The 113,118-nt window shown below is 53.9% G+C and overlaps 5 protein-coding genes and 2 long non-coding RNA genes across 12 annotated transcripts; 5 read left to right on the forward strand and 2 right to left on the reverse strand.

The window, feature by feature from the left end:
* The first annotated feature begins 4,340 nt into the window (after positions 1–4,340).
* Positions 4,341–27,581, forward strand: LOC102939160 (semaphorin-7A). 2 transcript variants are annotated; one of them, XM_037883473.2, is made up of 14 exons: positions 4,341–5,063; positions 7,704–7,843; positions 8,586–8,648; positions 9,252–9,350; positions 9,772–9,880; positions 10,674–10,772; positions 11,892–12,031; positions 12,399–12,574; positions 13,298–13,406; positions 15,932–16,136; positions 17,051–17,166; positions 17,764–17,936; positions 20,825–20,880; positions 22,497–27,581. In XM_037883473.2, the coding sequence occupies exons 1-14, from the start codon at positions 4,985–4,987 to the stop codon at positions 22,832–22,834; spliced, it is 1,902 nt and encodes a 633-aa protein (XP_037739401.1). In that variant the 5' UTR covers positions 4,341–4,984; the 3' UTR covers positions 22,835–27,581. The 2 variants fall into 2 exon arrangements, with proteins under 2 accessions (XP_037739401.1, XP_037739402.1); XM_037883474.2 differs by having other exon boundaries at positions 4,470–5,063; positions 20,828–20,880.
* A 4,096-nt stretch (positions 27,582–31,677) lies between these two features.
* TDRKH (tudor and KH domain containing) lies at positions 31,678–46,352 on the forward strand. Of its 4 annotated transcripts, none has more exons than XM_043535278.1 (15): positions 31,678–31,797; positions 34,031–34,179; positions 34,730–34,836; positions 35,247–35,430; positions 36,909–37,048; positions 37,395–37,701; positions 38,486–38,652; positions 38,862–39,034; positions 39,453–39,517; positions 39,751–39,902; positions 40,261–40,395; positions 41,229–41,289; positions 43,106–43,657; positions 44,410–44,526; positions 44,861–46,352. In XM_043535278.1, the coding sequence occupies exons 2-14, from the start codon at positions 34,056–34,058 to the stop codon at positions 44,469–44,471; spliced, it is 2,229 nt and encodes a 742-aa protein (XP_043391213.1). In that variant the 5' UTR covers positions 31,678–31,797; positions 34,031–34,055; the 3' UTR covers positions 44,472–44,526; positions 44,861–46,352. The 4 variants fall into 4 exon arrangements, with proteins under 4 accessions (XP_043391213.1, XP_043391212.1, XP_037739180.1 ...); XM_043535277.1 differs by having other exon boundaries at positions 31,683–31,797; positions 44,410–44,530; XM_037883252.2 differs by having other exon boundaries at positions 31,683–31,797; positions 43,106–44,526.
* Positions 46,353–47,436: 1,084 nt separating this feature from the next.
* OAZ3 (ornithine decarboxylase antizyme 3) lies at positions 47,437–51,510 on the reverse strand. Its single transcript, NM_001290739.1, is given in 5 exon segments — positions 47,437–47,724; positions 48,413–48,498; positions 49,464–49,639; positions 50,098–50,225; positions 51,332–51,510. Coding segments are annotated over 5 exon segments (699 nt in total). The 5' UTR covers positions 51,508–51,510; the 3' UTR covers positions 47,437–47,590.
* Positions 51,511–54,236: 2,726 nt separating this feature from the next.
* Positions 54,237–60,633, forward strand: MRPL9 (mitochondrial ribosomal protein L9). Its single transcript, XM_037883150.2, has 7 exons — positions 54,237–54,417; positions 54,925–55,084; positions 55,924–56,048; positions 57,175–57,225; positions 58,052–58,153; positions 58,874–58,957; positions 60,167–60,633. The coding sequence occupies exons 1-7, from the start codon at positions 54,313–54,315 to the stop codon at positions 60,284–60,286; spliced, it is 747 nt and encodes a 248-aa protein (XP_037739078.1). The 5' UTR covers positions 54,237–54,312; the 3' UTR covers positions 60,287–60,633.
* A 4,650-nt stretch (positions 60,634–65,283) lies between these two features.
* LOC122463752 lies at positions 65,284–70,879 on the forward strand. Its single transcript, XR_006287363.1, has 3 exons — positions 65,284–65,655; positions 67,948–68,249; positions 68,404–70,879. It is a non-coding gene; the product is annotated as an uncharacterized LOC122463752 (long non-coding RNA).
* Positions 70,880–73,183: 2,304 nt separating this feature from the next.
* Positions 73,184–81,408, reverse strand: RIIAD1 (regulatory subunit of type II PKA R-subunit domain containing 1). Its single transcript, XM_007068112.3, has 4 exons — positions 81,269–81,408; positions 79,276–79,352; positions 76,340–76,386; positions 73,184–73,551 (listed from the first exon to the last, which is right to left on the reverse strand). The coding sequence occupies exons 1-4, from the start codon at positions 81,350–81,352 to the stop codon at positions 73,478–73,480; spliced, it is 282 nt and encodes a 93-aa protein (XP_007068174.2). The 5' UTR covers positions 81,353–81,408; the 3' UTR covers positions 73,184–73,477.
* On the forward strand, positions 78,438–95,856 carry LOC122463769. Of its 2 annotated transcripts, none has more exons than XR_006287397.1 (3): positions 78,438–78,702; positions 78,739–80,870; positions 94,329–95,856. It is a non-coding gene; the product is annotated as an uncharacterized LOC122463769 (long non-coding RNA). The 2 variants fall into 2 exon arrangements; XR_006287398.1 differs by lacking the exon at positions 94,329–95,856 and adding an exon at positions 83,326–83,413.
* Positions 95,857–113,118: the final 17,262 nt, after the last annotated feature.

Genomic DNA, 113,118 nt, shown 5'->3' on the forward strand with positions numbered 1-113,118 from the left:
CTCTGCACCATGCAATGGGAAAAGGTTTTGCGTGCATCTCAGCAAAGCACAATTCGCGCTATCGAGCAAAGGGTCGATCGTTTCTTCCCTCTACTCCCACTCCCCCCACCCCATGGGCTTCCTGACAATCAGTTAGAACCTTTGCTGCTCAGTACCAGGCCAGGACGCCGGGGTTCTCTTTCCAACACTGCCATGTGATTTGTGACCTGGAACCGCTCTGCAGGCCTCAGTTTCCCTGCCTCTACAACAGGAGGTGGGTGGGTCTCATTCCTCCAGGTGGGGCTGCGAGGCCGCCTTGTTAGCAAAAATCTTGGCTGACAAGGGGCTGGAGGGATTTTAGGGTTTGCTATTCTTTAGTCTTCCCGGTCATTTTCTGTCCCCGGCGTTACAGCCAGGCAGGACAAATCAGCGCAAATGAAAAGAGGAAGCTGTTTCTTGAGCCTCAGCCTAAAATCCAAGACCCAAGCAGTGATCTGGAACTTGCAGAAGGAGAGAGATGCCAGGGTACCCGTGTGATGGCATGACGCTGCAAAACACAGATCTCTCATAAGGGCAGGGTGCGCAGGCTGTCAGACGAGGGAGCCCATGTTCACAAACGGCCCAGGCTGCAGGGAATAAACGAGAAATAGCGGAGGGAGCCTGGGCTGGGCTTAGAGAAGAAATCAGGACTGGAGGGAGTTGGGGGGAGAGTCAGCCCCGTGGGAAGGGCGCAAACTGTCAGCGGAAGAGATGCTGCTGCCCAGGGTTTAAACACTGAACAATTCCCGAGCCAAGTGTTGGTTCCCCAGAAATCAAAGCAGGGTGAGGAATGGACTAACTACGGATCGCACAGTGAGTCAGTGCTGGGGCTGGGAATAGCACCCAGGAGTCCCAGCTCCCATTCTCCCCCCTCGCTGCAACCACTAGACCCCACTTCCCTCCCAGAGCTGGGAATAGTGCCCAGGAATCCTTGGTCCCAGCCCCCCTGCTCTAAGCACTAGACCCAGCTCCCCTCCCAGAGCTGGGAAGAGAACCCAGGAGTCCTGATTCCTCACCCCCATGTTCTAATCACATCCCTCCCCTCCCAGAGCTGAGAATAAAACCCAGGGCTCCTAGCTCCCGACCCACCCCCAACCGCTAAGAAGACCCCTCCCCTCCCTGAGCTGGGATTAGAACCCAGGAGTCCTGGTGCCCCTTCCCCCTGCGCTAACCACTAGCCAGGAGTGCTGACGCCTAGCCTGAGTCCCTGCCCTGCCCTGCCCTCCATAATGCAGCAAAAAGAGCAGGGAGCGGCTGTAGCTTTACAATCGCTAAAGCCCTGAAGAGCTCCATTCCCCACGCCCCAAACGCACCCAGCAGCACAGACTGAGCTCTCCGCCCCCTCCAGGGCAGGGGGAGGCCCCGAGCTGGGTCAGCTCCCCATGCCAGGCAGGAAGAAATGAAAGAGTCTTGCTGGGCGCTGTGGGCCCCGACCCAGCCCACCCGTGGCGCTTGTCCAGCCTGGAGATGGTGGGGCTTAGAAGGGAGGATCCCGGCTCAGTTTGGCAGGGCGGGGGGGTGAGTGCCCTGGAGGAGAGGGGTACAGGAGCCCAGGGAAGAAGGCGGTTTCTGCTTGGGGAACCTGCTTGAAAGTCTTGGCTGCCCAGACCCTCGGAGAGAGGGAGGGGGCTGGTTCTTGTCTGGGGCTCGGCCTTGGCATGCTGGGGATGCCCCCGACTCTCTGTGGCTGGATTACGTTACCCCCATCAGGGGGGCAGATGCCATGAGCAGCAGGGCTGGACTCTGGCAGGAACCATGCCCACCCTTTCCTCATGGGGGCTGGAGGGATATAACCCATTACAGGCCCAATGCTGGGGCAGTCACCCGTCTCCCTAAATTCCCCCTTTGCTCCAGTTCAATAACAGGTTTTAAACGGCTGCTGTGCTCCACCCCAGAGGCAGCTGCATGTCAGCACCGGAGAAGTCTTTCTAATATACAGACTCAAGCACTTTCAGCCCCCCATGGCTAAGGGGAGAGGTACAGGCAGTGACATGAGACATGGGGAGTGCCGGGGGGCGGGGGGGGTAGAGGAGCTTATTCAATGTAATGCTACTGAAAATGCAGAAGACAGGCTGTGAAAGCATTCGAACCCGGAGTCACTTCCAGCAGAACCGACCCGGGTTGGGGAGCACAGCCAGGGGGTCGGAGAAGCTGAAATTCTGTCTGCAAAGGGGCAGAGGAAGGCAGTGAAAATGATTAGAGGATGGAAGAGCCGCCGTCCGAGGGGAGATTGAGAAGACTGGGGCTGTTCAGCTTGGAAAAGAGGCGACTACGGGGGGAAAGGACAGAGGTCCATAAAATCATGACCGGTGCGGAGAAAGTGACAAGGGACTTGTTTGTTACCCCTTCACAGATCACAGGAACCGGGGCCTCTCGCTGAAATTAATAGGCAATGGCTTTTAAACGAGCGTACGGTATTCTTCACAGAACGCAATTCTTCACAGTCAACCTGTGGAACTCACCGCCAGGGTACGCTGTGAAGGTCAAAAGTATAACTAGGTTCAAAAAGGAAAAGTTCCTGAAGGATAGGTCCATCAATGGCCATTAGCCAAGATGGTCGGGGGGACGCAACCCCTAGCCTCAGACTGCCAGAAATTGGACTGGACAACAATTGATCATTCAAAATTGCCCTGTTCTGTTCATTCCCCCTGAAGCAGCTGGCCCCTGGCCACTGTCGGAAGACAGGATACTGGCTAGATGGGCCATTGGTCTGACCCAGTGTGTTCTTATCCTCGTCTTGTGTGGCTAGGGCTCACTTGGGCATTCAGAATGCAACGCCTTCATGGCTTCGCTCCATGCTCCATTGTCCTGGGCAAGGCCCAGCAGGAATAACCCTTTGGGAAAGTGCAAAGATAAAGAGCTCCACGCATCGTTTGCAAAGCTAGTCTAGCCCAAAATGAGACCCCGAACAGCGACAGGTGAGCGCTCCCTTCTGTGGAGAGGTTGGCAGGCGAGGCTTGGACGTCGGCAGTTCTAGTCCCCAACCCACTGACTCCCACAACTGACCTCTTCAACCCAATATGAGACATCTAGAGCCTGATCTTGAGAGATCATAGAATATCAGGGTTGGAAGGGACCTCAGGAGGTCATCTAGTCCAACCCCCTGCTCAAAGCAGGACCAATCCCCAATTTTTGCCCCAGATCCCTAAATGGCCCCCTCAAGGATTGAACTCACAATCCTGGGTTTAGCAGGCCAATGCTCAAATCACTGAGCTATCCCTCCCCCAATGGGTGACCCACCAAACCAGCTGATGGCCAGGGGAGCCGCATCTCTGAAAACCAGGCCCTGAACATCTCAAACTGGGGCCCCCCCAAAGTGGAGGCGTCGAAAGCTGAGTGGCCATTTTGGAGGTTTTGCACTTGGCCTCCTTGTGCCATCAGTGGGGCAGCTAAACGGGAAGCGAGCGAAGGTCACGGGCCTGGTTTTAGAGTCGGGTTTGTGGGCCCAGTTGGGCTCACGTAGACACCCGCCCAATTTTGCTTGCCAACCAGGTAGTCAGTCCTTGAAGTCACAGCAGCTGAGCCCATGTTTGGTTCTGGCCCCAGAGCAGGAGGTTGGGCGCGGCACCTGGGAAAGGCGGCAGTCACACAGCGGGAGGAGTGCTTGTAACCCCTCCGCTGTGTGTATGCCCAGATTTTAAATGGCTTTAGTGCCATGGGCCTGCCTCTGTTCCTGCACTCAGGGGAGAGACAAATCCAGTGTTACACAAATCCAGTGTTACACCCCTGAGTGGGTCACCAGCAGCCCTGACTGAACCTGGGATTTCTGGATCTGTACACAGGCACCTTCACTGCCCGAGCTAAGTAACTTGGGTCTGTTAGGTGCAGCAGCCGATCAACCCCAATATGTGAGGGACAGAGTGTTGCATACGGTGGGTGCGGGTAAGGCTGGCTTTGCCTTGAAGCCACCTTTCTGCTCCCAGTATTCTGGGGCTGTGCAAGGCCCTGCCTCGGCCTCAGTGCCCATTAGAGCAGCCCTGAGGCTGCTCTATTTTACGCTTTACTCCCCACAGAAGCAGGGTCTGGGCGCAAGGCAAGTGCAGAGGCTAACCTCAGCTCCAGAGAGGTCCCCTGCACAGGGGAGAGTCTGGGGGGGGGCACAATTTCAGCCCCTTGTATAGCCCACCAGAGTAGCCTCAAGGGGCCCTGGTGTAGCCAAGAACCAGGTCCCTTCTGTCTAGCACTGGGCCTATCACCATGGCAACCTGTTCCTTTGGCAGAGGCCTTTTAACTAGGGGAACTAAAGTCCCTCCTCGGCTTTACAACTCACCTGCTGTCTGGGTTAGCATCAGCTCCTGCCAGCTTCAGAGCTCCCCCGATCCAGTGAGCATCATTTACTAGGCAACCCTCCTGGAGTCCTCCCGGAAGATATTTGCTGGGGACCGACCTTCTGGTCCTGCTTAGGCAGTTACACTGGGGGAAGAGGGGGCACTGATTGGGCTCAAGGGTAGGGGGACGTGGCCTTTCTGCACTAAAAGAGGTTTCATGCTGAAACCAGGACAAAATGCGGAGCCTGGCATCTGCATTTCCAGTGCAGGGCTGATGCTTGGGCTAGGAAATCCCAGGGGCAGGGTGTCCCCACTGACCGATGAGCAACCCCTGAACGGGTGGCCTTTAAAACCACTTCGCTAGATCGCTGCAGCTCGCTCCTGCACCTTGTGATTTTCCCATCTTCCCCGCAAGAGCAATTTCTTGCTGAAGCTGTTTTCTGGAGCTCCATTTTGTGGAGCTCGGAGGGGGTTATTTTCTCCTCCGTCTCCTCTCCTTTGAAGGAAGTTATGCTGACGTTACATCTCCTGGCTCAGGACGGCAGGTATAAAATGCGAAACTGCAGACGAGCCCACCAGAGAAAGCCCAAGGCTCAGAACTATACAGACAGCACCGAGCCAGCCCCGCCAGAGTCTTAGTGACAGCAGTTAACATCAGAAAGAAAATTCTCTCCGGAGGCGTGTGGACAGGCACAAATATGAGATCTCTATATTTATTCCTCCTGTCAGCGTTCTGTTCAGCCCAAAAGATACCAAGACTGAAGTTTACCCTTAAAGGTGAGATAAGATCTGATGCGTCTGTTGGTGCCATATTCCTGATCCACTCGGTATGTTTCATTTCATATTGTTTTTGCTGTTTGCTTGACTTGGCTTGTATGACGCGGGGGTTAATTTCCTATCGGCCTCCTGCGGATCTAACCATCTGATGATAGGAAATGAAAGGTGGGAGCGTTTAATGGGGGGCAAAGAGGGGACGGCATGGTGGGTTTAGAAAGCAGCTTTTGAGGTGGGGAGGGGAGTTTTGCTGGGGGAATATTTTACTTAAAGACTGGTCCACACATTAATTTGATTTGATTAAAGAGATGACAAGAAGGAAACTTTTATTTATTTTTTGGCTGCCAGTGGCAGACAGCCGTCAATCTGGGCTGTTGGTCTGACAGGTGTTACAACTGCATCCTGATCAGTGATTTCATCTGGAGTCACTTCCCATCTGATTCAAAACTGACAGGCTCAGGGTTAACTCCTAGCTGTTGAAAGAGCCAGCTGGTGCCTCCGTTAGGGAAAGAGGGACTACGGATGTTATAGACAAGTCTCTGCACCCTCTGCAATGCAGATAAGTGCCCCCAGCTGCAGCATGATCCATGCCTTACTCTCCAAAATAGCCTCTACCCGGAGACCAATTCCTCAGCACAATCCAATCTGACCCTCCCTCGTGAAAAAGCCCCTGCCCCTTGACCCGCATTCATTGTGAAGTGTTGGTGGCTTGCCAGGGGGAGAAAAACAACATCTGTGTAATGCAGCCGCTGCGATTTTCTGATGGCTCTGCGGTTTCCCGGAGCAGAGTGGTGTCTTTTTTTCCCTTTGCCACTCAACGCACAGAGAATGAAAAGGCACGTTGCACACACCGTGGCCTGTTCCAGCTCTGCCCCCTTGCTCCGGTGGGAAATCAAAGCCCGTCTTTGCTTGGCAGCAAAAGCACCAAGGGGTGTCTCGTGCAGGGCGTGGCTGAAAATGTTTGCCCTGAAAGAGGCGCTAGGAGGGAAGGAAGATCCATTGCTTTGGTAGTGACTTGGAAGTGATATGGGCCAGGGAGGCAATAAAGGTAAAGGGGCATCCATTACTGTACCCCTTGGGCTAGCCTGAGAGGCAATCCCATAGCAGGAAGTCGTTGCAGGGTAGTTGCCAGCGATGGGACCTAAGAATCAATCTCTCCCCCTCCCCGTTTCCCCCAAATCCTCCCCTATAAGAGTCCCCACCTAGCAGCCTGGTGGGAGGCTGTCTCTCAGAATCAGAGGCAGGGCCTGCTCCCCTGAGCTCAGCGGGGGGCAGAATTGGTCCCCCAGGTCTGCTCTCTCTCTCTCAGTGCCTGCAGCCCCCACCCACTGATGGTGGAGGAGAATTTTTGCTGCTGGTGAGGGTGCTCTCCTTGTCAGAGCCAGAGATGACTTAACCCTCTGTACCCTGATGCCCAGCCAACAGCCACTCCCCATCCCTCTCCCCGATCCTTAGTACCAGGATCAGAAACTCCTACATGCCCATACCCATCCCATGGGCACTACTCTAGTGAAAACATAATGGCGCTCCCTGCTGCATGATAAGCCTGTGCCAATGGGAGGCCAAGAGGGCGGGTCACTGCACAACCAAGAGAGCCAGAATCCCAGGCTGGGGGCAGGTACCAGCTCCAAGAGCCAGCCGCATCTGGTCTGGCTTCTTGGCTGGCCTCAAGATGACCGCAGCAAGGAGCAGCCCATGGCTGTGTGCTGTCCCTGCGGGGCAGGGACCAGCTTTCTGCATTGGCTTGTACAGGACCTGGCGCCATCCTGGTTACAGGGCAGGGTGTGTAGGCGCCTGGATCAGCGACCATGGGCATGCCGCACAAGAGCTGTGTGCTTGTCCGCCGGTGCCCCCTACTGGAGCCCTGTGGACCTGCCTGTGTGCGAAATAAGCTGGGTGCCTGTTTCCAGAGCAGCATTTCTCAACCTTTGTGGTACCAGGGGCAAGCTTGCTGCCTTCCTGAACTGCGTCAGGGAAATCTCAGACACCGGCGCCAGTCCACGGACCAGTTTTCGAGAAACCCTGCTCTGGACTATTGCCCTGCTGGGGCAGATTTGGCCTGCGTAAGGCTGAGGTTTTCATGCTACCCATGGACAGGCTGAGGTCCAGGAGCAATGTGCACTGGGGTGCGTTCATAAAATGTGGATTAGGCCGGCGAGAGCTAGCTTTTCCCTCTTCTCCTGTAGCAGGAACCGACGGCGTCTCTTTAAGCCTTCGATAGGCAAGGGGTGGGTTTGGCAGGTCTCAGTCCAGTCTCTAGTGTCCACACTACAAAGAAGCTGCCATCCAGTTTGGCACCGAGTATCCGGAAAGAGAGACCGAGCATCAGAATGGGCCCTGAATTGTTGCCTCAGGGAGAGTCTGGCGACCACAAGAGACGCTGTGTGGTCTAGCGAACTATGCTGCCAGCTGGGCTCTCTTCCCAGCACTGCAGCTTGCCCACCGTGCGTCCCAAACTATGGCCCTGCTGTGTGCCTCAGTTTCCCCATCTGAAAATGGTGGGGGAGGCTGATCGCAACATATTTGCCTTAGAGAGGAAAGAAGCCAGCTGGGAAGGACGGGCTGGGGGTAGAGTCTGGATTTCAGCCTTCAGCAAACTTCATCCTCTCCTTTCTCGTCCTGCCCCCTCACTTTCCTCCCCAGACTCTCCTGTGCTGAGCTTCGAGAATGGGGAGAAGTCCACAGTCCTCTTCCATGATGCCGGATCTGAGCAGCTGTACGTTGGGGGCAGGGGAGTGCTGCGCATCTTGACATTTAAGGAGGCGGAGGTCAACCAGACCCAGGTAAGAGGTGGGGTGTGGGGGGGTCCCTCACCCCTCTCATTGGGTTTATCCTGGCCTCTGCCATCCCCTCCCTCCCGGGCCTGCAATGATGGTGTATGATCAGCTGGAGGCCCCGGAGCTGATAAGCCAATGAAGAGATCCGGCAGCTTTTAGAGGGGACTGGCTCAGGCACCAGGAAGAGACTCCCAGCAAGGACAGGCTCCATCAGATCCTACTGGCGAGTTTCCTTTCCTTGGGCCATCAGCCACCCGCAGCTCAGCCTAGGGAAGGCAGCTCCCAGCCGAGACCAGGCTGGGCTTTGAAAGGAGAGTCCCTTTGAGAGTCACTTGCCGGGCTCAGGGGCCACCTGCCGGCTGGCCAGGTATCCACGGGACGGCCACCTGCCATCCCACAGCAGGGCTTTCCTCTCTCGAGGCCGCAGGGCCAGAGAGATCTGGGGCTGTCTCCATTTGCAGCAGGTCCCCCTGGGAGCACAAAGAGGTGCTGCGCGAGGGGTCCCGATAAACACGGGGTTAATGCCACACCTTCCCACTCCCCTTGCATAGTCGATGGGGGCGGCTCGGGGCTGCGAGGTCTGTGGGAAGATGGGGTATGGCCAGGGTCAGAGGCCTGCGGGACCCCTCCTGTGGCCGATCAGAAGCATCATCCCCTTGAGGGCTACCCCGCTGGCCCTTTCCACCTGTGGCCAGGGGCATGGGGCGGATCAGGGTCTGATCAGCATTCCTCCCCGTCTGCCTCCCAGGTTCCCCTGCGGGCCGACGAGAAGGTGGAGAAGAACTGCAGGAGCAAGCCTGGGGTGGTGCAGGTGAGAGGGGACCCTGGCAAGGGATGGGCCTGAGCCATGAGCGACCGACACCCCCAGCAGCATGTTGAGCCCCCCAGAGACGGCTAATGGGGCTTAGAGACGCCCCCACAGTGCTGAGCATGGAGGGACCCCTTGCCTCTGCTCCGGGCAGGGCCGGTGGTCCCTTCACCATGCCAGGGCTTGGCTCCAAGGAGCTGGGCAGTTGCTTTGAGCTTCCTTCCCCACCATAGTTTCTCCATTTCCTGAGCGCATCCCGCTACCACTGCACAGACAGCATTGCATGGGGTGGGGGGGGGTCTAGTGGGTAGAGCAAAGGGGGGCTGGGAGGCAGGACTCCTGGGTTCTGTTCCCAGCTGTGGGACGGGACTGGGGTCTAGTGGTGGGAGCAGAGGCCGGGGAATCAGAACTCGTGGGTTCTATCCCAGCTGTGCCCCTGGCTCTGTCACCCATCAGGGCTCTATCGTGGGTGTATAATCACACGCAGAGGACGTCTCAGACCTACCTGCTCAGTGAAATGCCGAGGGCTGGGTCTGTTCCTGCCATTAATGCCGGGTACGTGTAGCGAGCACTAACCGCAGTGCGTCGGGGCTGGTTCTCCCACAGGCCGAGTGTGACAACTACATCCGGGTGATCCAGAGGCTGAACGGCAGCTCCATCATCGTCTGCGGCACCAACGCTGGTTCCCCCAAATGCTGGTTCCTGGTGAGCATGGCAGGCTGGGGGAATGCATAGAGAATGGCCCATGGGCATAGGGGGCACTAGTCACCTCACTCATAACTGGGACACTTCCATCCCCGGGTCTATAATATTGCCCTGTGACCTGTCAAATCTGGGCTCATTCTCCTAAGACATCACTTAAGGAAGTGTGAGTCCAGTGGGTTAAAGTAGGGCGTTGGGTGCCAGGACTCCTGGGTTCCATTCCCAGCTCCGCAGTGGACTCCCGCGGCCCCTGCCCTGTCTCCATGTGTGTAAGATGGGCACTGCCTCGCAGGGAAAATAGAATCAGAGAAATGTCAGACTGCAAGAGGCCAGCTGGACTGAGGTCTGTGAAGCTTCTTGGGTAAGAAGATCTATAGAAACAATTAAAACTGTTGGCTTGGGTTTACCCCCACTCCCCTCCCAGACCAATGACACGACACTGCAGCAGGACAAACAGGGCCAAGCCCTTGCCATCAGCGGGGAGAGCCTCGCCCCGGCATCACCGTCTCAGCCGGCTGCAGCCATCGCTGTGGGTAAGGAGATCCACCTCTCTCCATCCCCAGATAGAGTGGGGGGCGGGGAGCCACCTAGGGTCCCCCTGGGCCTCGCCTTGGGTGCGTTCTCTGCCTCTTGCTCTCTGGATCCCAAGCCCCAGAGGAGCGGTGCCGGAGAGGGAGGTGGCATTGGACCCGTGCAGTGGGCTTCCCCACCGCAGTCTGTAATGTCCCAAGATGAGCCAGCCCCATGGGAAGGTCCAGTGGACAGGGGAGGTTGGGAGCAGGACTGGTGCCAATAAAGGAGTTTCCTTCTTTGGAGGAGATCCCACTGCAGCCTAGATGGGCTTTGGAACTCTGCTGAGAGGTGATGGGGACCAGGACTCCTGGGTTCTATTCCCAGCAAGGCTTCTACTGGTTGGCACAGGGGATGAGGAGCCTGGACTCCTGGGTTCTATTCCCAGTGAGGGGTCTACTGGTTGGGGATGGGGAACCAAGACTCCTGGGTTCTGTTCCCAGCTCTGGGAGGGAATGTGGGCTAGTGGTTAGAGCAGGCAACTGGGAGCCAGGATATGTGGGTTCTAGTCCCGCCTCTACTCCTGTCTCCCAGTGTGACCTGGGGCTGGCCATGAAGAACAAGGTTTGTTCTTTGTTGCCCATGGACCAGGGTCCTCTGTTGTCTTGAAAGTGGATATTGGCATACTGGATAATGGCCATACCCCACAGGAGGCTGGTGGGGCTTCCCCCCAGAAGGTGGGAGGGGGCTAGGGCTCCCCCCCCCCGCCCCCCATGGAGAACACCCATCCTGTTTTGTCTTGGGTTAATATTGCAGAGGGCAGCCTGTACTCGGCATTGTCCCAGGACAGAAGCACCATCCAGAGGAGCTATGGCCCAAGGAAGCTGCTGAGGACAGAAGACAAATGGCTCGCCAGTAAGAGAGGCTTTTCCTATTGACCTTCCCCAAGGCGGGTCAGAGCAGCCAGGCTGGGCCTGATGTTTTCCCCAAAGATCCATCACCTCCAGTAGCGGCCAGTCCCTGATGCTGCTGGATCTCACCCCAAGGCAACGCACTGGGTCCAACCTTGCATGTGCCAGGGGTTGTTTGCCACTCCATCCCGCTGGAGTGATCATCTGGTTCCTTTAGCATCAAACTCCATTACCCCAGTCTCAGCTGAAACAGCTATGTGTTATATTGGCCATAGAACTGTCCAGCCCCCACAGTGTTTGCCTCGCTGAACCCCTGCAGCAGGGAGTTCCACAGGTTGGCATTTCAGAACCCTTCAGCTCTAGCAATCTAGGCTGGAAAGGTAATAAGAAGAAGGTTGAAAGACACATTTGCAAGCATGGCAGATGGCATCCAGAAAAAGCTGGCACTTCAGGGGGTGGGTACACTGCCCCTTACTGCAGAGATGATACAGATTCTCTGCCAGTAGAAGCTCTGATTCCCAAACCAAAATGTGGCCATGGGGATAGAGCACTGGAGTGGGGAACAGGAGACCTAGATTCTGTTCCTGGTTCTGCTGCTGGGTGACCTTGGGCAAGTCCCTTCCTGTGCCTCAGTTTCCCATCTGCAAAATGGGGATAATGATACTGACCTCCTTTGGGGAGAGCTAGGGATGATGACTATTATTCTATGAAACAGATGCAATCCAGGAGAGTCAATTCACACAACAGTCTTGCAAGCCTCACAGTAGTTAAGTCCTTAAAGCCCCAGCTCATTTAGTCCCGGCATTGCAAGAGAATCTCAGTTTGCTTTAAAATATAAATTATATAGCTCTCCTGGTTGCAGAGAAAAGCTGGAAAATGTGATTCCTAAAGGCTCAGAATAACCAGAACCCCGCATTTATTTATTTTTTTTCAATCTCTTGATTTTAAAGCCAGTCTCATTGTTTTGAGGGGCCTGGGGCTGGCGACACGCATGACCCCCTCCAGCCCTGTGTCTTGACTTGGCCAAGGAGTTAGTGGTGGTGCTGGCACACACTCAGCTCCAGCCAAATTTCTTTACACACTTTGATCTCTTTTCCCACCCCATCCCCCTTTCCTCCCGCAGAGGCAGAGTTCGTCAGCGCCGCCTTGGTGCCGGAAAAGGAGTCCAACCTGGATGAAATCTACTTCTTCTATAACGAAGTCAACAAGACAGCGGGGCTGGACGAAGAGCCGGTCAAAGCCCGGCTGGGCCGCGTGTGTAAGGTACGGAGGCCCCGCGGGCCGAGAGCTGGCAGCGAAAGGCAAATGTCTCGTCTAGATCTCCATTCTTACACCTGATACGGGTGCGAGGCTGATGTCACAGTGTGAGCAGCAGGCCCTGGAAGCATGAACTGGTGTAGCCGGAGCTAAAAAGACCAGTTTTGTGAGCCATGTCTGTGAGCCACATGAGTTCTCAATGTGTAGTTATAACAACTCTCGCTGTTGTTATAACGGGCCGGGGCCGTGCGCTTTGGCCAGCATGGTTCAGGCCACGCGTGGATCTGGTGGCAGGGGCGGGGGGCGTTGTGGTGGAACGTCCGTGCTCTAGGCCTGAAGAGCTCTGGGATTTTTCCTCTGTCACCCTGCTCAGGTGGATGAAGGTGGGAAGAGCCTCCTGGTCGATTTCTGGACCACGTTCCTCCAGGCCAGGCTGGTGTGCGGCGGCCCAACCCATCCCCAGCGCTTCAACCAGCTGCGTGACGCCGTGGTCCTGGGCAAGGGGCAGATGGGCCGAGGGATGCTGTACGGGATCTTCACCAGTGCCTGGTGAGCAGGGGCCGCGGCCGGAGCCGGGCAGGGCTGGGGCCACGCTGCAAGCTGGAGTCACACAGACTCCTTGCCCCATGGCTGGTGAAGGGGGCAGAACGTTGTCTGGGGGTGCAGGGAGGAGGCAGGGCCATGGTAGGAGGGGCTCTCGCCCACCCTGTTGTCCCTCTCCCATGGAGTATGCCTGCTGCTCTCATGAGACAGATGGGAATCACGGTGCCCCTTCGCCAGAAGAACCTCCCCCCATGACCAGGGGAATAGCATAGGCGTGGTTTGACATCTATATTTGGGGGGTAGCTCCAGTCACGCCAATGGGGCCAAGCGTAGAGGGGAAAATTCCATGCCTGCCCCAGACTTGCAGTTTGGGGGAGCAACACCCCCCCTCATCCCCAGCTCCATCCCCAAACTATGCCCATGAAGAATAGGGCAGGAAGCTGCCCAGCCCGGAGCTGCTTAGACAGGCAGGACATCCATTGGGCAAAGAGGCAGAAGACAATGACAAGGCGTCCGAGCTCCCTGGCCAGTCTCCCCCTCCCCGACCAGGGAAACTTACTCGGCGCTGGCTCCCCGGTTCGACTCCAGCACAGGCCCGCCGTGCCTGCCAGTCATTTCCGTCGGGTGGGCCTCAGAGCCCAGGTCCTAGCACAAAGCACCCAGCGCCAGTGGTAACCAGCTCTGCCTTGCCAGCTGCCAAAGCCTGAAGGGAGCATTTTCCCCCTGCAGGGGCACGACCGCCGTGTGCGCCTACTCCATGGACACGGTGACCCACACCTTCCGAACCTCCAAGCTCAAGGGCTACACCAGCGTCCTGCCAGCGCACCGACCCGGCACGGTGAGGCCTGCATGGGGCGGGGTTTGCGAAGGGACCCCCATTTCTGACAGCGAACGGAGGTTTTGGAGGATGGACTCCGAGCTTCTGTGGCTTGCAGGGAATTACCAGAGAGCTGCCCGGGGCAGTCAGTAGCCGCAAAGGGCCCGCTGTCAGTCACAGGGGTCTACAAGTGGCCGCGGAGTCATTTCGAAAGCGCAGCTTTGCCCTTCTGCTTTCTGGGAGCTGCATGAAGTTAGGCGGGAGGGGCCCAGGCCAAGCACTGAGCACCCCTTTAAAAGCTTGCAAATAAAAGTAACCCAGAGCTCTTCCTCCTTTCCACGGGAATTTGTAAACAACAAATTATCTCCACAGGGCCAAGCTTCCTGTCCAACCCCACTCATCCCTCTGCCCACAGGCCCCCCATCCCTCCAAAGGAAAGCCAGCCATCTCTTCCCTGCTGCCCTCAGCACCTCCCAGTCGCTGTCTCTCCTCCACTCTCTGCCAGCTCCTTCTCCACGGGACCCCCTAGCACCAGACGCCTGGGTCCTGTCACATCTTTAGGAGCAAATTGAACCTGTGGCAGGGAGAGGGTTAGTAGCTGCAGTGCAGGGCTCTGGAGGGAGGACTGGGAAGGAGATGGGACTGGCCCAAGGTCACCCAGCAGATCAGTGGCAAAGCTAGGGATGGAACCTGGTCCCCCTGAGTCCCACGTGGGTGCCTGAAGGGGGCAGGTGCACATGAATAGGGAAGTGTTTAGGGAGGACAAACAGGTGAGCACAGAGACTGTTGCAATCTCCTGGACACAAGAGCGGGGCGAATAACACATTGTTCGGTTCACCGGCAAGTCCGGAAAATCGGGGGAAGAATCATTTGGGGCAACCCAAAATTGAAATTAAAAGAAAATGGGCAAATCAAAAAGTCAAAAATTTTCATTTTGGGGCGAACAAAGTTTCATTTCAGTTCGGGGCTTTTGCCTCCTTTTTTAAAAACGAAATTAAAGGGAATTTCAAAACAAAAAGTCGGTTTGAATCGAAACATTTTTTGACTTTTTTGAAAAAAAATGTAGGGTTTTTTCCCAACCCGAACAATTTGCCGAAACCAACACGAATTCACAAAATGTTGCAACTGAGCCGATCCTGCATTGTTTCTTAGTTAGAAAAAAGTGTCGTCCGAAACATTTCGCTCAACTCCCATAGCAGCATTTAGGTCCAGATCCTCAAAGGTATTTCGGTGCCTAACTCCCTGTGACCGGGGAGCCACACTGCGGTTACTTAATTAGGGCAAACTGCAAAGAATGGGGCAGACCATCCCCAAAGCTGGTGGTCATTCCAGTACTTAGATCCACCAAGCTAGCCTCAAAACAGCTTCTACAACACCTCACTGGCTACCCAGAAGCCAAAACTCAGTTCTCTTAAAGCAACCCAGCCTTAGGCCTCCAGCCAGACACCCAGGTCAAATAGGATGAGGATTGCTGAACACATTATTCATCATAGAAGATAGTTCTACCAATCCCAAAGGATTGGACACATTACTTCCCAGGTTAATGAATATTTCAGATCTTACCCAAACACACGCATACAGCCAACTCTTATTAACTAAACTACAATTTATTTAATAAGAAAAGAGAGTATGGTTAAAAGATCAGTATACATACAGACATGAGCCCAGTTCTGAGATCAGATTCACAGTAGAGATGGTGAGTTTTGTAGTTGAAAAGAGTTCTTTCAGAATTAGTCCATAGGTTATAGTCCAATGTTCATATTCAGGGTGATCCAGATGGGACTGGAGATCTCAGTCTTATGACTCAAGTTTCCCCTGCATAAAGTATCAAGCAGATCTGAGATGAAAGGATCAGGTCCCAAGAGTCTTTTATACAGTTTTTTAGCAGCCTGTTGACCATACAGTCCTGGTTGAACAATAGGCTTTTGATGTAACCTTCCGTTTCCCAAAAATCACCAGTAATCAAGTACATGGATTAACATAAAGTAATTTTATCCATTAAGCAGTTCATATACAGTTTACCACAAACTTTAAAGAGACATAGAAACAATGACATTATTTCACCCAAAATTTGTCTAAATGTTAATATTCCCTTTTGATCTCTGAATCAATAGCTATAATAATAGACAGGAACTGTCCATTTACATGGCTAACATCTAAAAAGATGTAAGTCAACACATACAATTAGTATTACCTCTAGTTTTCTAACAATACAGGTTTTTATTTCAAAGTTCTAGCCTATCTAACATAGAATGGCCCTAATCACCATTTACATACTTTTCTAACATGTCTCTAAAGGTTGACTCTGAGTCATTTAGCGGCGAGCTGCTTAACCCTTTCTGGCCATGTGTCACACTCCCATTGATTCTAGTAGGAGTTAGGTGCCTAACTCTCTTTGACACTCTGCTGGATAACCCCCAGAATGAGCTCTGCGTTGGGTGGCTCCTTGAAGACATCACTGGAGCAGCCTGAGGGTGCAGGGTCTGTCTGGGCAGAACTTGGCCTCCCTCTTTGTTACCCCCCTTCCTCTTCCGTTCTTTCCATAGTGCGTCCCCTACAATTCCCCCAGCGCCCCCTCCAAAGCCGTCCTTAGCATCGTCAAAGATTACCCCGAGATCGAGACCGTCATCTACCCCGAGGAGCAGCGCCCCCTGTATGTGCTGCAGACCAATGACACCTACACCAAGGTGGTGGCTGACACAGTCCTGGATGCCAGCAACACTTCTCGCACTGTCCTCTACCTTGGGACGGGTAGGTGTGGAGGGAGCTGGGGATGTTCCCTCTGGGACTCAGCCTTTGTGGAGCCACGTCTGGGTGTTTAGGTTTTGTCAGTGTGGGGACGCAAAGTGGCCTAGGCCACACAGTAGAGCCAAGAACAGCACCCAGGAATTCCCAGCCCTCCTGCTCTAACCACTAGACACCACTCCCCTCCCAGAGCCAGGACCCAGGAGTCTTGACTCCCAGCTGCCTGCTCTAAGCACTAGCCCCCACTCCCCCAAGAAGTCAGGCAGCTGAAGATCCCAGGGCGAGATGCCTGCCGCATCCGCCCCATGCCAGCCACTGGTCAGGTGGGGTCTGTGCCTCCTCAGAGGGCCTGGTCGTTGTTGAGCAGACACTGGCCGTGGTGATTCCTCCCCCAGGAGAGTCTCTTCTACCCGACGGCGCTGTGTGCTTGCCCTGTGTGGTGAAGTGTAGGCCAGGACGCAGCTGGCTCAGGGCTCGGCTCGCCTCCAGGTCGCCAGTTCGACTCCAGCGCCGGCTGGGGATGGCTTTGTGCCATTCTGGTCTGACAGCTGCTCACTGGCCCGTGTATTATGAGCTGGGGGGGGGGGGTGAAGGGGGGGATACCCAGGTGTCCACATCACAAACCTGGGAGCACCACACACAGCATGTTGACCCCTTTCTGGGCAGCCACAGCAAAGGCCAAGGGCTTGCCTGGGCCCCGGAGACGGTGCTCCCCTCCAGTGGGTCCCTCCAGGGCAGAGCTGGGGCACGGGGGCAGGCCCACTGAGGGCAACTAGCCCTGTCCCTGCTCGGACTCTCCCTGTCCTGGGCATGCAGGGAGGCCTCTGGCTGTTTGCAGGTGAAACCCTGGCCAAGCTCCCATCGCTTTCGAGGGGGCTGGGCTCCTTCTTCTGAGCTCCCTGTGTCTCTGGCCGCTGCAGATAAAGGGAAGATCCACAAAGTCCTGCAGAGTGGAGGGCAGACGGTCATCATCTCTGAGCTGAGCCCTTTCCAGAGAGAAGCGCCCATCTCTGGGATGGCCCTGGATGCCGCCACAGTAAGCGCCCTTCCCCCCTCTCTATCTTTGCTCTGTATTTAACATTGGTTAAATTTAGAGCTGTCTCTCTAAATGCTGTGGGGTTTTCTTGGTCCTGCTGGCAGGCTCGGGGATTCGGTAAGGGGAGCCCGCAATCTGGGTCTAGCAGCCATTAGTCTGCAGAGAGGCAGCCTTGAGTAAGGTGGAGTGGGTTATGCCTCGCTCTTTTAGGGAGCAGCCTGCTTTGTCGCTCACTGCTTTGGGGTTCTTCTGTGTCAGGGTTCTGGATTCTAAGCAGGAAGGTCGTCTTACACTGCAGCCTTCCAGCAAGAGTATTTGGTTTTGTCTAACATCTCAGTGTGTATGCCGTGAACAGAACACCTGTTTCTAAGACAGACCTCCCCCTCCTCTCCCCCCACCAACAAGTGCTTTTGCTTGTGAAGTCCATTATGGGCATAATCCTCCTGCCAATGGAGATTTCAATGGGAATTTGGCCAACGCTTCTACTTGGAAAGGGATTGGCCCCAGTTTGCATCGCACCAGTAAGTTCCAGAGAATGCGGCCTCCTTTCTTGCTTGTTTGTTTGAACCTTTGACTAACCCAGCCCCTCCTTGGCAGGGGCACCTCTATGCAGCCACTGAGTTCGAGGTGACGCGCCTGCCACTGGCAGACTGCGGGCAGTACAGGGAGACCTGCTGGAAGTGTGTCCTCGCCAAGGACCCGTACTGCGGATGGGATCCAGACAGCAAAAAATGCTCAACCATCTCCCGAGAGGCAAACGACACTGCCAGGTGTGCTCGGGCTTAAAGGCGGAATGCTTGGCTCCTAATCCGCCATCTTTTCAATGGTCTTGTCAAGTCGGGGAGAGAGGGAGGAAAGGAAAGGAGCTGGTAGCGGTAAACGTACACACAGCAATATGGAGGCAGCATGGTCTATTGGTTAGAGCATTAGTCACACAGGGAGATTTCAGGATGCCTGGGTTCTATTCCCAGCTGTGGGAGGGAGAGATGTTTACTGGTTAGAGCATGAGGACGGCAGCTAGGACACCTGGGTTCTATTCCCAGCTATGCCACTGATTCGCTGTATAACCATGGCCAAATCACTTCCCCGTGCCTCGGTTTGCCCATCTGTATAATTTCTTCACGTTCACATTTTTGGAACGCAACTTTAGGGCACCTCCTGTATTCCAAACATAGACAAAGGCTGCCCATAAACAGATCCACCCGAGCCCATGCCTGCCCCAACCACAGCCTTGACAAAGGGGGAAACTTAAAGCTGAGCTTTGCCAGGAGCCGGGAGGGTTACAAATCCGGGCTCTGGTGGAACACGCAGGGAGGAGAGGAGCAAGTTCCAAAATCGAGGACCCTGCTCAGAGAAGGCCCCGCTGGTTTATCCTGAGGGAGCTCCAGGTGAGGCTGATTTCAGCTTTGCTAGCAATCACAGGGGAAGAGGCTAACCGTCTCATGGGGTTAATTCTTTCCCACCCTTGCACAGCACTCGATGATGTCTACACTGCAGAGCCTAGTCTAGCCACAGAGCTGAGCAGCAGGAGTTCTTCTGCTGGCATAGCTCCACCGCCTCCCTGAACTATGCTGAAAGAAGCATTCTTCTGCCTGCATAGCTACATCTACACTGCGGGGCGGGGAGGGTCTCTTGTTGGCACAGCTCTGACACCAGGACATGTGAGGTTTTTTCACACCCCTGACCAACAAAGCGATGCCGCTATACGTTTTCAGTATAGATCAGGCCTTAGATTCCGGGGTGAAAGGCATTTTGTATAGAGAATTGGCAGGAAAATTTGCACTGAAAAAGTTTTCTGTTTCGACAAAACAATACGTGTCTATTTCGGTTACATTTTCTTTCGGAAAAAAATGAAAACAAACCCATGTTGGGAATTCTAGAATTTCCTATTCTGACTTTTTCAGAAGGAAAAGTTTTGAGTTTTCATTTTAAAAAAGACTTTTTTGGTTTAGAAATTTATTTTATAGAGAATTAAAAAAAAATAAAACGGGCTGAAATGTTTCAATTGACGGAAGCGAAACTGGTGGAATTTGGTTCTGTGAAAAAGTTTGAAATTTTGGTTTTGAATATTCATTTTCAGACCAGCTGTAATGAATGTATTATTATATAGAATTATATATATATGGGGGGAGGGACAGCTCAGTGGTTTGAGCATTGGCCTGCTAAACCCAGAGTTGTGAGTTCAATCCTTGAGGGGGCCATTTAGGGATCTGGGGCAAAAATTGGGGATTGGTCCTGCTTTGAGCAGGGGGTTGGACTAGAGGACCTCCTGAGGGCCCTTCCAATCCTGATATTCTAAAAAGAAATAAACCTGAATATGCTTGCTTGGGACTTCTAAACCTAGGCTAGACAAAACCCTAGAGCAGTGTTTCTCAATCTGCCGCCCACTCGCTGCTTTTGGCCCAAGCAGCACACAGCTGGGGCCCATGTGACATCCTCAGGGCCATACAAGGTAGTATCTATATTGTGTGGATGCAGCCCACATAACACACAGAGAGCTGCATGTGCAATTCACAAGGGTAAATAGGTTGAGAACCACTGCCCTAGAGACTGTCCCCGACTGCACAACCCTGCACTGGCAGGGGAATGGCTTGGCTGTAGAGTTGGTCAGGAAATGGGATTTTTTTCCCCCATGGAAAACTTAGATTTTTGGGGCAAAAATTCAAATAATGGAAAAATTCAGAAATGCTACCATGGTGCCTCACGGGAGTTGTAGTTCATGCACCTCCAGCTCCAATTCTCCTCCCTAGGCTGTGGTCCACACCTGAGCTACAAATCCCATGATGCACCTTGGTCCTGCCTCTTGGAGAGGCAGTGCATCATGGGAGTTTTTGGCCGTAGTGCATCATGGTAGTGCAGCTCGGGAGCTCAGTCTATGGAGGAGAATGGGGACATGAAACAATCAACCTACATCTCTCCCGTGAGGCACCGCACTGCAGCAGGGTATCCAAACTGCGCTATTTCGGTGTTTCAACAAACAAATGAATTTTGCTAGAGAAAGCAGACCCTTTTTGGGAAAGGATACTAACTTCTGTTTATATAGTCATCCACCGTGAAGGGTAAATAAGAAATGCAGCTACCTCTAGGCTAGAGCAAGAGAACTAGAACAGGGCCCGGCAGTGCTGCACAATAGCAGCCAGAATCCTGTATCCTAGCAGGAGGTCTGACTAGACCCCCGCAACTCACCTTATGCTTTTGTATGTAGCGCTAGCTCCTCACCTCTGTGTTGCAAGATGTCGGAGCCACAGACTGAGCAACAGGGGGGGTCCTCACGCCAGGGGCTGCAGCTCAGCAGTGGGGAAAGAGTAACATTAGGCTCTCGCTAAGGCACTAGAGTTCTGGGGCCGTGTCCCTCCATTGCACCAGCACTGAGCCCTGCTGGTAGTGAGAGTGGGCATGCTATATCCATGGCACTTTAATGGCCTTGCCAGCTAAGCTTGGTGCAGAGTAGGAAAATCCCATTGCTGTGAAAATCCCAGTAGTTATCATGGGGGGGGGCACAGGGGGTGCTGTGCCTTCCTCGGGGGCTGGGGCTAAGCATTGGCCCTTGTTAAAATGACAATCACTTTTCAATCCCCTAGATGAGGATGCGACAGTCGCGTGTCCCTTGCCCCCCTCCTGAATGATTTCCTCTCTCTCTCTCTGCCTTTCCTTGCAGCAGCTTCCTGCAGAGCCTGGACCCAGAGGCTGAGGACGTGTGTGAAGGTGCAGCAGGTAGGTGCCTCGGCCTTTGCGGACCCCTGGTTGCACACAGGTGTTGCTGCCTCGGCCGAGGAGACCCTCCCTAAAAAGCAGATGGCAAAAGGCCCATCTGCCTGAGGGAATCTCGCTGGTGCCCCCGTGGGCATGGAAAAAACAAGCTGCGTCTCTCAGGACTGCGAGGCCGTGTCTAAGCTAGACCCGTCTGCCTTCAGTCTCCCGCTGGAGCTGCTGCCCATGCCGCTCCAGCAATGGGATTTTCCTACTCTGCACCGAGCTTAGCTGGCAAGCCCATTAAAGTGCCAGGGATATAACATGCCCGCTCTCACTACCAGCAGGGCTCCGTGCTGGTGCAATGGAGGGACACGGCCCCAAAACTCTAGTGCCTTAGCGAGAGCCTAATGTTACTCTTTCCCCACTGCTGAGCTGCAGCCCCTGGCGTGAGGACCCCCCTGTTGCTGGCAAAGTGCAAGCTGAATTCGTGCATTTTCAGCTTCAAAAGCTGAGACCAAGGTACTGCAAGAAAATGGTTTGGTCAAGACCGTGCCATAAATCCAGGGCTGTGCTAGCCGTCGGGAGGAGTCAATCTGTGGTAATGGTTCAAACGCCCCAGTAATAAGGTGCGGAGTGGTAGAATGGTTGGAGCAGGGGGACCCAGGAGCCAGGTCTCCTGGGTTCTCATCCCAGCCCTGGGCCAGGGGCCAGCATGGAATTTTCGGAATGGCTCCGGGCCAGATTGGCACACGCTCATCACTCCCAATGGGGATTAGATTTTCCCAACGAATCCAGGTCCCCTTTAGGGCATGTCCAGACTGCAATCCTGGGGTTTGAGTGACGGCAGTTCGAGTGGACGTACCCGACCTAGCTTTCATTTAGCTAGCTTGGGTATCAAAGCAGTGAAGCTGCGATAGTCTATGCTCCTGTGAGCGAGTACCCAGGGGCCGGGCTTGTACAGCTTGTGCGTGTGGCCATGGCGTCCTCCTGCAGCCAAGAGAGCTAGATTGAAGCTGGCTCAGGTATGTCCACACCATCTGGAATCACACCCCGGGGCTGCAGTGTAGACATACCCAGAGGCGCCTAAATAAGGGCTGAATTTTCCAAAGTTCTTAGCAGCTGCCACTGCGACCCTCAGAGCCAGATTGTCAGCAGAGTTCAGCTCCCGGCCTGCACCCAGTGTGCTGAGAGCTGCTGATAATTCCCGCCTCCTGCCCAGAAGAGGGAAACTAGAACTCCTGGGTTCTCCTGCCAGGCCTGCCCAGGAATCCTGAGCAAAGTCCTTCAGCCAGAGCATTGGCTTCCCCTTCTGCAAAAAAAAATGGCAACATCACATTAACCTCTGTGGTGCAGCGCTGGGAGACACAAGCTCCTGCAGGTATTCACAGCACTTTGAGATATTTGGATGGGGTTCTACATACAGCAGATTGCGGCTGTTTCATTTCAATACAGGTTTTTCTTAGCCTCGCTGTCGAGGCCCAGTGTGTCCGTGTGCTCAGAGGCTGGGGCTGCATTTGGTTGGGATTTTGTGCCTCCAAATTATGGCTCTCTCATTCTTTCCCCTGTTCGGTCTCCTCTCCCCCAGCACCTTTCCCTTTATGATTGCTCTGCTCTAACCCCGATCCCTCTGTTCAAAGAACAAGTAGCGCAGGAAGCTCTGAAAAAGGTGAGCGTGGACTCGACCAGCTACATCTACCTACCGTGCCCTCTGCGCTCCCACCACGCCATCTACACCTGGGTCAAAGATGGCACCAAGCAGTACCCCTGTGCCATGGACGGGCACTCCTGCACGCTGCGCTTTGGGGAGAACGCCCCCATGGACCAGGGGCTGTTCAAATGCACAGCCACGGAGGACGGCTACCTAGAGGAGATTACTGCCTATAAACTCACGCTCAACGCTGCCTGCATCCCACAGCTCTCCGTGACAGTGGCCGCTGGTGTTTTATTCCTGGTCATCACCACCCTCTTGCTCTAGACTTTGCCATCCAAGCGAAGATCTCATTACACTGCCAACGCCCTCTCTTTCTTTTTCTTCTTGTAACCCTCCCTCCTGATGATTCTCCCTTTAAACCCCAAACAAAACATGTGACGCTCTAGGGACAAAATTCCAGGGCGCTCTTCCTAACGCTCCAATTTGGGCATCCCATCAGCAAAAACAGCCGTTGCAGCGGGGGTTTTGCTAGCCATCGATAATTACCCAGGAGCCTCCTTCTCAAAATGTAAAGCACGACTAAACTTGGCAGAGCCGGGGCGCGGGAGAAGTTAGAGTAGAGGCCAGGAGGGTAAATGGACTATTTATTTTGCTGCTCAGTGGGCTAGTGAATTTGTTCAGCACAAGGCCTGCTGCATGCTGATCCCAGTATAGCATCCAGCTTGTCTGATAGGCACTGGTCCAGACTGGGGGTTTGCTTGTTCCAAGGTGCTGGGCGATAGGATTTTGCTGGTTTCCACGATGTGGCTTTCTAATGCTTCTTTAAGGAACAAGCCTCCCAAGGTGCTGCTGGGGGAAAGACGATGCATGAGTGGGTCTCTTCCAACTCCAGCTGCTAGGAGCTAAACCCTTTTAGCATCCATGTTGTTTAAAGGGAAAACTCCCCTGCTGATGCCCCAAGTCTGACCTATTCGGAGTCATGATCCAGGCTGTTCTCACTCCTGTCTTTTATGCACAGTTACCCTGATTACCAGCCTGGCCTGTGTTTTCAAGAGAAGGGAGAGTGATCATCCAGACACCCACACTCTGAGCTTACACTGGGGTAAATGCAGAGTCACTGCGCTGACTTGGCGCTTCCAGTGATGGATCCGCCTTCAAGCAACCATCTTCAGCTACCATCTTGCAGTGGTTTCAATCGGCACCATACAGTGGCCGTGGGAGGGATCTAAGGCTTGATTCCACACGACTGGTTCAAATCCACCACTCTGAGCAACTGCGCTGAAAAGGGACAGATGGAGAAGGGCTTCCAGCTAGAGGGGATTTCAAATCGAAAAGCAAAAGGGAGGGAGGGAAAGTTAGCGGCTGAGCTCAGTCGTACCTGGGTAAATCTGGATGGCACTCACATGAAGAGGTGCAGTAGCTGAGTGGTGAAGACACTGTCCTACCAGCCTGAAGGTTGTGGGATGAGTCTTGCTTGCTCTCATGCTAGGATGCTCTCTCCCCTGCGAAATGGGTACCTGCTCCATCAGGTTAGGGCAGTCGGGGTCCACATCAATTCCTTGTGTCCCGTTGGCTCTGAAAGTGATGTGCCTTAACTGTGTCAGCCCAATGAGCCATTGGCTTGGGGACGCTTTGCCTTTGCCTCATGAGAATGACTCCAGTCTGACACTGCTGCAATGGAGATCAGAATCTGCCCCAGAGACCAGGAGAGATGGATTCAAAACTGGCTTTCAACCTTGCACCATTGCTCATTTCCCACAGGATTACCAAACCAGTGCTTTAGGTGCTTGTGCAATGGTACGGAAAGAGTTAATCACGTCACCTTTCTCCACCTTCTGTGTCCAGAGGATACTGACCAAGCCAGTGCCCTGGACGTTAAACTACATTGGCTAAATTTGCAAGCAAACCTAAAAAAACAAAGAACATAAGAACGGTTGTACTGGGTCAGACCAATGGTCCATCTAGCTCAGTATCCTGTCTTCTGACAGTGGCCAGGGCCAGATGCTTCAGAGGGATTGAAACAGAGCAGGGCAATTTATTGAGTGATCCATCCCCTGTCATCCAGTCCCAGCTTCTGACAGTCAGTGGTTTAGGGACACCCTGAACAGGGGGTTGTGTCCCAGACCATCTTGGCTAATAGCCATTGATGGACCTATCTGCCAAGAACTTATCTCATTCTTTTTTGAACCCATGCCCCAGTTATACTTTTGGCCTTCGCAACATCCCCAGGCAATGAGTTCCACAGGTTAATTGTGCATTGTGTGAAGAAGTACTTCCTTATGTTTGTTTTAAACCTGCTGCCATTTTAATTTCAGTGCATGACCCCTGGTTTGTGTAAAATTCTGGTGATTTTGAGCCAGAAACCAAAGCCCTCCTTTCAGCAGGTTAGCGGCTCTGCTGAGTGCCAAAACAGCTGTCCGCATCTGGGTACCGCACATCTACCAGAATCCAGCTGCTTCCTTCTCCTGATTTTCAGCAAAATAATTTTTTTTATCTTTGTATAAAATAGATATGAAAGTTTTTGCAAAAAAAAAAAAAAAAAAAGATGAGGATAAAAATTTCCCAGTCCCTAAACTAGCTATAGTCAGCAGCTGTATGAATGTAGCTAATGACCCATGTAGTTTAAAAAACCCAGCCAAACAGGTAGGATGTTAGAGTAACTCCCTTTGCTTGTATTTATCAGCTCTGCGTATTTATTTGGTGTTATTAAAGAGGTATTGTCTACTGAGCATAAGGCGCGGCCCCAGGCACTCCTGGGTTCCAATCCTAGCTCTGTTACCGAGTCGCTGTGCGACACTGTGCCTCAATTTCCCCATCTGTGACATGGGGCTAATGACAGTGCTGAACCTCACAGGGTTGTCACCATTCATGTTTGAAAAGCACAACAGAAGGGCTGCGTATTACTTTAAAGCAATGGGAACGTGGGATGGTGTATCGGGAGTCTCCGAATCCCACTCTGTTGCAGTCGGGGCTGTCCCCAGATAGCCTCACCTGCTGTTCTAGGTCTGCCCTTAGATTGGCTGGGAAGGATTTCACTGCCTAGGAAAACAAGCATGTGTAGGAGAGGGAGATGTGTGGGTCGTAAATTACAGTGACTGGACACCACTACCCGTATGCTCCCGGCGGTGTGTGTGAGCAGAATAATGTCCCATTATGGGGAACTCAGAGGTATGCAGATCTTCTTTTTATAGCTCATCCGTGGTTTTGTTTTTTACCCATCCCTACATCCTGCCTCTGCTCTTCTCCCCACCCATGCCCTGGGCCAGCATCTCCTGAAGGCAGTGCCCAAACTGCCAGTGAAATGCCAGCACGTGTGTGTTTTGCAATCCCTGGAGAGGAAGCAGAGAGATTTCTGCTGCTGTGTCCAGCCAGACTTCGGTCGTGGGGGAGTAGCGCAATTTAGAGTAATTCTCAGACAAATGCCGGGGATGCCATTAGACTGCGCCATTCAATGGAAGGTACAAAAGTGCCAGATTGTCAGGACTGGATGCTAAAGGGTTAATCTCTTAATCCAAGAGCAAGCAGGGCAGCTTTGCCCCATGCTGTGTTCTCTGCTAGCAGGACCTCGGGCTATTTTTTAACACCAGGAGGAGGCGACAGGTTGCCTGGACAATCCTCTTCACAGGCCAAGTGATGGCTAGAAATAAGGTAATTTACTAGATGCACACAAAGCAGATTGGTAGCATTTAACACTAAGTTCAGCAGGGAGGCTGGGGTCCCAGAAAGGCTGCAGGGTTATTGGAGGGGCAACACAAATCTGTCTTGAAGCAGTAGGGGCCCCCATTGCTTTAATCGGTGTAGTTATATAGGCGGCAGCACGGTCTTGTGGCTAGCGCAGCAGCCGCCCATATCCTGCCCCTGACTGGCAGTGTGACCTGGACACATGATGCCGCTGCTCTGTGCCTCAGTTTCCCCATCTGTGACAGGGGAGCTGATACTAAAGCTCTGTTAATATATCTATATATTTTATTACACGCACCACTGTTTGGAAGTCAAATGGGGCTGGGGTCCTGGCTGCCACTCCACCAGGGAGGAGGGAAAGAAGAGAACCTAAAAATGGCAAAGAATGACCCAGGACTCTTAAACCAACAGCTGAGATCCATAAAAACAATGAGGAGTCCAGTGGCAACAGATTTATTTGGGCATAAGCTTTCGTGGGTAAAAAACCCACTTCTTCAGATGCATGGAGGTCCATGTTTCTGATGCCCAGCCCCACTCCACTTTTTGGCTCTGTGCTGTCTGTTTCCCTTATTACCCCACGATGACTCTGAAGAGTGGATGTAAAACTGGCCTCATGGCGCAAGTATCTCCCAGTGAGATGGGGTGGGGGCCTGTTAAGGAAGAGGTTTATATTAATATTCGGATAGGAAACCTGAATGAGTTTCTTGGAGCATGATCGCAGGAAGTCCCAATGTTGCTATTGTCATATCTGGTGTTTTCCTTAAAACTCCAGCTCCTGGAGTCCTGTGATTGCAGGAGAATCTCAGCTGTCATTTAAAAAATATAGGTGTCTAGTGCAGAAAAGCTTGAAAACGCAACCCCTGGAGGCTCAGAACCCAGGAGGCAAATGAGACAAATGCCACAGTTATTGTTTTTTAAAAAACAATCTCAAGATTTTTTTAGGGGCCTGAGTTGATTTTTGCATATTTGAGGCTGGCGATGCTGGCAGTCCCATGTTTGCACCAGGTCGGGGCGCTGTATATTGGAAAAACACAAGTTTGGTTTTTTTCCCTTTCCCGTTTGGTACTCTAGAACTTCCGTCGCTGGAGGAATGCAAAAAACGACGAGAAGCTGCCTTTAGCTGCTTCTTAGTAAACAATCCTCTGCCCTTTCTTTCTGAAAGAAACAAAGCAGTCAGTGTTGTCTGGCTCCCTCCCATGGCATATGCTTCCACTCCTGCAAGACCCCGCTTTGCTGTGTAGTGATCTGAATGTCTATGTGTTCCGCCCCTTTGTAACTTGTGACCCCCCCCGCGCCCCCTCCAAAAAAACAACCTATGTTCCGCTCTCTTCTGAGTCGAAAGAAAGTGTAACGTGTGCTGGGGAATGGAATAAATGCGTGCAATCGCCAAACGCTAAGTGTCTGATGGCTGAATCTCTCTCTAATGATATGGCCCTATGGCAGGGGTGGCCAACTTGAGCCTGAAAAGGAGCCAGAATTTACCAATGTACGTTGCCAAAAAGCCACAGTAATACGTCAGCAGCCCTACATCAGCTCCCCCCCCCCCCCCCCGCTCCCAGCACCTCCCACCCACCCACCGGCAGCCCTGCCGATCAGCGCCACCCCCTCCCTCCCCACACCTCCCGATCAGCTGTTTCATGGCCGGCTCAGGGAAGGGGTGGAGTGGGGGCAGGGCCTGTGGCAGAGTGAGCACCCCCCGGCACATTGGAAAGTTGGCTCCAGCCCCGGAGTCGGTGCCTAGACAAGGAGCCGCATGTTAACCTCTGAAGAGCCGCATGGGGCTCTGGAGACACAGGTTGGCCACCCCAGCCCTATGGTGCATAGTAGCCCATCGTCACTGTGTGAGAAAGATGCTACTGCCCCAGTAATGTGCTTTCAGCCATGCTGCCTGCCTTTTGGCACTATGTAGGGTTAGGGGTGGTTAGTACTTGGGGGCGGGAACCCAGATGTTTCAGGAATTGGGTTTGGTGACTCGCTTTGGGGTGTTCTTGACTCTGAGTAACTACTGCAGCCAACATGGAGTAGGGGGACATAATAGACTTAAAACGAATGCCTTGACCTCCTATGGCCATTGAACATCCCAATGGCATTGTTAGCAAGAGTAAGGATAGTAACCCCAATGTCCTGGCTAAGTTCATACTTGGGTGGTTACATTCTTCCTGCCTTAACTGCCCTTTCAGTTCCACCGGATGATGTTGTGTGCTGTTAAACAGCTGCCGTTGTTTGATAGCAGAGGTGGCTGCATTTCAGTGGTAGATGAACTAGTGACCCGTATAATCTGTAAAGTGCTTTGCCGTGATAGGTGCTCTGGAAATGTCCATTGCCATCCTTATTCTCTCCTGCATCTTGCTTTCAGCCACATGCCCTTGGGTTATTTGGAAATCCCTAACATGGGCCAGAGACTTGGAATGTTACCTTTGTAGCAGGCTCATTCTCTGAGATCTCATGTCTTGCCCAGGTGGAGATCACCCCTTAGCAGTAGCTGGGGGGGGTGGGTGCCTGTGGGCGAGAACTGGCGGGGGGGCGCTACCGGCAGGCGAGAGCTGCACAGAGCTGCTTGCGCGCCTCCGACTAGGAGCCGGCCCTGCTGCTGGTCGCTTCTGGGGCACAGCATGGTCCGCGGTGCAAGGACAGGCAGGAAACCTGCCTCTGCACCCCCGCTGCGCTGCTGACCAGGAGCCGCCTGAGGTAAGCCCATGCCCCAATCCCCTGCAGCAGCCCTGAGCCCCCCAAACCTGGAGCCCCCTCCTGCAACCCAAACCCCTCATTCCTGGCACCACCTCAAAGCCTGCATCCCCAGCCCAGAGCCCTGACCCCCTCCCGCACCTCTGCCCAAGCCCAGAGCCCCCTCCCACACCCTGAACCTCTCATTCCTGGCCCCACCCTGCAGCCCTCACCCCTGCACCCCAACCCTCTGCCCCAGCTCTGAGCCCCTTCCACACCCCAAATCCCTCATCCCCAGCTCCCTTGGGTCACGGGCATCAACAATTTTCTTCAACTGGGTCCCCAGAAAAAAAGTTTGAAAACCACCGTCCTAAAGGATTCTTTCCTGGCTCGTTGGTTTCTAATGGAAGAGATTACGTAGATTACGAAACCAGAAGGGACTACTGTGATCATCTAGTGTGCCCACAGGCCATAGGAGTTCACTGAATTCATTTCTGTTTGAACTAAATTTTTTTAGAAAAACATCCAATTTGATTTAATATTGCCCAGGATGGAGAATCTGCTACAACTGTAAGGAAGTTGTTCCAATGGTTCCTTCGCCATTAAAAATTTGAGCCTGATTTCCGGTCTGAATGTGCCTAGCTTCACAGCTATTGGATCGTGTTATACCTTTCTCTGCCAGGTTGAAGAGCCCAGTATCAATTGTTTGTTGTAGGTACTTTAAATAAACTGGGGTTAAATTACTCCTTAACCTTCTCTTGGCTAAACTCAACAGATTGAGCTGCTTGAGCACCGGACTGTTCCCTCTAAGTGGTAGGGAGGTAGAACTGTATGCAATCAGTGGCAGATTAATGATTTTGCCACCCCTAGGCCCAGAAATAATTGCCGCCCCCTCCCAGCAGCTCCCCCCTGCCCCAGCTCACTTCCGCTCCGCCTCCTCCCCTGAGCGCGCTGCTGGGTCCTGCTTCTCCCCGCTCCCTGCCAGTGCTTGCATGTGAAACAGCTTCGCAAAGGAGGGGAGAAGGGGGGGAACGCGGCGCGCTCAGGAGAGGAGGCGGGGCCGGGATTTGGGGAAGGGAACCAAGAGGGGCAGGGAGGGGGCGGGGAATGGGGGCGGGGAAGGGTGGAGTTGGGGCAGGGGCAGAGGGCGCAAACCAGCACTGGGGGAAGCAGCCTCTGGCTGCTATTATAAATTTGCCACCCTAGGCCTTGTTGGCCTAGGCATTAATACACCACTGTATACAATGGAGATTTGGGAATTTGGGGTTTGTCTACATAGGGGAATTGACTGGCATAGCTATAGGGAATAATTAGTCTGGTATAGCTATTCTGGAACAGCTCCCCATGTGGATACTCTATTCCAGAATAAATGAGACCTTAGTGTCCACATGGTACTCCTGAGGGCATTCTGTGCCAAAAAATTCTGTGCATAATATTTTAAAATTCTGCAAATTTTATTTGTCAAATGTGGAGGCTCCAGCATGGCATTGGGGAGCACAGGACACTGTGCAGCTCCCCACTCCGGGACACAGACTCAGCAGTGAGGCTGCACCCAACACAATGCAAGGACCAGGCCTGCCCCAGAAACACCCCAGGGCCCTGCCCCTCTGTGCCAAGTGCACCAGGTGTGAGCAGGCAGGCTCAGCAAGGCAGGATCCAAGTGTGGAGGGGCTTAGTGTGGGGGGGTCCAGGTGTGGGTTGAAAGGGGCAATCTGGGTGCAGGTGGCTCAGTGGGGGATCCGGGTGCAGAGGGGGGATCTGGATGCACAGGGGCTTGTTGGGGGGTTCTGGGTGCGTCGGTAATGGGACTCTGCAGGGGGGTCCATGTGAAGGTGGTTGGGGCTCAGCAGGGGGTGCTGAGTGGGGGGGATAGAGCTCGGCGGGCGGGGTTGGGTGTGGGGAGCTCAGTGGGCGGTCCAGATGCTCGGGGAGTGGGGCGCGGATCCAGGTGCAGCTGGTTGGGGCTTGGTAGGGTGGGGATCTGGGTGCAGGTGGCTTGTTGGGGTGGTCCAGGGGCAGGGGGAGTGGGGCTCATCGGGGGGCTCCGGCATGGGATGCTATTGCAACCCTTACTTCTGCGCTGCTGCTGGCAGGGCGCTGCCTTCCGAGCTGGGCGCCCGCCTAACAGCCGCCGCTCTCTGAAGGCAGCGCGGAGGTAAGGGTGGCAGTACAGCAACCCCCCCTCCCCCCAATAACCTTGTGACCTCCCTGCAAGTCACTTTTGGGTCAGGACCCCCAGTTTGAGAAACGCTGGTCTCCCCCGTGAAATCTGTACTGTACAGGGTACAAGCCCCCAGAAGACCAGATTTCACGGGGGGGGGCGTGACCAGATTTCATGGTCTGTGACACTTTTCATGGCTATGAATTTGGTAGGGCCCTAATCATGGGGCTCCTCAGAGGGCTGCTGCCCCTCCTCACCCCAGTGCATCATGGGAGCTCTCAGAGAGCTGCTACCCCTCCTCACCCCAGTGCATCATGGGAGCTCTCAGACGGCTGCTGCCACCTCCTCGCCCCCCCAGTGCATCATGGGAGCTCTCAGGTGGCTGCTGCCCCCTCCTCGCCACCCCAGTGCATCATGGGAGCTCTCAGGGGGCTGCTGCCCCCTCCTCGCCACCCCAGTGCATCATGGGAGCTCTCAGCAGTGACCCCCGCCCTCAGTTCAAGATGCGGGGCGGGACCCGCTCGGTCAATACCTCTGTCTTATTGGCTGGGTACCCGCCTAGCCTAGCCTCCCATTGGTTAGAAGGCGTGGGAGCTGATTGGCCTTGGGGGAGCAGCAGCCGTGTGGCTCTCCCGGCCACCCGTGCAGCGATTGGTTCAGAGAGGAGGGGCGGTGCTGTGATTGGGGGAAGGGGCGGGGTTGGCTGCTGTGAGCGCGTGCGGGCAGGCGGGGCTGAGGAGAGGGAGGTGAGCGGAGCCGGTGACTACGACGGCGGAGACAGGTGAGGGGGCTGGCGCGGGGCGGGGGCTTGCAGGGGACCAAGGGGGTGCGGCAGGGTGGAGGGTCGCAGGGACCAAGGGGCCGGGGTGGGGCTGACTCGGGGTGGGGGGTTGCAGGGACCAAGGGGCCGGGGTGGGGCTGGCTCGGGGCGGGGGGTCGCAGGGACCAAGGGGGCTGGCTCGGGGTGGGGGGTCGCAGGGACCAAGGGGGCGGGGTGGGGGGTTGCGGGGACCAAGGGGGCTGGCTCGGGGTGGGGGGTTGCAGGGGACCAAGGGGGTGCGGCAGGGACCAAGGGGGGGCGGCAGGGTGGGAGGGTTGCAGGGACCAAGGGGGCTGGCTCGGGGTGGGGGGGTTGCAGGGACCAAGGGGCCGGGGTGGGGCTGGCTCGGGGCGGGGGGTTGCAGGGACCAAGGGGGCTGGCTCGGGGTGGGGGGTCGCAGGGACCAAGGGGGCGGGGCGGGGGGTTGCGGGGACCAAGGGGGCTGGCTCGGGGTGGGGGGTTGCAGGGGACCAAGGGGGTGCGGCAGGGACCAAGGGGGTGCGGCAGGGTGGGAGGGTTGCAGGGACCAAGGGGGCTGGCTCGGGGTGGGGGGGTTGCAGGGACCAAGGGGCCGGGGTGGGGCTGGCTCGGGGCGGGGGGTTGCAGGGACCAAGGGGGTGCAGCATGGTGGGGGGTTGCGGGGACCAAGGGGGTGGGATCCAAGGGGCTGGCTTGGGGCGGGGGGTTCCGGGGACCAATGGGGTGGGGGGTTCCGGGGACCAAGGGGGCGGGGTCCAAGGGGCTGGCACGGGGTGGGGGGTTGCGGGGACTGTGGGGGTGGCTGGGGGAGGGGGGTCTGGCATGGGGTGGAGTGGGGGCTGCAGTAGCCAAGGGAGCAGGGGGCCTGGCATGGAGTGGGGAGACCTGGGATGTGAGAGGGGAGAGATCTGGAGTGGGGGTGACCCTGGGACAATGCGGGGGGTAAGGTATGGGGGAAACCTCGTGTGCTGGGGCGTCGTGTGCTGGGGGGAAAGGTGGGATGGTGATCTGGGGGGGGGGGGGACCAGAGCAGCTGGATCCAGGGCCCCCAAGGGGGCTTGCTTGGGGGTAGCTGAGGGATGTTGGGGGGTAGTATAGTGGGGGTGTTTAGGGAGCTGTATTATGGAGGAGATGGGGTGTCCTTGGGGAAGCCAGGCCTGGCCGCACAGCAGCAGCCTGGCAGGGCTTTGGCGTGAGGAAGTAGGGCAGGCTAGCATGTGTGGGTTGGGGTTGGCTTAGGCACACTGGCTGCATGGGGTGTGGAGCTGAGGTGCGTGGCATGGTGGGGTGGGCTGGGTTGGCTCTAGTGGGTTGGATGTAATGGCACAGAGGTGAGTGGTCTGGGGGTTAGATATGCTGTTGGAGAGGGTGGAATGTAGGGCTGGATGGGGGCAGGTGGGTTGGCGTGGAAGGAGGTGATTGTGGATCTGGGGTGTTGGCATTAAGGGCAGCAGAATAGGGGGTGTCTGATTGCAGGAGTTCAGCTCTGATTAAAAACAAAATATAAAATGCCAACACTCAAAATGCTTTTGCCCATGCCTAAGTCCCTGCTCACGTCTTCCCAGGAGCAGGTGGTGGAAACCAAGGTACCACATTAGCTGGACCTTGTGCCTGATCCCCGGTGGTAGTTCCCATGGTTGGTGGTAGTTCCCATGATTGATTGTCAGGTGCACAAGTTTCTACTCCTCCTTGTGCAGGTTTGCTCAACAGCTGAGCTGTGCTGTTGAGAGAACCTGATGCCACAAGCTGCTTGGCCTGCCAGTTCCTTTATTTCACAAGAATGGTAACTGTGCTTAGTGTCAAGTCCAGCTGACTCTGATTAAATGTTACCTGCCAGATTACTGGCCTATCCTTTCTCTCCCACCAATAGCAGTGTTACTTGCGTGCAAAAGACTTGTGCTTCTGTTTCTCTGATCTCCCCCCTGGTTTGGAAGAGTGCAGCCTGACAGTTACGGTTCGTACACCTTGACAGATCAGATTTGTGATGCAGAGCGATCCCGCAGAAGGCTTAAAAGCCTGCGGCTATCTGTGAGCAGCTTGAACAAGTCCTGGCATGCGCCAGTCGCGTTTTGAGGTTTGTCCTGGTCTGGCAGTGCCCAGGGCTAGTGGAGTCTGTGCCCATTGGGACTGCCAGTCATGCCAATTGTGATGGTCTCAGGAAGAGGGGCTGCTGTTGTGGCTAAGAGAATTCCTCTTCTCCCCCCCTCCCAATTAGAACGTGGTCCATCAGTCTGGGAAAGATGTCAACAGACCAGGGTTACTGGACCAACCTGACAACCCTTCAGAAAATCGCTCTGGCCCTCGGGATCCCTGCCAGCGCAACTGTCCTGTACATCTTGTATCGCAGGTACCGAGAAAGCCGAGGTATGTATGCATCACCCCGTAGCGATGACCTTCGGGTGGCCGAGACTCCGTTGTTGTGTGGTGACTAACAGCTTGTGTGTTGCATTTAGGCTCGAATTATTAATTACACGGCCTCCTTCCACCTCCACCTCATCCCCAGCCTTGCCAAATGTTGGCAGGTGCTCAGAAATAAGCCTCTCCCATGCGAAAGAGAGAGCTGGCAGCATATCCGGGGGTGATCCCTGGGGACAGGAGGCCTGCTTTCTGAGCAGCTTTGTCTGTTCTGAATTTCCTCTGTGCTTTCTATAATGCCATCCCTGAAAGAAGCTAAAATCCTTTCACCCTCCTGCTAATTCCTTCCCGGATCCTGCCTGGTGCTTGAGGAAATGCAAACACACTTAGCACTGAAAGGTTAAATGTCTCAGTACTCTGGAGCTCTGCAGATTCCCCTTCTCTTCTGTCCTGGAGCTGCTGAACTAGCGGGATGGTCCATCTTCAGGCTGTGGGGAAGATGGCTTTCGGGGGTGGATGCGTTAGCCTGTTTAACCTGTTTACTGTGGCTTGTGCTCAGAGGAGCGGCTGACCTTCGTAGGAGAGGATGACATTGAAATTGAGATGAAGATCCCCCAGGAGGCTGTGAAATTGATCATCGGACGGCAGGGCGCCAGTATCAAACAGGCAAGTGGACAGCGGTTAGCGAGTCCGGCATCAGTGCCTGGCCCTACCATTGGCTTCAGTGTATTCTTCCCTCTAGCCCCCCAACTCCATCCCTGAGAATCCCAAAGATCTTTGCAAACTCTTTGTATAAGCTGTTGCAGCCAGGTTGGCAACTGGCCCAGCAGCCTGGGGAGGGGAAGATTTGGGCACAGATGCAAGGGGAGGACAATACTGCTATAAAATGTGCCACTGGATGTTAATGCCCATCCCTTGGCTTTTAAAGATCCACCCACGCTAACAGGCTCCAAGGGACAAAGGCTGAATCGATCGCATTTCCAAGAGGTCTGAGTTTTAAAGCTGATGCTCAGTCTGCTAAACCATCCCCTCTGCTGGAGAACCTTGCTAGACTTCCATGTCCTGTGTCTCCGCAGCTGAGGAAGGAGACGGGCGCTCACATTGATGTGGAGGACTCCGGTGAGGAGCGGGTGTTGCTGATCAGTGGCTTCCCCGTCCAGGTGTGCAGAGCGAAAGCTGCTATCCACCAGATCCTGGTGGACAACGCCCCTGTGTCAGAGCAGTTCTTTGTGCCGCAGAGAGCCGTTGGCAGGATTATCGGTAACTGGCTAGAGACTTACCCACCCACCTCCCATTAGCCACCAGAAGAAATGCAAAGGGCCTGGGCAGAAATGACCCGGGGGCTGGTTTTTAAAGCTGCTCCAGAAGCACTGACCGCAGCTGTGCTGAAACATGGTGACTGCTACATACGGCTTCAGTCTGTTGACCAGAGCGTTTGCTGTTCCTATTCCTGGGTAGGGGGGCTTGGGAGAAATATTGAGACATAACAGTAAATCTGCATTCAGAGCCCGGGATTGAATAGTTATGCCCCTTCTCCACTCATTGGCTCCTTAGGGTGACAAGAAGTCTCATTATGCTGCCTCAGTTTATCAAACTGCAGTGTCTCAAATCTAAGCACCTTTATTTTGCACTTTGATCCTGGCGCACTTTGGAAGCCTGTATTTATAAAGCTAGGGTGAATCGCCAACCACAGGACTGACATCTCTGGGGTAGAATACTGCTTTTGTTCGATGGAGACACAGGAGGGGAAGGAGACTATGCCCTGACCAGCTGGAAACTGGCTTGGGCTGTGAGAGATCTGGGTTCAACTCCCTTCTCCACCACTGACTTCCTGTGTGACCTTGTGCCAGTCATTTAATCTCCGTGCCTCAGTTTCCTCACCTGTACCAGGGCAATAAGAGCCCTGCCCTGCCTCACAGGAGGGCTGTGAGTATAAATACCCTTAAAGACTATGTGGTGCTTGGCTAGTTCAGTGTTGGGGGCTAGATATGTATCTAAGATAACACGGAAATACAGGAAGCCCAGCTGTGGTTGCCTCAGTCGGAATTTAGCCAGCAAAATGGGGCTTAACTCCTTGCCTCTTTCACAAAGCACGAGAGATCAGGCCCTGGAATTTGCATCACATCTGAAGGATGGCCCTGTACCCCATGTGTCGTGCTGGAGCGCTTGTTACTAGCTAGCTGTACCTATAGGCTGCAATGGAAAACCCGTGGCCATGAATCTCAGAGCCTGGGTCAGCTGACTCGGGCTCATGCTACAGAGCTAAAAACAGCAGTGTAGACATTGAGGCTTGGGCTGGAGCCGGCGGGTTTCGGGACCTGGCCTTCAGCCTGAGCCTGAACATCTGCACGACTGTTTTTAGCCCCATAGCACAAGCCTGTGTCATTGGCCCCAGGCTCTGAGACTTGCTGCCCTTGGGCCTTTGATTGCAATGTAGACCTACGCTGAGCGGCAACCAGCATCTTCCAAAATTGCAGTTGGATCTGTCTAAGTTCTTATGGTGGTGCCCATCGCTGCAGCATCTGGGTGCCGTCAGCCATTCATCCTTCGCTAAAAACATCTCCTTGGAGCGGAGCAGCCAAAACCCAAATTTCTGGAGGCGCTTGTGTTCTGGCCACAAGAAAAATGACTCTGGGGGAGTGGACGTTCCCCTCAGCGCCGTTTCTTCGGCGGGGTTCTCTGTAGTTTCTGTGCTGCGGTTGCTGAGTGAGTAACCTACTTCTCGTTGCCTCTCTCAGGCAGGGGCGGCGAGACGGTGCGAGCCATCTGTCGCAGCTCAGGGGCCAGAGTGGTCTGCGAGAAGGAGACAGACAGCACCCTGTGTCTGACCCGGCTCATCAGCCTCTCGGGGACCCGCAAGGAGGTGAATGCTGCCAAGGTGGGTCTGGGGTGACTACCCTCTTTAAGAGGGACTGGTCGGCTGTCTCCCGGTCTGGCTTAAGAAAAGGTCGCTGAGCTGGGAGCTGCTGGCGATGAGCTCTCAGGACGGGCTCGAGCAGGAGAACGCTGCCAAGCTGCAGGAAGGCTTGTTCAGAAATCCCTAGGAAGGAGGGGAAGAACTAGGTTGGAGTGGATGAAAGGGAAACTGAGGCAGGACATGCCCATAATGTGAAGATAGGGCACTGCTCTATGGCCAATGTGGGGGTTACCCTGTCACAGGGTCTCCTTCCGCATGGGCTGGTGGCTGTGAGCCAAACACCCTTCTCCCCCTTCATCTCCCAAAGCAACTGATCCTGGAAAAGCTTTCGGAGGACGACATGTTTCGAAAGAAACTGGCCCTGTCGGCGGCAGCCCGGTGCCTGCGCAAGCAGCCCTTGGGCATGAGGAGAGAGGATCCCGGGCAGCAGGGGGAGCTGCCATGCCCCAGCGGCGAGGCCCTCTGCCAGCCGGTGAGCCCTCAGCAAGGGGCAGGGGATGGAGACCGGCTGCTGGCTGCAGAAGCCTTGGACCAACCACAGGAGCTCAGAGCTGAGAGTGAGTCCCCAGAGGAGCCGGTAATGGAGCCCAGCCAGGCAGTGCCCATGTTTGAGGGTGAGTGGAGCGGTTTTCTCCAGGGCTGGCTTAAACAGAGGGTGCGTGGCGTACGGCCACTGGGGTTGCTGCCCTAGCCCTTTGAGGGGCATGGGCTGGCCGCTGAGACCTAGGACTCCTGGGTTCTCATCCTGGCTCTTCGATTGACTCGCTGGCCTCGGAGCAGCGCCCTCCCCACTCTGTGCCTTGGTTTCCCTATCTGTTCAGTGTGGGTTAGGTGTCTGCATAGGGTGCTCTCCTGGAGAAAAGCAGCTGTAAAGAGAAAAGGGTTGGGGCTGCATGTCACGCAGTCGTCAGTCTGTGGATTGCCTGAGGCTTGGGTCCCTGGGGCTCGCCCTCTCCCTTGCACCGCAGCCCTGACTCTCAGCAGCTGCCCTGCCCAGTGGGACCACATGCCACTCTGTCCATGTCCTTTAGGGCACCGAGACCCTTCCTCACGGGGGGCGCCTTTGCCGTCCTGCCAGGATGGAAGGTATCTTAGCTGGCTGCTCCCACTTTGTCCTCCACAAACCTGCTCTGAGCAGGGTCGCGGTGTGCCACTCCTCTCCTGCGAGCTGGGTGGAGACCAGCGCGGTGCCTGCAGATCTACCTGTGCGTCGCTCCTCAACGGTCCTAGCATGCGGTGAAATGTCTCCCCCCGCCCACCCCAAGACCCTTGTCCCTCTGTCTGGATCAGCAGCCCACGCTTGGACTTCCAGAGCTTCGCTCATACCCTCTGCCTCCCTCTCTGGGTCACCCTGGGCCTCCCCTACCCCTGTTGCTCAGTGCAGCGTGCCCCTCTCAGTCCCCAGCCCTGACTTCAGCTTCCACGCGGACGAACACCTGGAGGTTTACGTCTCGGCCTCAGAGAACCCCAGCCACTTCTGGATCCAGATCGTCGGCTCCCGCAGCCTGCAGCTCGACAAGCTGACCTGTGAGATGTCCCAGTACTATGGGAGTAGCAGCCAGTCGGTGAGCATCTGCCGTGCCATGCCCCACCTGACGCAACGGCTGGGTAAACCTGCCGCAGCCGAAGGGAATGGTGTGCCTCCCCCACGCCCACTAGCCGAAGAGGAGTTAATCCTTCTCTTCCTCCCCTGCTGCTTGAACCTGCATCGCTTCCTGTTCTAGCCCCGAGAACCTGCGCATGTGACTCCCTGCCCCTCCTTCTGTCTCGCCAGCCCGAATTCCCGACCGCCCGAGTAGGCGACATTGTGGCTGCCCCGTACGCTGATCACGGCGCCTGGTACCGGGCCCGAGTCCTGGGCACCCTGGAGAACGGCAACTTGGATCTGTATTATGTCGACTTTGGGGATAACGGGGAAGCCCCGCTGGAGGTGCTGCGAGCCTTGCGGTACGTGCAGTGGGGAGGGCGGTGAAGAGGGAGAGCGTAGGCTAGGGCGGAGGGAAGGGGGGGGCGTGGAGCAGGACTCCTGGGTCCCATTGCTGCCGCTGATTTGCTGTGGGATTCTGGGGAAGCCTCCTGGTTCGCTCTGCACCTCAGTTTCTGTAAAATGGGGAGAGCCCCTATCTCAAGGGGGTTGAAGGGCCAAGCTAACGACTGTACGGGGTGTGGAGCTCCTTGAACGTGAAGGGCGAGGGTGGGTGCAGTGACGCCGCAGGGATCCCGCATTTGCACGTGCAGATCCCTGCTAACCCAGAGAGATGCGGCTTAGCAGGGCAGACCTGACCTATTTCACCATCTGGGGGGGCCTCCGGGCGCTAGGGTCATATCGCTGTTCACAGTGGTTCCTCCCCTCCCTTTCCACTAGGAGTGACTTCCTGAGTCTGCCCTTCCAGGCCATCGAGTGCAGCCTTGCTGGGATCGCCCCCGCGGGTGAGTTGCGAAGCTGTGGGCGAGGTGCTCTCTGCTGGGACGTGTCCCCGCGAGGGAACCAGACGGGCTGCCGGGGGGATAGTCCCACTGGGCTTGGCCAGCGCCCAGAGGGAGGCGGCTCTTGATGCGGAAATCTCCCATTTCCAGACCCGCCTGCACTTAGCTCCGTGGGGTTCTCTCTCTGTGTCCCGGGGAGTCAACCCCAGCCTCTGCTACGCAGTCTCTCCCCACAGGGGAGCGGTGGGAAGAGGACGCCCTGGACGAATTCGATCGCCTCACCTGTTGTGCCGAGTGGAAGCCCCTGCTGGCGAAGATTTCCAGTTACATCCAGTCTGGGGTCTGTACCTGGCCACGCATCCAGCTGTATGACACCAGCCAGGGACAGGTGAGCTCCGGAGGCTGGGTTGTCTGGCAGGCTGCGTTCTCTCCTTACAAACACAGCACTTGCTGGCAAGGGGTCTGTAAAGCAGCACGTTTCTGCATCTCCACTCCCCTTGGTGCGGCCGCTGGCAGCCAGAGCCTGGCAAGCCCGGGGTGGGCTCGTCTCTGCCTATATTGAGATCAGGATTCAGTCAAACTCCTGTCCGTGTCTCTCTCTCTCTCTCCAACCTGTATCATTCCCCAAACCACCAGTGCTGCTTCCTCTCTGGCACCTGCTCCCTTCTCCGAGCTGCACCCCCTTAGTCTCTTCCCTTGTGCTGTCGTCAGCCTGCAACTCTCTGCCCCTTCCTCTTTCCCTTCAGAGCCTTGATATAGGGGGGGAGCTGGTCCGGCTGGGTCACGCCGTGCGGTGTCTGCAAGAGGAGGATGGCGCTGCGGGGGACGGCGCCCCCCAGATGGGGAAGGAGGCCACGGCCGAGGCGTTCCAGAAGATGCTGGTTAGTCAATCGCTAACCCCGTGGAAGGGCTGGAACCACCACTGGCGAGCAGCTGTAATGGTCCCATTCGCGGCCTGGAGGAAAAGGAGCCTGAGGAAGTGACGTCTGGGCGGAGGGGAGGGGCTCTAGGTGCCCTCTGCTCTCAGGCTGCCCTGATGCAGGCAGCCGTGGCATCTCGGGCACTCCTGCAGCTGGAGGTGTAATTTCCAGCTCCGGCTGATGTGCCCGCGCGAGCTTTGATCAAGATAGGAGCATGGCTGCGGTTGCATGGGCCGGCGGCCCGAGTTCGTGCCCAAAGCCTTTGGTGGGATTGCAGTCGGGCAGCCGGTCCGAGTTGCTGCCTGTGCCCGCCGCAGCTCTGCCGCTGTTACGAGCCCGTTAGCTTGAGCAAAGCTAGCGCGGGTACCTCTCCCTGAGCCAGGAGTCGCACCTCCAGCTGTTCGCCTACCCCCCATGTCCCGCTCCTTGTTCTAAGGCTAGATCATCGCTGAGTCTGTTTGCCCCAGGCCAGCGGGACGGACGCCCCCCGAAAGAGTGGCTGTAAAACAGCGTCCGTGTTTTTCGAACGCAGAGGACCACATCCTAAGTAAACCCTTCTCGCTCCAGGTGGAGCAATGCATATTCCCCCTGCTGTGAAAGCTGCAGCGCCAGCTGGCTCTGTCTGCCACGGGCAGGAGCGGCAGCGCCATGGTGTAGGAGATCCCTGCCTCGGGGCTGGTTTCCTCTCCCCTCGACGGGCCCTGGTTGGTTCTGCGCTGTGGATCCCGACAGCGAGGAGGTGTTTATCCACGGGCACAGTAATCGGATTAACGCTGCCTCTCTCTGTTGCTCAGGGGAATGCTGCAGGGACCTCCCTCGAGAGCCTTCTGTCGGAGACCTGCGTCAGCCTTTCAGGTACGCCATTGTGATGGGCTGAAGCAACCTGCCCTTCCTGGGGGCGGCTGCTCCAACAGAATCTGTCTGCCTTAGGGTTGTATCTTGCTGCCAGTCACCATAGTGTCTGGGCACCTTCCACATCACATCAATAGCTACATCTCTGGCTCTTCATGTGCCCCCGCTCCCCAAGATACCAGAGGGAGCAAAAGAACTGGGAATTAAGGCTTTCTCCTTTGTTTGAGACCTGATTCTCCCCTTCTGCCACATAAATGGGGCAAAAAAATTGAATCTCTAGGGAAAAACAGAACCAACCATTTCAGGCCCGGCACTTACCTTTTTGTTTCAAGGATTTTCACAAAATTCAACATTAATTGGACAATATTCACGCAGTTCCTTTTAAAATACACTTCCTTAGGTGTGGATGGGAGAGGTATTTACTAATTCCTCTGCACTTCATAGCCCTAAGAGAACTCTGTGCCAGATGCTTGCGAATTAGAAACTGGCTGGTCAACTTTACAGGCAGTGTGACCTAGTGGGTAGGGCACTGGATGAAGACCTAGGAATCTAGATTCTATTCCTGGCTCTGCCACTGATCTGCTCTGTGGCCTTGGGCAAGTCACTTCTGTGCCCGAGTTTCCCTTCCCTCTCCCTCCTTTGTCTACTCCCATTTGTGAGCTCTTCAGGGCAGCGACTGTCTCATGTCTGTGCAGCACCTGGCCTGATAGGACCCTGATCTCGATTGTGGCCTCAAGGTGCTGCTGTAATACATGTAATTGCCCTGAAGCTGCCTGAAAGGCAAAAAGTAAATGGGGTAATTAAAATGGAGATTTTTTGCAAATCCTTCCAGTGTTTAATAACTGGTGCTAATTCCCTTATTCCAAGCGCTGGATGGAGAGGGCTGTTTTTAAAGCTCCCTGGTCCTAACGCAAGAGAAGGAACATACTTGTAGGGGCTAATCCTGCCGACGGATGGGAACCAAAACCGGGCTTCCAGCTCTGTTTTCTGGGATCTAGTGAGAAGGCTGGGAATGTCATTTCAGTCGGACTTGACTTTTTGCAAGTGGCTGTGTGCGTAAGACTGGGTGTGACAAGTTTATGGAGGGGATGGTATGACAATTGCCTACAGTGGCACATGGCCTACCCGCGACTGCTATGAGCAAATATCTCCAGTGGCCAGTGATGGGACCCTGGGTGGGAAGGGCTCTGAGTTACTACAGAGAATTTGTTCCCAGGTGTCTGTCTGGTGCATCTTGCCTGCTCAGGGTCTAACTGATCGCCATATTTGGGGCATGAAGGAATTTTTTTCCCCCAGGTCAGATTGGCAGAGACCCTGGGGGATTTTCGTCTTCCTCTGCATCATGGGACACGGGTCATTTGCTGGTTTGGATGAACGTTCGGAAATATACAGCCTCTGTCCACACGAGATACAAAGCGTGTATCCCTCAAACGCTCTGCAGGGGTTAAATAATCCGTTAGGCAAAGGAGAAAAATTACTTCTAGCTGTGATGGGGAGGAGAGTTGGGGCAGAAAGGTTCAAGAAACCCCCTCTAGGCTTAGACCGGGCAGCAAGGAGGCCAGGAGGAGATAAGTGGGGAAAGGTGAAGAGCAGAAATCGAGGGGAGGCTGTTTCACACAGCAGTAGCTGCAGAGGAGAAGGATCTTGTGCCCGCAGTGGCACAATGGGACAGAGAAGAGACTGGTGTTAGAGACCTGGTGGGGTGGGGGGAGGCAGTAGGGAGCTTGTGTCCATGTGCTGAAGACGCAGAGGAGAGAGCGTGGCCCAGCCCCCCCCCCCCCCCCCCCCCCCCATGTAATATGTGCCTTTGGCTTGGTAGATAACTCCATTGAGCAGCTCCGAAGTGACACCGAGCCCACAGAACCACCCTCCCAGAAGACAGTCATGCCCTCGCTCTGGTCCCTACGGATCTCGGCTCCCTCCTGCCCTCTGCGGGACTCAGAGGCTCTCGCCTTGCCAGCTGGCGGTGAAAAGCAGAATGGCTCAGGGGGCTGTAGCAGCGAGGGGGTGTTGGAGGCCGGGGGGTCTCTGCCAGCCACCGGGAGCCAAGCAGCAGATGACAAGTGGACATCTAGTCCTGCTGATTCCACGCATCCCACCGCCTTCTCGGGAGAGGCCTCTCTCATCTCCCTCTCAAGCAAAGGCTCCAGCACCTCAAACGCCAGCTTCCCTACTGCCTTGGCCTCTGGGGACACCAGCTGCTACTCCCCCCGGGGCTATTTCTATTACCTCTCCACTTCAGAAGAGTGGTCCAACTCCTCGGTCTTCTGCAGCGGCTCAGGCTCTGCCGGCGATTCCCTCCAAAGCCCTGTCCTCATCAGCTCCTCTGACAGCGAGGAGGAGGAAGGGGGGCTGAGGGACCGGAGGAGAGGTACAGAGGGCACCATGGGCACCGCACTGTGGTCTGGGGTGTCGGAAGCACAAGGAGTACAGATTTCTGCTGCACTGGCAGCCCTGAGATGCAGGAGTGTCCCATGTGCTCTCCCACCCCTCCCTGCTTGCAAGGGGGCAGAGATTTGTTTGGCTTGTAGTGGCAGCTACTGGTAATCTCCACCAGCTCCACATCTGCTCCTCCCGGCAAGGGCCGCAATCCTTGGCAATGCGTCTTACCTTTCAATGTGGCGCGGGCCGTGGGAAGGTGCTCAGTGCCACTTCGGGCACCCCTGCATCGCTGGGCTCAGGCCTGCTCTCATTTCTCCTGGTGTAAATCCGGAGCAGCCCCATGTTGGTGACTGGGGTTCTCCGGCTTAAGCTAGGTGTAATTGAGATCTGAACCTGCCCACTGGGTGTTGCTGCAGCATGGATCACCTGCTCTACAGAGCCAGGCGAAGGGGATGTGAAATGGATGCACGGGGGCTCTTAGCGTCAGCTGCGGCATGACTCTCGTTTCTCAGTGCACCGGGGCGCACAAGTGGGGAGAGCTGGTCCTTCCTTGCACCTTGAAGCAGCTGGACACTGGCTAGGGCTCTTCCTGAACAGAGCAGGTTGTCTCTCTGCAGCCTGTCCCCAGAGAAGGGGGCACAGACTCTGGCTGCACGGTGACTTCGCTCTTGGTGGCAGGCCGGCGCCGGGGAGCCATGATGCTGCGCCTGTTCTACCCGCTGCCTCTCCTCTTCTGTGCAGAAGCCGCGTCTGTGTCTGGAAGTGGCGACGATGTTATTCTGGTCGAAGATGATTTGCTGTGACCCCCTCCCCACCCCTTCCCCGAGCAGCAGTGAGCCGGAGGCGTCGCGGAGGGTGGTGCGTAAGTTTCAGTCTATTTGCGGTGGTACTGGGCCCCCGGCTGTCTCCGGGATCCTGCTTTCAGGGCAGAGGAAGGGCCCCTCTTGTATGGTGCATGGAGGCCTTGTCTGCACTGCCGTGCTTTGTGTTTGCCAGCATGGCTGCCCTGAGAGCGGGCAGGCGCCGCTCAATAGCGCCCCCCGTGGGCAGGTTAAGGAGTGGCACTAGTTACAGTCTGAGGCTGTAATGCACGCACTCCGGGTGGCTATTTTAAGCAAGCCGCTGCAGCTCCCTGCACTCTTGAGCGTTGCACTCAGTGCCTCTGCTTTCTTGCCTTCCCTTTGGTCCCTAGGAGGTTGGTGCCTGGATTGAGACGACCATGAGGACTCCCGGCGGGGCCGGGAGAATAAAATACTGCGGGGAAAGTGGAAGGAGAGACCACAGCCACTGGGGACTTGTGGGACCCACCCCTTCTCCGGGTCCGGAAATGACGGGTTTGCATCGTAACCTTGTCCTCATCTGTGGGCATGTGTGTTTGGGGCGGGGGCTGCACCGCATCGAGTGCATGTTGCTGGCTCCCTGCAGTAGGCTGTTGTGTGACTGCCCTTCTTGGGGGCTCTCTGGGATGCGGGGGGCTGGGATGGGGAGTGGGTGTTTTCATTGCATTTGGAGGGTGCTGGTCCTAGAGATCCTGGGGCTAACGGCCAGCGTCTGTTGAGTCGGACGCCGGGGTTCCGGCCATGCGGTTCTGTGGCGCTCCCAAGGGATCACGGTCTGTGGAATACAGGTGTTCCGGGGGTTGCCGTGTTGCAGTCCCCTTCTGTCCCCAGTTGACAGCTGCTGGGCTGTCCTGGTGTAAATCCAGAGTAACTGCACTGACTGCATTTGAGTTGCTCTATAGCTGCTGGTGTAACTGAGAGCAGTATCAGGCCTGCTGGGCCCCACTTCCTTCTGGACAGCTGAGCCCCTCCTTCCCCTGACTGGTGGGAGGCCCCCGCTCGCTCTTCTGCGGGCCATTTGGCTGGGTTGCGCTCGCTGACTTTGGTTTTGGTTTAAATCTCGGAGCAAGGCGCCTGCACCAAAGGCTCCACTCTGCCGTCCTTCCCACTGCAGGAGGGAGACACCGGCACTCTGGTGACGTGACTGGCTGAGCTTTCTCTGCTGCAGAAACGGGGCCGGAGGATGGTTGTGACGCCCCGAGCTTTGACAGCACTTGCTTTACTAAAATAAAAGGTTTCTTCTTTTTGAACGTGAGAATCCTCTTAAGCTGCCAACGTTGGAGCTGCATTTTTGTTTCAATAAACGCAGACTGAGCTGGTCGTGTTTTTTTTTTTTTTTTTTTTTTTTTTTTTGTGGCTGAATCTGCTTCTGTGCAGAACCGCCCCAGCATGTAGCATTTGTAGGGAGTTTTGGAGGGGGCGGTTTCTGGAGCGCTCTGCATGGACTTACTGCTCTTCCCCTTGGAGATGATGGGAGCTGAGTTAGGCCAGAAGTGGGGGCTTTGAAGATCTCTGCCTCTTATTGTCTCCTTTGCTTCGTAAAGGAGAAGTCTGGGCAAAGTGTGTTTAGCCTGCTGACCACGGGAGAGTACCTGGCTGGCTCCGTCAAAGTTCCTGTCTGGGAATTGGCCAAAGCTTTATGCCTCTATCCAAAGTGGCTTTGGAAGTCTCTCACTGCGGAGGCTGCCCTGTTGTGAAGATGGGCATTTCCTGCCAGCTGAGTGCATTGTTTTCACCCCAGCCCCATTTTGGGGGGTGAGCAGGGGGAGATCAAACAAGGTTTGGGAGAGCTGTGTACCTCAGCCATTGGTTTCTTTATTAAATAAAAGTTCCACTGAGAGATTTTCTAGTGAGTCAGCCAAGTCCTTGGGGGCTGGGGGATGCGTGGGGAGGAGGGAGGCCTTAGAACTGGGCTGCAAGATGCCAGGGGTCTGTTGCCCACCTTGCCTCTCACTCTGAGACATCATGTTAGTCGGATTCCTCCTTCTGCCTCTTGCACCGTGCTGTAGAATGGGGCTGATGATGATGATGCATAATTAGTGGGTCAGGGCCTTTGCTGTTCATGGGGGTCAAGCTCTGGGTTAGCCAGCTCCAAGTGCAAATTGAGGCCCCTGGGGGAGAAGGGCTGGCTAGTGGGGGGAGAGGCCTGCTGACCCTAACTCTGCCATCACTACCTCCCCCTGTAGCCAGAGTGAGTCCACAGGCCTTGCTGGGCTCATTCCCTCACCACTGTAGTCAGTGGGTGACTGGGAGAACTGGAACAAGCCTCATTTCCGCTAAACAATTCCAGGGGTCTGCCACTCGGGGTCTAGCAGGGTCTCTGGAATTTTTTTAATGGAGCCAGGTGCAGGTTTTCTAAAGCTGTTGCGTGACAGCCTGAGAAATAGCATTTAGCTGGCCGAGGGAAGCGAGGCCCTGTGTATCTCCCTGAGCAGCAGGAGCCTTGAGGGGACGATGCTATAAACAGCCAGTAGCCATCTGCTGGCAGCCTGTCCTGCAGAAGTCGCCCAGGCTAGGGCTTCAAACTGGGGGTGGCACAAGGGCATGGAGATTGGGCAGTGAATTTTGGGTGCCTGAGGCAAGGGATAGTGGGGTAACGTCCCCTTCCTCTTGCTGGGAGCTCCCACACTGGGAAATCGGCTGGGGCCTCAATCCAGATCACAAGGCCCAGCACTGATTGTACAGGGGGACTTGATTCAGCTCTGCAGCTGATCCTGCCAAGTCAGGCTGGAGGCATGTTAGTGGGGCAGTTGATTGGGACCCTGTGCAGTTTTTATGAACACCTGTGACCTCAAGTGTGAGTCAGAAGCTGCAAGTGTGAGTCAGAAGCTGCAAGGTTGAGTCTTTCTTTCCTCCCTGCCCCCAGTGCATTCTGCATTGTGTCAAAGCCCTTCCCCCAACCAGACACCACACCTGTGCTTTCACACCTGTTTAATGATGCTCAGTGGGGACACGCTCAGTTACACACATCAGCTCAAAGACTCTGCCCGATCCTGCCAGTTCCAGGCCCAAGTTAAATGGGAGCTAAGCCGTCCCCCCTCCATCCCGTCCTGTCTTTGCAGAATGCCCGGCTTCGGGAACTCTCATGCCAGCTCCGGACAGCAGTCTCGCTCCAGCGGGCAAACCATGAAGATAACGTCCTCCCAGGGCGGCAGTGAGGGATGGTCTGGTCTGACCACCTCAAAGCCCAAGTAACTGAATGCTCGGAACAGGTCTCCTGGGGGACAGAAGAGGCAGGGTCACAATTATTAAAACTAGCTGTTCTGACCTCCACTTGGGATCACATGCCCCTTAGCCCCAGTGTTCGTGTTCCTCTAGAGTTACTAGACCCTGACATTACAGTGGGATGAGAGCAGAAAGGGTGGGGCGCTCCATGAATGCATAAAGTTGTGCAATCAGCTTCCACTGAAAAGCCTTGGCTGCATGACAGACGTCAGACCAGGGCCTTAGTCTTTTAATTGCAAAGTCAAATAGCTTCTCTTACCTACAAATACAGTAGTAATGGCTCGAAATACTGCAGTTCCTATCGTCACAGAGCACTGCAGAATTGCGTACTTTTTTTTAAAATGTGGGTTCCCACTGGACATGCACCCTCTGTTCTTACATACAGAAAAGTTGGGAGAACAATATTCTTCCTTTGACTGCTGGTCTCTGTGCATTGCACATCCAGGGTAAATAACAGCCATTACTGGACAAGCTGTATGCTGGGCAGAGAGCAGCCTCTGCTCCCGTTAACAGAAGCCACTAAGCTAGCAAGAAAAGAAAAGATTCCCGTGGAAACGCATTCACTGTACATTAAGTATCAAAAACATGGCACAAGCGACTTGCACTTCTCTGTACGTGGAAGGTGATCAATCTCTGTGTCTAGGTTCACCTACCAACCGCCAGCCCGGAGGGCCCCTTACCGCGATCGCTGCGAGCCGGGTGGAAGTTCACAAACACGAGGTTCACGGCGGTCTTTTCCTCCACGTATTCCAGCGTCGCAGTCAGGCTAGAAAGTAACACACCCCTGTGCTCGAACAAGCTGAGAAATAGCCCCTGGGGGGAGTTCCAAAGGAGTGAGGTGCTCAACTCCCATTAAAATCCAGGGGGAGTTGGGGGGGCTGTGAAAATTCTAGCCCTTCAATATGGATTTGATTGATACAGGATTGGTTGGTCTAGTTCTGTAGTACTGTGATTTGGTGGCACTTGGGAATTAAAACACAACACAACCACAAGCAGCAGCTGTATAAAACCCAGTTTGGTCCACTGGAAAGAGAGAAACAACAGAGGAGTTTCAAACCTCTATGACATTTCCAAGACTGAAGAGGACCAAGGGGTTGGATTCGTTTAAGGGGGGGCTCATTTAGAAGCTGGCACAACTGTTATGGCTGAGAAGAGTTGAATAAAGTTACATGGGTCCCTCAGCCAGCCTTCCCCTGACTTAGGCAGCTTGAAGGCGCAGCCCCCGTGAGCACACAATGGGCGTGGAGGGTCAGCAGTTACTGTCTATGATCTTGGACACCACACTGTGGGAGCTGCTGCCTTTTTCCTGCCAGCCACCTAATGTCACAAGGTGTGGGGGTGGGAGTGATTTCCAGCTGCAGAAAGTCAAGGGATAACTATAACCTGGCTGAGGAGACATAGGCCCTGGGATCCTTGATGTCTTAAACATCCCAGCGCTTTGAAAGAAATGACGCACAGATGGAATAAAGGACCAGTCAGCAGCATGCTCCAGAGGAGCTAACCCTGTGCTGCCCAAGGGCTTGTGCGTCTCTAAACTGCGGGATTGCAGCACCGAATGCTTTCAGGCTCTTTGGTGTGTTTGCAAATTAAACTGGAGTTACCCTAGATCGCAAGTGTCTCAGGGAGGCAGCGTCCAAAACAGGAGGGTGATGGCTGGGGCTGCTTTCTCCCATGGCCTCCAGACAAAGGAGGCGGGAAAGCCCCTCTGCCATCCTGGGCCAGGCTCCTTACCTTTCACGGTTGTTTTGATCCAGGGCGCCGCGGGGCGTGTCCAGGAAAAGCTTGCTGTCAGTTAGGAGTCCGTGCCAGTGAGCAGAGCTGTGGGGACCTAGTTGGAAATGGAAGTCCAGCTGGACAGGGAGACCAGGGAGCAGAGGGTCGCCAGCAAACACTGTCAGGTTCCCAGCCTGCAAGAAAGCAGCGAAGCCCCCGTTACCAGGCGCGCTGGCTGGCTGAGAGCCAACACCTGTTAACGCTGGGGTCTGCCAAGGGGAATCTAGCTCTACACCCAGATCCTACTGAGTGGGACCTCCCAGCCTGAACCCCTGCCCATGGCTCAGGCCCATGTGCTCTAGGCGCCGGGGAGCCTGGACTAGGATCTAACTGAGAAGACCTGGGATTTACAGGCAGGAAGCCAGCATCATGCAAGGCAGCTTCCTCCCTGCGCTATTTCCCACCTAAAGAATCTGAAACAGTTTCTTGTTCAAAGGGCAAACGTTAATGATTGCTGCCCTTCCAGTTCCTCTGGGCCCATCACCCTCCTCTGTAGGCACCCCAATCCTCATCTCCTTAGACACAACCTGTAGCTACGGAATGATCCCCTGGATGCACCCTGGACTCAGCCAGGCGGCGGGAGGTTGCCTACCTTGTACAACTCTTTTAGCTCGCCCTGGTTAGCCCCTCTGCTGGCCGGGCCGCCTCCCAAGGACTCAGGAACACTGGAGGCAGTAGCGAGGTCTGAGGATCAGGCTCTCGCGCTCAGTCAGGGTGATACTTGGAGGACGAGAGAACAAGAGAGAGAAGGGATGAAATCCTGGCCCGTTTGCAAGTCAAGGGGAGTTTTGGCTTTGACTTCAGTGTGGCCAAGGTTTCATCCCAGGTCTGTAACAAATTGCTCCTACAAGGGAAAATCCATTGTAAATTCCTCAGCTCCTTATCCCTTATCAGGCCGAACAGTCCTTTATTCTGTAATTAGCCACAGTGAAGGCAGATGCTACCTCATTGTTACGGGCATCAGACTCTGGCGCCAAGCATGCAGCCTGCTTTAAAGGACATTTGACTGATTGGTGTTGCCTCGGAGAGCCGTATGCCCTGAGGAATCAAATCAACGCAGCTGGAGAAGGTACTTTGAGGGTAAATACTGTAAATGATTCCCAGCTTGACTTGACCTGCAGGAAACCACCCAGAGGGGCCAATCTTTTCCACAAGGCCAGTTTAACTGGTGGACAGACTGTCCTGTTCATCACCTTTCTGCTGGGAACTAACTCTGGCTTGCAGTTAGGAGCTTTATTAACAAATGCAAAACACCCTCATTAAGAGTAAAATCTGTGACTACTTGAATAGTATGTGGGAGGGAGAGGTGTTTCACCCTCCCCACTTCAACTATATACAGAGACATGGGGTGGGGGGCAGCTGATTTCAGAAGATGCTGAGCCACCCTCCCCTCTGAAAACCAGGCCTTTCTAAGGGGTCTCAAGTTGGGCTCCTAAAATCACCAGTTGCTTTTGAAAACGCGATGGTTGATTAGTGGTGTGGTCACGCACCGGGACCCAGTTGTGCTAGGTGCTGTATAAATACAGAACAAAGGCCAGTCCCTCCCCCACAGAGTTTACAGTGCAGTAAAATCTTGGCCTTAAGAGATCAGATACACGCCCCAGGCACCCCTTGTTGGTTTTTTGAAGGATGAATCATTCTCAAAGCTCCAAAAACAACGAGCAACCCGTTACAGGCTGGCCCCCCAGCTCCGGAAAACAGGGACTTCTCCCCTTTCCAGACATTTTTACCAACATAAGGGTTTGATTTCCACCCGAGTGCCAAACAGAAGGAAAGCGACAGTTCCCTGTTAATCTTCGATTGAGGGGGTGGGAAAAGCCACTCACCTCCCGTGGAAAGGCACCATCCTCCGCCGGTAGATGAGGCGATAGCGATAGCAGTAATAGTAATATGCAAAGGGGGAGCAGGGGGGGTATGAGTAGTTCCGTTTCCTCCCTCTCTCAGTGTAAGAAAGGGAAAACAGATAGGTGTGGTCCCGGAGCAGCGACGTTTCTTCAGGCAGTGCCTACCCGCGGCAAAGTGAGCCCCCGAGCCCCAGGGCCCCAGCTCAAGTAGCCAGGTTCTTTGTGACCCAGCCATTGTGACATTTCCCCGTGGGGAGGGCAGCATTGTGACACGCCCAGCCAGGCCACACCCCCCAGGGACACACCTAGCTTATTCCCCTCCCCCTTCTGGGCACTAGTGTAGGATGTTGCCATTGTGCGGCCAGCCTTCTAATATCCTGCTCTAAAGGGGACGGAGCTGTAGTTTGTGGGGGAGGAGGGGGTCCCTCAGTCCCTGGCATCCATCATGTGTCCCCTTAATCCCCCAAACTGCAGGGTCCATATTGATGTAAACGATGGAGATTATGATGGTTGGGGGCCTCTCTAAATCCTGGCTCCCACTGTGGGGTCCCTGTGTAGCCCCCACCTTGCTAGGCCCTAGAGTGGGTCCTTTTCTCTCTGCAGCACTATGCCAACAGGGCACATCCCCTCGGGTTTGGGGAGTCCGAGACGCAGAGAGTTGGAGGCCAGACAGGACCACCAGCTCATCCAGTCTGACCACCCGGCTCGCACAGGCTCCGCACACTAAACCTAACACCCCAAAGTATCACAGCCCTCGGGAGCCTAGACTGGTCTGTGCCACCCATGCCAGAGGCCCCCGCCATGGCAGGGAAATGATGATGTTAGAAATACCCAGATCAATCCAGCAAGTGATAATCCCACACAGCAGAGAAAGGCGAAAACCTACCCCCCTCCCGCCAAGGTCCCTGCCCATCTGAGCTGGGGGGCAAATTCCTTTCTGGCCCCACCTCTGGTGATCAGTTAGGCCCTGAGTGTGTGAGCAAGAAGCGCCAGTCAAGCACCTATGAGAGATGCTTGGTGCCCCCTCAGAGCATAGCCTATCTCCAGCTGTGGCCATCCCTGATGCTTCAGAGGAAGGAGATTAAAACAACCCAACCAACCCGCAGAATACACGGGGGCAGCAAATCCCTTCCTGACCCCTGCTGGTGGCCATCTGAAACCCTGAAGCATGAGCTCTAGAAACATAAGAGATAAACCGGAAGTGCACCCCAGGGCTACTGAGCCCTGCCTCCCCCACCACCACAAGCAACCCCGTCATACAATTACACTCATATATTTCAGAGTAACAGCCGTGTTAGCCTGTATTCCCAAAAAGAAAAGGAGTACTTGTGGCACCTTAGAGACTAACCAATTTATTTGAGCATGAGCTTTCGTGAACTACAGCTCACTTCATCGGATGCATACTGTGGAAACTGCAGAAGACATTATATACCCAGAGACCATGAAACAATACCTCCTCCCACCCCACTCTCCTGCTGGTAATAGCTTATCTAAAGTGATCATCAAGTTGGGCCATCTGAGAAAACCTGGACTTGTGCTGGAAATGGCCCAACTTGATGATCACTTTAGATAAGCTATTACCAGCAGGAGAGTGGGGTGGGAGGAGGTATTGTTTCATGGTCTCTGGGTATATAATGTCTTCTGCCGTTTCCACAGTATGCATCCGATGAAGTGAGCTGTAGCTCACGAAAGCTCATGCTCAAATAAATTGGTTAGTCTCTAAGGTGCCACAAGTACTCCTTTTCTTTTTACTCATATATTTGTGGGGGGGCCTCTAGCAACTGGGGTGACCCCCCCTTTTGAATATGGAAATGGGGACCCTGAGAATAAGTGGCCGCAGTTCAGCGATTGGGAGGGAGGGGGCACAGACAGGGGACATGGGAATTTCTGTGACCATGGTCATGAGGGCTCCTGGGAATTACCCCTCCCCGACCTAGGATCCCAGAATACTGGGCCCCCTTCCAATGGTTTGAACCCCCCTGATGCTTTGGGGGGCAGAAAGCATGGACCGTGGGTGGGGTCCCAAAGGGGGGGAAAGTGTGGGGATCCCTGAGGATGAGTTGGGGGGTCCTTGAAGGGCACTGGGAGAGAGTTGGGGGGAGCAGTGGGAAGGAGACCCGGGGGAAGTATGGGGGGGGGGGAAGAGGTTCTTGAGGGGACCAGCAGGGGAGGGGTTCCCTTAGGGGAGCAGGGATTTTGGGGAGGGAGTCTCTGGCTAAGATGGGGATGGGGGGACGAGACCAGGAAAGTAGGGGTAGAATGGGGATATTAGAGGGATGGGGGTCCCTGTAGGAGGCAGGGGAGTGTGGTAATAGTGGGGGGTTAGGAGGATGGGGTTCCCTGAGGGGTGCAGGGAGGTGGGGGTACAGTGGGGGGTTCAGGGATCCCTGGGGGAGCAGGCAGGTGGGGGTACAGTGGGGGGTTAGGGGATGGGGGTCCCTGGGGGAGCAGGGAGGTGGGTTACAGTGGGGGGTTCGGGGATGGGGGTCCCTGGGGGAGCAGGCAGGTGAGTTACAGTGGGGGGTTAGGGGATGGGGGTCCCTGGGGGAGCAGGCAGGTGGGTTACAGTGGGGGGTTAGGGGATGGGGGTCCCTGGGGGAGCAGGCAGGTGGGGGTACAGTAGAGGTTGGGGGTTCCTGGTGTACAGGGGGTGGGGGTACAACGGGAGGGGAAACAGGGATCCCTGAGGGGTGCAGGGAGGGTTAGGGGATGGGGGGGTTCCTGGTGCACAGGGGGTTGGGGGTTCAGTGGGGGAGGGGGTCCCGGGGGCAGGTAGGGGAGGGTTCAGTGGGGGAGGGGGTCCCGGGGGGCAAGTAGGGGTGGGCCCGTAAGGCGGAAGCGAGGCGCTGCGGGCGAGGGGGCGCGTCAGGCGCGCGGCGGGCAGCCCCGGCTCGGGGTCCTTCCTCTGGGCCGGCGCGGCGCGGGCCCTTCCCCCGGGCGGTCGCAGGCGGCCCCGGCGGAGGATGCTGAGGCTGGGAGCGGGGCGGGGCTGCGGCCTCCTGCTGCGGGGGCTCGGCGGGGAGCAGCTGGGGGCGCAGAGCCGGGGGCTGGGCCTCTCGCTCAGCCGGGTGAGGGGCCGGGCTGGGGGGAGGGTCACGCCCCGAGCTGGTCTCCTGGGGGGGGCGGGGTCACACCCTGGGCTCGTCTCTCTCTCGGGGGGTCACCCCCCGGGCTGGTCTCTTGGGGGGGGTTATCTGGGGGGATGTAAGGGGGGGGTCACACCCTGGGCTCGTCTCTCTCTCGGGGGGGTCACCCCCCGGGCTAGTCTCTTGGGGGGGGTTATCTGGGGGGATGTAAGGGGGGGGTCACACCCTGGGCTCGTCTCTCTCTCGGGGGGTCACCCCCCGGGCTGGTCTCTTGGGGGGGGTTACCTGGGGGGATGTAAGGGGCAGGGGTCACACCCTGGGCTCGTCTCTCTCTCTCGGGGGGTGGGAGTTCAACCCCTGAGGCTGATCTGGGGGGGGAGTCATGCCCCAGGCTGGTCTCTCGGGGGCTGGTCTTTCCCCACCTGTGGGGGGGTGGTATTTGGGGGAGGTCCCCATCCCCCCCCCGGGCTGATCAGTTTCTCTGCGCAGGGCACCGTGGTGGTGGAGCGCTGGTGGAAGGTCCCGCTGAGCAAAGAAGGGCGCCCGCCTCGCCTGCACCCCAGGAGGCACCGCATCTACAGGCTGGTGGAAGACACCAAGACCCAGCCCAAGGGGGAGCTGGAGCTGATCCTCACTCAGTCTGTGGACAGTAGGTTCCCAGTGCAGCCCCTGCCCCCACGTAGCACAGTAGGGGCATTTGCTTTCCACACTGAAGAGCTGAGGTGGTGCTGGGTATCTGTCATAGGAGTCCGTATTTCTTTCCTGATTTTCACCAATCTGTTACGAGCTCGGTGTTATCTAATGGTTAGAGCAGAGAAGTGAATCAGGACTCCTGGGTTCTGTTCCCAGCTCTGCCTCTATGCCCCTAGCAGTCAAATGGGGAGATCACTGCACTACAAAACAGGAGTGATCACTGGATGTGGGGTGTTACCTGTTAAGAAACAGAGTAGTTTTGGAGTTTAGGAATAAAGGAGTTATGGAAGTAACTATTATTGCGCTGGTGCTAAAGCCTGCCCTCAGATCTCAGGCTCAGGCCCAGACCCAGGAGTTCTGACTCCGAGTCCTCTGCTTTAACCACTACACAAGAGCAACTACTCAACTTGGTGTCTTTTGGTTTTATTTTTAAATGTTATTTTTGGATAGTCTTGTTCAGAGCTTTTCCTTCACCGTAATACCCTAATTCCAATTATGAGTGTATACACACACACATGCTCATATATTCTGAATACAAAGTGTGGTATAGTGAAGCAGCTGATAGTCCCCATACAGTGCTCAATCATCTCTCACGCCTCTGTCAAAACATTTCTGCTTTTTAGGCCCTGTTTTCCAAACTCTCTTTGAAATGCCATTTTCCTTTTCTTATGTTCGACGTGCTCTGGCATCCTTCTTGTGAGGAATATGCTGTGTAAATATATAAAAGCTCTCTAATGACCTGTGTGCTGGGTTTGCCAGCGATGTCATATTGTGCCCAATGTCTCTCATTCACAGACTTGGGAAGCCGGGGTGATGTTGTCTCAGTGAAGAAATCTCTGGCTCATAACAAGCTCCTCCTTGAGGGGCTTGCAGTTTATGCCTCTCCGGAGAACAAAAAAATGTTTGAGGAGGAAATGAAGGTGAGTTGGAGGAGGGAATTGCCTTTCCAGCCCACATCGTGCTCTTTGCTGTCCTAATGTGCAGAATTCTGCCATGAGCAATTTGAGATTCTTACTGGATTCAGCGGGAGCAGCATGCAATCTCCCAAAAGCTAGGATTTGGCTCGCACAGTTAACCTATGATTTCGTTGGGGGAAATATACCAGGCCCTGAAAGTTTAGTGTCTTCAGCAAAACATCTAGGTAGTGCAACCTCAGAATGAAACTGCTGCTCACTTGGGGCTTTGTGATTATTTTTTTGAGATTTGCAATCAGGAGACTGTAAATCGAGAGTAATTTTGTTTTGTTTTGTTTTTTCAAATGGGTTGATAGATTTAACCTTTTTTAGCAAATTGTGTGTGTGTGTGTGTGTGTCTCGCACGCGTTACTGGGATTTGAATTCCTGATTGTTTTATTAGAAACAGACTGCTGAAATCTTGCTAGCAATGTTAAAGATGTATTTGGGAACACCCTGTAAAGACTATTGAGCTAAAATCAATTGTTTCTAGTATCCCCTATAAAATGAGTGGTGTATAAAATGCCTTTCAGTTAATATAACCTGGCTAATGACCAGGAGACCCATTATAAATTGCAAAGTAACAGGTAATTTAACAAATTCAACTTTTTAAAAAGACATCCCCCTAGTACAATGGGCTGCTGGTCCATGATCGGGGCTCCTAGGCATTACAGTAATTCACATAATGATCAAGGATTCTGCATTGCCAAAAGTCCCTTCTTCACCTGCTTTGACAAGTGCTGTCTAATTTCAGTGATGTAACACTGAATACACTAGTAAACCTACCATACAAAGCCAAAAAAGACCCCTGCTATTAAAGCTTTGTTGCAGAGTGGCGTGAGGACTGGGACTTTTGACAATTGTTGGATTTGCTGGCTCGTGAAATGGGAATTAACGAGTTGTGACTCACTTATAGCACACCGGAGACATCCTATCCCAAAATACCCAGAATGGGGACATGGCTGACACTAAGGCATTTTGAATTGAGAGCTCCAAACCTAACCCCAAATCCTGGACTGTACAGAGATGAACTGCGAGACATTGTTAACTGTGTGTTCATCTCACTTTTCCCCCCCAATCTTATTTCTCATAGCTGCGTGATGAAGGGAAGCTGGAGAGACTTCAAACCCAGAGCGGAGAAAAGGTGAGTAGAAGGGATATTTTCAGGGGTGGGGAGACCTACGAATGTTTGTGAAATAGCGGTGCGATTCCAGTGAAATGTGAGAGAATCCCAGCCAACAAAACTAAAACTCCTGGTACGTTAATAGGAACCTGATCTGATTAGTGATGTCGCTGGCATGGTGTCTTTTTAAATGGGGATGTTTGTTCGTATAGCTTTTTTGCCCAATAAAAAGCAAGGACAAATACATAGACTTTGAGCCTGTAGGGCAAAGTGCTTGTCTTTAGCTAAACTGCCATTCCATACCTACTGTGTTCTCTAAACGACTGATACTATTAGCCCTTCTAAAGGGAGAGTGAGGTAGTGAGGTTCAGTCCAGTTTTGAATCAGAGTTATAATGAAGGTTCAATCAACCAGTGGTACCCAGCTCTTAACATGATCTTGGCAAGAGAGTTTACCAGACCTGTCCTGCATCAGTGACACTGAAACATCTTTACCCTGGGCTAGCTCTTCAAACAAACAACAAGTTCAGTCGGTGCTGGCTTCATGACACCGGACAATGAAGAGCTGTTCATTCCATGAATGTTTGCAGCGTGGGTGACAACTGGGTAAACTCCCCCTCTTCCCTCCCTCTTCCTGCCAGTGTGACTTAATCCTGACTTTCTGGGACCCTCCTGCAGGCATGAGTGGGGGGTGGGGGGGGAGTTCATTCTCCGTGGGCCGTGCAGTCTTGGGTTCTGTTACTGCAGTGGTTTCATGATGCAGACACTTGTCCGCTAGAAATTCAACTGAGACCTGGCCATTCCTTTTACTCATGTTCCCCATCTGTCATCCTCCTGCCCTTCCCTAGACCGTCCAGTTCCTGAGGAGCTGCCGTCTGGAGGTGGGGATGAAGAACAACGTGAAGTGGGAGCTGAACAACGAGATCGTCGCCCGCCACTTCCTGAAAAATGTTCGTAGTCTGGCTATGACTGGGGCTCGCGTGCGGACTGAGGGTGGGGGAGGTGGCTAATTTAGCTCTGCCCCCAGGGTGCTGAGAGTGTTAATCTCAGACAGCAAAGCTGGCTCACTGTAGGTTGGGATTCAGTGAGCGGCTCGAGTGGAGGCTCGTGAATTTATCATAAGGGGCTAATCAGGATAGACCAGAAATCTAGGGTGAGGCCAAGGCCTCCGCGTTCTCAGTAGACGGCTCTTGGCTGGGGTTAGGATTTACAAGGCCAAGCCAGTCCTAGTGTTAAGCTGGAGGGCATCTGCAGGAACCTGTCTACTCCCTGCAAGTCTCTGCCATCTCGAGGCCTCCCAGCTCACCAACACTCGGGCATCTGTCTCAGCAGACCGTCCCTGTCCAGCCCTCCTGTTTCCAGGCTTCCCCGCCTGCGCTAGGAGCGCTCCTTTACACTCCCCAGCAGGCAGTCACATCAGTCTGGCCCCTGGCCCCCTGTTCCCAGCTGGGGCTGGTGAGCCACTTCCAAACACCTGTTCTTAAAAGGGCCATGCAGGACTAGCTGGCCTCCGACCCCTGCTGCCCTTATAGGGGCAGACCGCCTTGTTCCACCTAGTTTAAGCGTTGAACACCCACCGGCCACCGTTTGTGGTGAGAATAGAGGGACAGCTGCAGGCGTTGGGTTGGAATGAGCATCCTCGGGCTAAGTCATGGTGCTGATTCTTTCAGCTTAATGTCTTTGTGACGCCGCATGCGGTGAAGCTGCCCGATGAGCCCATCACGAGATGGGGTGAATACTGGTGTGAAGTGACGGTAAGTGCACGTTTCTTTGGAAAGGGGGCAGCTGCTTTTGTTTGAAGGTCACTTAGCTACAAACGGCTCCAACTTCCTCGTCCCTACCCTCCCTGTCACCCTTCACGGTGGGTTTGGAAGATGACAAGGGCTGCTGGCTACAGCCAGGGAAATGGGAATTGGGACAAATTCTGATCTCAGCTCTGGCCACCTGCTCACTGGTGGCTTTGGGCAAGTCACTTCCCTGCTCTGTGCCTCAGTTTCCCCCCTCTGTGACACAGAGAACGTACTTGTTGCCTCTTGGGGGGGGTTGGGTGGCTTTGTTGCCGACTGGGCCTCCTTTGAGATCCTCAGGCACGAAGTTACTGCTGCATCCCACATCTGCACCACCTGATCCACTCCAGAGTGCTTTACAAACTAGATACCCACGGAAACGCAGCCCCTCTTTTCCTTCCTGCCCACTGGGGGGAGGAGAGCCAGCTCTGAAACTTGCAGGCCGAGTGCCGAATTGGTGTCATTTACAGCTGTACCAATTTGCATCGCCTCCTGCTTAATTTGCTGTATTGAAGTCCCGATGCATGTGTGCGTACGTGCTACATTTCCGTGTTGGTTACTGCAGCTCGGCAAGCTACGGGCCTGTAACGTACCAGTATCTTCTCTACATGATGTAACCCCAAAAGAATAGGGAACAGAATGGCCCAACGCTGAGAGGGAGAGAGAGACAAGGGAGAAAGGAGCTGATGTTGCAGGCTGAGATTTGAAATGGAACTGGAGGGATACAGGAGATTTCAGAGGGGAGCGGCAGAGGTGAAGGCCCTGGTATCAACCGTGCAGGAACAGAAGACTGGGTGTGGGGCGATGGGGGAGTCGGGCACAGTTTGTCAGGTCAGCTGTAGCAAGCCCATGAAGGGTTTTAAAGGTGAGGTTGCTTGTGCAGCTAGATTTGAAGCAACTCTAAATGTCTTCCCTCTCCGCGAGGCATTGGTAAGCTTGTGTCTGGACCTGCCCTGAGTGCTCTCTGACCTCAGGCCTAGTGAGTGTTTCCTGCCGGTGAAACCCTTAGCCAACGACCAACAGAAACAACCGGCTGTGGAGGGATCTGCAGGGGCCCAGCCACTTTCCGCCAGCGTGGGAATCTGGCCCTTTGCATTCAGTTAACCTGGAAGCACGGGGCCGGCTCATTGTCTGGGGCCCTAACCCATGTCTCTGTCCTGGGCTTGTGTGTTGCAGGTGAATGGCTTGGACACCGTCAGGGTGCCGATGTCTGTGGTGAACTTCATGAGGCCAAAGACCAAGCGCTACAAATACTGGCTGGCCCAGCAAGCGGCTCAGGCAGCATTGAAGGGGTAAAGGCCCCTCCGCGCTGTCCCGGGGAGTTCTCCTCGGAAGGTTGGACTGTTGGGAGAATGCCACTGCTGCGGTGTCTGGACCCTTCACCCTGCCAGCTGAGAAGGGCAGCCAGGCCTCAGCTGGCCTCTCTCTCCTGGGAGCAGTTAGCTAACTCCTTGTAAACTCTGTGTCAGTGTTTGGGGGAGGTTCTCACTGCAACCACGAAGGGACCCCCCGGCCCATCCCTCCCAGGTGGGGCTCTCTGCACAGGACCAGGAAAGCACCCACCGTGCTGTATGTTGCTCCCAGTCAAAGCAGGACACCAGAAAGCTCACAGCTACTAATAAAAGGCTCCCGTGTCCAAGCCACTGGCAGCGTGAATCGGCTGTGTCTTGCTGCTCTCGGGTTCGGTCAGACGACACCTCGGAATTGGGGCAGCTGGAGGCCAAATGCCCTGGGGAGAGCACTGGGAGAAGCGGCCACCAGTGACTCACCTGATCAGTTGAAAAGCACCAAATGGTCTGTTCCCAGATGTCCAGCCTGATGCCTGCTAGTGCCAGTGCTGATTCCAGTCCAGCTGGATGGGGGGGAGAGGAAATGGAAGGTGGAGAGTCCCCTACAGGAAGTTACCTTATTGCAGGAACAAGACTCTCAGCTGAGCTGGAGATCCCAGCTCCCTTTCGCCACCCTCCCTGCCGCAGGCATCCTAACAGAATGGGGGAGGGACGCACCCACAGCCAGCACCCTTCCCCTCTGCCCCTTGCAGCTACTTCATGGGTGAATGGGGCTAATACCCCAGAGCCAAAGAACCATTATGTTGCTCATTTTCAGCTGCTCTCAAGGTGGCGGAGCAGGGCTTAAATGCAGCTGCTACAGTGCAGGCAGCAGGAGAAGCAGGGACTCAGTCCTGCCAACCCTTCCTTGGGGCGTAGCCAGAGTCAGGGTCCTCTGTGCCAAAGCGCCTTTCTGCTAGTTGATCTCAGCAGCATGGGCAGAGACTTAAATGCCCTGCCTCTAGCCTGACTGGGGACCCCAGCTGGTTTGGTCCCTGATCAAAGGGGCAGGGGGAGGGAATTTCCATGTGGGGACTGCTTCCTCTACTGGCCTACACCCCCATCTTTGGCCTCTGACACTGCCAGGGTGTCCCCATCTCTGCCAGGGCTGAGCTCTTTCCGGGGGCCAGTTGCAAACCCATCCAAAGCAACCTGATCCCACCAGGGCATCCTCCCTTGTTCCCTGTAGCCCCCTCGCTGGGCTAGTCTGAACCTTTATTGCTGGCTGGAGCCCACCAGAGCTACCTCCTGCCCCTGTTCAAGGTTCCCCGCTCTTACTGAGGGGGTTAAATCCATCCATCCCCGCCCCAGCTGTCTGCCTCCAAAAGAGGCTGGTCAGACGCATGTCCACCTCTGAGGGGGAGAGGCAAGTTCTAAAGCTGAGGGTGCTGGTTAAAATCCTGTGAAGCCCAAGTTTAAAAGGCCCAACAGCATGTGCAAAGTCCTTGGGATGAACAGTCAGCCTGGGCCCTTCCCCGGGAGCCATGCTCCAGGGGGCTGGGAGGATGCAGTGTCCCAAGCAAGGCTCAGGCCCTGTGTCTCCCCCATGAAACACCTGACCCAAAGAGCCACTCACTGCAGAATGTGCTGCCCCTTCTGCAGCTAAGGGGGAGCCCAGCATTGGGAAAGGCCCCTCTGACCTCCCAGTGCAGGCTGGGGCCTGTTGGGATTTGCCAAGTGCACCATCTTCTCTGCCAGCAGTCGCAGGGAGGTGAGGGCTGTGTCCTCCTGCAGCTCAGGGTGCCCAGAGAGCTTGATCTGCAGAAAGACCAGCCACTAGCCCCTGTTCTCTGGCGGTGCCCCGGCAGCTGCTTTCAGCCTGGCGGACCAAGGCCATGCTAGTCTCATGCACCCACCCTTCAGCAGCACTGAGGCCTATTGCTAGAGCGTGCCAGTAGGAGTGCGCTGGGGTCCTTGTCCCACCTCTGCTACTTCAGCAACCCGCTTCCCCTCTGCGTCTCACTTCTGCCTGTAACACGGTGTGGGGTGAGGAGCCCCGCGCTCTGCCTGGGTTAGGCCCCTTGACTTCAATCCACCTCTCCCTTTGTAGCTGTCTAGTACCTGGCACTACCATCCACAGCTTCTTCCCTAGCCACAGCCCAGCCCCTGTCAGGCAATTATAACCCACCCACTTCCATGATGCTTTGCAACACAGGGCAGCAGCCAATCAGACAAGCCGGGCTCCTTTAAATAGTTCCCTGCAAGGTGGAAAAGTGAAGGAAGAGATTTCCCTTCTGCTGCTGCCCAGCAGCCTGCTCACCCCAGCAGGCTGTCTTTAAAAGGACACGCAAAGGGATAACCTAGGGGTGGAGGCTGGAGGACAGGTAGGATCACCCTCTCTCCAGGTAAGAACGCTCTAGTGCATCTTGCCTGAAGGATCCCAAAGCACTTAACAAACTGCTGTACAAACAGGATTGTTTGGCCAGTCATCAAAATGCAGCCACTTCTGGGGAGCACACCGCAGTTTCACAGCCCACAACCACACGGTCACGTTTTGAGGACTGGAAGTGAAATACCCCTGGCTTGTATTTTCAAAAGTGAGATGAGATTTGGGAGGCTTCTTTTTTGTGGCTGCTCACCTCGAGCCATCTCAAAGGGGTCTTGTTTACTGAGGGTGGGCGCTTGGCCCTTTCTGAAAATCCTACTCCTTCAAGGTTTCTCAAGTTGGGCCCCTAAAATCACGAGGCCTTGGTGAAAACGTAGGCCACTATAGCCCAGGGACAGTGCAGGTGGAATGTCCTCACCCATGTTGGAATTTAGCCAGGAGATGCTGGGGATCTACTGGATCAATTGTCGGTTATAGAGCCATTGAGGGAGGGGGACCAGCGATTTACTGTGGGAGAGGGCAAGGAAGTACTGGGGATTAGGGATCACCCCCGGTGAGGAATCTACTGCTGACTGCCGAGCAAGCAAAGAAGGGGGGATTCATGGGAAGCTGCTCAGGATCTACTGCAAATAAGGATCCTTTGAAGGATCTACTGGCAATTGGGGAGGGGCTAATAATTAGGGAATCTGCTAATGAGGGATTAGGGATTCTCTTTGGGGAGAGAATTGAGGAGGACTTGGGGGTGTGGGTGCAGAAATCAGGGAGAGGTTAGCTGAAATGAGGACGCAATGAATGGTGTATAAATGGAGACATCCAGCCCTGGCATCCCTCTGTCCTACATGCCTTAGAGATACATTCCTAAACTACCATAGCAGGCGAGCGCTGGCTAACACCCGGCACTGATCCATGCCCCTTAGAGAGGTTTAAACCATGCAGGCAGCAGGAAATTCAGCCGCCTCCCCAGTTCTGCTTCTAGAGTCTTTTGTCTTTTTCTTGTAGTGACACATGCAAAGCCAAATCCTCCATCCCAGTGAGTGTCAGTCCCCACTATTCAGATTACATAGTACTTTGCCCACGCCGGCACCCGGGGCAAGCGATGGGAGGCCATGGCCCGCAGGCTTTGAAAACCAGGCCAGTAAACAAAGATCAAATGAGAAGATCAAAGCTTTGTTTAGGGGCTGATTTAGGTGAGAGGCTGATGAATCCAGTACTGGCCCATCGCAGTCCTTCTTACACAGTAGCCAATCCTGCTAGTAAATCCCGACGTTGCGGCTTCGATCTCCAAGGATAATCCATCCAAGAGATCATTATTACTGAGCATCTCTATCGCGATGGTGACTGGAGGCCAGCCAAGCCAGGACTCTGTTGTACTAGGCTCACTACAAGTGCATCTGAATCAGAGGAGGTGCATAGGCGGATGAGTCCTGTTAACTTTCCCCTTCAGAATCCATCCTGAATGTTATTGAAACTCACGAGTTATATACAGTCCTGTGTCGGGAAGGAAATTGATTGGGCTGGATGCGATCAGCGTGTTGCATAAGATTAAATTACATTTTGTCGGCAATCTGCACGATATATGGGCTCTTTAAATTTTGTACGGGGCCCGATAAATTGTTTGAAATATCCAGCCTCGGGGGATGTGGCTGGGATGCAACGTTTTTTATGAGTCGGCAACCGGGCTGGTGGCGTCGAGACGAAATGGAACCGAGTCACATGCGAATGAAGAGTATAAAGCAAATGCAAAACTAGCCAGGGATGGCAACGCTGAAGTCAAAGTGATTATGGAAATGCAAGAGCGGGATGTGTGTGAGTTGTGTCTCTATAGGCAGGTTTCTGTGTTGTGTCTCTGCATGTTTCTAAGTGTGTGTTGTGTCTGTGTGGGTGAATCCGTTGTCTGAGTGGGTGTCTGTCTCGTCCACTCCCTGTTGTGTAACGTGTGTCTGAGAGTGACTTGTTTGTGTGTGTCAAATCCTAGGCAAAGTTTTGGGGGGCGTTGAGAGCACAGACACAGTGTTGTCCCTGCTGCACAGTCACGTTGTGTTACCTCAGCGACAGGGAGCGGTCCCTTTGCTGGCCTCTGAGATGAGTTTTGGTGGGTCTCAGCCTAGTTCCTCTAGCAAACAAGTGTCCCCACCACAGCAATCTGCCTGACAATCCACTTCTCAGCAGAGGGGCCCTGGGCTGCATGGCCCCAGAGCCTGGACTGCCTGCTCACCTGGATGATGTTAGTTGAGGCTGACCTAAATTCTTGCCCTGCCCCTGCCCGGGCTGTGCCTGTACTGTGGCTTGTTGGGGACGCAGCTTTCTGGGCACTGTTCAGTGGCACTGAACTCGCTTATTTGTGTTTAAGCCTCTCGGACAGGCTGGTGCCGGCTGCTTCTCCCCAGCCGGGTGAGGTTGCTCTGCCTTTGCAGACACGGCTCTGTCTATTGCGCCAAAAGAGAGGCAGCTGGGAGAGCTGTTTGGGGCCTGATCCTGCTCCCAGCCATGGGAGCTGCTCGGGTGGCACTTAGGGTGGGAGCAGTGTGCGGAGCCCCCTGGCTGCCCCTACACATAGGAGCCAGAGGGGGGACATGCTGCTGCTTCCAGGAGCCGCTCAGAGCAGGGCAAGCCCTGGATCCCGGTCCCTGCCATGAGCTCAAGGGAAGAATTAAAACATCTGGAGGGCCGGATGCAGCCCTTGGGCCGTAGTTTGCCCACTTCCAGTCTAAACAGACAGGCGGTGAGAGGGGAAACAAGTACTGAGCACAGACCTGCCTTACGTCATTCTATGTCCCAGTCCACTGCTCTCCCCACTAGGCCACGCTGCCTTCATCTTCATTCATTTTCTTTCTGTGGTCCCCTTTAAACACTCTACGATGTTGTCTTTGTGGCTGGCCGGCATTTCTACCTTAGGCCCAGATCATGTGCCTGTGCTGAGCCCCGCTGAGGCCAACGGGACCCTGTCCAGGCCCGGGTGCAGCAGCTTGCAGGATCGGGGTGGCACAGAGCAGAGGGAACGCTGTGGAAAGGTGGGTCGATGGCAAAAGGCAGCCGTGTTGGGAGGTCAGGAGCTGGGAAGCACCATAGATTTGCCAGTGGCTTTTTAATGCCATCCCATTCCTCCTAGTTCCACCCTCTTTAATTGCTCTCCCTGCTTGATGCCTATGCCCTCAAACAGCCATAGATGCTTCTTCTCCCCGTCACTGCTCTTCCAAGCGGAACAGATTCAACCCCTCTTGGACACTGACCCCTCCAGCCCCCTGCTCATTCCTAGGACCGCTCCCTGATGTTTGTCACTGATCACAGGAGGCGGAGCAGCTGCCCAGGTGTCTTCCAGAGCAGGACGCAGGTGTGAGTCCAAGCCAGCGTATATCATCCTGGGGACGGGATGGAGCAGAGCAGCCAACTCCTGCTCAGCCAAGGTCGTTTCTCAGCTCCCTGGTGTGTCTGAGTGATGTAAAAGTGGAAAACAGCTTGAAAATGGAAATCCAAAGGGGCTGCCGCGTCCCCGCACAGCTGTGGCAGGGCATGAACTAGAGTCCCTGGACCTGCGTTTGCTGGATCGTTCCTTAACAAATGGCCCAACGGGGGGTGCGATCGAATCCCGGCTGCTGAGCAGCCCGAAGCAAATGGGCTTTTCTTTTATCGGGCCGCGCAGCTGCCCGCGTGCTTTCTGACGGCAATGGGAGCTGCTTTTAATGGGCAGGAGATGTCAGGGTTTGATCAATGTAATAGCAGAGAGTCTAGCCACAGAGTTTGCTTTGATTTCCACCCCCCCCACACACGCACCCCCATGCACACCCCCACTGGCCTTTCAACTCCTCGAAGTGGTAATTTGCTGAATTTCGCAAGGAGCTGATGAGCTAACCATCAATCATTAGTAAATAGTCATTAATAATCAAATCTTGTCTCGCGCATTGCGCATTTCATCCACAGCTCTCAAAGCTTAGCTTGTAAGGTCAGTGGGGCGCGGACTGTGTGTTCTGTGTTTGTATGGCCTGCTCCGTCACCGGGGTGTCTGGACGCTGCTGTAATACGCCTAATAGAGACCGTACAGCACCTAACGCCATGGGGTTCTGGTCCATGGCTGGGGTGCCTAGATGCTACCATAATCCACCTAATGTACAGCACCCAGCAAAATGGGGTTCCGGTCCATACTAGGGCTGCTAAGCCCTACAATAGTAATGAAGAGGTTTACAAAGGAGAGTCTGTGTTTTTGAGGCCTCCTCTTACTCATGATTATTATTTATTTCTATTGTGGGAGCGTGTAGAGAATCCAGCCACGTTCAGGGCCCCATCATGCAGGGTGCTGCACAGAGACAGAGTGAGAGACTGTCCCAGCCCTGAATACAGTGCTGTTAAACCCGCGAGGTGAAAGAATTCACAAATCCCCCTGCCCCCCAAAATCATGAGACTGCCTTAAAAATTATGGGGATTTCTCTCTCTCTCTCTTTTTTTTTTTTTTAAACTGGGGTTCTTCCAATTTGCCATCTGGATTTTGATCCTTGAGGGGCCAGGTTCTCAAGCTTCTTTCTACAACCACGAATCACTGTCCAGGGAGTATTAGCCCTGAAATCCCCAGGAACCGTTATCTGACTGTTCAGTGAACAGCTTGGCTCCACAGGACTTTATATCCCCAGCCTGTGCACACAGCACCCTGGGTTTGTCTGCTGCTGTCTGTGTACGGGACATAGGCCATGATTCCACCCTTAGACAACACCCCTAATTCCTGCCATGCAGGCCTCGTTTAATTACCTCCCTGTGGAGAGATGGGCCCAAGTCCAGAAACCCCCCATATTTGGGAGAGTCCCTTTCCCTGACTGCCCTTCACTCCTACTCTTGCCCCTCCTCTGTCCCACCCCCTTTACTTCTACCCCTTTGCTGCCTTCCCCAAGGTACAAGCTTCCTTCTCGATTTCATTTGCACTCAGCTCCTCTTGGTGGAAGGTAGAAGCAGCTGGGGGGTGAGGCACAGGGACAGAGAGACGTTGCTGAAGTGACCAAACACCTGATTCCTTCAGAGGGCCAGATTCTCTATTGCCCTGGAGCCATTACTTACCCATGTGCCCTTGGGTCAAGATGATCCAAAGTGATTAGTGATTTGGGGGGGTGTCATGATTTTGGGGCCCCTTTATGAAATCTCTTGACTAGTCATTGGTGACATTCACGGGGTGAAAACGTGGTCCCCTTCTAGCCCTACATTTCTACAGTTCTATGAAGGCAGCAGAAGTTCTTAATCTTCTCCGCTTTCTGCCTCCCTGGGCCTGGCGTAAAGAAGCTCATCTCGTCTCGCTGACAACCCTCGTCTCTTCCCGTCCACAGAATATGCAGCACATCTCATCTCCAAAGCACTGGACCAAGTCCTGGAGCCCTGGGCCATGGTTGCTGCGGGACACCTTGCCGGGCTAGGAGCACTGGCAACGCTGGTTCTTCACCAGTATGGGTCATTCCACCCCACCCCCAAGTGAAGCAAGCTACGCTGGCAGATGGGCGATGCCACCTGCAGAGCTGTGCCCATGCTAGGGAGGGCCTGACTCTTCATCTTTGAACGCCAGAGGTTGGCACTATTGGAAGAGCTGTTTCCCGTGTGTCCATTTCATCCCTCTAATGTCACATCCTGACGGGTAACGTTCTTTGTCTTGGGCGTTAACGTGGCTGTCTGAGCTGACCCACCTAGCCAAGAGCTCTGATGGGATCACTCCAGCCCAGGTTTCTCCCCCTCCCAGCACCCCCCCATCCCCCCCAGCTCGAAATGATTTTTCTTGTCATTGCAATTAGCAGGTTTCATTTTCTGGGGCCGGAACAATCAGCTGGCGTACTAAAAGAACAGGAAGCCCTGGCACGTAACAGAGCGAACACGCACAGCGCACGAGGAGGCTAATGGGAGCGGCTGACTTGAAGAGAAAAGCTGGAAGAGGTGCCAAAAAAGTCATTAAGTCCCTCTTCCACTGGGATTTTAGAGGAGGACAGCCTGAATATTCACGAGCATGCTCTTCCTTTGAGGGAGACGTTCCATCAATTATCACAAGGTTGGCATCCGGGTGGTGTCAAGGTTACTCCCAGCATAATGAGGGAGGTGGGTCCTGGCTGGCGAAGGGACAGCTTTGCTTGGAAACTCCATCGTAAAGGCTGCAGCAGGGTTTCTGTATATGGCCAGTTATTTTTCCCTTACATGCTGCAAAAGCCTCATGGCTAGGCCGATTGCCTTGAAACCTGGTGTGCTATATGGAGGGCAGGGCTAGTGTGAAAGGTGAAAATTTGGGGTCAGTTGGCCAAGGGGTTCCCAAGATACAGCTCCTCCCTCCCCAAGGGACCCATTTGAAAAAAATAACATGGACCTGATTCTGATCTTACACCAGTGCAAGGGCGTAATCTGACAAGCACTTGACCAGGTGCTTAACTTGAAGGTTGTGGGTCGTTCATAGAATCATAGAATATTGGGGTTGGAAGGGACCTCAGGAGGTCATCTAATCCAACCCCCTGCTCAAAGTAGGACTAATCCCCAATTTTTGCTCCAGATCCCTAAATGGCCCCCTCAAGGATTGAACTCACAAGCCTGGGTTTAGCAGGCCAATGCTCAAACCACCGAGCTATCCCTCCCCCTCGTTCCACTAACTTCAATGGGGCTACGTCTGTGCTTAAAGTTCAAGCGTGGCTTAAGTTCTTTGCTGGATCAGAGCCAGAGAGCTGGGCAGAATTGCACCCTCCAGCAGGCGTAATGCTAATGAAATCACTGGTGTTACCCCACTGTGGAATCAGCGGGAGATCAGAATCAGCCCCATGATTTATATATCACAGTTGTATGGTAACAGGGACCATAAAAGTACCTAAGGGCTTGTCTACACATGGACTTACTCCAGAATAGCTAGTCTGGAATAACTATTGTGCTTTAAATTCACACCCTACCTTAATCCAAATTCAAGTGTAGACGTGTGAGAGAGAGAGAGAGAATGAAGGGTGGTGAATTTACAGAGAACTCCGTGGACATCTGTAACTCCCTCATTCCCAGACTTCAAGGAAAAGCTCTTCGCCCCAAGCACCAGGTCGCTTTGTTTCTGCTTGGCCAGCAGGGGGCTGGCACTGAGGCAAGACAGGCTTGTCCTCCCTGCCATGAGACCACTCAGAGGCGCTCTGACGGTGGGCGTTGCCTTGCCACCAGAGGCTTTGCTCCTTTTTCAGAAAAACATTTGAAAGCGAATTTAGGCCTCTCTTGCCATCCCCGGCCAGAGGCTAGCAGCTGAGAAGCATCACTCTAGATGAGATAGAAGAAGAGCACTAGGCAACAGCGCAAAGGGTGTATGTACAGCTCCTAGCACAATGGGGACCTAGTCCATGGCCTGGGCTCCTCACTACAACAATACAGATAAATAACAGCTCTGTGCCACAAGGGGTAAGCTACTGTCCGTTGAGCAAATGCTTAAAGTCTCGACAAATTAACCATCATTCCCTGAAACAAGTGATAGTCTCGGTCGCTGCTGGGAAATAACTAATAGTGTTTCACAGCAGGGGGAGCAGAGAGACATGAGGTGTCCTCAGGGTGCTGGTTTAGGGAGACAAGCCTGTGCCAGGAAATAGCTCTGCGATAAAGAAGAAATGTCAGCTTGTCCTTCCTGGAAACCAGGATGATGTTGGAGCTAACACACTTGTGGCTTGAAATAAGAAGACTCCCTGGCTCTGAGCATCTGCAGATCCCCCACTGCCTTCCAAAGGAGGGCAGTGTCGTTATCCTTATTTTACAGATGGGGAAACTGAGGCATGGGGAGGGGAAGTGACTTGCCCAAGGTCACCCTGAAGCCAGTGGAATAGAACCCAGGTCTCCTGTGGGCCAGTGCTCTACTCCCAATGCTATCTCCTAGAAGCAAAAGGAGGCTTGTAAAAGCCCTGAGATTTATCCCCAGGACATTTAACAGGAGGCTGGCTCTGCTGAAAGGAAGAAAACCAATCACAACCTGCGCTGGCTCCCTGCACCGGGGTAAATCTCACCCACCCTGGGCCACTGCAGCTAAGGAGTTAAACGCCTTCTGCCGAGCTGCAGCAGAGGTCAGCAGAGATTCACGCGGCTAGTTGATTTGTTACCCTTCCCTATTCCCGAGCTTTGCCTTCACCCTTCAGCCCCGCGGCTGGGGCATATTTCATACTGGAGGAAGGAAGTGCCGGGCTGGGACAGAGATGATCATAGAACAGGAAGGGACCTCGAGAGGTCATCTAGTCCAGTCCCCTGCACTCAAGGCAGGACTAAGCATTACCTAGACCATCCCTGACAGGCGTTTGTCCAACCTGCTCTTAAAAGTCTCCAATGATGGAGATTGCACAACCTCCCTAGGCAATTTATTCCAGTGCTTAACCACCCTGACAGTTAGGAAGTTTTTCCTAATGTCCAACCTAAACCTCCCTTGCTGCAATTTAAGCCCATTGCTGCTTGTCCTAACCTCAGAGGTTAAGAAGAACAATTTTTCTCTCTCCTCCTTGTAATAACCTTTTACATACTTGAAAACTGTTCTCTTGTCCCCTCTCAGTCATCTCTTCTCCACACTAAACAAACCCAATTTTTTCAATCTTCCCTCATAGGCCATGTTTTCTAGACCTTTCATCATTTTTGTTGCTCTTCTCTAGACTTGCTCCAATTTGTCCACATCCTTCCTGAAATGTGGTGCCCAGAACTGGACACAATACTCCAGTTGAGGCCCAATCAGCGTGGAGTAGAGGGGAAGAATTACTTCTTGTGTCTTGCTAACAACAGTCCTGCTAATACATCCCATTTTGCTTTTTTCAATAGTGTTACACCGTTGACTCATATTTAGCTTGCGATCCACTATGGCCCCCAGATCCCTTTCCGCAGTACTTCTTCCGAGGCAGTCATTTCCCATTTTGTATGTGTACAACTTATTGTTCCTTCCTAAATGGAGTACTTTGCATTTGTCCTTATTGAATTTCATCCTATTTACTTCAGACCATTTCTCCAGATCATTTTGAATTTTAATCCTATCCTCCAAAGCACTTGCAAGCCCTCCCAGTTTGGTATTGTCCACAAACTTTATAAGTGTACTCTCTATGCCATTATCTAAATCATTGATGAAGATATTGAACAGAACCAGACCCAGAACTGATCCCTGCGGGACCCCACTCATTATGCCCTTCCAGCCAGACTGTGAACCACTGATCACTACTCTCTGGGAATGGTTTTCCCACCAGTTTTGCACCCAGCTTATAGTAGCTCCATCTAAGTTGCATTTCCCTAATTTGTGTATGAGAAGGTCATGTGAGACAGTATCAAAAACTTTACTAAAGTCAAGGTATACCACGTCTACCGCTTTCCCCCTATCCACAAGGCTTGTTACCCTGTCAAAGAAAGCTATCAGGTTGGTTTGACACCATTTGTTCTTGACAAATCCATGCTGACTGTTACTTATCACCTTATTATCTTCTAGATGTTTGCAAATTGATTGATCTAGGTTCAGTTCCCAGTTCCTCCCCTCCTTGTGTTTCATGGACTGCAGGCTGGGTGATAACATGAAGGGTCTCCATGCTTGCAAGACTAACTCACTGTTTATTGCTAGAACTATTTACAGAGCTGTTGTAACTGCAGCCAGCATTCCAGCCATGAGCACACAGACTGACTTCCTGGTGCTTCCTCCACACTCTCTCCTCCTGCAACCTGTGCTCCCCTCTCCAAGTTCCTGGCAGGTTGCTACCCTGTGTGTCCTTATGCCTGTCACTTTTTCTCCCTGGGCCTCCGTCCCACCATCCGCAGAATGGTGATGGTGATGATCCTTTCGCTCAGCCTTGGCTGGTCAGAACATGAGCTCTTTGCAGGACGAGTGATTCTTTGTTCTGGGTTTGTGCAGGGCCGAGCACAATGGGGTCCTACCTGCTGTGGTAATAGGGGCTGTGCCTTGAATGAGTGAGCTTCCCTGACAGAAAGACTGGAGAATATAAGATAAATAATGTGAAGCTCTTTGCCCACCTTATGCATGGACGCAGAGTAACCGAGATCAGGGCCCCGTCGGGCCAGGTACTGCACAAACACAGAGTAACCGAGATCAGGGCCCTGTTGGGCCAGGTGCTGCACTGAGGCAGAGTAAAAGATAGTTGCTTCTCTGATGATCTTACAGTCTAAATAGACAAAAGGTGAGAGAGGAAACAAGCACAGTGAAAGGAAGTGATTTACCCAAGCAGTAGCAGAGCCAGAGCCAGGATTAGAACTCAGATCTCCTGACTCCCAGTGTCCTACCCTCTCAACATTGCCTCTGGTGCTCAGCTGCTCCCTGAGAGACCCTCAGGCCTCACAGGATCAAGCCTGAAGGAATGTACTTGTCCACATACACTTGCAAAGACAGAAAAAGGGAGGAGGTCAAAGGGCAGGTGCGAGAGTGACGGATGGAGACACTTGTGAGAAGCTAGCTGGTACCTCATTCCCTTCACTACGACCACGGCAACTAGGAAAAAAAAATCTGCCCAATAAACAGCAACCCTCCTGCATGAGATCTGCCTCCTGTCTTTGTACATTTTCTTTGCCACGCAGAGAAGCCAGAGTAGGGAAAGGAAATCGTCCGTGAATAGAACAGGGTTGACCAGCAGATCTATTTTAATGATGCTGCCAGAACATACAGCTGTAAAGCATGAAACATCACCAGCAACACATGGGTGCAATCTCTCTCTCTGCCTCCAGAGGACACTACACAACTGAGAATTATTAGCCATATTGCAAAGCCTTCAAAATAAAAATAAACACATTCCAGAGAATCTGGAGGATAAATCTAAGAATCATCTCCCAAAATGATTCCCCCCCCAAAAAAAAAATCTCCTAAATTTCTATCCTGCTTCAGCAAGGAAAGAATGGGACAGGTCTCTCTCAATTCAACTGGTTTGCTTTTTCCGCTAGTATTTTCTGTGTCTTCATTGGAAGCTCTGGATCCGTAAAATGTTCTGAAATGACAGAGAAAGGTGAAAAGAAATATTGGTCTAAGGCATCTTTTGTTTCATTCATTCATTCATTCATTCATTGCCTACGTGCAAGGGGGACAGATAGACCCAATAGGTGGCTGGACAGATGATAGACAGCTGGGGATGGATGGTGATAGACCCATAAGGCACATCTCCATCTCATTCCATACATGTCCATTCTCAATAGATGGGTCTATATGGTAAATTTGCTGCCCAAAATATTATTAACACAATTTCAGGTTGACCTCCAATGCCTTGTACCCTCCCAGAACATCAAATGCACCTAGAGTCGAACCTCCGAAAGCCGGGAAATACAGAGTTAAGGGCCCAGATTCACAAAGGTAGTTTAGGTGCCTAACAGTAACACCCATTGGAATCAATCAGTGAATCTGTCCCCGTAACACAACAAAGGCAGTTGTGGTGTATGCAGACGAATGACAGAACACAAAGCTGTGTGACACACCACGTTAAATACATCGTCACATGTACATCGTCACGTTATCAGCCCAAGCTCTTCTCCAGCAGTTTTCAGATGTGGATCTCAAAGTGCTTTACAAAGGAGGGCCGTATCATTATCCCCATCTGTAAAATGGGGAAACTGAGGTCCAGAGAGAGGAAGTGACTTGCCCAGGGTCACCCAGCTGGCCAGCGGTAGATGGGAACAGAACACAGGTCTGGTGAGCCCCAGTCCAGTGCCCTAGCCACTAGGCCACAGTGCCTAAATGCAAGTGTCAGTGTAAATGGCATGTTTGCTTACTCATTGCTCATGACCATTTATTACAGGGCAGCCCTGGCTGAGTCATACTGACAGTTCATCTCCAGGGGCTCTTGCCAGATTTGCGGGGCAGAGTTAAGGTTGTGGAGTGAGACTGGTGTGCACCTTGCCACCAATCTTCCTCTTAGAGTCTACACCTTCCTTTAGAGACTCTAGCCAGCCCAAGATCCAGTTTCTAACCAGCCTCTTCATTAGCAGCTTGAGGGAAACCTCAACGGGGGTGCCAGTGTATGCCAGACCCTGGCATCTAGACCCCCCTCCCAGCGCAACAGAGGCAGATCTTTTGGAGAACAGTAAATCATTTGAGCCCATTCATGGGCTCATTCTAAACATCTGCAATGGCCACAGGCTGCACCTTCGGCAGTGAAGGACGACTGGAAACCCATGCAGTAGAAATAACAAGGCTGTAGTGGGGTGGCCACTGAATGAACGCCCCCTGCAGGTCAGAGGTCACTCTGCAATGCCTGCTACCAGTTTCTCCCCTCTTCAGCGCACCTTAATAACTCACAGTCCACAGGTAACGAAAACACATTCCTCTCACGGGGACCTGTTTATTGACCCCTTACATACCGGCCCTTCAGGCCCCAACCCCAGTTCAGTCCTTCTCTCCCTGTAGATAGGGAGTCCCCAGCAATAGGTCTCGGCCCTTCTCCCAGTCAGAGTCTCTCCCAGGAGCCTTCTGGTCACTGCAGCCCCTCACTATCCAGCTCCCTCCGTCTCAGGGTCTTTGCAGGAGCGTTTCCACATGCTCTGCGGTGTCTCAGCCCTTGCCTGGACTTCTCCTCTTCACTGCTGCCCTTTACAGGGTAATCCCCGTGCTCTCTCCCAGGAGCGGCTCATTCCGTAATCAGTCGCCTCGCCCCAGCCCTCCAGCGGCAAGCCGCCCCGTACAAAGGCAAGCCACGAAAAGCCAAAGAGCCAGTTGCAGCTAGTCGATCCAGAGAAATTCCACTGACTGCAGTACGGGGCTCAGAAGCAGCGAATGTGCGCCCATACGCCAGGGCAGCACTGCTCTGAAGTGACTGTCTGGTTCTCCAAATCTCACCTTTCATTAAAAAACCAAACCAAACCTTACGCCTTGAGCTGCTATGGTGCAAAGAAGTTAACGGAACCACTGCAGTGGGGTCTTCCTGAGTCTGCAGACATAGGGTGGCAAATCACATGGTCCCAGAATACTGGGCGTTCCAGTACTTCTGGAAATGGCACTGGCCTGCCCCTCGCTGGCATGTCCCTGCCCCCTCAGCCTGATCTCGCACAGTGCGTTTGCGTTCACGCCAGAGGGGGTGGAGCAGTGCGCTCTTAAAAATCGTGTCCCCTGGCCAATACCGCACAGAACCACTTCTGGTTTGGTCCCAGTGCCGTATGGGGGACAAGCCACCCCAAAAGAGTACTGTCTGGTTCAAACCTGGAGAGGTGGCCTCCCTAGCCGAGAGCCTGGGACAGTCGCTCAGAGCAATGTGAACTGTGTCATTCAGATCCGCAACAGGTTAAGCCAGGTTCCCAGCCATGCTGATATCATGGTCAACATTGTGAATGATTTCACTCCTCTCACATAAGAGCAGAGATGGAGTAGGGCGCAGACTTACTTTGCCCAACTTATTTTGCCACGTGGGTGGCATTTGGGAGATGCCACCCTTTATATTTTCCCCGCCAGTCAAGAAGGAGCAGAGTCTGTGGGATCCCCAGGAGCACCAAGCAGCAAAATGATTGTATTTTGAATACACGTACTACCTACCGTGAGCCGTGTCTCGCTTTGGCAACTCACAGAGGTGAAGCTTATTTTGTGGGTGAGGCTTAGAATAGTCCCACCCTCCTTTTTTCCCCCCTTCCAATTCAACCCTTGCTTCAGTGGGGTTGCTCTGGATTTACACTGGGGTAAGCTAGACAGAATCTGGCTCACTTTCTCTAAACCGTTGCCTCAATACTTCTGAAGATCATAATAATACTAACAGGTCTTGCTTTTCTTGTCTAACAGGATTAAAATAATGGTTTTACCTGCTGCAAACTCAGGGATATTCTCTGGTCTTCTCAGCATAACTTCTCTGGGGAAAAACGGGGAGAAATAGACTTTAAACCAAGTTTTACTGATTGGTCTTGTGGTGGCTTATTATGTTAGCCCTGTCTGAACATGCAGAAGACGAATTGGTAAATTACACTTTTATATTGGGAATCAATAAGCCAATTAGTTACTGAGGAAAAACATTTAATTTATGTTTGCCTTCAATTTTAGGGAATTTTATATTTATAAAACCCCACAACAATTTAGACTGGCACAAAGCTAAGGAATATTTATCACAATTAAATCTTCCTCACTGAATTACACAGCCCTGCATTGGGAATCGATAAGATAATTAGTAACAAATGGGGGAGAAAACATACATTTCACCTAAAATAAAACCACAAAAATTTCATCATGGTTAAATACTATCCCGGGATAATGTCCCAAGCATTTTGTAACCTGAAATCCTATTGAAAGCAATTAGATATTGGCGTGATGGACTGGGGGATCTGCATTCACCTATGCTCCTGCCGTTCAGCTGGGTACCTCTACAGGGAAAGGCCCAGTTCTGGCCTCACGCCGGAGTAATTCTGTTGGCTTTGATGGAGTTACTCCTGATTTACAGCAGGGTACATGCGAAGACAACCGGTCACACAGTATCCATAATACACGAGGGTAAATCAACATAGCTGCAGTGAAGTCAGGAGCTATGCCAGCTTAAACCAGCTGAGGATCTGGCCCATGATTGGAGAGCTTCTCCGCTCCCCACTTAGGAATACCCATCCCCATGCCATTTGGTTCTTGGGGTGTCCACACTCCCGTATGCTACTTGGGATTTCCCTGCTAAGACCAGAGAGCTACAAGAATCTTGAATCACACATGCACAAAGCAGCAAGAGGGAAGTATTTAGGACCACAGGGTATAACTGAGGAACAGGATGCAATTAAGAAAAGAGGGGCAAAAACCCTTCGGGTGAAGTGTATTAAGCTATGGCATAGTCTGCCAAGGCCATGGTATTAGAAGCCCCATCACTTGGGATATTTGAAATTAAACTGGAGAAGATACATCCTGAAAAGAAAATGTCCTAGAGAAAATAATCAAGCATCAACAGGGAGTAGATGGGCCCTAACAGGATTTTTCCATCTCTAACGTCTGGGTAGAAGCTTTCAGACCCAATTTTCAGGAAAGCTGAGCACCCTCAACTGCAGCTGAAATCAATGTGAGCCGCAAGTGCTCAGTGCCTTTGCAAGCTATCTCCCTAATGACCCTCCTTCCCTTTAGTCCAGGTGAGACCAGGGGGTTCTACCCTAACCTACGCTCACGCCCCTGCCAAGAGGTAGCAGATAGTGGGGTCGTGCAGTGCTGCTTTTCCAGAGGAGGAGAAATCAGTGACACAGAGTTTGTGTGTAGTCTTAGTGCAATTTGTTTTATTTACACTTTATACACCAGGCCTGGAACAGAGAGGGTCACCAAGAGCATGCAGGCAATGCCGCCTGTCAGGAAATTTCAACCATGGTACCAAGGCCTGGTTCCCTGGGATTAAGGAAGAAAGCAAATGCCCCAGCTGCTTGCAAGAGCTCCACCAAAGAGCAGTGAACATTATAAAACTAACAACGCAGCTTTTCTTCAGAGACTGAACATTGCTCACCAGCACAGACAAAGAACTTGTAAGACTAGGTGTAGCGGCACCATCTGGTGGCCCCCAGCCTCACAATGTCATTCTCAACCCTCCTTTTCCTTCTCCCTTGCAGTGATATTTCCTCTTACAAACTGTCCTCCACATATACGCACTAAGGCCTAGCTTCTGGTTAATCAGTTTCCTCCTCCCCAGACAGCACTCTGCACCTCTTGTATGCCAGTAGAACCCCTGGAAATACCTCCAGTATCCGAGAAGGGGGCCTGCGCTAGCTCTTGCCAATTCCTGCTGGGAATGGATGAGTTTAAAGCTGTTAACAGCTTCCACATATGGTTCTGATTCTCCCTGATAAAATCCTGCTGGGTCAGCTGCATGGAATGGGGGTCAGAATAGGTGCCTAGGGGTTACAGTGCACTTGCTAACTGCAAGCTGTTCCCTGCTGGGAAGTGGGGGGAGATATTCACTGGATCATCTCATCTCTGGCTAATTGGTCACGGCAGGGTCTGGCACTCAGTGAGCTGGTCCTTTAAAGGGAGCTCAAGCCCAGCTTACACCTCTGCTTCACTCCCTCCCAGACCATGGGACTTGTAGTCTATAGAGCATGTGACTAAGAGTGAGCAAGGCCTGCTGGGAAGGCGGAAACAGCATATAAAGGGAGAGAGCGCTGAAAAGAGTCATGGGCTAGAGGGGGGAGCCCGCTAGGGCTGGGTCTGGTCTGGTCTGGTCTGGTCTGGTCTGGTCTGCCAGCCAGCCAGCCAGCCAGCCAGCCAGCCAGCCAGCAGGCCAGGCCAGGCCACTGGGTCAGTAGGGCAATCCTGAGTTGAGGGTAGACTGCTTGAGCAGTCTTGGGGCTAAATCCTGGAGCATGGGCCCCTTGGAGGTGTAGAAAGCCCTATGCTGAGGGTGCTAAGCCCAGGGATGGGAGAGGATGACCATATGGACTGTGTTCCTCCTCTGAGCGAGAGGGAGCTACAGCACTGAGAGGGGAAAGACTCATCCAGGGCAAAGGAACTGTGAAAACTTCTGTGACCAAAGCGGAGGCCTGAGCCCAGGGAGGGCAAAAGGAACTGAAAGCCTGTGAGCAGGGGAGAGGGCTGCTTTCTGTCTCTCCTGGAAGGAGAGGACTTCTGCCTTGGCCAGAGGACTCAATCAGACTGGGGAAGACCATCTCCTGAGGAGGGGAAACTGAGGCACAGTGAGGCAACTGAACCAATATCTGCATGTCTGGTGTTGGAGGTGAATTTTCAAGACTCCAATTCGTACCGAGTGTCTGTGGTGTTGGGAAGATGAAATTACCTCAGAAATCCTGATAGCAGCAGCTCAACTTCTTTGTGAGACCTCAGGTACTTTTCATTGGCAATGCGAGCGTTAATCTGGGAGCAGAAGCACAACAGCAAAGGTATGTTGAAGGGCTGCAGCACTGAACTGGCAGTAACCCTGTTTCGTTAGTCCAACGGTGCTTTGCTAAAGCTGCAGTGGTACATAGCATTTACGTAGCCCTCTGCCTCTCCAAAGTGCTATGCAGATGCTAGGTAATCCTCACAATTCCCCCCCGTGAGGGATGATCCTGTAAATCAATATTATGTGTGCCCATTACATTGATGGAGAAACTGAGGCACAGAAAGCTTCCCCTCTTCCACTAGACATGAGTGGTAGAGCCAGGAATAGAAGCCAGGAATCCTGATAGACATTCTGAGGGTGACCGAGAGGTCCAGAAAGGGGGAGTTCAAGCAGCTCAGGAGCAGAACTGGGCATAAAACCCAACTTTTCTGATTTTGCAGTCTATGCTCTAATAAACGTATTAGATTTTATTCACTGACATCGTTCTAGATCTAAGGTTTAATCTAAATCAGGCCCTGGGGAAGCTGAATGAGTAATTATCACCTTGATGAGAATATTCTCCGTAAATTGGAGGAATGACTGAAACTGATCAAACATCTTTTGAAATCCTAAATACATTGACTGTGGAGATGGCAAAACGGAGAAGCTACAGTTTATGTGCCAAGGAGAAATGTTCACTGACTGGGTAGGGTCAAAGCACTTCAGCAGGATTTTCTGGTTGTTTATCAGTAAATTGGATTGCCAGCCCTCCAGCTCATAGCTTTAAATCCAGGAATCTGTGATCTATCCTTGAGACCATTCCAGCTCAATTTAACTAGAGCTGTACAGATAATGGGGGTTTTCACTTGGCTGGCAACTCCAAAAAAATCAGAAAATGTTTATTTTGGGTCGAACTGAAAATGAGCTTTTTTTCAAAACTTTTGGCATTTCAAAGAGAAAAATATTTTGAGTCCAATGAAATGTTTCTTTCAAGTCTAAATGAAACATTTTGATTTTATTTTTTTGAGCATTCTAAAACACTTTTGATTATTAAGAGAATTAAAGGAAACTTGGGGGAGGGGAGTTGTTTTGAACTAAAAAATAGTTTAGTTTTAAAAATATACAACACACAATAAACAAAAAAATAGTTTTGGACACTTTTTAAGGGTTTTTTTGTGTTTGACTAAAACAATTCAGCAAACCCGACAGCAATTCACAACACATTTCAGTGTTGCTGAATCTGCATTTTTTGGCCAAAAAAAAGTTTCTTGGGAAACCTAGATGCTGGGACTGGACATCAAGGGCTGGGTCGCTCGATAATTACCCTGTTCGCTTTATTCCCTTTGAAGCATCTTGCACTGGCCACGTACAACTGGTCGGACCCAGTCTGGCCGATCTTATTTAGAGCACAGTGAAAAGTGTCACTTTTGGGTGACAATTCCAGGAGTGAAACCAGGACTCGATCAGACTCTGTGTCTCGCTCCCCATGCCTTGCCCAGGACCCCAATGTCTTGCCAATAGCCCGAATACGATCAAGACAGCCCCTAAAACAGCTTAAACAAAACGATCAGGTAAGAAATCCAGTCTTCCCCCGGGAGTGACCGGGACCATCAGCACTGCCCCACCCTGCCCCCTTAGTGGGGGGACACACATAGGGGTATCGAACTAACCGTTAACATCCCCAGTTAAGGGGTCCTGGGGCTGCCTCGGGCCTGCACCCTAAGTTTTTGGGAGGGAAGAAGAAGAAGAGGAGGGGGAGGAATGGCTCCCAGACTGAAAAAGGTTTTTGGGTGGGGAGCAGCCCTCCTTTTGGGGGAGGGGGGAACCTTTCTCCACCCATTCCTGTTTTAGGGTGGGATTGCCCCATTATTTGGGGGGAGGTGTTTCTCTTGGACCCAGCCCCCCCTCCACACACACACTTTAAGAGGGTGCCCCTGTTCCCCACCCTCACCCCCCCACACACACACACCTTGAACTCCATGAGCTGTGCCTGCTGCTCTGGGCTCAGGGCCCCCAGATCCAGCCCCTCCAAGCCGGAGGCCACATCAGCCATTTTGTTAGCTCAGGCAAGCGGCTGGGGTTGCTATGGGGACAGCTCCAGGCTCCAGCAGGCCCAGCCTTGATCTGAATCCCGAGCCCTGGGGTGGGGCTGCAGGCTGGGGCCCCCCCCTTCCCCAGCAGCAGGGGAGGAATTCGCTGGCCTCACCTCAGAACTGCGGGCAAACCCCTGCTCCCCAAAATCCTGCCCAGATAGAGGGCAGAACCCCCCAACCCAGCACAGATGCCACCCACCCCAATGATCACGGGACTGAAACTGGCACTTGGCCCATGAAATTAGCCCACCTGTCCATGCACAGTCTCTGGCCAGTTATGCCCTCAGGGTCTCATGCGCTAGCCCCCGGCTGCAATGTTTGGGCTGCAAACCATTGTGGGGATATCGCTGTGGCCAACGGTCATGATATTTAGTGTGGGTCTTGTTGTGTTTTTAAAACCCCAGCTCTTGGAGTCATGGGAATGCCCAAGAGTCTCCCCTTCCGCTTAAAGAGAAAAAGTACATTCTTCGCCCACAAGGTTGCAGAGAAAAAGTGTGTGGTAAAAAAAAAAAAAAAAAAACCAAAAAAGTAACCCAAATGCCCTCTAAAGTCTCAGAAACCAGGACTCAAATAAACAGACTCCAGAACTTGTTCATTTCTTTAAAATCTCATGAATTTTAAGACAATCTCATTGGTTCTTTTTTTTTTTTTTTAGGAGCGTTCATGGGGTTTTTTGGATTAGGATTTGGATTGGATTTGAATCAGGCCCCTAGCACCGAGATCTATTTATTTGTTTTTTAAATATCAATTTCCATCAGAACTTAAAAACAAATCATTCTAACCATGGAAACTTTTTGGTTGGCTCTGAGATTGGCTTGAATTACAAAACCCGAATTTGGCGCTGACTCAGACCTTTCCAGTAGGAACAACCCCAAGCACCCAATAATCGTGAGATTTAAAAAATAAAATTTGGGGGAGGGCACTTTTCTCTTTCTTTCTGATTTATATTTTTCAGTGTACAGGTCACGTTTTCAAGCTTTTCTCAGCAAGCAGGAGAGCTACGAATTAGTTGTTTTAATGAAATAAGGCTGCCTTTTTAAACGCTGCGTGTCTGGTTTCTCGAAGCGCAGATGGTAGGCGGAGTGAAAACTAAGCCTAAATCAGAGATGGCTAAGCCAAGCTTATCTCCAGGTGAAGGATTTTGTCTAATTTGGCTCTGCTCTATCTCATTATTCCTTGTGAAAGGAATGGGTGGGGAAAGCATTGGCCTCCCACGTGATCTAAATAAGCAGACACAGAACAGACTGTATGTAACTTCTTAATCTTCTAGATGTTACTTTACACACACAGAGGTTGAAAAATATTAGGGGCCAGTTCTGACGTGCTCTCCTCTGATGCTCTGGTGGCATATAGGAGTCATAAATAAACTGCAAAGGATCAGGGAAGAGCTGGATACGCACCCGTATACTGTCCCCAAATCTCAGCGTAGAGGATGTGGGGGGGCATCGGGCGTGGATAGGGATTGGGAGGAGGAAGGAGTTTAGCATTGCCAGCTCTCATGATTTTACTGCAAGTCTGGCAATATTTGGTGATAAAGATAAACTCTTAGGGCCATGTGATCAAATGAGAATCTCTGCTCCCCTCCCCCCCCAAAGTAGGGTGGGTGCAGAGAAAAGCTTGCAAACATAACCCCAAAGGCTGAGAAAGCAAAGGAAAAGAGCCTAAATATATTATTTAAGACCTCGTGATTTTTTTTTTAAGCCAATCTTGTGGTTTTTAGGGGCCAGACTTATGTGTCCAAAAAATCACGGGGCTGGCAGCTGTAGCCCTTGGTGTGCCTATGGAGAGGCTAGGCAGCTCTGAAGAGGCCTTTGTAAATCTAGAGCAGCCCCGAGAACACTCCAGTTTACAGTGATGGTGGCTTGGCATACACTCGGCGCTAAGGTGGTATAAAGCCGTGCTTGTCTGTTTTCCCCCTGGGATGCGTCTCCAGCACAGAACATCCCTGAAGCTTTAAAGCAAACCAGGTTGGATTCCTTCAAAGACTCGCTATAACCAGCAAAGCAGTTCTGCAAGAAACCACATTGTGAGTGTCCTGCTTTAATCATCCGGGTAAATTCCACATAGATTTTTGCCTTCTTAACATGCAGAGACCCAGACAGTCCCTCCATAAGCTCCAGAAAACCTTTGGGGTCCTTTTGCCTCTTGCATCACAGGCATTGATGAAGATCCTGCAGTTAGGATGTAGAATTGACAATTTTGATGAGTTGTAAAGCTGGGAGACTTAACCTGAAGAGCCATATGGTGCTATTACGAACAAAAGGAAGGTACCATTCTTACTTAGCACTTCTAAATATAATAATAGCTTTTGGAACATCTAGCTTATACTTCAGAATCTTAAAGCACTTTGCAAACATTAATTAACCCTTAGTCTACAGATGGGGAAACTGAGGCAGAGAGAGCTTGTGCACACTCATCTATTTTTATCTATCTGCTGTCTCTTGTCTTACACAAAGACAAGTGGGGCAAAGGCCACCTTCTCTGTGGTGTGTACAGTGCCTGGAACAATGGGGTGCTGATCCCTGATTAGGGCCTCTAGTGTTACTGTAATACAAAGAACAACAATTAAGTGACTTGCCCAAGGTCATGCAGTGGCAGAGTCAGGAAACAAGCCCAGGAGTCCCGAATCCCAGTCCCCTGCTTTAACCACTAGACTCCACTTCCAATTATCATTTCCATTGAAAAGGATGTGGTCACATAAGCATAAAAACTGGCCCTGTCTCAAACATTGTTGCAGGATTTGGGGCTTACTGTAAATTTCACCTAATAAGCCAGCCATGCATCTGCCCTATGACTGAATGAGCATTAGCCCTACCACAGGGCTCTCTGTGGAGCTGTGTAGCATCGTGAACTCCAGAACCATGGGCACTGCTGATTATATTTAAAAAACCAGGCAACCAGCAGTCTATTTCTGCCTCTGACACTTACCGATTCCTGCCTTCCTGCAGATTATGCTGCAAAGAGCTAAGGGAAAAGAGAAGGCATCTGCTCCCAAAGCCTGCTGCTTTTCTTGGCAAGGAGTTCCCATGCCCTGGCAGGAAGGAAAAAGAAATCGATCTCCGTCTATGGCTGGGCCTGTCTCTACTCTCGAGGATGCGGGGGAGGAAGGGCTGATGGCTCTGATAGTGATGAGTTTGTGGGGTCATGGTAAAGTTCCCAGTGACAAATGTCTGGGGGGTGGTGGTAGTTTGCCCAGCTTGTGTCTTGTGGATGCACACCAATAGGCCCTGATTCTCAGCTCCCACTGGGGTAAATCAGGAGTAGCTCCATTGATGCCAATGTATTATTATTAATCACATTTATTAGGGTGATGCCAAATGAGCGTGGGACCCCAGTATGGAAGGTGCTGTACAGACCGAGCAGTACACAGTTCCTGCCCCTATTTACAACCTACCTCGACCAGCCAGCACAGGGTGGGGGGGGATGGAACAGTGCAGTGGTGGCAGGTGGCATGTTCGTGCCATGATCTTTCGAGTGTGGGTGGGTTTAGTTCAGAGGGGATCAGCTCCCTGGGCTGAAAAGGGAAGAGAATGGGGGGCCAGGGCAGAGGAGACGAGGGTAAGAAAAGCTGGTGTGGCGTGACAGAGGATGAATGTAGTTGCACCAGTTTAAAATGGGTCCGGAGCCCAGCCAGCGAGGGCCCAATCCATCGTTGCACTTGGGTTTCTTACGCCATTCAAGGTGCGGGCATTACACTGGCATTCTGGGTGGGCTGGATGCTCACTCTGCAATGGAATAAATGGCGCCGATATCTCCTTGGCCCACGTCCACCCAGCCCTAAAGCTAGGCACTTTGCTCTGTGTCTGTCCGTAAGGAGCTAAAGCAGCTAACACTAAACCGAGATTACAGCCACTGGCCGCCCTGTTGGCAAACTGATCGACATGGGACAGTCTGTGCTGACTCTGCCCATCTTTGAGCTACCTCAGGCTCAGAACCTTCTGCTGGGACGGGATTTTGAAAAGCCCGTTGTTCAGCTCCAACTGGTTTGCTTAAAGATTTAATGTGCACATCTGAGTATTAAAGATCCCCATAAAGGGATTTTTATATAGATAGATTAAAATGTAACTGCATGTCAGGGCTCGTAATTTACCGGGGGCGACTTGTTGGGAGAGGAAATATTTTATTGGCTGTCAGGGAAGTTAGGACTGGCCTGACACCACTAGGACAAAGGGACAGGTTTACACTGGGACTTAGGAGCTGCCAGAGCTGAGCCCAACCAGAAGATCACAGGATGAACTTTGCTTTGGGTTTAGTTTTATGCGGGGGGGATTGGAGACTTGCTCTGAGTTTTGGCTTCAGACCCGCACGTTTAGAGCGAGACATCACTGAGTCTAGATGAGTGTCAGGCTGACACATGTAGAATCAAGGTGCAAGATTTGCATTCAGATTTCCAGTCCCAGTGTCTTCTCTGCTGAGTATCTGGGTATGGGTGGAGCCGGGTTTTTGGTTCAGCCCACTACAGGGCCATTGCAAAAGAGAGAGATCTGGTTGGACTGTTAACACAGGGCAGCTGGGACGGAAGGGTTTGGCTTGGATCAAAAGCAGGAGAAAAGAAACTTGATTTGGTTTCTCCCCCAGGCTTGCTCAGCTCTGCAAACCTGGCCCAGGTTTGGGGGTTTGTAGTGAAGGACAAACCCAGGTGAGGCTTGCCTGGGTTTCCCAGTTCTGTTATGAAAGATCTGTATGCCTCTAAATGAAGAGACCACACAGTCTGTCTAATCTACTGCCCCTTATGTGTATGGGTAGAGGGGATGGATGGACCAGTGGTTAGAACACTGGCTGAGACCTGGGTTCAGATACGCCAGTAACCGGGGGTCGGATAAGTACCTTAGAGAGATTTGTCAGCTGAGAGAGAAAGCCCTATCCCCTGCTACCCCGGTCTATGCGCCATGGAGATGAGCAGGTCAGCTCGTCCCCTGCACTAGGATCTGCCATCCCTCTGATCCCAGCTGGTGTCATTGTGATGATGTCACAGCCTGATGCAATGTCATCACACCCTAGACAGACTTGTGAGAATCAAGGCTGCTTTAACCACTAAACCACACTCCCGCCAACAGGTGGAACTAGAACCCAGGAGTCTAGATTTGCTTTAATCACGCTCCCTTCTATTGGTGGAATTAGACCGCAGGAGTCCTGATTCCTACTGCCTGGCTCTAACCACTAAACCACACTCCCCACTGGAGCTGGGACTAGACCCCAGGAGTCCTCCTGCCCAGCCCCTGCTCTAACCCCAGAACAAAACTCCTTGTTACTATATGAAGTGTAACCAGGGTGAAAATGGGTTGATCCTAAACCGTTTGAGGAGCACAGTCTGTACGGGCACTGCACTGGTGCCTATAGCAGAGATTCGGGGGGGGGGGGGGGGATTCATGGGGGGGGGTTGTTTTCATATCAAATGAAGAAAATCTGGTTAAAGAGTCCCTGACCCATGAGATGACAGCTGGGTCCCTCCATGGCTCTCAGCCCTCCTGGTCCAATCGGATCCCACAGCTCAGCCAGCCCACTTTATAAATAGCTTTCTGCACCACGTGTCTCTTCAAAATGTCAGAGTGGGGAGAATGACAAAAGGTACTTCAGGCAAAATCAGGGACACGGAAAGGTTAAGGCTCAAGCATTTCACGGGGAAAACGTGGAGTTCTCCGTGAGATCCAGCAGCCTGTCTGCAAGGGACTGTTGGGTGAACAGCTGACAGGCCTGCATTTATAAAGAGGAGGGGGGGTTGCACAAAGAGCGGGGGGTCATCCTGAATGTGGCATGGGAGGATCTGTGGTGTTGTGGGTTTAGCATAGGGCTGGGAGCCAGGACTCCTGGGTCCTCTTCTGGGCTGCAGAAAGGAGCATGGGCTAGTTCAGGGGAAGTGGGTTCCACTCTTGGCACTGGTGTCGGGAGAGTGGTCTAGTGGTAAGAGCAGTTAACTGTGAGAGAGGAGTCGGGGATTTGATTCTTGGCAGTGAGAAGGAGTGTGATCCAGTAGTTACAGCAGGATTTTGTGTCCCTGCGGAGTGACAGGATTCCTGAGTTCTTTTCCCATCTCTGCCACAGATGTGTTATGTGACTGCAGTCAAGTCACTTGTGTTTGTGTCTCAGTGTCCCATCTGTAAAGTGGGGTTAATGATACTTTAAGATCCAGGAACAAAAGGGACTATTTACGTGCTGTGGTATTAAGTTGAGGACCTGATCCAGACCATAAGTTTTTATCATCCAGCTAAACTGCCCCAGACCTGCAGGCCCCTGCTCTCCGATTACAATGTAACAAATTCATGACTACTCAGGAGCGTCACCGCTATTGCTGTGCTGCACAGCATGGCTCAACAACAAGGACAGAACTCAGATCTTCCTTCTCCAAAAGCCCCTTGACTTAACGGAGAGCCTCTATGAGCTGTTAGCAGTAGAGGACCTACGACACACAGTTGTGTAGCTCTGATTCCATCCAGTAGAGGGCAGAGGTGCACAAAAGAGAAAATGCTTCCAAGAAAGTTTTTCCAACATCTTGTGCTGGCTGCATTAGATCCAGGGCCCGGTCTCTGTACATCCCCACAACCTTCAACGGATTGCTGTCTTAATTGCTCAACAGCTGTTTTCCTGGCTTCTCCCGGGGGCTGCAGTTGCTTTGGATGGGCACCGAACTGCACGATAGCCCTTCACCTCCCAAGAGACTTGCTTCCTATTTGCATTGCCGGGTAAATGCTATTTCCCCTTTCTGCTGGACCATGGGAGTTGGGAGCACTGTGTGCTCTGGCGCTACAAGCCGGGATGTAGGCTAGCAAAACCGAGGCACCTTCTGACAGGGCAGATGCTTCTTTTGTTAATTGTAGAAGGACGTTTTTAACTGGGTAACAAAATGTGCTTGGCTATTTCCCAACCCCTGCTTGGCTCTGGTGAGTGGGGGGGTTCCACACTTGGTCCCCCTCCCCTGCTCTAACCACTAGACCCCACTCCCCTCCTAGAGCAGGGGATGGAACCCAGGAGTCCTGGCTCCCAGTGCCCCTGCTCTAATCTCTAGTCCCCACTCCCAAACATGATACTAAACTGGGAGGAGTGGTAGATACGCTGGAGGGGAGGGATAGGATACAGAAGGACCTAGACAAATTGGAGGTTTGGGCCAAAAGAAATCTGATGAGGTTCAATAAGGATAAGTGCAGGGTCCTGCACTTAGGATGGAAGAATCCAATGCACCGCTACAGACTAGGGACCGAATGGCTAGGCAGCAGTTCTGCGGAAAAGGACCTAGGGGTGACAGTGGACGAGAAGCTGGATATGAGTCAGCAGTGTGCCCTTGTTGCCAAGAAGGCCAATGGCATTTTGGGATGTATAAGTAGGGGCATAGCGAGCAGATCGAGGGACGTGATCGTTCCCCTCTATTCGACACTGGTGAGGCCTCATCTGGAGTACTGTGTCCAGTTTTGGGCCCCACACTACAAGAAGGATGTGGATAAATTGGAGAGAGTCCAGCGAAGGGCAACAAAAATGATTAGGGGTCTAGAGCACATGACTTATGAGGAGAGGCTGAGGGAGCTGGGATTGTTTAGTCTGCAGAAGAGAAGAATGAGGGGGGATTTGATAGCTGCTTTCAACTACCTGAAAGGGGGTTCCAAAGAGGATGGCTCTAGACTGTTCTCAATGGTAGCAGATGACAGAACGAGGAGTAATGGTCTCAAGTTGCAATGGGGGAGGTTTAGATTGGATATTAGGAAAAACTTTTTCACTAAGAGGGTGGTGAAACACTGGAATGCGTTACCTAGGGAGGTGGTAGAATCTCCTTCCTTAGAGGTTTTTAAGGTCAGGCTTGACAAAGCCCTGGCTGGGATGATTTAACTGGGACTTGGTCCTGCTTCGAGCAGGGGGTTGGACTAGATGACCTTCTGGGGTCCCTTCCAACCCTGATATTCTATGATTCTATGATTCTATGAGCTTTACCCTTTTTGTACAGAGCTCCACTGTGTCAGGGGACACCATCAACCATGGTCTTCGCCCCAGAGCTTTAGACTCTGAGATACACTGGGCCCCAGCCACAGAGCACTTTGCGGAGAAGGCCCGAGACCTTGAACTGGGTTTGCTATTCTGTGGGAAGCCAGCGTACAGAGCGGTGCTGTGGTGCTGGGGAGACCCACTGGCATGTTTGGAACTAGCTGGTGTTCCCTGAGCGCAGAAGGCTTCATCCCCAGGTCTGTTGCACTGTTGTGGTCCAGCCGAAAGGCGATGTCGGCCTGAATAACTTGTGATGGAGTCTCCTCACGGAGCGTAGATGTTAGGAAGGGCATGGAAAGTGCTATGTGGGAGCTCAACAAGGAATCCAAGAGCGTTCCTAGAGTGAGTTGACCCACTGGGCATGAACCTTCAACCAAAGGAGACTGTGCCATGGCTGCAAACCTTTCAAAATACTTCCACCAGCATCACCTCTGTCTTGCTCGTGCTCAGTTTCAGCCAGATGCTCTTTATCCATGAGCTGATCTCCTCCAAGCACTGGGCCATCTCAGTGGTAGCATGCAGAGAAGGCTAGGTAGGGCTATGCGTCATCTGCATGTTGCTGGCACATGGGTCCATGTCATCTGACCAGTTCACCCAGTGGCGGCGTTTAGAATAGGACTGGAGAGAGAACTGGTCCTTGTGGAGCTCCACAGGGGAGGGGACTAGTGGTGGAGCTGCAGCACCCCATCACTATTCTCTGGGTGTGTCCCTCCAGGAAGGACTCAAACTGTTTCAGCTCATGACCCTGGACCCCTGCCACCTCTCTCAGAGAAGACAGCACTATCTCAGCGCTGACCGTGTCAAATGCATTGTTAAACAGCTGGTGTAAGAATCCAGAGGCCCGGAACCCAGCTGTGCAGGGCTGGTGCTTCCGTGCCACCATCTGGCAGAGCGGTGATCCATGCGTGGTAAATCCTGAGGGACTAAGCACCACAGGAAGTTTTGCCCACAAACACTTGATTGGCAGCACACGCCCTGGGACCTCTGATTGGTCCAGGCCCACTATTTAAGCATGGAAAAAGTTCTAGGAAGCTGTTGCTGCAACAAACCCTGCTCTGGACTCTGGCTCTGTTTCCAGGCTTCACCCCTGACTCCAGCTCTGACCCCGGCTTGACTCCTGATTCCAGACTCTTGGTCTCCAACTCTGGCCTTGCCCCCGGCTCCAACTCCTGTACCAACCACTATGCCCTATTCCTGCTCAGAATCCCGCTGGGTCAGACTGCCCATGTCCTGGTTGTGACAGCTGTTTCCTTTTGCTCCTCAGAAGTGGGTGCCCTTCCCTAATGAGGGAGAAATTCCTCTTGAGGTAATTGTGTGCAAAAAGATCACGTTGGTACAGCCCATTGGCATCTGTGGGGATGGAAGATGGTGCTGCATCAGTTGAAGATGCAGTCGGCAATGAATAAGGCCTTCGGGTCTTTCAAGGAAAACACCCAGAACTTTGAGTCGAAAGAACCAACCCGTTGAGTGGGTTCTGCTGCTGTTTTAGACCCTTTCGCTCATTCCACCGATGCTGCCGAAAGGGAATTTTTCTTTAAAGTGAAAACTATTTTTTTTTCCTCCCAAGGTCTGTCTGACGAGGTTCTAATTAAAAGAAAGAAAGATGTAAAACAAGAATGCCCAAAATAGCTCCCTGGAAAGGTCAGGTGCTCAGCTAGTCAATACTTTTACCAAGATTACACGCCGGCTGAGATCTTGTGTGACAACGACCTTCAGCAGCCTGGAGACAATAGCAGAGGGGACGTATGAACAGCTGGGGAGTAATTCCCACCCCCCCGCCCCACGCATTTTTCAAAAAGAAACTGCTAGAGAAGTGAGGGACAATGGTGCACCTGGAACGTGAGAGCAGCCCAGCTCTGGGGCGTGGTTGTTGTCGGTGGAAATCCACAGGGGCTCTGCTAAGGTCAATGAGAGAATCAGTCTGGTGGTGTGGCTGGACGGAAGCTGGCTATCTGGGGCTCCCTTTAAACAACTGCAGGAGCCAATGTGCCCCCTCCCCAAACCTACGATGCACCCCTGTTGCTATGACCCCCAATAGAGCTTTGCAGGGACGTAGAACAGATCTGCCCCAGCCATGCCCCCACCTGCCCACCCCAGCACGCCCCCTGTGCCAGGGGCTCTGGTGGTGGCAGTGCAGCTGGTGGAGATGGCTCTGTGCTAGGGGTAGGGCCCCCCTGTGCTAGGGGGCCCCCGATGGCCCCTTTGTGCCACCCTAGCTGGCATAAAGCAGCGCTGGGGCAATGCTGAGGACAGTTTACCCCTGGAGTGACTCAGATCTGAGCCTGCCAGGAAGAACGGGAAGCCGCTGTAAAATCAGGAGTAACGGACTTTGATGGGGTTGCTCCCCGCTTGGGCCAGAGCAGCTGCAGAATCTGGCCCAGGGCCACTTTCCCAAACCTGATCATTCCAGAGGCGCAGGCACCGGTGGTGGGCAACTCTCATGAGTATCCCTGGTGCGCTCGGGGGGAGATCTCTGCCTGCTGCCATGACCAGCGGGAGGCTGGGTAAAAGTATGATCATTATCTCCTGACGAGCAGCTCCCACCCAGAGAGGCTGGCGGGAGATGAGGGTGAGTCTAATGCAATTGCACCTGGTCTGTGAAAGAGAGGATCAGCCGACAATTTATGCCAACGCAGAGCGCTGACAACTTCAGCACTCACTTGCAGTCGTCTGGCTGAGCTGCGGGGCTAAGGGGTGCCTCGTGGGTCCCCGGGGTGCGACGGCCTCTCAGCAACATCCCACATTATTTCCCTTGCAGCGGGGTGTGATCCTGTGAAGTCTTGGCCTCTCCCCAAGGGCCGCAAGCTGGCGGGCCTGGGCTGCCAGAGTAGGGGTGACTGCAGGCAAGCCCAGAACTGGATCCCCTGGCCAGCCGGGCAGGGAGCGGGTGGTGCTGCCCAGAGCTGCCAGCCCGGTGGAGAGGCGCAGGCCGCAGGGCGAGCCAGCAGGCCATCCCCTGGGTCCCCCATTCCCATGGATACAGGCAGTGGCCACACACCCGCTCTCCTCCTACTAAGTGGTCAGGGGGTGTATGGCGGGGAGAGCTCAGAAACTCCTCCCTGTGCAGCCCGGCCGGGCTCCGGGGCCAGGAGCTGGTCCCTGTGCCCCGCGCCCCGTGCTGCTGTTCTCAAACTCGAAGAAAGGGCGCCACTTTCCCTAACCCCCTCTTTCTCTCCACTCTAACCACTAGATGACACTTCTTCCAGGGCTGGGAATGGAACCCCAAACTCCTGACCCCCTGCTTTCTCCCAGACACGCTAACCACTAGATCACACTCCCTTCCCAGAGCAGAGAATAAAACCCAGTAGTTCTGACCCCCCGCTTCCTCCCCACCACCATCTGCTGTAACCACTACATCACACTCCCTTCCCAGAGCAGGGACTAGAAGCCAGGTGTCTTTGCTCTAACCCTGAGAACTACTACCGCTCTGGGCTCAAGAGAACACAGGGAGATGGTCCCTTGCTAAGCACTTAAAGCACTGAAGTGCGGAGGCCCAGTATCCCAGAGCCTGGCTCAGCCAGGTGCTTTCTACTCCTCACACAATAGCATGGGGCGCGGGGAGGGGGGGTATTCAGCTAGTGATTGGAGGCAGGTGGTTCTCAGCTGCGCTCTAGCAAGGTTGTGGTCGGTGCCGGCAGAGAGATGGGAGCAGGGTTTGGGGCAGATGTCACCCTGCGGCATTGCTACCAATCAGCTGCCTTTCAATCCAGAAGGGGAGGGGGTCCGATTTCAGCCTGGGTCCCTGTCCAATGTAGCAGCGCTCGTGTCCAGGAGGAGAGACGCAGGCCCACAGGTCTGTGCTCCAGATGCGGTGGCAGAGGGAAGGATCTTGGAGCATTGAGATTTAAGGTTTAAAGCTTGACTGTTATAAGTGCTGTAAAAGCCACACGGTTACTGGCATAGCTTTGAAATCTGGAGTACCTCATGGGGCTGCGGAGTAGGGTTAGCAAGCCAAATTTGGGGTCATTTCACCAAGGCATTCCTGAGTTACAGCCCCCCCCCCCAAAAAAAACCCAGTTTCCTTAAGGTTCATCCTATCTAGCGTTTTTTATCCATCGAGCTCAAATCATTTTACAAAATAGATGGGGAAACTGAGGCACATGGCCGGGATTTGCCCAAGGTCTCCTGAGTCCCAGTGCAGTCCCACTAGGCCACAAGCCCTGCCAATGAATCCCTGCCCAGGCCTGTCTGAGACCAAGAGCAAAGGCTGTGGGGAGAGGAGGGCTGGGGGCAAGTGGCAAAGGAGGATTAAGCTCTCTCCCTTCCCAGGGGGAGTATGGAGAGGGAGGCTGTGGCCCCAGTGTGATCACAAAGCAGGGCAAGGTCATGTGAGCTGGGCTTGCAGGAGATCTCCACCCGCTGGGCGCCGAGCGCTCTTGAAAATCTGGCCCTGCAAGCCCATGCCTCTTCCCTCTCCAAACAGCGTAACGCCCCCAGTTTCCTGGGGGCCGCTCCTGCTTTGCCCTGCGGTGGGAAGGCTGCTCTAGGAAACAAGGCAGCGGTCTGGGATGTGGGTGTAGGAGGTGCTGGGGGGCCAGGGCCATACCTCTACCTGGCTAGATTGATCTGGGTGTGTATTGCTCGCCCGCCCCAGCTCCATGCCCCGCCCCAGAGGGAGTCAAACTTCATGGGAGTGCCACAGTCCCAGACACTGGCTGCCCCTGGGGAGTAGGAAAGGGAAGAGCCTCCCCCCTGCAGGTCTCAGTCGCTAGTGAGGCTCAGTGGCCTATCGGCAAAGCTCCTCCTCCTCCCAGACAGCTGCCTTTCGGCTCAGCTCAGCTGAAGGTCCCTGGGCCTGGGAGACAGGAGCCTTCTTGCCTACACCTGGGGGGAACTGACGCCACTTGGGGGTAAAAGAAAGGGGCAGCCGGGGTGGTGGCGGGGGGACGCTGAGGGGATGTCTCCCTCCTCCTGGCCTGCTCTGGCAAGCGGGCCCCCTGCTGACATGGCACCTGTTTTTGCCCCCAGACGTGAGCCCCCAGCACTCCCAAAGACCCCAGGGTGCAGCCCTGGGCTGGTCCTGAGATCCCTGCTGCTGGCCTGGAGGAGACGCCGACCTGCTCTGTGTTTTCGGCTCTTGGGATGCAGTTTCTGCTGCCCAGCGTGGGAGCATCCTGGCAGGGGAAGGGGGGGCGGACAACTTCCATTCTCTTGGTTTCTTTATACTTCAGCTTAATTAGAACAATTAAAGCAGAGTCCAAACAGAGCTCCTCGGGGACCTGCCGGCGCTCTGTCAGGGTATCCAACTGGGGGAGGCGTTCGTCAAGTACCTGAGTGTCTGCTGAGTTGCTCTGGATCCGGAGAGATGCGACCAGTGCACAGGCTTGGACGTGCTTTTCTCATCCTCTTCGCATTCCTTCCCTGCTCCCCTTCCAGTCCTCTGCTCCCCCTGGGCACCTACCTCCCCTACTCTCCTCCCCCACTACGCCAGATCTTCCACCCGCCGGGTGCCCGCGTCCCACCGGCATGCTGGTCCTAGCAGCAGAGAGGCCCTGGACTGACGGGAGCACAGAGACTGAGCCGCCCCAGCAGGGGGCGCTCTGAGGCACTGCGGGGCCTCTGGGAAACTGAAGCCCAGGATCATTTTGCTGACTTTTCTGGGAGCGGGGTCCAGCCTTGGCTATCCGAGGATGCCAGCTCTTGCTCTGACTCCAGCCAGAGCCCCATGGATCCTGCCCTCGAGGCGGCAGGACTGGGCATCCAGAGGACCAGGGAGGAGGCTGTGGAAGGGAGCAGAGAGCTGCAGAGGGCAAGGGGTAGATGGAAATCCCAATGTCATGCCCTGCTAGGCAGTAGCCCCAAGGCCAGGGGGTCTGCTAGCTGCTAAGGGTGAGCACCCCTCATAAGGCCCATGGGGCTCTGTGATCTCATGGGCCAAGCCCTGTGCTCTGGCCACGTGGCTGGACTGCCTGGGACTCGATCCACCGGCCCAGGGAGGACAAAGCGCTCTGGGGTTCTTCGTACGGGACGCTTGGCTCCCTCTTGCCTGGTGGCATTTCACTCTCCTTTCTCCGGCTCTCGAGTGGGGGCAGGGAGGAAGAGCGGGGCGCAGATCGCTGTGCAGGGACAACGCCGTGCTGTCGGCACTGACTGCAGGGGGCTCCCAGCTGCACCCGCCCTCACTGGGGATCAGCAGCCGGGAGCGTGGAGCAGCAGCTGCTGAGGGCACCTGAGGTCAGGGAACGGGGACAGAAGATCCTACAGACTTGCTCTCCCCTGGGCTTAGTGAGGCAATCCCTGGGCTGGCATCGCTCCACCAGAGGCAGTGTGGTCCAGCAGCTAAGGGCTGGGCCTGGGAATCAGGGAACCTTGGGCAAGTCACTTCCCCTCCCCGTGCCTCAGTTTACCCCCTCCTTGTCTGATTAGACCCATCTTCTAACCCCGAGACCACACTGCCTCCCACAGCAAGAAATAGAACCCAGGAGTCCTGGCTCCCAGCCCCCTCCCCCACACACTCTAACCATTAAACCTTGTTCCCTCCTAACCATCAGCTCTGTGATGACTGACTGGGTTGCTGGTGATGTCACACTCCTGCTGCTGCTCTGAGCTGGCTTGAAATGTAATAGCCCATTTAAAAAGAAGTAAACGCAGCCCAGGAAAACCGGGTCTTTTCTCCTCTGAAGCGTACAAGACCCAGGCGAGGCGGCGGGAGGAATTCTTTGCATAAAGTCGCTAGTAACGCTCCCGTTTTCTGCATGTCGAATGCACTGGCCACTGCGGGATCGAGCCCACCAGCTCACGCGCTGAGCTAGTTCCTATCCTGCGTGACTAGCTGCCAGCCCCCACTCGGCCTCTGCTCTCACGGTCACCCTGCTGGGTCCCTTCTGGCCTGCATGTGAATCACACCTGCATATATCGGGCGGGCCTCTCGGCCAGCAGCAGGGACTGGACGCTGGCACACCAGCGCGGAGCGCATGACCCTCACCAGTCAGAGCCCCCCCAGCCCAGAGCTGTTGCCATCTCTCGGTCTCTGTGGATCAGGCCCAGAGCAGGCAGCGTGACAAGACACCAAACAGCCTGGTCCCTGAGCATATCTTGAGCCTGCCAAGCCAGCTCACAAACACCAATTTCCTCCAGCAGGAGGTGGCATTGCACCCGCTCGCCATGCATGGAGAATGCATTGGCAGGCGGTGGCACCAGATGGGCAAAGAGGCTGCTCCAGGCCTACCGGCTTCACGGCTTTGCACTGGACCCTTCTGCTGTCTGCCCGGGCAGAGAAGCTCCCTCAACCGCCTCCCGCAGTCTCAGAGGCTGGGGAGAAGTGAGTTAGTGACCTGGGAGCAGTCACTGCAGTGGGGACAGGGAGAAGCCCCATGGTTATTAGGGACATAGGACTGGGTCATCGGGTCCAGTCCCTGCTGCGGCCGGCAACCCCATCATAGGATCCCGTCCACAAACTGATGGAGCTCAATCTTCAAACTAGGCCGTGTGCCCCCCACTGCTGCTGGGAGGCTGGTCCGGACCCTGCCTCCTCGCAAGGTTAGAAACCTGCTTTTAATTTCCAGCCTCAGTTGGCTCATAGCTGGTTTATCCCCATTGGTTCTTGGGCCGACGTTGTCCTTTAGCGTCAACAGCTCCTCTCCCACCCTGGATCCCCCGCTTGTGTGCACGTAGCCAGCCATCAGCTCCCCACTCAGCTAAGCTCTTTCCCGCTCCTCGCCCGAGAGCGGCCCTCCATTCACTGATCATCGCCGGAGCCCTTCCCTGCAGCTGCTGCGGAAAGAACCCGGGCGTCCAGAGCTGGACCCAGGATTCCAGACGCCGTCTCGCCAGCGCCTCGGCCAGTGGCATGGCAGCGTCCCTAATAGGGAGGGCAAACCCGCCCCATATCCGGAGGGGTGGGCTGCATTGGCAGACTCTTGCTCAGCCAAGGCCCAGTTTCCATCTGCAAGGAGGGGCCGGGTCCTAGGCCCCTGCTAGTCGGGGAGGTGTCAGGGCCCAAGTCCCGCGGCGAGTCGGCTCCAAGCCCTGTCATTTTGCAGCGTGGATGCAGCTGGAGCCGCAGACCCGAGTCAGAAGGTCTGTGAAACACCAAGGCCTCAAGCCCCAGGTCCCACAGACCCAGGCCTAGCGTGCAGTGTAAACAGTTGACTCCTAAGACACTTAGGGCGCGTCTACACCGCAAAACAGCCCCATGGCCGCAAGTCTCAGAACCCAGGTCAATTGACTGGGGGCTAAAAATAGCCATGCAGTGGCCCCTTCTGAGGTTCAAGCTGCAGCCTGGGCTCCGAGACTTGGCCAGGGGGAGGGTCTCAAAGCCCAGGCTCCAGCTGCTGTTTTCAGCCCCTGCAAGCCCAAGTGAGTTGACCTGGGCTGAGACTCGCTGCTGTGGGGGTGTTGTAGCCTGAGTAGGGTCTGAAAATGTAATCGCTCTGTGCCTCAGTTTCCCCATCTGTGGCGGGGCTCATAGCGCTGCCCTGCCGCACAAGAGCGTACGAGGCTAACGCCGTTCGAGGTTGCGAAGTGCTCTGGTAGTACAGTGACAGGCACCAGGTAAGAACCAAAACGAGGTAAACTGATTTCAGTCAGCTGCTTTTAGATCCCACGTCTTTAAGCAAGCAGCTGGGCAGGTTTTAATTAGCAAAGAAATAACGAGGGAGGGAGAGAAGAGACTCCAGCGTGGAGCAAATGGCAGGGAAAAGAATTTCTTCACCGTCATTTGGATTCAAGACTCCAGTTTGGTTCAGCCATCGCCCGGATACATCTGAAGCTGACGTGCAGAAGAGGAATGTACCCAAATGACACGGTACGAGGCCGGTTTGCATTTTCCAGTGGCAGCGTTCTGTACATTGTTTAAAGAGGGAAGGGCTCACCCGGCACTAAAATGCAGCTACCTCTGGGGTGGAAGGGTTGCAGTTTCCCCTGCCACAAACCACGTGTGGTAATGCGGGGCGCAGGAGAGATATGGGCGTTCAGTCCCCACCATAAAGAAGACAGAATCCAGCATAACTCCCCAGCGCCTTCCCAGCCAGGGCACCAAACTGCCCTGGGGATGTGGAGAGGGAAGACAGAGCCACCCACAAGAAAAGGGCAGCTGTCTATCTATCTATCCAGCCAGCCGGCCCCCTATGCATCCCTCTGTCTAACCCTGTTCACACTCCTGTATCCATCCATTCCCATTCCCATCCCTCTATCCATCCATTTCCATTCACACCCCTCTAGCCATCCATCCCCCTTCACACCCCTCTGTCTAGCCCCATTCACACCCCTCTACCCATCAGTCCCCACACACACCCCTCTAGCCATCCATCCCCATTCACACCCTTCTGTCTAGCCCCATTCACACCCCTCTATCCATCAGTCCCCATACATACCCCTTGCTCCACCTATCTGGTTTCTGTGTAGTTCCTCTCATGCTCAGGTCTGAGCCACTGTTCCTCTTTCTGTGATGACCCCAGCAAGGTAAGATCTGCCCTTTCCCTTCTCCCCCAGCCCAGTGGCCCCTTCTCTCTGGTCTTCAGCCATTCACAGCTTTGCCTGCTATCCCAGTACTGCTGGGAGTATAGCGACTTCCATCTAAGAGGTGTCTACTTTGTGAGATCGGAACTGGCCACCCATGGGTCATAGGCCCTCTACTCCCAATAGCTAACAGAGATTCCCCTTTGCCCTCCAAGTGGGACTGAGTAGGCGGGCCCTATCCTTGCTACCCCATCACCTCCACATGCAGTTGCATTGATTATAATGTTCTCATGCCACGGTCAATCTGTCAGCTGCCCACGTGCCCCCCAACTTCGCCACACGCGAGCTGGTTTCTGTGCCCCGTGGCCCTTCTCCATCCCTTGGCGAAGGGGCAGGTGCGATGCGGGCCAGCTGCCTTGGCAGAGCAGGGCGCTTTGGGCTCCCTTCCCCCATCCCCCGCCGGGAGCAGGCCTGGAGCTGGGATAAAAAGAGAAGGAGCCTGTACTCGGGGGCAGTCAGTTCAGGGCCCCCCGCTGAGCCGCCCATCCTCTCCGTCCCCGGCTGAAGCAGACAGATGGTGACCCCAAGGGACGCCGGAGCCCTCGAAGGAGTGTAATGAATGCCCGGGAGTTTGCAATTTAAAATCCTCACCAATTAAGGCGACAGCTAGAGAGCTTTGGGGGGGGGGTGCCGCTCCCCCTTTGTTCAAGAGTGTCTCCCCATCAGGATAATGTGCCCCCCCCCAGAACCAGAGGGGCTCTAAGCACGGTCTGTAATGTTTGCCAGGGCTGTTCGTGGAGTCCCAAATCTCTGGGGGTAAAGAGGGTGAAACAGACAACGTCTTTTGTCTTCCGAGTTCTTCTTCACCCCTTTTGCATCCCTCCCTTCCCCTGTTTTCTCCTTTCTAACTTTCACACTCTCTCTCTCTCTCTCTCTCTCTCTCTCTCTCTCGTTCTTCGAGTGGGGCAGGAAATGCTTCCCCCACTCCCTGGAAAATTTCAACAGCAACTCAAATAGTTCCTTCGCTGTCTACCTTTAAGGGGGGGAGGTTTGTTGGGGGAAAAACCCACCACTCTTGTTCCCCAGTTTTCAGCACCTTATATTTTCCAGTTGCTTCCATTTCAAAATTTTCAGCGTGTTTGATGAAAGCCGGGAAATTTTCCATGAGCAAAAGCGTTTGGGGGATTTTTTTCTTTTTGTCAAAAAGCCACTTTCCAGTCCCCTTCCCCCCCTCCCCCCCAAAAAATGTTTTTTGATGGAAAATGTTCAGTATATGCTCAGTATAACCTTTCCCTGTCTCTGGTTCTCTCGCCTTCTCCTTGGCTTTCTGTAGTTCTCGGCTTGTCTTTGTGTCCTGCGAGCTGTGTCTCTTTCTCTAGTTCCTTCTATCTTTACTTGTGCTTTTTTCTTTCTCTATTTATCATCATTGTTTTTTCTTTCTTTCTTTCTTCTTCCCCCCCCTCCCTCTCTGAGCACTGGGTAACCAGCCCACTTGCTCACTCTCCATCACCCCTGGGTTTCTCCAGAGCAAGGAGAGACACCCCACCCACCCCACCCCCAGCCACCAAGGCTTTGCTGAGCTGTTTGCCACCTCCCCTGGTATCGCACGAGGCCTCGAGCAGCTGGCATGGGGCACAACTGCCAGCTAGGCCCGATCCCAGGGTGCCTCCGGGAGCAGTGACCTGCTAATGGCATTGGAGTCAGGGGCCAAATCCGTCTGGACATAAAGGATGGGAGGCAGGACACCTGGGTTCTGCCCCCAGCCCTGGGAGGGGAGTGAGGTCTAGGGTTCGAGTGGGGTGGGGGATGGGAGGCAGGACACCTGGGTTCTGCCCCCAGCCCTGGGAGGGGAGTGAGGTCTAGGGTTCGAGTGGGGTGGGGGATGGGAGGCAGGACACCTGGGGTCTACCCCCAGCTCTGGGAGGACCCTTTCTCTGAGGAGCTCAGGTGCACCCTGCTCTCTGGACGGCAGTGGGAGCTGTCAGTGATTGGCAGCCCCTGGCTGGTAACTCCCGTGGCCCTAGTTCCAGCTGAGGACTGCCCTGCCACTGACCCCACCCCCGTTCTAAGCCACTCCTGGCTACAGCAGCTGTTTCCTCTTTGGGACCATCAGGCACTTTCTGACCCACTGTCCTCAGCCCTTCTCTCTTGGAGCAAATGCCAGCTCTGCGGCAAGCTGCTCTGTGCAGCCAGCAGGCCCTGCTTGGTGCGAGCTTGTCAGCTCCGTCACCAATGGGGCGCAGGCCGCTCGTTGCTGCCAGGGACCCCTGAGTGGGAAGAAACATGGGTGGTGGCTAGGGGGCCCCAAACCGGCAGCATTGGGCACTGGAGTGTCATCTAGTGGCTAGAGCTGGGGACTGGGTGTCAGGACTCCTGGGTTCTGTTCCCAGTTCTTTGAGGCATTATATTCTGGTGGCTAGAACGGCGGGGCTGGGATTCAGGACTCCTCAGTGGCTCTCCCAGCTCTAGGAAGGATGTGGGGGTTAGTGGTGAGACCACTGGACGGGGAGCCAGCACTCCTGCAGTCCATTACTGACTTACCTTCGAGCCAAGTCCCTGCCCCACTCTTTGCCTCAGTTTCCCTCCTTTGAAAAATGGAGCTAATCCTTCCCTGGCTCTCAGAGGGGCTGGGGAACTGGAATGAATGATTGCAAAGTGCTTTGGGCGAGCAGAGTGATATATCATACCCCCGCCGCCCACCCTGAAATGCACAGATCTGCTCTGAGGCAGGACAGTCATGGGGGCGCTCCAGACACTTCCTCGGATACTGCCACTGTGTCCAAAGATCCTCACACGTTGCACCAGCCACACAACGTGCAGGAAAGGCAGAACAGTCAGCAAAGCGCCAGGTCCAATAGCCAGGCTTAAGTTAGTGCTCAGAGTGAAATGCACCCTGGGCACAGGGTGGTGCCCGGGGCTTGGGGGGCATGACAGCTGGCATCTCGTCCAACACACCGGGGGCCTCCCGCATGAAACGGAGAGCTGAAGCTCTCCATAGCTGGGGCTGTACCAACTCCTGTCCTCTGTGGACCAGCCCAGAGGGGGACCCGTGTTCCCTCCCTGCAAAAGGGGAATTTCACCCAACATTTCACCCCATGTGGGCATCTTGCCCCCAAAGTGCACTCACTGTGCATTTCCTCCACCAGGGGGAGCATGGCTGCTGCGCATGGCGTGGGGGGGGGGCGGAAATTGCCTGGCCCCCCCAACCTGCCAATCAAGAGGACTCGCCCCTGATCTCAAACCAGCGCCTTTCCCCAGGGCCAATTCATTTCAAAGGTAATGAAAGAATATCGGGGCCAGTAACTCCCCCATCTCCTGCTTTGCTCTCAGCTGCTTCCAGAGGAATCTTCAACCTGGTGCATTAGGTCGGCTGTTATTATTTACCGTGTGTATTGTGCTGGGGGCCTTATTTCTTCTGTGTATTACGGTAGTATCTGCAGGCACTGACCAAGATCAGGGCCCCACTGTGTCAGGTGCTGCCCAGACACAGAGTGACCGAGACCAGGGCCTGTCGTGGGCGCTGCCCAGACACAGAGTAAGAGCCTGTCCCTGCCCCAGAGAGCTCGCGGTCTTAGAGGTCTGTCTTCACTGCAAAGTTCACTCAGGTGTTGGCCTTAACCCCGTCCTGTCCACACACAAAACTCTCCCACCCACGCCTGTTGGTACTTTAAAATCAAGGCCTCGACCACAGGTCCATCGTGTACAAAAGCATAGCGAGACCCCGCCCCCGCCCCAAAGAGTGTCCAATCTACATGGGCAAGCCACAGCCCCCAGATGAAACTGGCAAGTGGGCGGGGCCGAGGGCGGGGCTAACAAAGAATTGAGAGTTTTAGCGCAGCCCCCCCCTTGCTGCAGCTCTCAGCCCATAGGCCTGTAATTCGGCCCCCTCTCTAGCCCTTACCCACAGCAGTGCACGTTCTGTGGGTCCCACTGCTATAGGGCAGTTTCTAGGAGGGACAGTGTCGTAAAGTGGTCATCGAGGGGTTACCTGAGTTACTTGGAGTATTATGGGCTGGAGCCATGCCCCACCCCTCCCTTACTTCCTATTTAGTTAGTGGGTGTATGCCGCCCACCCCCAGTAGCTGAATAAAGCAGCATGTGTCTTGTGCACGGAGCAGTCTCTTTACAAAACTGGGGATGAGGAAAACCATAAGAACAGCAACTCTGGGGGAAATGGAGGTGTTTTAATGCAGACGGTGAGGAGCAGCAAGCAAGGTGTTGAAAGACAAGTGCACCTGTGCGTGTGGCCCGGCTCAAAAGACAAACCGAGTATTGCTCATTTGCAAACGTCCTCGAGGAGCTGCTGTGGGTTATGCTGGTCTGCGAGAGAATTCTAGGATGGTTGCTGGCAGCCAGGAACTTATCCTGACGATAATGGGATGGAGAGGTAGGGTGTCTTAGTAGGTGTGTGACAGTAACACCCAGATGCTCGGGGCCCCGTTGTACCAGGCACTGCACAGACGCACAGCAAGAGACAGTCCCTTCCCCCAGCGGGCTCCCTGTCTGAATAAAGCTTGCCGGCTTGCAAGGTTAAGGCAAGACGTTTGTGTTTCTTGCAGCGGAAGGGCAGGGAGATTTACTCTCTAGGGATTCGACCTGGCGTTCGTTTTTGGGAGGCACAGTTCTGTGTTCCATCCATCAAAGAGCGAGACGCCCGAAGGCGAGCGGGGCAGAATAACACCCGGTGAATTTAATTTCCGAGGTAATGGGCTGAGAATCTCGTTTGTATTCTGGACAGAGTGCCAGGATGGGCAAATGGATTTTGCACCGTTTGGGGAAGGAAGTTCTGAGCACAGGACATGGTGACATTTTACTGATAGTTTTGTTAATAATGCAGAGTGTGCTGAGGCAAGATGAACTTTGGGAAAATAAACTGGCTAAATCCTCTTAATGAAACTTCTCGCCCTCAGCCCTGTGCCCACTCAGTCTTGGAACAGGAGGGACTGGGACTCAGGACTCCTGGGTTCTGCTCCCACCTCTGCCGGCTGACCTGGGGCAAGTCACGGGGGCCAATGTTTCTGAAGGCTTGGGCCAGCATAAGCAGCTGTTTGGATGCCCTGAGGATTTCCAGAACCAGGTGCTATGTTGTATCCACGCTGTCTAAGCGCCCAGTGGCTTTGCCTCTCCAGAGGGCAGAATGCGGTCTGGGGGACAGGTGCCCAAACAGTGTCAGCCCTGGGAGCTCCAATGACACTAGGCCAAGGGGCCGCTGCTGAGGGAGTGCCCCATTAAAGAGACGGTCCCTGGAGTGAGCCCCTCTGTGAGAGGGGGTGGGGAGCGTTGATAGGATTAGATTGAGGGGAGGTGGTGGAAAGAGCTGGCGCTCTGACACCCAGGAACCAGGGAGGGGTCGGTGAGCCTGGCAGGGCCATCCTTGGGATCAGCCACCTTCCCCTTGGGATGGGGATCCCCACCCCTGCAGGGGGAAGGTCCCTGGGGATACAGCCTAGAGACACAGAGGGCACCCAGGTGTCTGAGGTGCCAAGACAGGGCTGAATTGCCCGTATCAGGCCAGGGAGAGGTTCTGACACCACTGCCAGCTCCCCACAGCATGGGGTTCGCTCCTTCTAGTTAGCTGGGCTTCCCCATCACCTGCCCCAACCACCCACTCCCATCCCCAGCATGGCCACTCTCCACTGGCATCTGCAAAGGGCCCAAGAGTAGCTAGGCCTCATTAGCATATGCAAAGTGATAATTTGCATAGGATACTGTGCACCTAGCGCAGGGGTGGACAAACTATGGCCCGGGGGCTACATCTGGCCCTCCAGATGTTTTAATCCAGCCCTCAAGCTCCTGATGGGGAGCGGGGGTCCGGGGCTTGCCCCACTGTGCGTGGCTCCCGGAAGCAGCAACATGTCCTCCCTCCAGCTCCTACCTGTAGGGGCAGCCAGGGGGCTTTGCACGCTGCCCCCGCCCCAAGTGCCTGCGGACAGGGCAGCGCGCAGAGCCACCTGGCTGAGCCTCCATGTAGGAGCCGGAAAGGGGACATGCCACTGCTTCTGGGAGCTGCTTGAGATAAGCGATGCCCAGAGCCTGCACCTTTGACCCCCGCCCATGCCCCAACCCCCTGCCCCAGCCCTGATCCCCCTCCCACCCACCGAACCCCTCCGTCCCAGCCCGGAGCCCACTCCCGCACCCTTTGGGGAGCATTCATGGCCCTCCTTACAATTTCCATACCCAGCTGTGGCCCTCGGGCCGAAAAGTTTGCCTACCTCTGACCTAGTGTATGTTTCCCCTCTGGGCTGGAGCGCCCTGGAAATGTGCCAGGGCGCTTTGGAAAATCCCTGGTTGCTCAGGCATCTTGGGGTACCCAGTTCCCACCTGAACCGCTAGATGCGGGCACCCAATGGCAGTTAGTGTCTGCCCTGAGCCTGGCCATGCACCCCATTTGGTGCATTCATGACCCAGGGGGGTGATGTCCCTGGTCCCTCTCTGGGCCCCCACCTTCAGAGAAACTCAGTCTGTTACAGCCCTGGCTAGGCAGCCTTGGGTCCTCAGCGCTGACTGGAGCAGTTCCTGCCTGCAGCTCTGGAAGACTGTGGGTGGGTCATGGGTCATCCCATGTTACTAAATCTCATTCCCAGAGAGGGGGCTCCCTAGGGGCTCCCCACAAGCCTGGGGCTCAGGAGCCATTTTTGAGTGGGGCTTGTGCTCGAGAACATGGGAGAAGGCAGCGAGGGGAACCCCAAGCCTAGTTGAGGAGCAGGGGCTGGGGGTTATCAAAGCTAGTGATGGCATGGGGCCTCGGGGGATGGCCCCGGGGCTAGGATACATAACACCAGGACTTACTGGGTCCCCTTGGATGAGTCTTTGTCCCTGTCTGGGCCTCAGTTCCCCGTCTGGGTAACAGCCCCTGCTTTGCCTGGCCTGTCTGTTCAGAGAGGGAGCTCTCTGGGGTAGGGACCGTCTGTGTCGGTGCAGAGCCTGGCACAGTGGGGCCTTGATCTCCGTTGGTGCCACCTGATGAAATAAGGGGCGGAGGAGAAATTGGGAGCTAACGTCCTGCACTGAGGCTGTGCCGAGACCCTGGATTTCCATAACTCGGAGATCCAAACTCAGGGGTGCCACCTCCCTGGCTTCCAGCCGGCAGGGAATTTGACATTCAGACCCCCTGCCCCTTTCGGCATCCCAGGGTTTGCTGCAAATGCCAGGCCTGTCTCTGATGGATGGGGCAGGGCCCTTGGAGCGGCTGGTTTTAAATTTGTGGGGCTGGAGAGACGAGGCAGAGCCGGCTGGGCCAAATCCGCGGGGAAACCCCGATGGGTTTCGTTCAAGCCCAGGAGCCTGCAGAGACCCAACAGGGTCAGCTTGGGATTGTCTAGTCTCCAGGGCTCTGTCCGGGCTGCCTGGAAATGACTCAAGCAACGTGGCTTCCACCACTTCCCCCGCTGGCTTTGCCAACCTCCAGAAATAGCAGCAGCAGATGCATCTTGGGAGACGTGGGGTTTCGGTGCAGGTAGCCAGCTGGTGCTACTGTGACTTATCAGTGAGACAGAGGTGAAACTCCGGGACGCTTTGTCCTGGCCTTGGGTGGCTGTTCAGTGTTACCGGGGGCGTCAAGCCGCTGGGGTAGCTAATGTCAATGGAGAACGAAGGAACCCATGTATATATATTTGTGTGTGTGTGAGGGAAAGAAAGGACTCCCCTTCTCTCTAGCCAGTTCCCAGCGTTTGCAGGCTCCATCTGAATGTTTTGGAATCTCAGGCCAATATTTTCAAGCTCGGTGCCAAAAGTCAGGCCGTGTTTAGGCCCCTGGGTTCATGGCCTAATTTTCAGGCTCCCGTGGCTCCCCAGGAAGTTAACAGGAATAGCTGGATCAGGCCCCTTACCGAGATGCCGGAGTCCAGCTCCAGGGGTGGGGGAGGGATACCTTTAGGTGCCTGTGGTTGAAAATGTTGACTAAGTTTATCAATATTGGGACAGGATCTTTATCCAGGTGGCGGCCTCGACTGGAGAAGGACAAAAGATGGTCCTATGGCTAATGCCCTGGGCTGGGACTCAGGGCAACTGGGTTCACTCCCTGGCTCTCCTAGTGACTCCCTGACATTTACGCACCTAAGAGCTGCCACATGGGGTCAGAGCAATGGTCCATCTAGCCCAGTGTCCTGTCTCTGACAGCAGCCAGTACCAAAGGGAGTGAACAGAACAGGGGGCCCTAATGGTGTGAGCCACCCCATCTTCCCCGTCCTGGCTTCTGGCAGTCGGCAGTTTAGGGTCACCCCAGAGGATGGGGTTGCATCCCTGACCGTCTTGGCTCATAGCCATTACTGGACCTATCCTCCAGGAAATTATCTAGTTCTTTTCTGAATGCAGTTATACCCGTGGCCATCACAACCTCCCTTGGCAATGAGTTCCACAGGTTAACTGTGCGTTATGTGCAAAAGTACTTCTTGTTTTCATTAAACCTGCTGCCTATTGACATCATCGGGTGACCCCTGGTTCTTGGATTGCAGGAAAGGGTAAATAGCACTTGATCTGTCTGTGCCTCTGTTCCTCAGCTGTACAAGAAGGATAGTCACTCCGCTTGCCTGTTAAGACTGTGAGTTCTTTGGGGCAGGGACTGTCTCGCTCTGTGTCTGTGCAGCGCCTGGCCCAAGGGGGCCCTTAATCTCAGCCACTCTGTGTCTGTGGCGGGATCTGATCTCTGGGCAATGCTGTAATACAAATAATAGCAAACAGTATCACACCTCATTATGCTTCCGTTTCCACACCTGGAAAATCCAGGTGCTACTATTTACCCTTGGGTCAGTAATTTATAGCATGGCCCCTGTTTTGAATATGCAGAAGGGCATTTACCATTGTTATTTTATTCTGTGTTTTCTTTGGAGTTCTTTGGCTTGGGCTCTGCTGCATGCCTGCAATTTATTATTCATTGACACAAATATCGGGAGTCTCAGCTCTTTGGGGGCAGGGGCTGTCTTTCTGCGCTGGGTTTGTACAGCGCCTAGCACCATGGGTCCATGCCTGGGGCTCCTAGACGCTACCACAATGCATTATAGAGCTAATTAGCTAGAGTGATTCATGTGAGTAATAAATACAATTCCCCGTGGGATGTTTGCAGGGAAAAGTCCTTTTCAAAAAGCTCTCTCAAGGTCGTTATTAGGGCCAGATCCCCAGCTGGTGTAAATCAGCAAAGTCCATGGGCTCCAAGCAGACGAGTTGGCCTGGGTTTTTTTTAATGATGCAATTCAATGGAAACATGTTCAGGGAAAAGTGAAAAATATATTCCGTGCATTAAAAAAATCATAAATCAAGTCTTTCTTTTTTTTGCACTGCTGCCCTCCCTCAGGGGAGGTGGGTCTAGTCTCAACACACAAAGCTCTGACTTGATCTGGGGCCTGAGCCTTCTTAGCTAAGGGCCTTTAGTGCCCCCGTAGCACCCCCTTGTGGTAGGGTGCGATGTTGCAAGGGGTCCTTGTCTCTGGAGCCTCCTGCTGGCTGACTGCCTGTCACCTGGTTTTCCATGGCTTGGCCCTCTGGGCGAATCAGATAAAGTTGAGTCCCCTTCCGTGGTAACAAAAGGTGCAACTGAAAGTCCAAATCAAACGCTCAAACTAATAGTTTTTCTGCCCCCTCAGGTGCCACTGAAGTCATCTGCTTCCTGACCCTGGGGAGCTTCTCGTAGCTTTCTTCTTCCGCAGCAGGATTCCCCCACTGCCAGCTTCCCGTCAGGGCCTCCAAAAGACCAGGGAGCTCCCATCTCAGGGCTCCCCCTCAGGGCCCTACCATGCTCCCTGGGGCGGTCTCCTTCCTGCAGGAGACCCCCCTGCCTTCTCTATAGTCTCTTCCCTTAGACTGAGTCCTCCACAGCTGGGATCAGTCACGCTAACTCCATTGCACCTGGCTGGGACCACTCCTTGCCCCTCGGTGGCTAGATCATGGGCCAGGCTGAGGGGTAACTGCCAGGCAGTGCCCAGCTTAAGGGGCCGGCCCGCCCAATCCCTTTTGCAGTCAGCATTATTATTATTTATGTTACAATAACCCCTGGAGGCCAGCGCTGAGATCGGGGGTCGTGCGTGTACAGGGAGAGACATTCCCCAGCACCGCCGAGTCTACAGTCTGAATACAGCAGGCTGACAAAGGAAGGACGACGATCTCCGCTTTACAACTGTCAGGTCAAGTGATTTGCCCAAGATCACCCAGGAAGTCTGTGGCAGAGGGCAGAATTGATCCCCAGTCTCCTGAATCCCAGTCCAACATCTTATCCACCAGTCCATCCTTCCTCTGGCAGCCTGGCGACTATCGCAGAATCAGGCTAACGGTACTGCCACGGGCCCTGTGTTATTGACAGCAGTGGGAGGTGGAGCAGGCCTGTAGGAAAAGCTTTCTCTTTACATGTTCCCCAACACCTGCCTTATCCTTGGGCGGAAAGTTTAAGGGAATTAAAAATGACCTCATGACATGCACGGGAGTGTGGGTCTGCAATCTGGGTCTGCAATTTGTACCTACTGCCTGTTCGGACACTGCACACACACACACACACACACACACACACACACTATATACGATCCCCCAGACAACCCACACACACACTCACTCTATATATGACCCCCCAGAACCCCTCAGACAGCCCCATCACCATGCCTCCGCCAGTCCCTTCCCCCTCTGCAGAGAGAGAAGCCGCGATCTCTTAATAAAAAGTCCGGATGAAGGACAAACGGCATCTCGCCAGTGGCCATAAGAAATTATGCCCCAGGAAGTGTAACATCCACATTGCTCGGGCCCATTCCTCCAGCTCTGGATCCAGAAGCCGGCCAGCCAGGGGCACGAGACCCTGCCGGCGTTCCTGTGTGCGTAGCAAGGCAGCGGCTTCTTTCCCTCCAGGAAAGCCAGGGCTCCATGACCAGAATTCGATAAAAGATATTAACCAAAATAGTCTCCTCCCACAGCTTAGCCACCCGCCTCCCATCCCTGGCTGTCAGGCCAGCCCAAAGCAACAGCCAATTTCCGCTCTCCACAGCTACATCTTTCTGCCTCTGGGCCTAAGGGAAAAAATAAAACTCACAACCCTCTCCTGTCTCTTCGGGGCATGTCCATTGTCTCTGATTAAAGAAATGGGGTGGGGGGAATCTGGCAAAGGAAAATGGCCTGATTTCAAAACCCTTGGGAAAATTGCAACAGCAAAACAATTCTTTGAAAGCCAAATGAAATGTGATGGGAAACGCTCCCATGCACGGCCTGTAAGGTTTCTCCTCCTCAGCTGCAAAACCTGGGCTAGGGAGATGGCACAAATATTGCCTCCTCTTTGTGTTTGATACATGGGCTGGGCCACAAAGCATTTAAAAGATGACAATTGGGTTTCTGAAGACAGCAGCTGTGGGTTGCTTCCAGGATGACTCCTGAGGGAATTCTGCGCCAAATAATTAAAAATTCTGCACCAAAATATTAAAAATCCTGCGCACAATATTTTAAAATTCTGCAAAATTTATTTGTCAAATAAATGTGGAGGCTCCAGCATGGCATTGTGGAGCACAGGCCACTGGCTGCGCAGAGATCGGAGATCACTGTACAGCTCCCCCCTGGGACACCAACTCAGTGGTGAGGCTGCACCCAACCCTGAACCAGTGCAAGGACCGGGTCTGCCACAGAAACACCCCAGTGTCCTGCCATTCCATGCCAAATGCACCAGGTGTGGGCAGGCAGGCTCAGCAAGGCAGGATCCATGTGTGGAGGGGCTTAGTGTGGGGGATCCAGGTGTGGATTGAGAGGGTTCTGTGTGGGGCAATCTGGGTGTGGGCCGTTCAGTGGGGGACCCGGGTCCAGGAAAGATCTGGATGCACAGGGGCTTGTTGGGGGGTTCTGGGTGCAACAGTAATGGGACTGTGAATGTGGGGTCCAAGTGGTTGGGGCTCAGCAGGGAGGGGTCTGGGTTTGGTAGGGGAGAGATCTTGGCAGGGGGGACTGGGTGCGGGAGGTGGTGGAAAGAGCTGGCACTCTCACACCCAGGGACCAGGGAGGGGTCAGTGCAGGGGCTCGTTGGGGTAGTCTAGGTGCAGGGGGAATGAGGCTTATCGGTAGGGGGCTCTGAGTGTGGAGGGGTGAGGCTTGGTAGGAGGGTCAGGGGGTCTGGATGCACGGGGCTTGGACAGATAGGGGAGCAGCTCCCTGTACAGGGATCCCTCCCCATTCAGCTTAGGAGTGATGGGTGCAGGAAGTGAAGGGGGGAGTTTGCAGAGCTTCCTACAGCTGGAGGAGAAATCTAGGGGTGAGTCTGACCCAGCCCTGGATGCCGTGCAGGGGAACAGGAAGTCCCATCCTCCCCAGCCCAGCTGGGACTAACAGGTGAGCCTAGCGCAAGGGTAGGAGCCACCAGCCAGGTCTTCCCCAGTCCCACCTCCTGCCCCACAGTGATTTACCTCTCTGCTGGCTTCCCTGGGCACCCAAAACATACTGCGGAGGGCGGCGGGGGGGGGGGGTCGCATGACCGCTCTTCTGGCTTCCCTTTGCTTCCCTGTCAGAAAGTCATTTTTCTGTGGGGAAGCAAAGAAATCTGAGGGGGACATAAATTCTGCACATGTGCAGTGGTGCAGAATTCCCGCAGGAGTACAGGATAGATGGATGTGTATATATGTGTGTATATATGTATAAATGCACCTAGACAGGTAGATAGAGGGTGTGTATTAGGATTGATGGAGGGATGGCTAGGTGGGGGTGTGGGGGGGATGGCTAGGTGGGGGTTTATCTGATGTCACTCAGTGTTGATAAAATGAGAACTTTGACCCACTAAAATAAAGGATCTGGGGACTTTGGGGCTGGTTGGTTTCTTGCCTGGGTTTCCAAAGGGCCCTTTCTTTTTATTTTTAGCAACCAGTGAGGGGGGGCTGCAGCCCCAGATCATTTTCTCTGAAACCCACTTCCCACAGCTGCCAGCTCTCAGCAGGGCATCTCTCCGTCTCTGTTACTCTGATTTGATTAGGATTTAAATCACGCATGTGTGTGTGTGTGCGTCTACGTGCATGTATCTCTCTGTGTGTGTAAATCTCCTTTATATGTGTGTTGCCACGTTTATGTATCACTGTGTATCTATGACTAGGTGCATATCTGTGTGTACCTGTGTGTGTATCGCCTTTATATGTGTGTGTTGCTCTGCGTGCATCTCTCTGTGTGTATCCATGTGTGTGAGTGTGTTGTTGTATCTGTGTGTGCACGTCTGTGTGTGTATCTCCTCTGGGTGTGTTTGTTTATGTGTGTATCCGTATGTGCACATCTCTGTGTATTGCTGTACGTGCAGCTCTGTGTGTGTATATGTGTGTTGTGTGTATCTGTGTGTGTGTTGCTGTGTGAATCTCCTCTGTGTGCATTGCTCTGTGTGTGTGTGCATGTAGCTCTTCTGGGTGTGTATATTTGTGTGTGTACCTGTGTGTTGCTGTGTATATCTCTTATGTGTGTGTGTGTGTGTTGCTCTGTGTGTGCGTGTGCGTGTATCTCCGCTGGGTGTGTATGTTTGTGTGTGGATCTGTGTGTGTGTGCGTGTGTGTTGCTCTGTGTCTGTGTGTGCGTGTATCTCCGCCGGGTGTGTATGTTTGTGTGTGGATCTGTGTGTGTTGCTGTGTGTATCGTGTGTGTGTGTTGCTCTGTGTGTGTGTGTGCGTATATGATTGTATCTCCTCCGGGTGTGTATGTTTGTGTGTGGATCTGTGTGTGTGTGTGCGTGTATCTCCGCCGGGTGTGGATGTCTGTGTGTGGGTCTGTGGTTTCAGGGAAGCCAAGCCGGGGGTCCGGCCCGGCCGATCCCGGGTCCCGGCGCCGCTCGGCCCGGCTCGCTGCGCGGAGGCCCAGCTGGGCTTCAGCACCGCGGAGAGCTCCGCGAACAATGGGCAGTGCGCTGGGACAGGCTTAGGGACTCTCGACAAATTCTCAGCAGGAGGAGGCTGCTCCATGCTTGTGGCTCTCAGGAGGCAGCGTAGCCTAGTGCTCAGAGCAGGGCCGGGAGTGGGGGCTGCAGGTTTCTCTCTGCCACTCGGGAAGTGTGATCCAGTGGTTAGAGCAGGGCACAGGGACTCAAGATCCCTAGGTTCTGTAGCTGGGCATGGAGGGTGGGGTACTTATGGCAGGGGAGCAGACATCCAGACTCCTGGGTTCTCGCCCAGCTTGGGTGGATCTAGCAGCCCAAGCAAGGGACTGGACATCAGGACTCCTGGGTTCTCTCCCAGCCCTGGGAGAAGTGCGGTCTTCAGTGGCTATAGCAGGGGACTGAGGGTCACGAGTGCTGGGTTCCATTCCCACCTTGGAAGTGGGAGTGTAACATAATACTTTGGGCAGTGGGGGGTCAGGACACCTGGGTTCTACTCTCAGCTCCCAAGTGTGGCCTTGACTCAGTTTCCCCGTCTGTCAAAGTGGGTTAATGAGACCTACCTCT

The sequence above is a fragment of the Chelonia mydas genome, chromosome 24 (genome assembly GCF_015237465.2).
Source record: "Chelonia mydas isolate rCheMyd1 chromosome 24, rCheMyd1.pri.v2, whole genome shotgun sequence".
NCBI lineage: Eukaryota > Metazoa > Chordata > Testudines > Cheloniidae > Chelonia > Chelonia mydas.

Bases quoted from the DNA above. Each gene is read 5' to 3' on its own strand.
- MRPL9 (XM_037883150.2), top strand. From the start codon at position 54,313: ATGCTGAGGCTGGGAGCGGGGCGGGGCTGCGGCCTCCTGCTGCGGGGG. The intron at 54,418-54,924 runs GTGAGGGGCCGG...TTCTCTGCGCAG, and splicing joins TGGGCCTCTCGCTCAGCCGG to GGCACCGTGGTGGTGGAGCG. The intron at 58,154-58,873 runs GTTCGTAGTCTG...TGATTCTTTCAG, and splicing joins CCCGCCACTTCCTGAAAAAT to CTTAATGTCTTTGTGACGCC.
- TDRKH (XM_037883252.2), top strand. From the start codon at position 34,056: ATGTCAACAGACCAGGGTTACTGGACCAACCTGACAACCCTTCAGAAA. The intron at 35,431-36,908 runs GTAACTGGCTAG...TGCCTCTCTCAG, and splicing joins AGCCGTTGGCAGGATTATCG to GCAGGGGCGGCGAGACGGTG. The intron at 37,049-37,394 runs GTGGGTCTGGGG...CATCTCCCAAAG, and splicing joins AGGAGGTGAATGCTGCCAAG to CAACTGATCCTGGAAAAGCT.
- RIIAD1 (XM_007068112.3), bottom strand. From the start codon at position 81,352: ATGGCTGATGTGGCCTCCGGCTTGGAGGGGCTGGATCTGGGGGCCCTG. The intron at 76,387-79,275 runs GTAATTTCATCT...GTTTTTCCCCAG, and splicing joins CTGCTATCAGGATTTCTGAG to AGAAGTTATGCTGAGAAGAC. The intron at 73,552-76,339 runs GTAAAACCATTA...CTGTCATTTCAG, and splicing joins TATCCCTGAGTTTGCAGCAG to AACATTTTACGGATCCAGAG.
- LOC102939160 (XM_037883473.2), top strand. From the start codon at position 4,985: ATGAGATCTCTATATTTATTCCTCCTGTCAGCGTTCTGTTCAGCCCAA. The intron at 7,844-8,585 runs GTAAGAGGTGGG...TCTGCCTCCCAG, and splicing joins CGGAGGTCAACCAGACCCAG to GTTCCCCTGCGGGCCGACGA. The intron at 20,881-22,496 runs GTAGGTGCCTCG...CTCTGTTCAAAG, and splicing joins CGTGTGTGAAGGTGCAGCAG to AACAAGTAGCGCAGGAAGCT.